The 143,646-nt window shown below is 47.2% G+C and overlaps 3 protein-coding genes across 4 annotated transcripts; 1 reads left to right on the top strand and 2 right to left on the bottom strand.

The window, feature by feature from the left end:
• Positions 1-32,129: 32,129 nt before the first annotated feature.
• On the bottom strand, positions 32,130-108,944 carry LOC311513250 (uncharacterized protein). Its single transcript, XM_084614937.1, has 9 exons — positions 107,329-108,944; positions 106,787-106,875; positions 106,553-106,710; positions 106,039-106,151; positions 104,075-104,157; positions 103,275-103,746; positions 102,989-103,136; positions 35,740-35,952; positions 32,130-32,411 (listed from the first exon to the last, which is right to left on the bottom strand). The coding sequence occupies exons 2-5, from the start codon at positions 106,813-106,815 to the stop codon at positions 104,143-104,145; spliced, it is 315 nt and encodes a 104-aa protein (XP_084471063.1). The 5' UTR covers positions 106,816-106,875; positions 107,329-108,944; the 3' UTR covers positions 32,130-32,411; positions 35,740-35,952; positions 102,989-103,136; positions 103,275-103,746; positions 104,075-104,142.
• Positions 74,922-82,584, top strand: LZTS1 (leucine zipper tumor suppressor 1; the record flags this gene model as incomplete). 2 transcript variants are annotated; one of them, XM_084614936.1, is made up of 3 exons in its annotated part: positions 74,922-75,128; positions 77,968-78,783; positions 80,482-82,584. In XM_084614936.1, 3 exons carry the CDS (start codon positions 74,922-74,924, stop codon positions 81,157-81,159), a joined length of 1,701 nt encoding a protein of 566 aa, XP_084471062.1. In that variant the 3' UTR covers positions 81,160-82,584. The 2 variants fall into 2 exon arrangements, with proteins under 2 accessions (XP_084471062.1, XP_084471061.1); XM_084614935.1 differs by having other exon boundaries at positions 74,922-75,275; positions 80,482-82,583.
• Positions 108,945-122,213: 13,269 nt separating the features above from the next.
• ATP6V1B2 (ATPase H+ transporting V1 subunit B2) lies at positions 122,214-138,746 on the bottom strand. The gene is made up of 14 exons (XM_084615117.1): positions 138,581-138,746; positions 131,757-131,812; positions 130,741-130,839; positions 129,915-130,008; positions 129,710-129,787; positions 128,932-129,071; positions 128,410-128,511; positions 127,345-127,442; positions 126,597-126,720; positions 125,697-125,847; positions 124,279-124,361; positions 123,418-123,522; positions 122,596-122,725; positions 122,214-122,463 (listed from the first exon to the last, which is right to left on the bottom strand). Exons 1-14 carry the CDS (start codon positions 138,705-138,707, stop codon positions 122,321-122,323), a joined length of 1,530 nt encoding a protein of 509 aa, XP_084471243.1. The 5' UTR covers positions 138,708-138,746; the 3' UTR covers positions 122,214-122,320.
• Positions 138,747-143,646: the final 4,900 nt, after the last annotated feature.

Here is a 143,646-nt window from a genome sequence, read left to right as displayed (position 1 = left end):
CAGCCGCATAAATCAGCCAGAAGGCCAATGTCCTGATGGTGCTCTTGGAAAACTCACTGACAGAGATTTTCTCCCTGTGACACACCCCACATTGCAGCCAGCCTCCCTCCCTCCAGCTATGGAGGACTGGATATGGTTCCCCTGACAACCCACCCATGTTGCTACAGTGCTGACCAGTGAGAATCTCTCTGTCTCTCTCCCAGGTCCTGGTAGCAAACATGCTGCCTTCACAGCTTTCTCAGCCCCTCTCCACCTCAGGAACTTGGGATCTAGGTAGTTCCTTATATCCAGCCCGTAAGATTGTAGCGTGAGTGGTGCACCTAACTGGCCTCTCAAGGCAGGGACTGTAGCCCTGACCACTGGCATGAGAATTTTTCCATGCTGCCTGAGGCCACAAACTTATGACAATGATGATGATGGAAAGCCAACTCAATCCTAACTATAGATTCTATGGGCACTGCTGCCAGCAGAGAAGTGCATTTGTGAACAATTGAGACACAGAAGAAACACCCGAGTGAAAATATTTATGGCCACTTGGGGCTGATGCAGTCTCCTTTTCCCTCTCCTCTCTTTCTCCCCATGTTCAATTCTTCTCTGTCTCTCTCTCCAGAGCACATGGGAGGGCCTCAACTTGTGAATGAGACACGGTTTATTTTTCTAAACAGGACCTGAATAGTGGCATGGAACAAGACCACCATGTGCTGTGACTGGTTTGGGTTGGTTTTTTTCATATGGGACACTTACATTCAGCCAGCCTAAATTTTCCCTGCAGCATCAGCTGGACACGGCTTTCTTTTTTACTTCCTCTCCTTACCTATTGAATTGTATTCCGCTAAGTTCAACAGCCGTTCCAATGCAACATTTATAGTCTTTTAGCCAATGGGATTGTAATATACAATAATTTAAGACAACCTTCTGCAAGTGGCTGTGTTTCATCTGATGACACACTCCTGCCTTGCTTCCAACGTTGTCTTCTTTAATTTTTCATATATTTCTCCTATTTATGCTTTCCTTCTAGCAATCAGGTTCTTACAAACAATTCCTTTTCCAGAGGGCTCAGGACAGAGCTATGCTTTATGCAGGATGGGAATGAACCCCCCCACACACACACACACAATGCTCATATTAAAATATTGTGACACTCTTGTATACAACACAACAGAGTAAATTGTGAATGCAGCAATATACGCATTCCAGGATTATGGGGAATCAAATTTTGCTCTCCAGATTACCACAGTACTATCAGAAAGAATTCCACAACTTTACAACCTAATTACCTGCTTAATATTTTGTCTCTGGACATGTACATGTAACTGTTTCATATGTCTTAAAATTGTATACAGTTGCAGAAGAATTATTAGATAGACAGATAATTAGCCATCACTATAATTCTAGTTAGGGATTCTTCCGGCAAGATGCATTCTGAGCACAGTTTTAAGTGTTTTCTCACCCCATGGAATTTCCTTGAGTTGTGGTTTCATGTGTGTTATTTTAACAAACATCAAATTTGAACATTTCTATTTGAAACACTGGGTTGGATCCTCAGCTGCTGTAAATTGGCATAGCTCCACTGATCACCGACATCATAATCATTTGCTTCAGTGGAGCTGTGCTGATATCCCCTAGATAAGAATCTGATCAATTGTCTGTTTACAGTAAAGCCCATATAGCCCTAAAAGGCCTATTAGCATTGATGTGCTTTGTGGATAATATGATGGCGAGACAGCCACGCTGGCAACTTGCGATCCAAAGACCCTGGGTCAGATCCTTACCTGGATACAAACTAGCAGAGATGCATTGGAAGACCCAACTTCCATCCTTCCTTAGCAACCCAGCCAAGGCATTTCCACATTTGACACTTAAACACAAGACTTAATTGTTGGACATGGACGTCCTTATTCTGCTTGTCAAACCTCTGTGTGTGTTAATAAAACCATGGACTGCAATGAAAACTGCCCTGGGGCTTGCTATGGAGAGAAAGAGAAGAAAGAGGGAGGGGGGACAAGGAAGGAACAAAGGACAAAGCACTGAAGAGAAGATAAAGAAAATGAAAACTTTGAAATATTTTTACCAACAGAGAACTTGGCCACTGTCCTCTGAAGGGAAGGGAGACAGAACTCCTTGTCTCCAGGGTTTCCTTTAGCAAACCCAAAGTCAAAAGTAGGAGCTCTGTTGGATTCTTCTGTATTAAAGAGGCTCTGTTGTCTCCTGGAGAACTTTGAACAACTCTGCTTAGAGACAGTCGTGCCAATGTATCACATGGTTTTGGTATTTCTCTTCCTCTAAAAAAAAAAAAAGATTGCTAATGACGCTTGTACTGAGACAGGAATATTTCTCTTCTTTCAGAGTCTGACTGCCCCCGCTGCTTGTTCCTCACCAGATGCTGCAAACTCTTCTCTATGCCGCAATGAATCGCTCTGGCCCTCAGTTACGCTTAATGAGTTCTGGCAGGTATCGATGTTTGTTTCCAGACATGCTTGTATGTTTCTTAGAAGGATAATGCTTCTGCGCTTCTATGACAACTCCCACCCTGAGACCTCAATGTGCTTTACAAATGTTGGGTGAAATCCACCCCTATGCAGAGGGCAGCACAAGGGTTATGCACCATTTGCAGCCACTAAAAGTGTTTCTCGAAGTGTAGCTGCTATTAGAGTAATGCCTAGCAGAGATCAGGGCTCCATTGTGTATAAATGCCACTATACAAATACATAGTGAAAGACAGTTCCTGCATCACAGTCTAAACAGACAAGAGGTAGGAGGGGAAACAAAATCAGAGCAGTGATGTGACTTGCCGAAGGTCACACACCAGGATAGTGGCTGTAATGGGATTATCATTCCCATCTTCTGACTCTTAGTCCAATGACCTTGCCTTTTGACTATCCTATGAACAAGTAATGAGTCCAACACAGATCTGTTCCTTTGGATCCCACATACTTTGACCAAGTGTAACCCTAGTCTAGGGTTTTTGCAACCCCAAAACCATGCTTTCATCAGACACTAATATTTACTGCCTGTCATTGAGAGAACTTGGGGATACCCAATGAAACCAAAAGGCAGGGGTGAAATCCTGGCCCTGTTTATGTCAGTGGGAATTTTGCCATTGGTTTCATCCAATAAATATGAATGGCAGGCAAAAAGGGCTGGAAGAAGCTCATGGTTTGGGGTTTCTGGGTTGCAAAATTTAGACCACAGATGGTTGGGATCTGGGTTGCATTGGAGTAAAGCATGCCAGATCCATATAAATGGTTCTAGTTTTGAGTCATCCCTTGTAAACTATGAAGGAATATACTCAGCTTTCAGTCAGCTTATGGTATTCACTGCTGCAGGGAGGCCGCTGAGATAAATAATGTAGGGGGATTTTTTTTAAGGACTGGATGATATTATGACCATTAATAATTTGGAGTTAAACAGCCTACGCAGTGTGACAGTACTAACAAACCCATATGCATTAGGGAGTAAACTGATCGCCTGTGGAAGAGTGGGTGGGGAATAGGAAAGAAATTGCCGTGCCACTAAAGTTGGAGGGCCAGATATTCTGCGGGTGTAAATTGGCATAGCAGATTCAAGTCACTGGAGCTGTGCTGAGTTACAGCTGCTGAGGATCTGGTCCTAGACAATGACGCGCTCTGGGCATTGAAAGGGATTTTCACTTTGTTCTGGATCATCTGACGTTAAACTGCTACCTGAGATGGGGTTTCCAGACTCCATCTGGCAGCTCATTTGATGTGGTGTGACAAATCTTTTCTTCTTATGAATTAGAGGACTCTGTACCCAGTGAAAATAGGATAGGGGGAGGGAGGTTATAATCAGCCCTTATGGAGTGTGACCAGGACACAGGAGCTAACAGTATCCTCCACTCTTGCAAAGATGTGCCATGGGATTTTTCATTACTACAGGTAGTCAGAAGGATTCTGTGATTCGATGACTTTGCTTTTAGATAGAGAAAGACAGAGCAGGTGATGTTCAGATTCAGATCCAGATTAGGAATGAATTTGAGGTTCAAGGCCAGGGTTTGGGAACCACAGAAATACTGGAAAGCCTTGATTTGTGCTGGACATGGCCCACCTTGATTACCATGCACATTGTAGGGAGAGTGGTCACTTTGGATGAGCTATTACCAGCAGGATAGTGAGTTTGTGTGTGTTTTTTGGAGGGGGGTGAGGGGGTGAGAGAACCTGGATTTGTGCAGGAAATGGCCCACCTTGATTATCATGCACATTGTGTAGAGAGTTGTCACTTTGGATGGGCTATTACCAGCAGGAGAGTGAGTTTGTGTGTGGGGGGGGGGAGGGTGAGAAAACCTGGATTTGTGCTGGAAATGGCCCAACTTGATGATCACTTTAGATAAGCTATTACCAGCAGGACAGTGGGGTGGGAGGAGGTATTGTTTTATGATCTCTGTGTGTATATAAAGTCTGCTGCAGTTTCCACGGTATGCATCCGATGAAGTGAGCTGTAGCTCACGAAAGCTCATGCTCAAATAAATTGGTTAGTCTCTAAGGTGCCACAAGTACTCCTTTTCTTTTTGCGAATACAGACTAACACGGCTGTTACTCTGAAAGAGAAATACTGTCATTGTAATGAACTGGCCTGTATGTTTATCCACCCTGCCTTCTCTTGGATGAAATCTGTTCTGCTGAGCTATGTAATAGGCCCTGCAGTGCTACTGGGAGATTCTCCTTTCGTTCAAATGGAGGTTCCCTATGCTATTAGAGCAAGAGGAGTAGAGTTCTATCCCTGCTCTTGCCATGAAGTTGTGTGCGTGCAGCATAGTGACTACACTGCCAGATGTCGATAACATTGTGTTGTGCTATTTAACTATACACCATATCCATGTGTTTATAGCAGATCAGAACAGAGAAGGCTAGGAGCTCCTGGCTTGCAACATGTAGATATTAATGTGAAAAGCTCTTACTGATCACTTTTTCTCATTATTTCTGTGTTAATGTAATTTCATGCAAACTTCCCCTTTCCGACACCGCTCCTGACTGCCTCTACACTTGTTCTATGCTGTATCTGCCCCCCAGCAATGCTAATAACAGTTTCTGGATCATTTTTATTCATTTTGTGCATTTCACTCACAGTACTTCATGTGACTTATGTATCCCCTGAAGCTCATATTTCTATTTGAATTGCAGGGCAAGTAGAGGGTTTTAACATTCCGATGGCACACACATTCTTCTTTCCCTCAAAATGAAAGATCATTTGAACTTTGAATTGCATTAGCATGACATTTTTCTACTAAATTACCCTGGCTGCACTCAACAGCCTGAAAAGAAACAAACCACTTTTAACTCTGTGTAGGTTAGGTAAATTTATAAATATCAGAAGTAATGCATGAGGGATGGAAGGGGAGGGAAAGGTCTGGAGCAGTATTTGGCATTCTCCCCAGTGGAGGCAAAGCCCATCTGCGATCCTTCCAGATCTGAGCCAGGATGAACACCGTCCTTTTCCAGGACACATTTGAACCATTGAGGTCTGAGCATTAGTCACTGACTAATCAGGAGTCAGCTAAGCCAGCAGAGCTTGCAGCTGAGATGGCTTCCTGTTCATTGTCTATTTAGACACAAGCTAACAGTATTGATGTCCCTCTAACTTCCACAATCTATCTGCCTACCTACCTATTCAGATCACTATAGTGTACTGGAGCAGGGGGGAACGAATTAAGGTTGTCAAGGACTGTTCAATTTACTTCTTGGTTTAACTGCTGCTTTCGTTGCTCTCTCTTCCACTCTAAGTAGGTAAAACAGGCATGAATAACTAGCCTCATTTCAGAGATGTGTAACTGAGAGATTAAGTAATTTGCCCAAATCCACACAAGAAGTCTTGGGTGGAGCCAGGAATCAAACCCATCTCTCCAGCAAGCCCTAGTCACAAATGGCATCCCTCCTCTCTAAACTATAAGCCCTCTTCTTCCCATCACCATAAATAGGCACTGCCAATTTAACTGTTTCAAAACCCTGTCTCAGAAAAACCTTGAACTTCAGGGTTTTCAGAATCCTGATCTATATCTGAATTTTGTATCTGGAGTTCTACCTCTAGCTGAGAGATTTTTAAGAGTAACAGCTTTCATTCTCATTGTGATACTATCTAGGGTAAGAGTTCAAGGATTATTGATCTTCATGCTCCAGGGGATGAACAGATCTATGCGCCTGGGGTCAGGAAGGAACTTTTCCCCAAGGGGAAATATTGCGCAGTTTAAAGCATTATGGGTGTTTTGTGCCATTCTCTAAAGCAGCTAGGCTACTGGACTGGATGAACCATTGTCCTGTTCTAGTATGCTCAGCAGTTCCTGCGTGAAGTCTGTGCATTGCTATTGAACTGGTTTGAGAAATTACAGGCATCTTGTTTAAAATGGAGAGGAAGGATGCTCTCAGGGTTAAAGCACTGGACTCAACTCAGGACCAGGTTTAGTTTCAAGCTCTGCCATAGCCTCACAATGTGACCTTGGGAGAGTTATTTAATCTCTTGTGCCTCAGTTCCCCATCTGTAAAATGGGGGGATAATAATACTCCCTTGTCTGTCTATTTAGACTGCAAGCTCTTTGGGGCAGAGACTGTCCCTTATATGTCTGCGCAGCACCCTGCACAGCAGGGCCCCAATCTCTGTTGGTGTTTCTAGGTGCAGACGTAATCATAACATTTCTCTCTCTCCCCAAGCGTTCAGGAAATGATCACACTTGTCCAGAACATCTCCATTCCTCCATGTCTCCCCACTCCAGAGAGCATGGCAGCGCCCAACTATCTCCAAGGCAGTCATCAGGTGATATTAATGGTGGCAAAGAGTTTAGGACTGGAAAAACCTGGCTGTGCCACTGTCTGCACTTTAACCCTGAGAGCAGTTCCACAGCAATTCATACAAAACACAATTGTTTTCCTTCTTCCCCACATCTGAGCAGTGGTTTGTTCTAGGTGGCTCCCGCCCTTTTCCATGCCCAGGCTGGCATTTCCCAGGATGAATCTACAGGCTTTTTAGACCTAGGCCTTCTGCATTTACAGACAATGCATTTCCATCTGAAAAGGGAACTTAAAAGCTATTAGTCAGGGAACACAGCAGACAGTAACTATAGCAATGCATCAATCACTGTGTGGTAATTACACACCACTGGGCTGCCTGTAAAGGCCAGTCTACCTGGCAGAAAATGGCAGTAATCAGCCTATTGGCAGCAGACAATATGGCATCATTTGTAATTCTTATGGCTGCATGTTCCTCCTTTCACAGGGTCTGGATGCTAATCAATGAGTTGCCATAGTTACCTGGCATTGCACAGCTAGCAATACATGATGAGATGCAAGAAAATTAGAGGGGCTTTCAGCTGTGACTGCTGGGAGGTGCTCCGAGGAGCTGTGGGGGTGGGGGGATATGCCAGTATTGCCCCCCATGTACCCCAACAGGCAGGAAGCTCTTGGAGCTTGTACCCTGAACTCTCACTCTATGATCCCAGTGCTGAGTTCAAAGAACCCTGCTTTCGGCTCAACACAGCAGGTCCTTTGCCCTTCCCAAGCACCATGTAAATGGAAAAGTCCTATCAAGTTCAAACAGGAATTACATTATGAGTAGAATTACAGCATCACCTAGAGGACTCAACCAAGATCAGGGACCCCAATCATGCTGGGCCCTGTACAAACACATAGCAAAAGACAGTCCCTGACCCAAAGACCTTACAATCTAAATAGACATGATAGACAAACGTTGGGAGGAGAAACAGAAGGTAAAGTGACATGACCAAGGTCACACAAGAAGAATGTGGGAGATTGGGGAACTGAACCCACATCCATGGGGGCCTAGCCCGGGATCTTCCCTTCTCTGAATGCAATAGGGTTTTGGAGGAATAGAATAGACTAGAATACCCTTGTAGTTTTAATGAGGAAGTTTAGCTCTACAAACTCAGCCAACCACATCGGAAACAGTAGAACTTCAAAATCTGTTCCCAAAGTCAGGGACTTTCCTCTTAATCTTAGTCAAACATGTGCTAAGGGGATCAGGAAGATTTTTGCTAACTACCTAATTACTTTAATATGCAGCAGTATTAAAAAAGAAATTGACACTTGATGTTCAAGAAATTTAAGCCTAGTTACAAATCAATTAACTTCCTAAATTGTTCTTATTAAAGTAATTAAATTACCTACTTCAAGCTAGAATTTGCAGAGAAACCTTGAGTCTTTTTTATTTTTTCTCCACTGCTGCATGAAAACACTGTTCTGTTTGGGGGGATGTGGTTCTCTTGTGAGACTGATTTGCCCTGATATATTAAACATGTCACAGCAGGGAGGCAGTTTTGTCTGTTGGTAAGAACAGGGAGATGGGGAGTCAGGGCTCCTGGGTTCTAAACCCAGCACTAAGAAGGAGTGTGGTCAAATGGTTAAAGCAAGTTGTAGGGACTCTGGGTTCTAGACCCCACACTGGAAGGATATATGGTCCAGTGTTTAGAGCAGGGGAGTTGGAGTCAGGATATCAGGTATTGTTCCTGCAGTAGGCACTCAACAACCCTAGTTCCCCGTAGATTATCTGATATCAGATTCATTCCACCCATCCTTGGCTTGTCTTGTCGGTTACATCAGCTGTTACCAGGCTCTTGCCACTTGTTCTCAATCCCACTTTGGAGTGCAGCTAATGGTGCTGTAAAACGGCCTTTGGTTTACCTGTGTATTGCCTGATGTAGCCTGTCAGGCAATATACAGGTAAACCAAAGCCCTTTCTACAGCACCATTAGCTGCACTCCAAAGTGGGACTCAACTAATTAGTGGATGAACTGGCTCTATATGTATGTTTTTAATCATATGTGTGGCTGCAGCTGAGCCTTGGACCTCAACATTGCCATCCAACACCTCTGCCAGGTGATTCACTATGAAGACTTCCAAAGGCTGAGCTAGGATGTGTCCTCAGAATGTAGGCCACAGTCCTGCAAGCTCCATGCAGATGGACCCCTGAATGGGTGCAGGGATCTGCCAACATGTATGAACTTACAGGATCTTGGTGTCAGCTAGGGATGGATTTTCTATCCATCACAGCCACTTGCCAGCAGATGGTAGAGTGTTTCCTTAATGCTCTTTGGATGTATTTGGGTATGGTTGATACATGAGGTCAGGTTTATCTGTGGGGCTGCCTTTTATGAAGATGATGATTGTCTGAGCTCACTGGCTTCTGCAACTACGTATGTGGAATGTTCAGATTCTACCAAGATGAATGAGATCTTGTGTCTTTTGATAGGTCACTAAACCCAGCCACTTTTCAACTAGTCTGTGGTTGCTGTCATCATAAAAACAGGCCTTATTTCCACTGATGTTCCCAGCCACCGCTGCTGGGCATTTAGTGACACCTTGACCCTTGGTTCCCAGCTGCCTGGCGCATTGTGTCCTCATATTTACCTGTGCAAAGGGAATGGAAAACTGTCACTAGATTCTGATATGGGACAGGGTTTGCGCTTGCTTGGCCCAGCGGTAAATGCCTACACAAGATGCAGGGCAGTGGAGAATCAAGCCACTTGTGTGTGTTTGTGTGGAGGTTTAGGGAGGACAATTCATTTTTTAAACACTGGAGATAAAAAGGGAATGCCAGATTTGATACTGGCTGAGCAGTTAAATAGCCATAGCAGCCTCTTGTGGGCATGGAGAGTGTTACAGACACAAGCTCTTTGAATCTTAGGGCCTGACCCTGCCAGCCTTTATTTGTGTGAGTTGTCTCATTTCCTCACAGGAGAGAGGACCACTGTGGTGAGTAAGGGCCAGCAGGATCAGGCCAGAAGTCTTCACCTTTTACTAGGAGAAGGAAAAACTTTCAGAATCAAAGTGAAAGTAACAAAAAAAATCATTGGCCGGATCCTGAAGTCCTGCCTGAGTAAAGACATCAGGATTTAGATCCATCACATCGTGATTTAATTGTGTCTCCACTCAGTGAGCAGATTCGAAAATGAAACTGACCAGGATCTCAAAATAAGATGCTCTTTGTGCTAGAGATGGCTCTACCGAATAAAATAGCCTTGCAGCTTAGTGACTAGCTACTTTAAATCAGCTCCAGTCCCAGTGATTCAACTTGGCCAGAGGTTCTCAGCCTTTTCCTTTCTGAGGCCCCCTCAACATGCTGTAAAAACTCCACAGCCCAGTTCATAGATTCATAGACACTAAGGTCAGAAGGGACCATTATGATCATCTAGTCTGACCTCCTGCACAACACAGGCCACAGAATTTCACCCACCCACAACTACTGGTTTTCTCCATATAAAAGCTAGGACCAGCATTAAGGGGTAACAAGCAGGGCAATTGCCCCGGGGTCATATAAAGCTAAGTTGCTCAGGCTTCAGTTTCATCCCCTGGTGTTGGGGATTGGGGTCCTGTGGGGCGGGGCTTTGACTTTCTGCCCTGGGCCCTACGAGTCTAACACCGGCCATACTTGGCAGACCCCTTGAAACCTGCTTGCAGCCCCCAGGACTCCTCATTGAGAACCACTGGACTAGGCAATCTCAGAGGCGTGAATGTAACTTTAAGCCGTACTCTGCCGGAATAACTCCCTCTCTCACCTGACACCCTCTCTTTTCTCTCCCTGTTTTCTGCCACTAGGTTGCATCATGACCAGCACCATGAGAATAATTGATTTGTTGGTTTGCTGGTAGTTCCAAAAAAAGTTGGGGGTGGGGAGGGAATTGCTTCAAGCTGACCCAAGAGGGAAATTATCAAAAATTTTCAGCAAACCGAAAAGTTGAAAAAAATAAACAAAAAGTCATTTCAAATTTAAAAAAATGAAACACTTTTCATTTAAAAAATGTCAAAATACAATATTTAGGACTTTTAAGAATTTGGGCTTTGAGGGGAAGGGGTGTTTGACCAAAACAATTTGACACAATTGACACACATTCGCAAAATGTTTCAATCAACCCAAATCTGCATTTTTCTCCCCCCCCAAAAAAAGTTTGAGTCAAACCATTGCCCCCAGCTCTAATGATGACTATGTAACACCACAGGTCAAGGACAAAACCTGATGTCGTTATGATGCATGTTCCTCCATGCAAAATTATTTTTTGTTCCAGAAGCGACTAGAAGCCCCTGCTGAGATCAGGGCCCCATTGTGCTAGATGTTGTATGGCCACATAGTGAAAGACAGTCCCTGTCCCCAAGAGTTTACTCTCTGAGTAGATAAGATAGAGAGGTGGAGCACAGGCACAGAGAGGGCAAGTGATTTGCCTGAGGTCACATAAAAGAAGTAGGAACAGAACCCAAATCTCTTGCCTCTTCCCAGCCCAGTACCCCAATCCGCTAGACCACCTTGACTTTCCACCCTGAAGAACAATTTTCCACCTCTGTCCCCAAAAGGGAAGGTATTCTGTTGTTATATGTCCCCTTCTCTGGGAGAGGTAGATGATACCAGGCTGCACACATGCTTCTGCCATGCAAAGTGCCCTTTCTTTTTTCTGGTGTGCCTGTTTAGCAAGGATGTGGCCAGCAGAGAGCAGCACAAGCTAAGGACAAAGGCCCTTCAGCCAGATGGCTAAACACATTGCAGTAAACCAGATGCCATAGAATCACAGAATATCAGGGTTGGAAGGGACCTCAGGAGGTCATCTAGTCCAACCCCCTGCTCAAAGCCGGACCAATCCCCAACTAAATCATCCCAGCCAGGGCTTTGTCAAGCCTGACCTTAAAAACCTCAAAGGGAGGAGATTCCACCACCTCCTTAGGGAACCCATTCCAGTGCTTCACCACCCTCCTAGTGAAAAAGTTTTTCCCTAATATCCAAAATATCCTAAATCTCCCCCACTGCAACTTAAGACCATTACTTCTTGTTCTGTCATCTGCTACCACTGAGAACAGTCTAGATCCATCCTCTGTGGATCCCCCTTTCAGGTAGTTGCCTTGTACAGTCCCGTAATAGTCCAATCTTTGCAGTCCCAGCTGAATGCTAGTAGAGGAAGAGCCCCCTGCATCCATTCCACCCTCCCCACATTGGCCTCAGCCCCTAGGACTATAGCCAATGTCTCTCAGGAATTAGCGATTCCTTAAGCTTTCTCTCCTTCCTGATTTCATCTGCCCCCTTTTGGCATTTCCCTCTTAACACCATTAACTTCAGGGACCCTTCTGTTCACTTTCCCCCCAGGCATTAGTTGGCCAGTGGGGCCCTGGGTGCAAGATGTTCCCATTTCAGACAACATCCGAGGATCTGGCCCCAGCAGGAGAAGTGGATCAGAACATCCTCTGTACCTCCAAACTCTTAGGGATGGAATCTCCACTCAGGGAAAAAATGACTCTTATGGCATCCCTCTCCCCAGCTGTCTTGTTCTGTAGATGTGACGCCCATGTCCCTTGTTCTTCTCTGTTCACCCCGTTTGGTCACTATGAGTGGCTGAGCTCCCTGGGTGCTGGCTGAAAGCTCCAGGATTTTACTTGATTCCTGGCACCGTGGTCGAGTGACGCTGATTGACAGCCCCCCAGTGACTGGTCTGTCACTGAACCCTTCCCCACAGTGACAGCCCTCCCGTTCCGGGGAGAGGTGAGGTGCCCTGGGCAGGAGCCAGCTGTCAGCTTAGCATCTGCTCTGAGATAGAATTGCTTTGCCCTTTCACAGCTCCAGAGTGGCAGCTAACCAGTTCCCTGCTTCTGCTCCTCACCCGAGGGAGGCCTGGGGAACACAGCAGAGAGATATTAGCCAGTAAAAGCTCATCTGCTGTATGAGCCACCTGTGATGTGGCCAGAAGTGGGTCATGCATCCCCTGCCCATTGTGTTTGTCATATGCTTTCAATAATAGCCAGGGAAAGTGTTTGCATCTATCAAAGTTTTTATCTGGGTTGTGGATTCCCAAATTGCAGAACGACTTTGGGTCTGTGTTCCATCACCCCATTACTCGCTGGCACCTTGTTTATTGCACCTCTCTATGTGCATCATCATTTCTGTCTGAGCAACACAAAGTGCCTGCATTGCACCCACAAAAATACTCCTGGATAGGCAAACAGGTAACCACACCTATAACACAGGTCACTGCATGTACAGCTACCTCTTATATACCTGTGGCATCTTTCATCCCAATGGATCCCAAGGCTCTCTGCCAGCTGTTTACTTGCAAGGCTGATGAGATGCAGCTGCCTCTGGGGTGAAAGGAGGGTGGCAGCCACTCACACAGCACACTGCACAAAAGTGATACTCTCTTGTGATTATGTTTCAAATACAAACCTTCCAGTTGCCTGTCCTAAAATATAAAATTAACTACCATCCACTGGACACAAAGAAATTGCATCTTGGAAGATCCCAGTGGTTCAGGGCTTATGGTGTCCCTAGCACCTCTGGATTTACATTTCAGCATTCCAGGACTGCTAGTTCTTATTACAGGCAGAGAGACTACAGTGGACATATACATCCCCAGGCTCCAAACCTATTAACTGCAAGGCAGTTAGAGAATCTTTTTTTGGAGTGTTTGATGGGGTTATCCTCACCAAGTAATTGCACACCATGCAGTTAGGCGGCACGCTAATGACACACAAGGAGATGCCAACTTGGAGCTGGAAGCTGGGAGGTTGGGTGTGTTCTGAATATGCATACCCCATCTCCATGGGATTTCAGGTACATGACAAGATCAAGCAACAGATCTGCCTTTTCATTTTAAAGAATTGCATCTGAGTTTGGCACCCTGAAGTCACATATGCTCTTTCCTCTCCAGGGTGTGCATGTCCAGGATGCTGACTTAGAGTCCCCCTGATGCCAGCTGGGCACTGTTTACTCTCTGTCAAGGACATTTCCAGCTTCTTGTGCCAGTTCAGCTCTTCCTACTATCCTGGCCAAAAGGGGAAGTAAGCTCAACTGAAGGGAATAGAAGGGTGGAGAGAAATGTGGGGCGGCTCAATGGGCTAATGCAAAAACCTGTCCTTGTTGCGGTGAGGGGAAGTTACTGGGAGGAGGGAGAGGGCTAAACATAAGAGAGTGTGAGGAAAACAGAAGGGAAGAGGAGAGAGAGGAATCAAAGTTGAAGATATGGGACATAATCCACCAGCCACTGAAATCAATGGCAGCCTCTCAGGTGACCTTGGCCCAGGCCCATGAGTGTGAGTGTAGGTGTTTTAAGACAGGAGGGAGGGAAAGATACTGGAGAGAGGGAGAAGGAGAAATGGAGTGAGAGGAGGTATCTCTTAACCAAATCACCACAATGAAATCTCTCTCTCTGCCCTGGAAACCAGCTGAAGCAAAACAAAATTCCATTTTCCTAGAAACCTAGTGGATTCAGCCTTACCTTGGGCTGTTGCAAAAAAGGTTTTTGATGCAAAACCATGCTTACTCTGAAAACAAAGCCCCTCCAGTTCCCCACCTGAGCCAGCTCCTGCCTCAGTCCCAGCCAGGATTTTTCCCCCTGGAGGAGGTGGGGGAAACATCCCCCTGGAAGCTAGCTGTGGCAGTTGGCAGTGATGGGAGCACTTTGCCAAATTCATGCACTCTGATTGGAACAACCTATGTCCCAGCCAGAAAAGAACTGGGGGATTTCGGCAGCTCTGCTCCTGAGAGCTGTGTTTTCCCTTTGTTAGTGGTTTCGCTGTCAGTAGTTCCCCTTAAAATTCTGCATGTCCCCCTGGTCTGCTTTTCCCTGCCTGAGGTTGTAAAGTCACTGCTGCTCTGATGGTCTCTGAGGGCAAAATGGCTCTTCATTGCAGGCTTATAGATGTGCTTATAGACAGATGTCTGGAAGAGGCTATCTTGAATAAATCTTAAAATAGGGACAGGCTGGGTCAGCACTTCCGGGGATTCAGAAAAGAGCAAACTAATCGATCACTTGGCTACTTGCAACAAAGGCAACCTATCCTCGCAGACATGCGCAGAGGGGTTTATGATGTGGAGCAAACAAGGAATTTCCCGTGTAAGGCAGGACATTAAAGAATCCAGCAGACACATAGTCTGTATAACCGAGCCATGAACACTCCCTCTGGCTACAAATGGTGCTAGCCTGTGAGCTAGCTGGCATTTGGATCTTTTGCCATATTTCCCAGTCCTCCTGCCTCCAGACCTGTGCTCTAACTCATAGACTAGGCTCCCACTACAAAACAAAAAGCCATAGGCTTGCCAGGTTAAAGACGACACTCTGTAGCTCCCATGACTCCATCGAGTGGCTCTGATGTGAGGTAACCCAGCCATTGATTGAGCTTTTCCCTTTAGAAAAATTACTACAGAAATGGTTCCTGGCAGTAGAGTGAAATGCACCCTGGTACAGAGCCTGTGTAACCCACTGGTCAGGGTGTGTGTTACAGGTCCCTCTCTGTGCCAGCCAGACTCACAGATGATATGCATCTGTTATAGCCCCCCATGAGGAAGTTTGGCTCTTTAGCTCAAGCTGCATCAGCACATGCATTTAGTTCTCCAGGTCCCTGGTTTAATCCCTTGTAGGATGGCAGCACAAGCCCTATGCACCACTTAGGCTCCATTTCTGAGGCTGAAGTTCTTTTAAGGCTGTTAGAGTCAATGAGAGTCTTTACACTGACTTCAAATGGCTTTGGATCAAGCTGTTAGGGTTTAAATCAAAATTAAGTGATGCATATTCACTTCCAAAGTAGATTATAGGTAAATCAGGAAAAATTACCCTTACTCCAGAATAAGAGTGTCCACACTGAGAGCTGTTCCCAACTATCTATTCTGGTCAATTTCCCCATGTAGATATGCCCTAAGTGAAACAGGGAGGATTTCTTTCTTTGTTTCATTAACTGAGCTAAGCTGTACTTAGTTCCCCGAGCCATTCCAGCAGGGCCTTTTAACCCAGTTTAAACACCATGTATTTGTGCTGGGATAAGAGCTTGTTATATAAGCTGATCCTGAGTGGTTCTGAAAGGTGCAGCTCAGAAGTGGGTGAGTTTGCATTTTACTTGGGTTGCTCTTTTTTTTTTTTCTTTTCTTTTTGGTGCATGCACGTGTGGTGGGTTAGCTGAACAAACAATGGATGTTCCATTTTGCACAAGGGGGTTTGGGAGGCTTTTACATTGATGTCTGCAAAGTGCTTTGAAATCCTCACAGGAGCCGTGCTGGAGAAGTGCAAAACGTTAGGCCAGGTCTACGTGGCACAGCTACGGGGTGGGAGCAGTACCATTGCTGCACTGCGGTGTCGACGTTTCTTACACCCAGGAAGAGGTTTTTCTATCGATGTAGTTAATCCACCTCTCTGAGATGCGGTAGCTAGATGGATGGAAAACCTAACCACATCCACACCAGGGTTACGTCAGCCTAACTCCAGTGCACAAGTTTTTTCACAGCCGTGAAGGATGTAGCTTCTAGCTAGATCGATCTAACTTTTAAGTGTAGGCCAGGCCTTAGGGCTTGTCTACACTACCGCGCAGGGTTGATCCAAGATACGCAACTTCAGCTGCGTGAATAGCGTAGCTGAAGTCGGGGTACTTAGATCTACTCACCGCGGTGTCTTCACTGCAGTAAGTCGAGAGCTGACACCCTCCCGTCGACTCCGCTTGCGCGCCTCTTTCTGGTGGTGTCGAAGGGAGAGCGCTCAGTGGTCGATTTATCGCGTCTAGTATAGACGCGATAAATCAACCCCTGCTGGACCGATCGCTGCCGGCCGATCTGGCGGCTAGTGTAGACAAGCCCTCAGTGTTACTCGGCCTTGTCCTCCTGGGGAGTAGCCCCCTGATTGCTGAATCTGGTGTAACTGTGTTCACGATGACCTTTAAGCGCAGCCGAGGGTAAACCAGATCCTGCATTTACCCCCTTTATTTTCTCAGTTAGTGCAGATCCCAATTTGCCCATGTTCATACTAAAGGGCCAGCCAGGCAGCTGCATTGAGTGCTGAATTCCTGTGTGTAGACAAGGCTTTTGCTATCAATTTTGCCCTTAAAAATGCTTCCTGGAGAACCCTCCCTTCTCTCCCCCAACCAAAGACCCACTAGTGTTCTTAGCATGAACATGTGGTTATTTCATCTCAGCATGAGCAACTGAGATGAAATAATCACATGCCCCAGACCTTCCCTGAGCCCTCAACTCAGGGGTCTCCTTCTGTTGTAAGGGGGAGAGGCCCCATGAGTGGGTTTGACAGACATACAACTGCTCAGGATTAGAAACAAAAATGGGAATTTCCAGAGGGCTGGAAAGGAGTTAGGTGCCTAACTTCCATGGAATTTTGATGACATTTGGGTGTGTAAGGCCCAGATCCGGACTTTATTCCCTTAGACTCTTGAAATCCCAGGCAGTCATTTCTTTTTAAAACTTACATACTGATTAACAAAACAAAGCACAGTAAGGCATTTTCCCCTGCCAATGGGTTGTGGAACATTTCTTTATAGAGAGAAAGATCTTCTCATTAGGGCTGGGAGCAGAGATCAAAATACTGTGATCTGAGATGATCTTGTTGGAGTCCTTGCACAGGGGCCTTGTGTTTTTAATTTGTTCTCAGTGACTAGCATGCTTTCAGTTGCTGTGTGAATAAATAAGGAGGAGAAAAGTGAGAAACGTAGGCAGGGATGGAGCTGTCCAGAATCTCATTCCTCTGCTGCATGCCCAGTTGCCAGTTTTATTTTAAGAATAGAAAATAGGCTTGAGATGGATTGAAATTTTACTGGTGTGACCTTCTGTTCTGTGTGTGTCTCCATCAAATGGCTGAGCCACAAAGGTTTCTTGAGGCAGCTGTCAGATTTTCCCAGTGCTCAGCTCCCAGAATGCGGGCCACAATTTCAAAAGTGCCGATTACTTGACATGCTGAGCCCTTTTGAAAATCTGGCCACTGATTTTGGTGCCCAGTGGACAGATTTTCACAGGAGCTCAGCCCACACATTTGGGGCCAGGTTTTCAAAACTACACAGCTCTCTTTTACCGCTGACGGGTCCCATGGTTGTCCAGAGTGGGGTCAGCTGCACTTGCTTTCACGCTGGAGATGCAGCACTATTGACATGTCACTGGCTGGCCGTTCCATTCAGCCCAAGGTGATCAGGCCTCAGCAGAATGCTCCTGCGGTGCTAATTGCGTATCAGTGAGGTGGAGCATTACTGTAATCACACACTTGGAATGCGGTAAAAGTGCATAAAGAGATGTATGCATTCAATTATGCAAAAAACTCATCCTTTATTGGCTTTGGATTCTAGTTTATAATATATTAAGCTAAACTGCACAGCACATTCGGTTTTCATGGACATCCATAAATGAGAATGGCAGCACTTGTGGGAAAGGCCTTGCAGAGCAGGCTGCCTGGTTGGAATGGATCATTTACCTCTATCACTATGCCAGCTGTACATTAGCAGCATCCCCTAGGACTAGGGGTCTGGGTAGGGTGACCAGATGTCCCTATTTTATAGGGACACTTCTGATTTCAGGGCTTTGTCTTATATAGGCTCCCCATCCCCTGTCCCTATTTTTCATACTTGATAGCTGGTCACCCTAGGTGTGGGAGAAAACCAAATCAGGTGTGTGAGCTGGGAAAAGGAATTGTGGGCTGGGAAGAAACTGATGCTGCAGAATGATGCCCAAAGTAGCATGCTGGGGGTACAAGGATGAGCTAAGCTAAGCAAGATATTAATCCTGGAGTCTGGAGTTACAAAAGGCTCAGCTCTGTAATGGGTAAGCCAGTCTCAAACAGTCATGGAGACACTTGCCTCCCGAGCAGGAGCTCCAGTTTCAGTAAATGCATCAAACTCAGGGCTAGTTACTCTTGCTCGTGGTGAACAGTACCTTACTTTGTGAGAACCTCCATTGAAACCAGTGCGGCTACCTGTGGAACAAGGCACTGGTCAATTTAAGGGGGGCCAAATCAGACCCCAAGCACTGACGCTAAATCTAGTATGATCATTATTCGATGCCTAATATAGACCAGCTACATATGTAATGAGGGTTAACTACTCTGCAATCGAAATACAACTAGAGGAGCCAGAGTGTATCTCTGTGGGGGAAGTAGATACCTAGATAGCGTTGCAGGTTGTCAGTCTGTGCATCTAATGCACACATTTATCATGTGCACAATAGGTGAGGGGGTTACCTAACTGTACAATGTTTAGCTAGCTCTAGGGAGCTACATCTTATTGCAATTATTTGTGTTAATTAATGGATTCATATGACTGAGAGCAGAGATATGTAAAACAATGCACACATGCAAAAATATGTTAAAAGAGTGGCAATTGTGACAGAGGTGTTGATGATGTTTGGATGCCTGTCCCTCTGTGCGCTGGACTCAGGTGGTTCTTGTCACCCCTCCTATGCTAGCACCCCTGGATGCTGATTTCCTCCCAGCCCCATGTTAATTTCTTTCAATTGGCCGTGGTATCTAAAGTCTTCCAGTCCTTCCCTGTATTTCTGGATTTGTTTTGTTCTTTTCTTTGCTTTCTAATTTTGAGAACAAAGGGGAAGAGAGGGGGAAGTGGAATTGGAGTGGCTTCTTTTAATTGGAAACACTTTCTCCCCCCCCACCCCACAGCAGCCCCCTCCCCACATTCCCAAGAGGGACACCACTAATCATTGATGTAATGCATGACTTATGAAATAAGTCGACCGTGGTGTCAGCCCAGCAGCCCCCCGCTCTCAGTTCGGGCAACGGGAGAGGCTGAAAATCTCCTCTTTTATTACAGTAATTACTGATGCCTCTATCACCATAAAAATCAAATTAGTTTGCGGCAAGATAAGGCCCCAGCCCAAGGCTGCAGTGGGAGAACAGACGTGAAGGCTTGTTATCGCGGAGACGCAGCGCAGGAGGAAATGGAGAACAAAAGGAGACCAATCAGGAATTTGGCTCCTCTCTGCTGAGACAACTGCATGGGGGACTGGAGATGAGAACGAAGGGGAATGGGTAAAGGGACCTGGGGTCTTAGCGTTTTCCCTGCCCTTGCCTGGTGCTGTTTTTTCGAACTGCTCTCCAGGAAGAGCCAGTCCCTTCAGCCTGCATCAGCTTGGGGCAGAGCTCCCAACTGGATATCAAGCAGTATTTCCTACCAGGGAGGTCTGGCAGACAGCTCTTGAAAGCGAAGGGTTGACTGACATGGCTTGGTTCAAGGGGAATGTGCAATCTTCCCATGAAAACAGCGCACCTCAGCCCTGACCAGACAGACAGCACTCTCTGCTCTTCTAGTCCTCAGGCCCCTTTGTTCTCACTGCTCTGCTGATGCAGCCAGGACTGCAGCCTCCTGGCTATTCCATCCTGTTCTCCACACTGTGACCTACCAACGCTCCTCAGTCCTACTCTGGAGCCCCACTGCAGTCACAGTCCCAGACTCCCGACATGCACAGCTCTACCAATGCCCTTCAGTCCCATTCTCAAGCCCACCCTGCTATTCCACTCCCTAGCCCCACACACAGCTTTTCTGGTTTTTAGTATTCTTCATCTGTCTCCCATAAAGGAGAAAGGAGATGAGGTTGCAGATCCCCCAGCAGACAAATTCCAGTAGGTGAAATTACAAGGCCATGGCTGAGATGCTATCGAGAAAAATGAGGTAAATCATTAACTGCAGCTGGGTCCCCCTGCCATCTTAATGGACTGGTGTAATGAACACATCACACAGGATTTATTAGCACTGGATCCCAGGAATTGCAGTAACATGACAAATTCACTTTGGCTGACTGACATCGACAAGATCACACTACCTGGCTCCCCTTGAAGTCACTGGTTCCCTTCAGTCTCTCGTCTTTACATTTCTCTGCAAAGTGCTACGCTGCTCTGCAGTGAACACCAATAACCATGGTGGTTCATTGCATGGCGTCGCAGTTGAGTAGATACCCTGCCAAGGCTTTGGCTGTGAGCGTCCTGGGCATGTCGAACAATGGGTATATCAACCGACCGGTTATTGCGTTACTAGTCTGAGTCGCTGTGACTGTGAGCACAGCAAGAAGAGAGGGAAAGGGGGTGGAGACTAGGGGAGGTTCTGCACACATAAGGCAAAACAAGAGGGAACTATCTACAGATGTCCTTTGTTGATGGGTATCATCCTTGTAATTATTTATATTGCAGGAGCACCTCCATGCTCCCCATTGTGCTAGGCGCTGTACATACACATAGTAAGGGACAGTCCCTGCCCCAAAGAGCTCATTGTCTGAACAGACAAGATAACGGGTGGGAGAAAGGAAGGATTACTATTCCCATATTAACAATAGGAAACCTGAGGCCCCAGATGGTTTCAGAGAGCCGCCCAAGGTCATCTGTTCAGTAAGGAGAGATGCTCTGACAGTACTGTGCAAAGGGCCATAAGAAGCACTGGGATAGACAGTCACACAGGGAGTCTGTAGCAGAACTGGGAAATGAACGCAGTTCTCCTCACTCTTTCTCCTATCCCTTAACCACAAAACCATCCTTCCTTCGTGTTACCCAGTATTGCCTAATAATGTCACCCCAAACAGGGGGAGGGGGGTATGTGGGGGTAGAATGGTTTGATTGGGATGGCTGGTGAAACACCTTATAGGAAGTACCAGCTCCATGGTTTTTGCCGTCCTAAGCTAACAGGAAATCTGTGTCTGCCCCTCTGCTAATGCCATGTCTGCACTAGAAGCACTTTACTGGTACAGGAATACTGGTATACCACACTGGCAAAGCGCTCCTGGCATGGACACTGCTATACCATCAAAGCTGTGCTTTGTACTAGTATCATAAAACCAACCCTCAGATGGAAACTAGGTACACCAATAAAAGCAAAGCATAGCGGCATCTACCTCAGGGCCTTCCACTGACAGCTCTGTTGGTCAGGGATCACACCTCTTCACACCCTGACACACCCAGATATGCTGGCAGAAGGCTGTAGTGTAGACTGGGCCAGGAAAGGACTGAGTATTCCCCTGGTTTGGGAAGCAAAAATGAGCCTGTACTATCTTTAAAGTGATGGTTTCTCTCCCCCTTTTTGTTTTTACACAGCCCTGCCAGCACTCACACATTGAGCAGTTGCTAAGCATTTTGCTGCCCTAGGAGATGTTCTGCCTGGATGGTAGAACTGTTAGACAGTCCTCGGATCACCTTTTTTAAAGGAAATATGAGATGCAGAATTAGCCTAGGCCAATTGTGGAAATTAATGAGCCCCTTGGGAACTTTTCACAAGGATGGGGGGTTAACTTATGTCCTGCCTCACTATACTTCCCCACCACCACCTGCAGTTCTAGGTGGATTGAGGATTCGCCTTGCCTTTTGGCACAAATTTATTTTATGACTTAATTTTGCAGTTAAATACCTGCCACATTCCTCCCCAGAGCTGAATGCATTTCAGTGATGGGTGAAGGAATTCTGGTATACTTTATAAATACTTTGTGACATACGTTGGGGTCTTTCAGGATGAAAGGCACTATGTAAATGTAAGATACTCTGTTTTATTAGTTATTGAGAACTGAAATATATATATATATAGAGAGAGAGAGTCCATATATATGTCAGTCTGTCACTAGAACAAGTTAATGATCCATTATTTCACCTCTGGAAGCTCAAATCGGATTTAGCTCAGGGGGAGAAGAATCCCCCCTAATGCAAGGCCTCAACTCAGGCCTGGCTTAGCAGGGGGTGCTACAGGTCAGGGTCAGGGACTGTTTGCTGGGGGTTAGGTTGGAATTTCAGGGCAGTGCTACAGATTAGCACCGCCCCGTCCGTTGACAGAGCTGGGGATAGAGTGAGCTATGGTCTGAAATCGTGAGCATGGGAGGCTGCTAGTCAGTCTTAGTGGTGCATTGGCAAAGGTGAGGGCAGGGGGTCCCAGAATGATATAACAGAGTGTGCTGCACATTAGGAATGCGGTGCACCAGTGGAGCTGCAGTGGAGTCCAGGACTGGAGTAGCTTGGGGGGGCCAGGCTGCAGGTAAGAAGTGAATTGGACTACCAGAGTGGTATGGGGGTATCAGGAGCCTAAGGCTGGAATAGCAGAGGTGGCTAATGAACAGAAATAAGGGACATCAGCAGAGTTGTCTCCAGAAACCTCCCCAACAGCCCCTATCCATAGTATCACAGCCTTTATCCAGTCCTGCCAGAACCCTGTTTTTCAGTCCAGCAACACAGTATAATTTTTTAATTAAACAGCCCCTTGGAAAGGAAGGCACATATGTCTTTTAATCTTGAAAGCAGCCGGCTGCTGGCACTAGCCCCTAAGCGATTCCCCGTGGGAGAGTCATCTCCGGCAAGAGGGATTTAGAAAATAAAATGGGTTTCTCACATGCAGCAGAAGCAGGCGGCTTCCTCTGCTTCACAGCTACAATCTATCTCGCCACTGCTGCGTTCTGTTTTCCACTTGGGGGAGGAAGGGGGGCAACATTTCCCTTTCTTTCCTCCCACTCCTAAACAGAATCAGAAAGGGTTTTCTCCAGCAGACCCCTGTAGGATTCTGTATTGAACAACAGCATCTAATTACGCCTTTGGTAAAGGAGCAGCCGCAGCTTGAATGAGCTGAGGAGCTCTCTGCACAGCCCACTGCTCCAATCTGACTTTACAGGCTTTCCCCATCATCCCCCTGGAGTCCTGGGCCTGCCCAGCATATGTCAGAAACACCATATGATCTATAAGGGGCTTTACATCTGGAGCTCTCTCAATGTTCTCCAAATCCAGGATTTATTAGCATCACATACATGAAGGATGTGAATAGCAAGGAGGTTTCTAACAATTCCCTCTCCTGACAGATCTCCAGCCATCTGTGTTCCCTCAGCGGATTCTTGTCTCCCCCTACCCCCACACCCTTTTAATACCCTGTGTTGTGTGCGTTGATTTTAACACTTGAGCCAAGTAGAAATAATAACCCTGTTGGTTATAGTGGGGAGTGATTGTTCTCAGCTCAAGATGCTGCTAACAGCTGCTTTTACAGGAGCGGATAGTGCAGGCTTTGTTTAGAATAAAATGGGCACAAAGAGCAAGGCAGCAGCTCTGCAGCTGTTAACAGCTGGAAAGGGACCCAGGGCTATTTGGGACTGGGGCTCGCTGATGATTCCATTGATAAATGATTTCTTCTTCTTTTGCTCTTGAAAGGAAAATGCCGGGAGCTGTGGTATTTGTTCGTCACCTTGTTACCTACCCCACTGGGTAATAAAAAGCACTTATGGTCTGATTGGTGAAGAATCCTGTAGTGCTTTTTCTTTAGCCATTGCTGAAATGCAGCCACCTCTGGGGTGGAATGTGACAGCCTTTATCAGGCTGTGTGCTGTAACTTTAAGACAGTAAGTGAAGAAAAATACTGGAAGAGATTCTATACAGCCCCTCATGTAAGGAGTAACCCTGAAAGTGCAGCCCAAGCAGAGGGGGAAATTTGGCCTTAAGCCCAAATTCTAGGTCAGGTGCTGGTGATGTCAATGCAGATCCTAGATAAATGAGAGCAGTCTCAGGATTTATTGCAGCCTTACTTGGGGTGCCCATGGGCTGCTCCACAGCCCAGAATCCCTGTAGCCTCATGTGCCATAGGGTCACCCTGTCCCTCCTCTGATCCATCCCCTCCCAGTAGACGATTGGTCCTATGATGTTGCTTTCCATTTCTACAGCACCAACCATAATGAGGTCTTGGTCCTTGATGTTATCACATTACAAATAATAATAGCCAGAGGAAACTACAGGATGGTTCTGCTCATGAGCAGCCCGTCAAAAGGGAAGTCCCAGTTGTGGGGTTGTAGTCAAAGGCCATCCTCTAGTCCCCCTCACTACACCACCCGTCAGTGCTAACGGCACCCATGCTGAAGAGAATTTGGAGAAACGGAACTTGCACTTTGCCCTCCCTGCCCAGCTACTTCAGGAGGGAGGGTCTCCATTGTGTAGCCTCTTCTCCCTCTGGCTTCAGCCAGTGTTACATGCACATCACCATGGAAGGATTGCATTTGGCACAGTCTGGTGTTGAGACAAATGCTTGGTGGCTGCTGAAAAGCCGCTTCTCTTCATTGCTCCCTTCCGTACAGAGGAACGGCCTTCTCTGGGTGCATCAGCCGTGCCTTTTCCATTCCTCCTAAGTTACCTATCCTGTTGAGTGACGCTGCACTTCCCAGCTGCCGTGCAATGTCAGCTGCTATCACAGGCTCTCAGAATCAAACGTCAAACTCATTTAAGCCTCTGAGGTTTCATTTCTGAGGGCTCTGAGCTTCTGCTAGGAGGTTCAACTTATTCTCAGGGGGCAGGGACACCAGCTGGCAATTTCAGGAGGGCTGCAAAAGTTGCCCTGACTATTTGGCAGGGTAGAGAGCATGCACTCCTCTGACTGCTCAGTTTGAGGACAGGGAAGCCCAGTGGAGTTTGGGAGCTTTGCATTTCCTCCACCTATTAAGGGCAGAAGTTCCACCCAAGAGCTCATCTGGCACAAGTGGATGCAGTACATACTGGGCGAATTCTCTCCTGGTGTCAATTAGCACAGCTCCGTTGGCCCCAAAGGTGCCGGTCTGTCAGTTTATACGAGTGGAGAATAGGCCCTCTGTCAATATTTTATCAGATTTTCCTCTTTTCTTCACTCTGTTTCCTACTCAGTCCCTGCTCTCTGCTCCATGTCTCACCTTTTGTTTTCATTGGATTTTTATTCCTTGCTCCTCACTTTCACTCTGGTAAACAGAACATCATGTCAGCAATACTGGCCTCCATCCAGGTGGAACTTCTGAACCTGCAGCATTTGAGTGGACTTGAAATTAGGCCAAAGAAGTGAACCCATTCCTAGTTCAAAGTTGTTCTGGGTGTGGAGGTGAAGATGGCCCATATTTTTTTCCCCTCTTTAACAGATCTTTTTGGCAAGCAGTGTTGTGGTGCTTTAATTCACTGGCCTTTCATCTCTCTGCAGCAAAAATTTAGATCACAAGTGACTCTCAACCAATGCCTTAGTGAAGGTGTATACCCCTGGAGAGAATGTTCTTTGTGGCCATCAGAGCGAGACCAAAAAAAAAAAAAAAAAACACATTTTCATGAAAAATTTTGAAGCTGTTTTTGTGCCCTGGGTTCCAAAAAGGAATGAGATTTAGTTTTACTCAAAATTTTTCAAATATTTGTATTAATTTTTTCCCCCTCTTTTTGCAGGGAAGTTTCCTCCCACCACTTTTTTATTAGGATTTCATTATTATTTTCCTTTTTGCCACTGGAAAGAGGCAGAGAGAGGACAAAATAAAGCCTATAAACAGAAAGAAACAATCGTCCCCCTGCAAAAATAGGGTTTGATTTTTCATATACTCGTTTCTTTAAAAAACTGGAAATTTGGGGAAGGGATGAATATTTTCATTAATACTTTAATTTTGTTTAAAGGCCTTTTATTTTTAAAAATATAAATTTTTTGTTTAAAAAAGTGTGACCCTGTGTCAGAACTTAGTTAGGGACACCGAAGGCTCAGACTTTCTAAGGGGATCTCGGGACCTGATCCAGCTCCTGATGAGCCAATGGGAAGTTTACGATTGACTTCAGTGGGCAATGGATCAGGCCCTCGCTGCACAGCTCCCATTAGTTTCAGTGGGCATTGTGAAGCAAAGTCCCCTAAGCAGCTTGGAAGAATTTCAGCCAGAGTATCTGCTCAAAAGTGATTCAGGACAAGTGTAGCAAGGTGCCCTGGAAAGTAGGGGTAGGACAGGACTGGGTTGTGCAAGCAGAACAGTGTGTGGTCTAAGGACTCAGCTAGCAGGCAGGGCTGGAGTTCATGACTGGGGTGCATTGGCAGAGTTGGTGTGGGGGGCTGATACAGCAGAGGCTGCTGCAGCTCCGGATTGAGGTACACAGGCAGACCTGGGTGAGGAGACCCAGGACTAGACTAACAGGAAGGCGAGGAGAGCTGAGTGGGGATCACAATTAAGGTGCATTAGAGAATAGTTGGGAGGGAGCTCAGGCCCGCAACAGCAGGGGTACTGGAGGTCAGGACTGAGGGGCATTGGCAGAGCTGTAGTGGGGGTCAGGTCTAGAATAGCAGTGGGAACTGCATGTCAAGACTGAGGTGTGCTTATCACAGCTGTGTGTGGGAAGCTTGCAAGTCCCCTGCTAGAACAATTCTAGGATCAAGTTGCTGCAGTGATTCACATTCAGGAACAGCAAGATCATATATTTAAAGAATGAAGGGGGGAAAAAGAGAAGCAGGCAGAGAAGCTCTTTCCTTTGCTTCCCTGTTGAGTTTTGTGCCTCTCTTTAAATTCCACCAAAATTATCATAATTCCAAAGCAGAATGGGTATTATTTAGTAATAATCTATGGCCCCAGAGATCAGCCTTTTGTGCTGATCATAGTGTTTGCAGCTGGTTGGGGCTGTATAATGCCTTTCCCCCGTGGATAAGGCACTGACATTAAGTCACTAACCAGCCCAGCGGATCCCAGTCTGTGGTTTCGCTGTTTCCGGCAGGGGTACTGCAGCTTCCTTCATGGAGGCTGATCAAAGGAAGATTCCGTGTACTGTCCATTTCAGCTGGCTATCGCTGGGGACCTATCAACTGAGGTCAAGCCTTGCTGAGTCCCTGGCCTACAAAGATCACCAACTACCTTGCTGTTTTTTCTGGCTGCCTTATTTTTTATTCATTAAAAGAATTGATTCTCTGCTACTCGTCATCCTCAGACCTCAGTTTGCCGCAATCAAGCCAGCCAGCTCTCTGCCTGATGCCCTCCCGGTATCACAGAGAGGGGGTTGGGAAGAGAGTTCTTGTTAGCACTGCATGATGGAGTGGTTCTTAACAGACTTCTCTCCAGTGACAGCCTAGGCCTACTCTGAATGGATGCCCAGTTGCAGTGTCTTGAGACTCCTGACCAGACCACCCTGTACTTCACCCACCGCCTTCCAAGAAGAGGTAAATCAGGAGGCGAGGCATTCAGATACCATGGTGAAATGGGCTGAAATGAAAACCTAGATAGATAGGAGGTTCACATCCGTGGCTGCTCCCACTCCCAGCAGGGTCATAGCAAAGGGAGAGACTGGTGGATACCTGGTGTCAAGTAATCAGCTCCGTCCATGTCATCCCTGAAAAAGGAAATGAAATGTGGCACATTTGGAGAGGGGTCCCAGGACTGTAATGGGAGGAGCGGCTCCAAGCCAGCATTAAGCTGCATTGGTAGAGCTGGGCTGGGTGCCCACGACTGGAATAGCAGGAGCAGCTGCATATTTGGGTTAGGTGTACTGGTCAAGCTTTGTGTGGGGAGCCCCGGGCGGGAGGTAGGAATAAGAAGCATCAGCAAAGCTGTGAAGCAGGGGGCGTGGACTGGAACAGCAATCAGGGGAAGTGACCTGCCCAGAATTGCAGTGCTGGGAGTACAACCCAGAAAGTCTCCTGACCTTTAGTCACCGGCACTGATCATTGCACAACCACAAGTAAAATACTGTGGGAGGGCATTTGTGGTGAGGATAAAACACTTGTTGACTCACTCCAGGTGCTAGCAACATGCCTTTCCTTCTGGCATGTTGCAATGGCATTGCTGAAGGAAGAGGATCATGGCAGACTTCACGCATGCATCATCCAAGATTGAGCAGACAGATGAGACCTGTGATTCCACTTGCCCAGTTCCCAGGATTCCTGTTGCTGAGGCTGTTCTGTGGAAGACTGTGTTCCCTTAATGTGCAGCTGGGTTTCTCCTGGCACAGGATGGATTTGAGAGCAGAGTCAGCTGTTTTTTCCAGATGGGATGGTTTCACGGTTTTAGCTGGAAGGACTTTGCCATGGCAATGAAAGGACTGGTTGGAAAAGGAAGGAGTCATGAAATCAATCTGGGGTGCTTGGAGGAGTGTTTGGTGTCTTTCAGGATCTTGTTCATAGGAGGATTTGGGGGATATTTTAGCAGAGCATTTGAGAAAGGACTGTGCCAGAGATGAGAATTTGAGAATGTCTAGCCCCAGAGTGCCCGTCATACAATTGTCTGTGGTGTTCCTGTTGGGCAAGGCTTTGCAAGTCATTTACTTATGAGGTGTCTGTGTGGGGCAAAGCAGCTGAATCCCCCACCCAAACAGGTGGTGACCAGCAAAGGGCTCCATCTGAGGTCTTGTCTACACACAAATTTGCATCCGTTTATAATTAAGTGCTTTTAAACCAATTAGTTGCAAACCCCGCAGTGGACATACTTAAATTGGTTTTAAAATGGCTTATATCGATTTAGGCTAATTCAGTAAGGACTTAAACTGAATTAACATATGCCAGGTTTAAATTGATTTAAACCTATGTAACTTTGTGTAAACAAGGATTTAATTAAACCGGTGCAAGTCTGTGTGTAGACAATGCCTGGTACCATACAACCAGCCGTGACCATAAAGCATGGCAGGTCCCATTTGGAATTATGACATGAACAGAGAGATGTTGCTGTTTGCATTGTTTCTTTCTAGCCCAGCACAGCCTCCTCTGTTCCTCAGCCGCACCTCCCTGCCCTGATCAGAAGGAAACTCCACCTTGAAGTGGAGTATAGGAGTCTGTCAACTCTGGAAAAGCCTGGCTCTGATAGGTAATGCCTCTCCCTCCACCCCTTCTCCAAAGAGCTGGGATGAATTATTTAGACAAATAGTGCAGTGCCTCTGCTGAATTATTCAGAGGGATTCAGGTTTGTTGACCAATGAAGCAGAAGGAAACAGAGCCAAGCAGTAAGTTGAATAGTCCCTGGAGAAAGCCAGGGCAATTTTTTCCCTGGTAAGTGGTGGAAAAGCAGCCTGTACAATAGTCGTCATGAGCTGTAGGATAAAGGCAGGCAGACAGAGTGAGACAAACTGCCCTCACCGCCTTCTTTAGCATCACATTTTTGCTGCCCAACTGGTTATTCACGTGTGTGTTTGTGTGAGATTCCCAGATCAGGTATTACATAACTCAGTGAATAATGCATAAGAATTGTGGGGAGAAGGGAGAAAGCTAAAGCCCTGCAAATCCACAGATATCTGTTTTATATCCGCATCCACAGATGCGGATATCCGTAGACCATTTTTGCAGATCAAATGTGGATACAAATTTTGTGTCGGCACAGGGCTCTACTGAAAGCAGAAGACCATCTGGTACCGACTACACAGAGAAACCCCACCCAAGCCCCTAGATCTGAACCAATTTGTGGGTTCAAATTGCTGGCCCCTGGGTCTATAACAAACCAGATTTTGAGTCCCGGGTCCCAGTGCCTGCCGAGAGCTTGGAGCTATTCATCCACTGTCACCAACTCCAACCATCCCAAAATCACGAGGCTGGCTTAAAAACCATGAGATTTTAGCACATAATGAGTCTGGGGGCTTTGTATTGGCCTCCTGGCTTACGAGCCTTTAGGTTTCATCTTTGCTCTGCAACCATGAGCCCTAGAAATTTCTGTTTAAAAAAAAAAACAAAAAGTAAGCTGAGCTTCTCCTGTAATACCATGACTCCAAGAGCTGGGCCTTTAAGAAAAGTTCCAAATATTGTGAGATTTGCAATGAAATCACATGGCTTGGCAACACTAACCCACTATGCAGTTGCCTGCTTCATTAACCACCACCCAGATTATCATCGCAGACCAGTACAGAGAACCACTAAGGAACCCACCACTGCTTAGCAACCCTGCTGGGACTACAGAAAGCCACATCATTTAGATCCAGATACAGACATTGCCCCCATTTGAGGCTGCTTGGTTCTGGGGTGTTGTTAGGGCCTTTCTGTGCTTTAACATCAGACAAAGGAGGAATATGAAGGGGTTCACCACAGTACCTCCTCATTGCCAGGCATGGCATGGGTCTCCCTGTACCATGCCCCCTCCCGACAGTCACTGCAGTGGTCTCTTCTCCTGCAGCTTGGCCTTCCAGTCAGGTCACACTTTAGTGCATCCCTTCCAGGGTAACAGAATCCAACCCAGCCGTAGCCAAATGACCTTACATCAGGTCTACCATCTTTTCTTTGAGCACCATGGTCCTTACGCCCCTTACCACAGGGGGTTTCACCCCAGCTTTCTCAGTGGCTGGTAAAGGAACCCAGGCCCTCCCTCTTCTTGCGATTCAAGCCCAGGGATACTGTAGCTAGCAGCCAAGGTCTGCTACCTTCCCAAACCACTTACTACCTCTTTTATCCCACACAGAGGGATAGAACTGCCTGGCTTTATAATCACCTCCCCGGCTGGGCTTCATCATCTGTTAAGCCTGGGTCTCCTGCTCTCTCTGGCAGGTGCTGCCAGGTATGTTAACTTGCCTTGCAGGCCCACATTAACCCCTTCAGGGTCTGTGTGGGATACATGCCCCATCACAAGGAGTTTGGAGAGCCATCAACTGACTGGCAACATGGAGAGTCATAGATGACTGAGATTTTCAAAACTGTCTTCAGGGGGAGGATTTGGATGGGGCAGCCAAATCCCATCAGTGAGATAGAAAAATTCAGTGTGTATTCATAAACACATCTTTTTAAGATGATATATTCTGCTCCCATGACCCCAAGTCTTTTATGCTGTAAGAGAGGCCTGGACTGATATCCTGGATCCAAAATCTCTTCAGCTCTGTGGGTGTTCAGGTCTGGAGCTAAATGAATGGCTTTAACAACCACTAGAGTGAAGCAACAAACTCCTCCATCCTTGCCTGTGAGAGGCAAAGCTTAGAAGTGTCAGAAGCATTCAAAAGTCTGACTGCTTCTCCTCCTGGGTCTGCAGAACCACAGTGGAGTCTTGGGCTCTTTCTGGTCCTGTTCAGGCTGAAATTCCCACAAGAGCAGGCTTTTGTAGTGGTAGTTCCACCTCCCATCTCAGCAGCAACCCTGAAGTGCTGAGGCTGACGTGAAAATGGGAGTGAATGAGGTAGAGGCAGCTGGGACTGGGAGAAGGTGCTTAAACTTCCTCTAATTCCAAAGTCACATGGAGCTTGGTTCAAGTATTCAGTGATGCTTTGAGCTGGTTCTGTTCGGACTGAAATGTTTTGCCCATCCATGATACTGAAACACCTGTGCTTTGGTCGATTCATCCCTGTGTCATCAGGGATGCCCCTAGGCAAAAAGAGTCCAACAGGCAGAGAAATTTCTGTACTATTCCTTCCCTTCCCAACCCCAAACTCCATTCAGATTCATCCTTCAGACCATCCTGAACCAACACCCCTGACAACTGCTGGGCTGGAATGGGCTTTTTATTCTGAAGGAAAATCTGCAATTTTGATTTTTTTCTGTTCTGAAACAGAACAAAACCAGTAACATTTGAAACCTCCCACAAAACAAAATTTTAAAAAAATTGTTTTGGGTAAAATCAAAACACTTCCTTCCGATGTACACTTTTTCAAATTTTTTTAACTTTTTCAAATTTTATATCATTTAACAGGAAACGTTAAAAAATGAACTGAAAGGTTAGTTTGAAACAGCAAATAGAAACATTTATTTTTTTATCAAGGCACTTTTTTCAGGGTTTCGTTTTGTTTTAGTTTGGGGTGTTTTATTTTTCCTAAATGAAATTTTGTCAAAACCCACATGTCTCTATGAAACGTTTCACTTGAGATGAGGCAGCCTTTTCTATCCAGTTCTACCTCTGACTGTGGGATGGGACCATCTCAGCTCTGGGCCTTGTCCAGATGTCCTCGGGCACATGGCGAGATCGATGCCTCGCGGAGGAGTCAAGCTGAGCTGGTTTACGGGCAGTAACAGCCTCACCTCCAGGTTCCTCTCTCAGAGTGGCACTCAGGCTGAAGTTCCTTTAGAAGGGGGCTAGGAGAGAGGAGGCTACTTCAGTACAAGGTTTGGGGGAGAAACTTGGCTTTGTTCAGTAGTGACTCATCTCCCCAGCTGTGACTCCAAGCGCTGCTGCCACAGCCAAACATAGGTGTTGGATTTGTAACGTTTTTGTGGGGCCCAGGCATCAGGGGTGAAGCCCCCAATGGAGAGTAAGGGGCAAAGCATACATAGGAGACTGGAAGGGGATGTGAAGCCTTCTAGGTAGGCATGGCATGATGCTGGGGCAGCCAGGCCAAATTTGAGAGGCATTGCAATCCTGCGTGCCAGATTGCAACATTACTCAGATTTGGCCTGGCCTCCCCTCCCTCTGGGAGTTGTGACCCCAGGTCACAATGCCACTCATATTTGGGGCTAATCTGGGCTCCCTCCTTAACAAAATTCTGCTTGCACCCCTGGTTCAAACATTAGTGGGGCTTTCCAGAAGAGTGGTGGGGCTTGAGCCCCATGGACCAATACAACCCAATGCCTATGCAGCCAAACAAACCAGAGTCAGGAACATCCCAAACCCCTGTCAATTCCTTTCTTTTCCTAGGCTAGCTGCTCCTCCAGGAACCTGCCTGCAAAGACCCCATGCATGATGGCATCTCTAAGTGGGTCAGGGCCCTGAATCCAGCCAAGTCCCAGATCCTGTGTACATCCCTCATGTATCAGGGTAAGCCATGCGCGTGATTGAGGCCCTTCTGGCTGACTGCTCATTTTGGGAGTGCTGGGCCGCTGGGCCGAGGTTAACAGCTCACACTCAATTTTCCTGCAGGATCCTTGGAATTAAACCTGACAGCTTTTAACTAACACAAGTTATTTGGTTCCCTAAAGCACGGATGGGGTAACAGAGGCTGCACTGAGAAACTCTCCTCCCTTTTTCCAGTCTCCTGTTCTTTCCTTCCCACTCTCTCTCCCCCGCATCTTTTCCCATCCTCCCCTTCCTTCAGCATCCACTCTCTCCCTCTCTCTCCCCCGCCCTCTCTCTCTGTCTTCTGGGAGTAATCATCTCCTCCACCTTCTGCCATCCTTTTTACCCCTGCCCATATAAGCCTTGTGTCTCGGGGCAAAGAAAGAAGGAAATCCCTTGTGACAGAGTTCTGGGGATCAGCAACTGAACCAGCACCCTGGTCACTGTTTAACCAATTAGGCCCCTGGGAAGGTAGGGGCTGATTAAGGAGCGGAGTTCCTGATTACCAGATCAGATTGGGGCTCGGTTGCTAATGAACTAATCAGCCCATTAACAAGGAAACTGGCTAAAAGAGCACCGGAAAGAAGGGGGTGGGGTTAGCAGAAGACAGAGAAAAGCTAGCGGCCTGAGAAAAGGGAGACCTTTGGGAGGAGATGCCTTTTCTTTCCCCACTTGGAAAAGGGGCAGTAAAACTGAATGACATTTGTAGCTCACGAAAGCTTATGCTCAAATAAATTGGTTAGTCTCTAAGGTGCCACAAGTACTCCTTTTCTTTTTGTGAATACAGACTAACACGGCTGTTACTCTGAAATTGTAAATACTGGGACTACACTGAGCAAAACCCTTAAATAACCTGCATCTTGGTATCTACATGAAAGCAGGACTCTGGGCACTCTGGGCGAAACAAAGGGGATGGGAGCAGTGGGCAGGACCCCGTCACATCCCTCCCTGCCCCTTGGAAGGGGAAGCAGTTGAAACGGCAGCAGCGAGGTGCAACGAAGGACAATGCGTCTTGATCATCCCCATCTTTTTCATTTCATGTATCTGGTTTATCACTGTGGTGCCTCTGGGCCCACCAAGAATGGGGCCCCGTTGTGCTAGGTGCTGTACAAACATAAAATAAGGATGTGTCTACACAAAAAAAGCTACCTGATCCAGCTTGAATCCAGTTAGCAGAGGTAACAATAGCAGCGAAGATAGAGCAGCACAGGCTTCAGTGCAGGTAGTATAAGCCCAGCACTGATCTTGGGTCCAGAGTTGGCTCGCTAGCCTGCACTGTGCTGTCTTTGTTTCTACTATTACCCGCGCTAACTGGGTACAAGCTAGCTCGGGTAATCCAGCCTATGCCCAGTTTTTGCTGTGTAGACAGGTGCTAAAACAGAGTCCCTGCCCCGAAGAGCTTACAGTCTAAGACAGATAAAGAGTACGGGAAAGGGGTAGAACGCACAAACCGAGTGAACGATGCGATGGGGGCAAACGTTATGCGAGTGCCACAATGTTTTCTTTTGTTTTGCTTTGTTATGTCAACCCTTCTGGCGGGGTTGGGTTAGGAGAGGGTGAGCTGGATGGATCCTCCTCTTAATCTCAAACCAAAAATAATGGAACTGGCTGACAAATACCTTGTGAGGAGCAAGGAAGATGATATCATGGCCTCTTCACTCAGGGCTTAGCTTAATAACAGAGCCACTCTCTGCCCATGCATGTGTACCCTGCACTGTTGCAGCGAGACCCTCATGATTACCAGGAACTCCCCCAGCTGAGCCAGGGCCGGGGGCGGGGGCGGGGGCTGCATTTAAGCTGGTCTCTGTGACTATCTTGCAGGTCATGCCGTGGCGTGCTGGTTTGCCAAGGCGGTAGCTGAGCAGGCTTTTTGACAGTAAGTGCATGGGAGTGCATGCACGTCCCAGCAGAGTCCCAGGTAACCATGCTGAGCAGGTTTCAGAGTAACAGCCCTGTTAGTCTGTATTCGCAAAAAGAAAAGGAGGACTTGTGGCACCTTAGAGACTAACCAATTTATTTGAGCATAAGCTTTCGTGAGCTACAGCTCACTTCATCAGATGCACACTGTGGAAAATGCAGAAGACATTATATACACACAGAGACCATGAAACCTGCTGAGCAGGTTTGCCGGCTAATTGCCACGTGTCATCTACCAGTGCAACTGGAAGAATCAGATATTAGCCCATTATTTCCCCCAGTGTATTTCTCCTGCAAATCCCCAGACACCGCCTTGCACTATGCTGCCCATATAGTGAAGGGCATGTATTTATTTCAGCGTATGGCGAACTACAGTATAACCTACAGGTTTCCTAGAGATGCCAGAGCTGGATTTCCAAGGGCTCAGCATCTTCAGTCAGGAACCCGTTTCCAGTGCAGCTCAGCTCCCATTTATGCCTGGCCAGAATTAAAGCAGTGCTCAGTACCCAGCAGCCCCCACAGCAAAATTTACCCCTCAGTGAGGGGAAAGGACTTGCACTGGATGGGTGACTGGAGGGCCAGCCATTGGCACAGGGATGGCTGGGATGAACCATCTTTTGCCCCTTAACTGCTTTGTCCGGGTGTCAGGGAAGCTACCATGCACTCTTCCATGCTCTCTAGAAGATTTAACACCCTGCCCAGTGTCACACCCACCATGAGCTGGAGGGAACGTCTACCGACTCTGCTCCTCAGTTGGCCAGGAGAGGTTGCAATGGTGACCTCTCTCCCCCACTGTCCTGGGTTTCTTTTTGCAGACGCCTCTCCCAGAGACAAGAGACTGAAAAGCAGGGCATCCACATGGGCCGGCACAGTACAGCCACTCGGATGCTGAGCCGTGGCCTTCTTTACCTGTTGCTTCTTCTTTAGCTGGAATAGAATTAACAGGCTAAGTGGCTGATGCCAGCAGAGTGTGTGCAAGCAAAGGATCCCCCGCCTGCCACAGCTGACAAACGCCCACCCACGCCATTCTCTGAGGGAACAAAGCAGTCCGTCTTTGACAGCATCCCTCCTTCTCCTGCCAGCACAGAGTGTGAGGGCCAGGGCTCCTCTGGGCCGCCTGGGCCCAGGCAGGAGCTAGAGGTCTTCATTAGAAGCGCCGAGTGCTGCAGGGGGCAATGACAGCACTCAGAATGCCAGTTCCCTATTTAGCTGCCTGTTGCGGGCAGGCAGGGATGTGTGTGGGCGGCAGTAATTAGGAGCTTTGATGAGCCCCTTTCACCAGAGAGCGTCACAAAGCAGACAAAATAATTCCAGGGTTTGCAGGGGGGAAAATGCATTTAAATAAAATTAAGAGATGGAGCCTTTTGCCTCTAAGACACATGTTGGATTCTGGTCTGGGTCAGTTGGTACCCAAATCCATATCTATCTGATGGCTGTTGTGGTGTCGTTTGTGAAACAGGGACACAGGAACCGCCAGGCTGCATCAGAGCAGGGGTCCGTCTATCGGCCCAATTCCTGTCTCAGACAGTGGCCAGCACCAGCTGCTTCAGAGAAAAGTGCAAGAATCCCCAGTGGGCATTTATGGAATAACCTGCCCACGGTGGAACTTTCTTCCTGAGCCCATCCATTTCAGGTCAGCTTATGCCCTGAAAGCTGGGGGTTTATATCCCTTCTGCTTTTCCTGTTCAATGGAACTGTGGATATTCTCATTATTGACATACATACCTAAGGATCTGGAGCTTGAGGTGTGATTCCCAGCTTGAGGAAATGTACTCGCACTAGCGTTCGTTGAGCAAGCGGCTAGAAATAGGCTGTTGCCATGGCGTGTGACCAGTGGGAGAGGCTAGCCGCCCCAAGTACATGCCCAACAGAGACTACAGGCATGGACTCGGGGCAGCTAGCCCATCCCACAGCTCATGCTGCCACGGCTACCTTCTGTTTTTTCATGTGCTAGCTCAAGGAGAACTGACGGGGGTATGTTGCCACAATCACACCCCCAGCTCCAAGGTAGACATACCCTAAGCCAAGATTTTCGCAGTGACTAGAGATTTTGGGAGCACAACTTGAGACCCATAAAAGGAGCCTGATTTCCAGAAGGTGGGAGCTCAGCACTGCCTAAAAACCTTGATGATGTCTCTGTTGGGGGCACCCAAAATCATTAGTGGCTCTTGAAAGCCTTGGTCCCAATCCATATTTGAATCTTGCTCAGCGGTGTCTGAGTTTGGTCTCACTCTGCTGCCTGCTGGAGAAGTATCAACACCACAAAAAGTGCTCCTGCCACTGGCACCATTTCTGTTCGGCCTTCTTGTCGGCCATCTCAGCAGAGAGCCCCACAAAGAATGAGCAGAGCATTGGACACAATAGAGTTTCCTGTCTGCTTTATCTTTGCTCAGTCATTAATCTAATGGCCTGCAAGTCACTCACTTATTCCTTGTCCACTACATTTCTGTACATGGCATTTGGTTTTCAGTCAAAGTGATTGAATAGACTTGTTAGCTGAATTACCAAGGGTGAAATCCTGGCTCCCTTGAAATCAATGCAAAGTTCCCTTTGACTTCAGTGAGGCCAGGATTTTACCCCAGGAATCTGAAGAGACATCTATCTATTTCTGTTTACATTCCTCAAAAGAATAAAAGGACATTTGGGCCATCCATACAAATCCATTTGCAAGATCAGCACCTTATATTTTACTCTTGGTTAATTCTGATTCCATATGAATCATGAGATAAGTTTATCAGTTTATTGTTTCTTGGTAGCTGGGTAGTGGAAGCCTTGCCATAAAATATTATTTTAGAAGCAAGTTTAAAAGGATGGGCCTGTGAACCGCCACTCAAATGATTGATTAGGATTGATTCATGATTTTGTCACAGACACCTTCTGTAATCTTGGACAAGACACTTAGGTGCAGCTCCACAAAAATGTTTGGGCTCCTAGCTTTCCCCTGAAAGCAAGCATGCCTTTGTGATCTGCACCTTAGTCTCTGTGTCGCCGTTCCCCATCTGTAAAATGCGGACAATAACACTTAATCATCTGTCTTGTCTAGTTAGACTGTAATCTCATTGGGGTAGGTGCTATCTCTCGCTATGTGTTTGTACAGCCCCTAGCATCGTGGAGCCCTGATTTCAGTTGGGTTCTCCAGGCACTGGTGTAATACAAATAACAGGAATTTTAAAACCTCATATTTTGGAGGGAGCCCGTAACAAATTGCCCTTCCTTCCTCTCCCCTTCTCCTTTTCAGCTTTCCTGTTCTTTTTAAGTGAATTTGGCCAGCCAGAAGCTCCCCTCTACCTCTTGCATGCAGGGCCCAAGACCCCCTGCCGCCCACCCACTCAAGGCTGGCTCAGCCTGAGCTGCTCTCCTGAGCCCTCCCTCCTGCACAGGGCTGGCCTTGTTGCTCTCTGATGCTCAGTTGGCAAGAGCAAATGGGACAAATGGCCAGTTTTACCAAAAAGGTCAGGACGGCCGGGACAGGGCTTAAAAAAGGGACTGTCTCGGCCAAAATGGGACGTATAGTCACCCTAAAGCAAGGAGCTCTGGTTCAGAGCCAGGAATTGCAGCCTTGCAGTGAAAGTCTATTTTGACATACTCTTTGGGGTGCCTGTCTCTTTTAGAGCCTGACTCCTCTGTTACCTTTGCAGAAGCCCAGGCCAAGGAGGGGACATTCCAGTGTGGGTGTGAGACACGGTAAGGAGGAGCCATGGCTGGGGAAGATCTCTGCTCTGGCTATTTCCTGCTGCCTCAGACCCCAGAGGGACTATGGCAGTGGGATGCACAAGTTAAGACAGCTCCCTGGTCTATGCCTTGGCCCCCTAGTAGCAGCAGAATAGGAGAAGCATACACAGCCTCTCCTCTGGCCCTAGCACTGGTGCAGGGAGTTACGTGTTCCTCTGATATTACAGCTAAGTGAGTTCTTTGGCTTAGGGATGGGGGTTAAATTCCTTTATTTCACCTTATAAGAAGGTGCTTTTGCTGGTGGTAATTCCACCCTCACTCAGTCCATGCAACTCCAGATTTAGTGATCTGTTTGTGCACAAATGCTCTGGGAGCAAAAGCAGATACTCGATGACGCTGCCTGACTCTGCTTGGCCAGAGGAGTCTCCTCGGGGACGTAGCCTCTGTCCTACAGGTCAATTCATTTGCCAAAATAAGGGGGATAAATGCGTGTTTACACTGAACTCTTTAAGCAAATTCCTTTGTGTGCCCCATTGCCAGAATTCTCCAAAGCTACCTTGGCCTGGGAAACCTGCCAGGTGATTTTAAGAGATGAGGTAATATGAGATCGTCAGACTGGCTTGAGGGGGCGAGGACGGCAGACAGGGCGAGCTCTGACTTGTGCGTGATATATGAATCAGTGGCTTGAAGTTTTATCTTGGAATGGGATTCATTTCAAGGAAAGGGGTGTGATAAGAGGCAGAATGAGAGGCAGCAATGGAAGTGTTCAGGTCATATAACAATACAAACCAGGAGTCCAGCTGTTCTTGCCCTGTGGCCCCTTTACATTTCTGCAGTGGCATAAAGGGAATGGAAACTGTCTCCAGGAAATACCCCTTGTGTACAGCTGGGATAGAACTGTCAGAATGGCTACGGATCCACTCCCCATCATTGCCTCTTGCACAGGGGACATAGCAGGGTGTTCAGGGATGAAGGACACATGTGGCCAGAGAGCCCATGCCCTTCTGCTATTCTTAGCTGGTTGATGGCCCATAGGGGCTGTTGCAGACAGAGTATAAATTAGATTAGTCCTGACACTGCACTAATTTATGGCAAGAGCTAGGCCCAAAATAGGGGAGGTACAAAGGTGACTCAAAGCCAATTTTGCCCCATCCTGCCATGTCTGCAGCAAGCACTTGAATGGCACAACAGAGAACTGGGGCCCACCACAACCCTATTCCCTTCAGAGCTTTGCCCATCACTATCTTCTGAGCAGCTCCATCTGCAACTACAAGGATGGATGGAATTAGATCACTACAAGCCTGCCAAACTCAGGACCACATCCAATGAGCTGGTGACTTGACCACTAGGCCATTTGACACAAGCAACTTCTTGGCTTTGGGTTTTAGTTTCCTTTCTTTAACTATGAAATATTAAGTTCCAGTCAACTGAAAACGAATCCTAACATTTTTCCTCCTGGTAAAATCCTGTTAAATTGCCCCTTTGTGCACACATTAATATATTTTATTTTCAGTTTTAGGTCCTAAAATAGCAAATTCCAGCTGACTGCTTTCAAGGCAACCAGGCAGCACATGGTGTTGTGGGAGCATTGCACAAATCAGCAGAGAAGCTAGCTGAGCTGCCAGCAAGCAATACAAAAAAGGAAAAGAAAGAAAGGGGCGTGTGTCTTGTCTGCTTAGTAGGAGCTCCTTAAATCAAGGCACTGAGGCTCGACAGTGAGGGACATGAACTATGTTTGATTCTTTCCTGCCACAGTGTGCATTGCTGTTTATATCAGAGTACAGCTGATGTGAAATGCAGCCACTGGTGTAAGTGGAGGGTTCTGATTTGGTGGCATTTTGCACCCACTTTGCATTGATATAAGGCAGGGGAGAATCTAGCTTTGCTGCTTAAGTTTGCATCGTTCTGTATATTCACACAGCAAGCCGTACTCTCCAAGTCAGATCCCAGGGTGCAGTGAGCTCAGTGTGAAACCTGGGATGGATTCCGTGGAGCCTGCCAGTCTCTTCCTTGTATGCGGTGGTGTTGTACTCGTGTCGGTCCCAGGATATTAAAGAGACAAGGTGGGTGAGGTAATATCTCTTATTGGACCAACTTCTGTTGGTGAGAGAAACAAACTTTCAAGCTTACACAGAGCTCTTTCTTCTTCTTCTTCTTCTTCTTCAGAGCTCGGTGTAAGATTGAAAAATTGTCTTTCTCACCAACAGAAATTGGTCAAATAAAAGGTATTGCCTACCTCACCTTGTCCGTCTATTCTTTGGTTGTTCCAAGGTCCTGGTCAGGAATCTAGAGTGGCTGGGACATAGGCCATTACAGTTGGCTCTACAGGACCAGAAGAGCGGACAGACCACGGAGTGGATAGGGCATGTTCTGTCTCTGGTTACACATTCACAGCCCTGTGTGAGGTTTGGTTAATTTCTGGCACTGATGAACTGTCTTTCCTGCCTTTCCAGAAATGGCAGTGTGACGATGCAGCCCCACCTCTGCATTTCCACACTGCGGTACCATGTGTCTGCATTTGCATTGCCTGAGAAAGTGCCTCGCTTTGCTGTGGGGATTGTAAGGGCCAACCCCTTCTCGGAGTAAGATTCCCACTGCCATGCAAAGGTTTTGCACAGTATTAGGCACTAGTATTAGCATCAGGCTGGTTCCTTCTGCTGCTGCCACTCCTCTGATTTCCCTTCTGTGCCATAGGTGCTGTGAGATGTGAGGCATGTGCTCCTGGCATTGGCAAATCTCAGGTTGACAGGACAGCTTTTAAAACGTCTGCAGACACCCAGATTTTGGACTGGTGCCAAAATGCACTGAAGTTGGGGATGGGGGTGACGTTGGCCCATTCTCCCTCCTCGGGTGCAAGTGTGGGCTCAGGACAGGGAGAAAGCGCTCCCACCTCCCACCTGGCTGAGAGGCAGACAGTCTTGCAGCATGTGGTGCAAGCCCAGATGTGCTGCCGGCTACCCAGCCAGCCAGTGCATTCCAAAGGGCTAAGTCAGCTTATCAATTGCAAACAGGTCTGCTCAACATGGGAGGGAGGGAAACCTCATCTTACTGTAGGAAGAAAGAATTAGAGAATGGGTGAGAAAGCGGGAGGCAGAAACACCTTCCCTGATGGAAAAGCCCCATACAGAGTAGTACAAAATGTCCACCCATCCTGCAGAATGTAATAGGCAATTCTTTCCCTTCTATAGGGAAAATACATAGGGAAGCTCTCATTCTCTGTTATAAACTATAGGTTTCTAGGTTTCAGAGTAGCAGCCTTGTTAGTCTGTATCCGCAAAAAGAACAGGAAGACTTGTGGCACCTTAGAGACTAAAAATTTATTTGAGCATAAGCTTTCATGAGCTACAGTTCTGCAGGATCCTGTTCAGTTTCTATAAAGTCTTATTGGTTTTCCTCCCTGTTACATTCTATAGGGCTTTCCCTTAAAGGGTGTAAGGTTCCAGGCGGGAAGCTGTCCACGTGATAGAATGAGCAGAGGGAGTGGGTTGTGGAGAACACTCCCCATCACCCCCCAGAATGCAGCTATTTGCAAGGTCTCTAAGTCACTCTAAGGAGGTGATATAGCAAAGCTGGCTAGGGTGTTGCTTCCCAGCACATCTAACCCTCTGCAATAATGTGCCATTCAGTAAAGAGGGAGAGGGCAGGAGGGGTCAGGGAGCTGAGCTTCCCTAGACAAAGGGAGAGTGGAGCTGTACGAGCTAAGCCCAAAGGAGATCTGTGGGACATACCCCACTATTACACAGCAGCATTTCATCCCCAGAGTAGAGACAGGGCTCATTACTTCTTGGTGCACTCACCGCTCTGGACAGCAGATTCCAGAGGTGCTCATATCTATGAACACCCACAGCGCATTCCTACACAGGCTATGTCTACACGGCAAAAAAGGTGTGCCCTTAACTCAGGTTGAAAGAGCAGTGAAGACACAGCAACTCAGCTTTTAACTTGGGTTAGCAACTCATGCAAATGCCTAAAGGGCACCCGGTGGTTGAACTCGAGCTGGTAACCCAAGTTAAAAGCCAAGTTGCCCTGTCTTCACTGCTATTTTAACCCAGGTTAGCTAACTTAGTTAAGAGCACACCTTTTCTGCAGTGTAGACATAGTCAGACAGATACGTGTCCATATGCAACATGCATGGATAAATACACATTACAGACACCCACAATTAGTGGTGCTTAATATAGTACTTTGTGTGCATCTATTCCAGTTTTCTGACTTGACTGTAATTCCTACAGGGCAGTGATTTGCTATTTGATTGTACAGTGCATAGCACAATGGGACTTGATCTTTTTGAGACCTCTCGGTGTTCTTGTAATAGAAATAAATAACAGTGATAATCCTCACAACATCCCTATAAGGTGGGTAAGTATTATTCCACATTTTTCAGATGGAGAAACTGAGGCACATAAATTGGGTGACTTACTCAACGTAAGGTTGTCTCAGAGCCCGTTGAGCCCCTGGACTACTCTGTCTCCCATACCTACACATACACCAACATCACTCATTACATGTCCATGCCAACTTTGGCTGGACATGCACACGTACATCTCAACAGATACATCCAGATAAATATATTATCATGCCTCACTATAGACAGATGGGCATTGCACCTGTGTGAGAAAACACACATTATCCCTACCCAGTTTGAACAGGATCAGCTAGAATAAGGATTTCAGCCTCAAATGGAACCAGATCTTTATTGAGGTTTGCAGAAATCTAGCTCATTCTTTTTAATTTAGTATTTTTCTGTTTTTGTAGTCCCACCTGATGGACGCCACTCAAGAGCAGAAGCACCAAAATGCCATGAGAAAACCTAGTCTTATGCCACTTCCATCACCCTTGCTCAGTCCCAGAATGTGCACAGAAGTATATTAATATTCGCTTAAAGAAAAGTCCTATAGAACCAAATAGGGATGAAATCAGTAGGGTTTGTAGAATTGCCCAAGTAGATTACAAGCCCCTCAGGGGAAGGGCTGTCTTTTATCATGTGTTTATACATTTCTTAGCACGGTGGCATCCTGACGATGACTGGACAGTACTGTAGCAATAATTATAAGTAGTAACAAATAATCAGAGTGACTCTAAAATTCTATATAATTTAATAGAGAATAAGATCTCTCCTAAAGATGGGGGGGGGGGAGAGAAGAGATGAAATTTGTTACCTAAATTACTGCAAACCATTTGCCCAGTTCTCCCTTATGGAAAAGCCCTACAGAATTTCACAGGCCATTATCACCTTTCTAAAGGTTTTTGATGTGTCCTATCGAATGGAATAGGGCGTTCTTTAGGATGCTGTCGAGTTCTTTAGGATGCTCCAACAATTCTGTAGGCAGGATCTCTGTCGGATGGCTCAGACAGCTACTACCAAGCCGTTATTGCCTTCATCCCTGTTAGGGAGTTTTCCATAACGGATTAGGAGATGGAAGATAGTAATGGGCAATTGGTATCGGTGCTTACATGCCACCTTCACATATGAGAGAGAGAGAGAGACTATCTGGACATTTTTTTAAATCGTTATGAAACATTGTGTTGGATTCAACAGGATGGAACCTGAGTCTCCCCCTGCTTTGCCCCTTGTGTTGTCATTTACACCTGGGCTCACAGTCACCTGTGGGAGTGGGGTCTTCTGAGCGGGTCGCATGGTGCAGCCATTCTGCCCGGGGTAGATGGAGATGCGAGACAGTGCAGCCCCAGCCGGCGTGCTCCCATCTCTAAATCCCACCCGGCTTTCCCCATAAATGCTGGAAGGAGGGGGGCTGCCGCACCCCCTGGCTTGAAGTGGTTCCCATCATACACCCAGTGAACAATTTGGTTCAATGGCTCTCAGCACCCCCACTGTACACATTGTTCCCGCTCCCCTGGCTTTCCCCCCACCCGTTCAGCTGCCCCCCCCCCATCATAAAGGTGAGAGCAAACCCGGGAACTAAGGCAGGGCCCGGCTCTGCGTGCAAGGGGAAGGGGCGGCTGGGGAAGGGGGGGTGTCGGTGCATGCTTTAGCTAGCGGGCGGGGAAAGGGGGGTCCCCCTGCTAAATGCCCAGCTGTCATCCAGGACACAAAGCCCGGTGGCTGGGCTCCCCCCCCCCCCCCAGGCTTGCAGCCGGCCCGCCAATGAGCGCGGGGCGCGCAGAGCGCAGCTCCGCCTCCCCCCACCCCGCGCCCAGCCCGGGCTGCTCCTGCCGGGGCTGGAGCGGGGAGCAGCGGCCGGGCGAGGAGCCAACTCGCCGGCAGGAGCTCGGCGGCGCAGAGCGCGTCCATGGAGCGGGCCAGGGCGCAGGAGACCCGCGCGACGCCAGGGAGCGTAAGTTTCTTTCACCCCCGTCCCTAGCGGGGCCCCAGGCCGGTGCAGGGGGAAGGGGACGGGCTGCATGTTCGGGCAGGTGCCTGGCTGCACTTTGTCTCTGGGTAGCGGGGTTCCCAGGGGAGATGAGCTGCAGGCTGGTGGAGAGGCACCGGGGGGATAAGCCCTTTTGGCCAGGGCACTCCCAGCCCCAGAGGAGAGAGGACAAGCCGGGACAGGTTCCGGGGGGGAAGCCGTGTTCGTCTGTATCAGCAAAAGTAACGAGGAGTCCTTGTGGCACCTTAGAGACCAACACATTTATTTGGGCATCAGCTTTCGTGGGCTAGAACCCACTTCATCAGATGCAGGGGGGACAGAAAGCTGAGCTCGGCTGCCTGGGGCTGGGGACATGTCAGGGGTGCCGGGTCTGCCGGAGTTTTGATCCAGTCACTGCGGCAACATGAGAGGGTTGTTAAGAGGTTGGACTTGTCGCAGGAGAGACTGTAAGTGGACTTGAATCAGTAGAGGCGGGGGCGCTGGGACAGTTTGTAGAGTGGGGGTGCTGAGAGCCATGGAATTAAACTGTGAACCCTGTGTGTGATGGGAACCACTTCAAGCCACAGGGTGCAGCAGCACCCCTCGTTCCAGCACCTATGACTAGAGGGAGGGGGGAATCCCAGGCAGGGAAGGAGAACTGACAGGAGGACAGAGAACCAAAGAGGGTAGGGATAAGATCCAGGCGCTGTTGATTCATCAGCTGGAGTTGTCTAACTCAATCCTGTAGGTTTCAGAGTAACAGCCCTGTTAGTCTGTATCCGCAAAAAGAAAAGGAGTACTTGTGGCACCTTAGAGACTAACCAATTTATTTGAGCATAAGCTTTCGTGAGCTACAGCTCACTTCATCAGATGTAGGCAACACACACGGTGCACTCGCAGCAGGCTCTGTGCATAGGCAATACACAACATGAATAGTGCAGACACAACATGCAGTGCTCAGTGCAACTGACATACACCTAAGTGCCCACACATCACACGCAACACACAATGCAAATTACACACATAACATGCCCAGGGCACACGCATCACGCAACACGGTGGATGGACAATGCACAATGTAGACACAATATACAATGCATACTGGTTGCACACCCAGCACACAGAATTTAACGCATGTATTGTTCTGTGTGTGTTTTCTGTACAGCCCTATGTCGAATCATAGCGCACACAGCCTAGCTCACAGCTCCTACCAATTACAACATACATGGCTGAGACACAAAGAGTGACAGAGATCACCAAAAAAGCCAGGTGTTGCTCTTGCCCAATATGAAACCAGTAACTCTGTGCTGCCCAGCACAGGAACGTCAAGAAATATTCATTGCTTAATACCAGTTATTCAGTGAGTTCTGTCGGAGCAGCACGGCCGGTTATCTCGGGCTCAGCTCCTTCCTTGCACTAAGTCTTGAAAAGTTCCTTGTGGAAGAAAGTGGAGAACATTTTTCTGGTATGAGAGCCTCACGGTCTAGTTTGGTTCAGTTAGAGTGCAGGGGAGTTGAGTTATACATCCGGCTCTGTTACGATGGGAATCATGTACTGTCTGGGAAGATAAGAGCTAGAACTGCAATAACTGTTCCCAGCTCCGTACGACATTCAAGAAAAGGACTGATCTCTTGCATAAGAAATAAGTTGCTGTGGGAAGGCAGTGAGTGGGTGTCGTGTTAGTGGAGAGGGAGAAGCAAACAGTGTGAGGGTGAAAGGGCTTATTGTTTGTGTGGGTGTGTATCTCTGTAGATGTGAGTGCCTTTATGTGTGTGTGGCGGGGATGCATGTGCGTGTGTGTTCATTGTGTGTATGTGTGTGTGTTTCGGTATTCATGGCGGTGTGTTTAGAATATGGATGCTTGTGTGAGTGTACATGTGAGAAACTCTTACTGGTCTGTAAGGGTGCCAGTGTTGTCTTTGGGTCTAATGGGGTTTCATGTGCCAACGATGGGAAGATCAGGGCTCTGTTTCTGCAGTCAAAAGCAGCACTTGAGGGTTTAGCGATGCCATAGCAGAGGAATGCTCTGTGCCGCCCCCCATCCACAGGTACTCTCGTCTTCTAGTGGCTTCCAGACAGCTGGGCATCATGGAACGCAGCAGCCCAGCCTCTCACTGCCCCCTAGCAGATTAGAAGTTTGGAGGATGCCCGCGGATCCTGGCAGGTTTTCGTGTGTTGGGGTTCACTCCCTTTTTAAGTTGGCTCGCTAGTTTGCGGTGTCGGTGGATTTTCTGTGCTCATTTAGAATTTGGAGTTTGGGGTCTATAGAGCGTGTGTCGCTTTTCTAAATGTGTGGGTAAATTTGGCAAATGTTTAAAGTTTGTAACGTTTGAGAAGCAGGCACAGTGCGGGCAAGTTCTGTACAAGATTCCTGTGTGCATAGCTCTGTCAGTGCACCTTCATCCTGACCTAAAGGGTCTGTATCATTAAATCATTGGAGACTGACCCCTATCATGTGATGAGGGTATTTGCCTTGAGATCCTTGCTCCCCCACTTGATACAACACTGTATTATTTTAGTCCTGAACCTCCTCACAGCTCTGCCAGTGCCCCTTAATCCTGCCCTGCTGTCCCCTCCTCCTGGTTAGTCCTGTATCCTTTTGAACCGGAGAGTGCCAACTGAGACTAATTATATTTTTCTTTTCCATGTGGAAAAATAAATATCTATGTACTAAACTGAGACCAGCAAACTCATTGTCTCTGTGACCTAAGGCCTGTTGTAGCCCAGCTCGTTTGAGGCGAAAAAGCAGTGCCTAATCCCATCTCTCTCGTAAGTGTTTATTCCGATACTTAATGCTCATTGTTCAAATACAGCCAGCGAGGTTGTTTTTCTTGCTGAGTGATGTGGTGAGTAGGAGTGTGAGCAGACGTGATCTCAGTGGAGTGCACCACCTGGAACAAAAGTCCTAATGAGGCGGCACTATCTGAATTCCTGATTCCATCACTCCAGACCCTGATTAAATACCTCACCAGAGAGCCTGTCAGGTTCATCTTAAGACATCCACAGCCTCATGCACCCCCTTGTAATCACACTCACTCTCAGTAGCACTCCCAAATCCACACAGGCACACGTGGATGCACCTGACATTGCACAAAGCTTCACAGTCTCATACCTAGTTCAGGACCTAATGTTAAAAGGGGCTATTTTGACAGCATGCAAACCCTGCCATTTGGACGACTATCTATGGATACAAAATCACTGGTGCAGTGAATTCTGAGTGCAAAAAAATCACTAGTGCAATATACTGTGGGTGCCAAAACTGTTGGTGCCATTAATTGCACATGCAAAAGTGCACCTGCAAAACATGGGGCTGCCACACAGAAGCTGGCCTTTTGTCTCACACACAGTTGCACACGTACGTTTTCTGTCACAATCACAGCCACATTTGCACGGTCTCTCACATACACACACAGACAAACACACACAATTGTACCCTTCACCCCTTCAGTTCACTAGTGTTGGAAACATCCAGCTGTGTCTGTAACAGACCCAGTTCCCAATATGACAGCCTCACTCGGCACTGCGGGCTACTAAATTGGTCTTAATTCAGTCTAATTCCACCCACCACCTTAGTCATTCTTCACTGCAGGCAGGGCTGGAAGAGTGGTGGGAGGCAAATGAACATTAGATTCTCACAGGAAGGAGAGAACTCAGAAGCTACTTCCCTTAAAAGCCCTGCTGAGTGGTTTGGGGTGCCTGACGCTGGGCTTTCTGTTCTGGGAGTGCAGAAAACAAGGGTTCCTCAAGCCAGGTCTCCACTCTGGAGAATGGGGACAATGCCTGGCTCACTGGAGGGGAGAAAAGCAAAGATACTCCAGGCTGGCACTCTGCTCCCGTGCTGGGGAGAATGGGCATATGCCATAATCGGTACCCTCGCTAACAACTGTACTAATAAAAAACGCAAGTCCTCCCCTGAGGGCTGAGCCTTTTCTCTGTGCACTTGCCCTTGCAAGCTGGGAATGGCTGGAATAGCAAGCTGGATGCGAGGGAAGGGGGCCTTCTACTGAGCCCTCCCCAAAAGTGGCTGACTGATAGCTCCTACCAATGGGGCTGTGGAGAAGGAGCACAGGGAACACCTCCGGCACTTGGGGGAAGAGTGTGAGGGGGCAGCTGCTGGAGTGTTGGCATTCACAGGGTGGAACTGGACAAAATGGACTGACCTTGAACAGAGGCCATCTGACGTCAAGGACGAGACTTGTTTGGTCTCTTTAGAGGCAGCGAGGGGGAGGGAGTAGGGTGCCTGATATAGGCTGGCCCAGGCAAGGAGGGAGCTTTCTTATTCACCGCCACACTGGTTAACAAGGCTGGAATCGGGTGCTGGGAACAGAAGTGACCTAGTGTGAGCTATCCCTCGAGGGCCTGTCAGTGTGTCTTGGTTACTACTCCTGAGCCCTCTCTAAAGCATTATCATATTAGTTCAAGAGATGGGCCTGGATCACAGCCCTCTGGCAAGCCCACACTTCAGTGTGGTTGCAGTCCAGACCATGGTCCACCTACAAATGCCATGGCTTGCCCCTGGCAACACACACAGAGCACTCAGCAAGGTCCAGGCCCTGCTTAAATCAAAATGATCCACTCAAAGATAAAGCGATGAAGAGACATTGGGAAGTGGGCGGATGTGCCAAAGGAAAGGGGTAGCCTGAGGGAACAAGAACAGAGGTGGAGCCAGGCATGGTGAGGAGAAAAGAGAAGGAGCGTGGAGTGAGTTGAGGGGAAAGAGAGGTGCAGGATGGAGGCGGGTGGTGGTGAAGTGACTGGGACAGCAGGAAAGAGAGATGGTCCCAACGAAAGTGCTTTAGCTGGACTGGAGGGATGGGAGAGGTGCTGAGACGCCTGAAGGCCAGAGATCAAGAGGTTGTGGTCAAGGGGAGTTGTGACTGATGTCTACAATGGAGCAGGAGGCGTAATGACGTGGGTAGACACATCTCTGCTAGCTCTGATTGAGTTAGCACACTAACCATAGTAACGTAGCCACAGCAGATGAGCAGAGGGGACTAGTTCCCCACTCCAGGTATGTGCTCAGGCAGCTTTGGCTACATTGCAAGTCTCAGCACGCTGGCTGGATGAGCAGGAGCCCGGGTAAGTCTCTTCAGGTTGGAAATTGCTTCTTCCCACTCTAGAGTAGCCAAACTCTGAGGCATAGCCTGTGGTTCAAGCTATAGGGACTATAAAACAGACCTCAAAGTGACAGAACTTCTCAAGAGCCTGCTAGATAACAACCCCTGAGGAGCAACAGCGCTGGGGGCACTGGCTGAGACGCAGAAGAGGCTGAAGCAACAGCCTGGGCAGAGCAGCAGGTTGCTCAGATTGTGGCGTAGGAGGGCCACTGGCTATGGCAGGGGTGCAAAGCAACAGAACCGTTTGACAGCGGGATACCCTCCTGCTCATTAACCCACCACAAGGGCCTGAAGGCTGCAGGGTGTCTGTGCATTCAGATACTCTGGTGACCCATGTGGGAAAGAGAGACAGGGAAGGGCCCATGGGTGGGTAGGTGGGTGGCTAGGAAAGGGCACCAGGACAGAGAGAACTGGGGGGAGGCAATGGAGTGGCCCTCTCAAAGAGAGGGAAAGGTTTGGGATGCTCCTAAGTGACAATCAGCCTGTGGCTGTAAAATGATTAAATCCTGCTGGGCGCAGTTCTCTGCCCCGTGCAAGACACCAGCAGGAGCTGCGTCAGTAACCCTGAAATGTCCCTGCAGGTGCGGACGAGAGACTGTGCAAAGCGGTGGCTGAGTCCCAGGCAGCCTTGTCCCAGGCCTCCACTGGACACTGGGCTCAGGCAGACTGAGCTAATTATACCCAGACTGTTAACTTCCGTCCTTCCCTTTGGGAGCCTTGTCCTGTGAGTGAGCGGTATGGGTTGACACTGGGTCGTGCTCTCAAAGGAGGCATTCAGGGCATGCAGAGAGGTACACTTCCCCAGGCACTAGCCCCATGAGAACTCCATGCACTGCTTGTACATCCGCAGCTGGCAGGGCAATGGAGGATAAGCCATGTTGAGTGCTGGTGTGGATGCCACCAAATTGACCTACTTATGGAAGACCAGATCCCCAGCAGCCTAGCTGGCAGGAAAACATGCAGGTTTTGATTCACCAAAAATTCATCATACCAGAGACAAATTGGCACAAAACACGTTTCTAACCAGCTCTAGTTGGGACTAAACAGAGGCCCTGCAGACTTCAGGGTAGCTGAGGATCTAGCATTGGTGGGAAACCTGAGCATTTCTTCTTACTGCCTGATTGTTTACTTTCCTGTGTCTCAGTAGTCCTTTCTCCTCGATCATGTGCTTCCCCCAGCTGGTTGGCTGGGTGGCCTTAAAAGTCACCAGCTGCCTAATTTATTTGACTGTTGCCTGTTTACCTTGCTGCTCTTGAGTTTGGTTTTCCCTGCGAGACTTTTTGTAGGTGCACAAACAGAAAGGAAAAAAACCCCGCTCTAAAAGTGCGGTTAAGCTCTGGCGCAAGCCAGGCCCAGGGAGGACATTCAAAGCGTAGAGCCAATAGCACCATTGCAGTGTTGGCCTTTGAGGCTCTTTTCAAGAGATACCGATTACAAAGAAAAAGTGAGCATGATCTAAAATTAGGGGTGATGTTGGGGCCTGGTTAATAAATGGCTGGGAAGGTCTGCAGAGTCTGTCTGGATGCTTTTCCTAACCAGCTTGGAACCTTTGCTATTATTATATTATTTGTATCGCTGTGGCTCCTAGGGACCCTGTCATGGTCCAGGACTGCAAGAAAGGGCTACTGTGTTGTCCCCATGCTGCTTACCACAGCCACATGGGCTGGAAACAACAGGGATAGAACTAGGATCCTCCTGCTGCAAAAGCAAAGCCATTTACCACTTGAGCTAAAAGAGAATCTCCGTTAGCTTTGTTTGCAACATAAAGCCTGCGACAAACAGCCTGATTCCAAGCAGCAGAGGGCAGCGGTGCACGTACACTCAAGCTAGTCCCTTACGATAATATTATTGCCAATTATTTATGACAAAGGCTCATCTCCTGAGCCGATTGCTTTGGGGAGATAAGCATTTTTCTGGCTTAGGGCACTGGCTCTCGACAGCTGTGTGAGAGAGCCCACAGCTGGACTCGTGCCTACATCCTGCTTTAAGAGAAAAGGCATCCATCTGACAACCTCATTTGACCTTGCCATGTAATAATGCAAGACCATTTGCCATCAATGGAATTTTCTAAGGGGAGTTTATTGAGGTTTCACAGATGCAAGAGGGATGAATTTGGCTGGTTGCCATATTGCATAAGCAAAGAAAACTATGTCATAGGTTCTAATTCAGCATGCAAATTGCAAGGAATATTTACATCTTTAATTGACATTTAAGAAGATGTCAGCGGCGGCAGCAGCAAAGACAGCTACTCTACCAGCAGACATGCCTCTGTGAAATGTAAGTGCCTGTATATTTAAAAAAAAAAAATTAAATGATATCTCTGCAAACGGGTTACCGACAATCTTGTTTAAAAGTTAATTGAATATTCCTTGCAAGTTTGATGTACATTTCTCTTTTGATATAACTGCCTCCTTTGGCAGCCAGGAATTAAAGGGGCGGACTTCACAATGGGCCAAGCTTCAAAAGAGAGAAGGAAGAAAATACAAAAAGAGAACTGGATTTTCCAGACATTTCCTGCAACTGCGGTTGCATCTAAGGCTAGTTGAATAGAGCAGGAGTGAGGGAATGCAATGCACACTTGAGAACACTAGGAGAAGGGGGAGAGAAAGAGGAGACTTACAAAATGGTGGAAGCCTTCATGTGTCAGTCTGAATCCAGTTCTGCTCTGCAGACTGCTCCCTTACTTCGCACAAAATGCAGCCGTTGCCTTTGCTGTTATTTCAACTACTGTAGAGTCACATCTGTCCAATCATGTGGGACATGAAAAACCGCCAAGGGTCTGGCTGAAGAGCAAGTACAATTGACAGTGCAAGCAAGAGAGGAGTAGAAGGTATGGTCATTTCAGATAGAAAAGTTGCTTTTCTTAATTCTGCTTATGGTGTTTAGATGCTGTGGGCATGCTGGAAACGCCATAGGCAGACAGAGGAACCCTTTGTATGGACTAAATGCAAGACTGCTAGAGAGCTATTGGTAGTGTGAGACTACAGGGCACAAGTCTTTACGCAGAGAAGTCTGATTTTAGCACATAAAGGCTTACATAGTGAGATCTGTAATTGCAGATATTAAATTGCACAGTTCATAGATTAAAATGAATACACTCGGGGGACATGTCTGTTTCAGATCACAAAGTATGGGGTGCTGCTTGGATAAGCAAGGTTTGCCTACTGGTTTTGGTTTTGAAGGAATCTAAACTCTAAGTAAAGGGGAGTTCAAACCCTTAGGAATTGGAACTGCCAGCTTGGCTGCATCCCACTTACAAAACGGATCCTTTCGTGGCTAGAGTTAACAGCCTATTACTGCTATCGGCTAATGGAGTTATTTCTTTAGCTCAGGTGGTGGTGGTCTGTGGTGCAATACTGTAGGTCTTTGGTTCAAACCCAGATGATGAGCTGCGGCGGGGGAGTTGTTATATGATGGCTGTAGGGTGACCATATAGCAAGTATGAAACATCGGGGTGGGGGTGGGGGGTAATAGGCGCCTATATGAGAAAAAGCCCCAAATATCGGGACATCTGGTCACCCTAGATGGCTGACAAATTGGGGACTGAACTGCTGACCTCTAGAACTGAAAGCATGAACTGCTTGACTAAAGAGCTAGAGCTACATACCTGGGGGTAGAAATAATGCATTTCCTTTGTGAATTGGCACAGAGGCGGGCCTGTAGCACCCATCAGTGGCTTGCAATTACATGTATCTAGCCAGTGAGACTCATGCAGCTCCAGTAGGTAACCACCAATGGGAGTAAAACCTGATTCCCTTCTATCGGAGGGTAAAACTTTGTTTAAAGAAATGGATGAAGGTTCGAGTTTCTACCCGGAGAGAGGAGTCTGGTCATGTTGCAGCTATAAGACTATGGGGGCAGGAAGGCAATGCACCAGGGGAAGATGTTCATGAGTCCCAGCTCTTCTCGCACATGGGCGCTTGTGCAATGGAAATTTATGGTGATCCTTCCTGGGGCTAACAGCTCAGCAGAGCCAGGAAGAGGCAATGCTTGGCGCAAGTTGACCCTGAGATGAGGGGCTTAAGGAATCAACCAGGAGGGCTTGTCTGCTTATTCTGCCAGGAAAGGTCACTTGAGGGAGGAATATTGTGAAAGTGCAAATAGGGGGGCAGGCCGGGAGAAAAATCTGTCAGGGGTGGATGGGGGTGAAGAGAGGGAGAACGCGAGTGCCTCATGGAATGCTAATGTAGCAACTGAGCGAAGTGAACTGTGCAGGTGAATGGAACAGCAGCAATAAAGGGAGGTGAACGTTCAAGGAGACGGGAAGTCGGAGCGTAGGGTAGAAACCAGCTCCCATTTATGCTGCCAGCAGGAGAGAAGCCTGAGCAGTGACACTGAATTGTTCAGCTTGGTGGCGGCGGCCCTCAGAGCGATTCTCCTTGTTACACTTTCTCAGAGAGGGAACACGGGAATTTCAGCTGGACTGTCAGGGTCAGAAACTCCCACTAACCCCACATCCTTTCTCTCCTGGGAGCTAGTTTCTGAGTCAGGCCGTCAATTTCCAAGCTAAGATTTGGGATACTCTCTCCTTCCGTCCTTCCTCCTCTCTCTGTCTCACCAATCATTATGGTATCTAATCTCAGAATTGCCTTAAACTTAGTGAGGCAAATTCTCCCCTGGGGAGACGTGTTCCAGGACACACGCGTGGGGAGCGCTCATACTAGCTCGTGCATAACGTTAGCTGCCTTGAGTCAATTGCCAGTCAGTTAACTCAAGGTGAAAGAGCGCTCCTGCAGGCAAACCCAGTGACACCTGCGCTGCACCAGTGGGCAACGAGGTAGGGGGAGTGGGAAGTGGCAGGCTGTTGTAGGTGCCCTGTGCCCTGAAAGGCTGTCAAGTGCCCATGGTTGTGTTTGTATCAGAGGCTCCAAGCCAAAGGAGACCGATGGAGCCCTGCTTTCCCATTGGTTACCAGCTTTATTAGGTCGGAAGAGGAAGAAAAGAGAAGACGAGATTACAAACAGAACTCCATCTCCATGGCAACCTGCTGCTCAACTTTTAACTTTTCACTGTCCATGGAGAGGTCAGTTCCCCTCTGTATGTTTCCAGGGTTCATTCACAGCAATAGCAGCCGGGGCAGGCAGTTCCTGGCACTTGGGGAGTGACTGGCTTGGGGGGCCTGAGGTTCAAGCCCTTCACTACGCCAGCCGGTCATTAAACGTGAGAAAGTGGGTTTCCTAGCCATCCTTGCAGCTTTAATCGTAGCTAGCAGGGCTAGGGAGGACTGCATTGTTTTCCTAGGCCATGCTATCTAGTGGTTAAGTTGGAAATTTGGGAGGCACCTGGGTTTTGTTTCTGGCTCTGCTGCTGTCTGATCCTAGGCAAATTCTACCCCTCCCTACCTTGCCCACACTGTGGTTGTCTCCTAAAATTTCCCACTGGTTGCAGCAATAGCAGGAGCCCTAGTGTAGAGAAGGCTCTGGCGTTTTAACCCCTGCAGTATTACATCATCATGACAGCTGCTGACATGATGCTATCTTTACGGTTCCCGATACATTCAGGCACTTTTGTTTGTTGTTTTACAAGCTGCTAGAGCTTATGCAGGAAATGGGGCCAGTGTGGGAAAATCAAAGCCATGCTTCTGGGCATTAGCTGATAGGACTTCAGCGGTCAGGTAGGTATTCACAACTTCTCCTCCAGAGGCAGCAGTTACCCAGGTGGTGTGCAGGGATGGGGTCACCCATTTTTTGGATATATTAGGGCTTGGCCACTTCCAAAGACTGGTCTTGGAAGGGCCACAAGGAAGGGAGACTTTGTGGCATTTCTGGTGGGATCAGGAAACGGAAAGTACCTAGAGTCCCATCTGGGAACCCTTTTCCATGTGACTTCCAGCTTTAGAGAGGTCTGGATAGTTCAGCTAAGAAACCAGGCCTCTGGCCATGCAGCTGAACTCCAGCTCTGAGCCCTTCACTTTTCTCCCTGATTGTTGTTAATTATTTGTATGACCATCGCACCTAGGAGCCCTGGTCATGGACCATTGTGCTAGGCACTGTACAAGCACAGGACAAGAGATAGTCCTTTCCTGCTTCCTAAGCATGGCTCAGAGGCAGAGGTAGCACAGAAGAACACCCTGCAGTGACGTTCTGGGGGCTGATTAGAGCCTGGGCCAAGGCAGACCCTTTCAACCATCTTTTTGGGGGTTGTTTTTTTTCCATCTTGGCAGATCATGTTTTATTGATTCAGAAATAGATGAGTGAAAAGTGCCTTTCGGATCTGAAGTGAAAGCCGCGCTCGGCATTCAGCTGTCACCCACCTCGGCATCAGCTGCCAGCCTCGCACTGTTCCAGGACCCAAAAATAACCAGTGCTGGGTATACGAGGTCCCGTTCACCCTCCTCCTGGAGAGAGAACAATCACTTTGCATCTGTCAGCTAGGAGGGTACACATCCCAGCTGTGTCTACAACACTCTGGGAGCTACGGCAGCAGAGCTGCAGTGCCAGAATTACGCTGTTAGAGTGCAGGCATGCAAATGCTTCCTGCATCTCCGGGAAGGGTTTTTTCCATCCGTGTAGGTAATCCACCAAACTGAGTGGCGGTAGCTAGGTTGACAGAAGAATTCTTCCATCAGCCTAGCTGCTTCTGGGGTTAGGTGGGCATAGCTATAGTGCTCAGGAGTGCGTGTATTTTTGACACCTCTGAGCACTGTAGCTAGGTCAGGTTAAACTTTAAGTGTAGGCCAGGCTCCAGGAAAGGTGGTGGGTGTGACTGTCAGTCAACAAGCCATGTTATGTCTCATTAACCCTTCCTGAACTGTTGCCTACCACCAACACCCCTAAGAGCTATTCATTGCTAGGGATTCTATGTCACCATGTGGCTGGAACACCTATTGGGGACTATGCAGAAATCTCTCCCAGGAACTTGTAATGGGAAGAGAGGTGACCTGGGTACAGCTCACAACCAGGGGAGATTGTTATCCAAAGGTTAGAGCCCTGTGAACTTGAAGGATCAGGGTCCTAGTCCCAGCTCCCTGTTGTTGCCTGTAGCTTATCTAATAAATTGTGTCTGATATCAGCAGAGCATGAATTTCTTACAGGCATAGGTGCCAACTTCTCCTCTTCTACTGGGGGGGAGAGGGCGTAACGCGGCGCACTCAGGGGAGGAGCTGGAGGGAGAGGTGAGCTGGGGTGGGGAGTTTGGCTGCCGGTGGGTGCTGAGCACCCACCAATTTTTCCCCTTGAGTGCTCCAGCCCAGAGTCGGCGCCGATGCTTACAGACAGAGAGCCCGTGAACATCTTCTGACTTCAATAGAGATTGGGGGCACTCAGTGCCTTGCAGGTTTGAACCCTGAATCTCCAAAGATTGAGCAAACTTGTGAGAGAAAAGAGGAGATTCAAAGCTAAGTTTCCAATTAGCGACACTTTAATGTCAGTATGAGTCACTCATTAGTGAGAAAAGCCAGATGCTCTTAGGAATTAAATAAACTAAAAAGATCTCCCCACCATCACCACCCTGGGAATATTTTGCTATGGCTCATACACGTTTCCTTTGTGCTGGGAGCATGACTGATATGACACGTGTGTGCACCGTGCTCTGGCATTAAATCGCTGATGAGGTTTGGAGATTCATGTGACAAAATGAGGCTGAGAGTAGATTGGATTCTTTGGGCCACTTGTTTTTCTGGCTCTGCCTCTCTTTTTGCTTTATTCAGACATTATTTCTCGGGGGATGCACAGGGTTTCATTCTAGGTCCGTACAACGCCTAGTACAGTGTGACTCCAGTTCCTGACGGGGGGCCTCTGGGTGCTACTGCAATACAGAGCATCAAAAGAGTAAATAAATAATGTAGGAAAGAAATAATGAATGGACAGTATTTGGGCAGATTGTCGTCGTGTTGGCAGCATTGCCCCATGTAGACTGCAGCTGTTGATTCTGGCTTTATGAGGCACAAAGGAATTGCCAGGCTGGATCAGACCCAAGGTCCAGCTAGTGCAGCCTCCTGACTTTTGAAGCACCAGCTGTTTAAGAGGAAGGTGTAAGAACCCCAGAGTAGCAGATGTGGGGCTGTCTGCCCCCTTGCGTGGGTCTCGTCCAGATCTCTGTCAGAGAATGGCTTGAGCCCCAAAGCCCAAGATTTAACAGCCTTTCATGATTCATGAGGATGTTTGAAAAGCACCTTGATGCATTTAGTGTTGCATCCTGGGTTGCCTCACTCCATGTGATGTCATTTTGTCTGGTGAGGATCCCAGAACTGGATTGGGGCAGAGCTGTGAGTCAGGGGCATTGGTGAAGTTATATGGGGTCCTGGGATTGGAGATGCCGTGGGATAGGATGGCAGGACATTCGCAGAGCTATGTATGGGGCACAAGAGTGCTATGGGTCAGAACTGAGATGCATTGGGGCCGAGGACAAGAATAGCAGATGTTGCTGAGGACTGAAATGCAGCACAACGTAGGGGAAGCTTGCACAATGGCTGTCCTTATTACACCTGCATCCACGAGTAGTCAGCCCATTCTTCAGAGCACTGACTATATGTTTATTTCCCTCTGGAATGCAACATGACCTCGCTGTCACCCGTGTTATTTGACACTGAAGGCAAGGTATATTTCTAGTAGGAGGGAAGATTGGAACTTTTCAAGCACAGCTCCCAGTAACAATAACATCTTGATCCTTTGTGTGCAGCTATGTAACAATACCGCAGCTGTGTGGGGTGGGGGGTTGGGGGGGGGAGAGAGAGTCAGGAGCCTGTGCTCTGCTTTTCAAGGATGGAAATCATTTTATTTATTTTATTTTTGCAAATGAAGGATGGCTTGGCTTTGAAAACAGTGTTTTCTGTTCCATTGAGAGAAAGTCAAAGGGAGCCTGGATGCAGTTCAGAGCAGGCATAGTATGCTGGAAACGTTTGCTTTTCCAATCCACCCTCCTGCAGGAAATGGCCTGACTTTAATTACCCCATTTCTAACCACTGGCCATGGAGGGGAGATGGAACTGAGCAAATTAGGCAACTGCTGTTTTGCCACCTATTCCCTGCATTGTTCAGCACCTCCTGCAGGGCAATCAAATCCTTCCCAGACTTGCTGTATTCAGCTAAAAGCAAGCCTCTGGAATCCTGCTTGCTCCATGTGGATTTGTAGCAATTATAAGGCTCAGAGATGGTCTTAGCTGTGAGGAACTCAAGCAGCTCTTGGGGCAAGGATTGTTTGCATGCTATCTCATGTTTATTCAACAATTCATGTTAGTACAGGATTCCCCAGCAGATGGGAAAGGTGGCAGGGAGGGTCCACTTTGTCCACTTTTAAGTAGGGGGAAGGAAACACACAGTCTAGTCCCCATCTCTGGCAGTTTAGCTAAGGTTGTGTTAATCCTAATGCTTGGTTGGTGCCAGCCCAGCTGCTGCAGGGCAAAGAGAAGGGGTCCGATGGGCAGTCTCTGAGGAACGGCAGCTATTGGGACTGGTAAGACCATGAGGCTTGATGGAAATGAAGGTGAACCTGAGCAAGTGTCCCTGTACACATGGGGCCTGCTTCTCATCTCATGTACGCTGATGTAAATCGAGAGTGACTCCATTAAAGTCAATGGATTTACACTGGGCCATTGAACCAAGCTGTAAACCCTGTATATAATGGAAACCACTTCCAGCCAGGGGGTGCAGCAGCCCTCCCAGCACCTATGGATTTACACCTGTGTGACTGAGATCAAAGGTGCAGGGTACCAGGTGACCACAGATGGGGCTGAGTTGATAGACATCGGGGAGCAGGCTGGATTTCAGTAGAGTGCCACACCCCCACCAGGAGTCTCCGAGTGTGAGAACAAACCCTTTCATCTTCCAGTGAAGCCAGGGAGAGTGCAAAGGGTCAGCTACAGCAGGCAGCATAGGGACAATCTGTTTAACCCGGGGGCGGGGCGGGCTGCAGCCGAGCTCATTAATCTTATCAGGAGCAGCTCAGCCGCAGATTCCCCAAGAGGATCCCTCCTTGTCCGTCCCTATCCAACTAGGTCATTTCGTCCATCTCGTGACTTTCCTGGGGGCTTTACCTGCCTGGAGCACCTTACAGCCTGCCTGTGCTAAGCTCAGCTCTTTCTGGGGACAATGCCCTTTAGCTGCAGCTAGGGCATTTTAGCCACCAGCTCTAACTGTTCCTGGTTTATTTCCCTTCTAGGTCCCTCTCTAACTGGGGAGGGAAAATAATAATAAACTGCATTTCAAAAACATATTTGCTCATGTTATTGATTGATAGGAAAGTCCTGTAAAATGTCACAGGGATTAAAGCATGAGGGGGTCTATAGAAATGCAGTGGGGTTCTTTAGAAATTATTCTGAGCACCCATTGGGCTGATCCTCCACTGGCGTAGGCTGGCGTAACTCCACTGAAGTCAGCCAGACGACACTGATTTATAGCAGCTGAGGATCTGACCCATATAGTCTTTCCTGTGAATGAGAGCCTTGCTGTACGTTCGTGAGCTATTCCATAGCAAGGACAGAATCCGCTATTACGTTCTGTAGGGCTCTCCCATAATGGGAATTTTCATGGTTGTTTTTTTTTTTAAAAGTGGGGGTGGGGGGCAGTTTAAAACCAGGCACAGCAGAGGCAGGTGCTGAGTCAGTTTCCTCTCCAAGTTGCTCTGCCAGTGTGCCTAATTGTTGACTTGCAGCCATCCCTCTTATTCTAGTCCGGGGCTCCCCAGACAGAGCTCTACCAGAGCACCTCAATCCCTGATCTGCAGCCCTCTCTGTTTCCCCAGTCCTGGACTCCCCACACCCAGCACTGCAATCCCTCATCAGCAGTGCCCTAGCTATTCCCATTCTGGGATCCCCACACCTCTGTCCCACTGACATTACCTATTCCAGTTACGTGCACCTTCTCGGTGGAGATTTCCTATCCATGTCCAATGCAGAAATCCCCACCATCACCCAAAATATCCCCACCCCTTTATTTCTGAGGCTAGACAGCACTGGCTCTCACATCTCCATGGTGAGGGACTAGTGAGTTAGTTCATGGCGCCTCTGCCAGGAACCAGAAGAAACTGAATATGAGAGCGGGGGTTTCTTCCAGTACTAAGCAAGCAAGGCCCCGAGCCCACAACTGGCTCTGCACAAGTGAACCTTTATGCCCATGTGGAGCGGGCCCATCTGCATGCATCCAATTGCAGGATCAGGACCCAAGCCAGGCACTGAGCACCTTCGCATAATGGCTTAGATTTTCAAAGGAGCCTAAAGGAGTTAGGAATCTGATCCTGAGCTCAGTGCTGCCTGCAATAAGAGGACTCTAGCTTAGGCAGGAGCTTCTTCATGCAAGCATTGCCTGATCTCTGACTGGCACAACAAGACAGTGCCCAAGGTCAGATTTTATAAAGATTCCTTGTCATCCTTCACTTCTGTCCCATTTTTCCTATTTGGGCAAATACATCTTTAGCTACTGGGCAGGCAGCAGGATCTCCTGAGCAAGGGTATGGCCTCAGCTGCCCACGGTCACTGCCAAGACATGGTACAACAGAGTCGTGTTGCACTGGCATCAAGCCCACTGAACTCCGTGCCAAGCCTACTGCCAGCTTCAATAATAAGCAGCAGCCAGTGGGTGTGAATTCAACATTCAGTGTGATGGACTCCCAGGCTATTAGAGTGGATGTAACATGCAATTCAGGCTGGTTATTCTTCATCTGAAGTGTCCCCCTTCACTAATGGCAAATCAGGACGGAACACATGTGCACGCTTTGTGACTCCCCGACTCCATTCACTCACGGCCTGCGATTAGAATGATCCCAATGAATGTCGATGAATGAATGGGGACAATGAACTAGAGTGAATGAATGCCTTTAATGGGGCCCTTCAACAGCGCGGAACCACGACTGAACACCAAAAGGATGGCGCCTGCAAGGGCGGTGTTTGAATTCATTCCCATTAGCACAATTAGGGTGAAGATTACAGGGGACGGGCAAGGGTCGGGGCTGCTGATGGGGCACTCAGGGTGCTACTGCTACCACTTCTGTGGAGGGCTGAAATTAGCAGGCTTCTAAGAACCTGCCTCCATCTGGGAAAGAAGGTCTGTGCTCTCCCTGAACCTTCTCTGAACACCAGCAGTAAAATTATAGGAGACTAATAGAAACCCTCCTTGCACACAGGAGGCCAAGGCTAGGTCCTCAGCTGGTATCAATCGTCCTAGCTCTGCAGGGGTTAGTTCCGGGCTATGACGTTTGCAGTTTGACCTGTGCCAGGTATGAAATTTCGATCCCACTCCTAGAAGAAACGTTTGAGGTTGGTCAGTTTCAGGGTTTCGGTCAGTCCATCTCTTGATAGAAACGTAAGTCAGATGCCCTGGATAGAATATTTTTTCTTGTCACTATGATAATTGGCAACATTTTGCCGGGGATCAGATTCTCCAAGCACCACTCAGAACTCCATCTTTGTCCCTTTACTGATTGTCAGCTGGAACATGGGGAGCATCACCTGGTGAGAGAGCGCCCCAGAGATCCTAGCCTGTGAGCTGCTGGGGCCAGGGTCCGTCTGTCTTGTGTGCGCACAGCTCTGACCACTAGCTGGGATCCTTACTTGCTTCTGTAATGGGAATGATGACTAATAATGAAGGAGAGAAAGTAGAGGGGAGAGGGGGGGAGACACCGAGGTGATGAGAATGGTATAAACATAGAAGGAAGGCTGGAAAGAGGCACTTTACTTGGATCAGCTTGTAAACAGACGGAGAGGGAGCGTGTGAAAATTAGCAAGGAAGAGGTGACAAGCTGTATGGGCAAATGGCTTCAAAGCAAGTACACTTCAAGGAGCAGTGAAGAGATAAGACTGAATTCCTTCAGTCCACCCAGAAAGAAGCCTGGAGGGGAGAGATTTGCCTCCCCCTGGGAGGGTGGCAGGGTTGACATGACTGGATTTTGGAAAGGAATGTGGAATGTGATCTTTTTTTCTTTCTTTTCTTGCGAAGGCAAGAGTTGGTCTGTTCATGCCCCTCCTTCCTGCAGGTCCTATCGCACTCTTTCATTTAACGGGGAGACTGCAGCATTCTCCCTGCCTATGAAAAAACCCATTCCATTCTATTCAAGTTACTTAGTATAAAAATGTATTTGCGCTTCCCTAGCACTTAGGATGTCAAAGCATTTTGCAAACATTAATTGAAGTCTCACAAGGACTTTCCTCGTTGTCATTATCCCCGTTTTATCCAGGGAAAATGGAAGTGCAGAAAGATGGCCCCAAGGTCACACAGTGAGTCAGTGTCAAAACTGGCAATAGCAGCCTGGTGTGCAATGCAGCAAGGTTTGTCCCAGGTGATCACGCTGCACTCCTCTTGTGATTTAGATCCGTGCAGAGGTTGCACTTCTTGGTGCTTTGCTTTGAATTTTGCAGAGCATATGGCCAGACAATGGAGTTTCTTCTGCTTTGGAATGAAACCATCAGTCACCTCCAGATTCGCTCAACATCTTTGGAATCTCTGCAGACCTGGCCTGAGTTTTACGCTTGTGGTGATACCGAAAACCAGAAGGTGTTTTCCCCCCTGGTTTTGAGTGTCACAAGAGACTCTTCAGGGCCTAGTCCTGACTCCCAGACCTGTGCTCTGACTACTTTACCTTACTCCATTCCTTCTTTCCACCCCCCACAGGGAATTAGGGATTCTCTCTCAGTCTCTAGACAGGTTTCAGAGTAACAGCCGTGTTAGTCTGTATTCGCAAAAAGAAAAGGAGGACTTGTGGCACCTTAGAGACTAACCAATTTATTAGAGCATAAGCTTTCGTGAGCTACAGCTCACGATATGCATCTGAGGAAGTGAGCTGTAGCTCACGAAAGCTTATGCTCTAATAAATTGGTTAGTCTCTAAGGTGCCACAAGTCTCTAGACAGTCATCTAGTGTGACTGCAATGGATGGCATTTTCTTTCCTACAAGCCCTAGCCCCCTCTGAAACTTTGTCAAGTGTGATAAATGGGGGAGTCAGTCTGATGGCCCTGTGGATTCCTCTTGCCAGAAATTAGTTAGCATTCCACAAGCTGTGAATAAATGGTCCGATCCCGGAAATATCCTCCCCATCAAAATAGCAGTGTCAGTAATGCTGCCAGTAGGAAGGAAGGGTGGCCTGAGACCCAGGCGATCTGGATTCACTTCCTGGCTCTGCCGCAAACTTCCTAGACTCTGTGTGATCTGCGGCAAGTTTTTGACCCAGATTTTAAGTTGATTTTGAACTCAATGGGAAGTTTGGTGCCTAAATACCTTTAAAAATCTGGGCCTTAGTCTCTTTGTGCCTCAATTTCCTATCTGTAAAATGGAGACAATAACCCTTCCTTCCTCCCACCTTTTGTTTGGCTTGTCCATATTGTAATTGCTTCGGGACAGGCAGAGTCTCTGAACCCTGGTGTGCTCTCCTGGATAGCTAACAGTATGCAGTACCTGGTAAGGCTGAGCTGTGCAGAACACGGAGCAGGCCACCTGGAATGAAGAGTTCAACACTAGCGAAGTGTATATAAACAGGTAGCTTCCGGTGCATTGGAGGTGAGTGGGAAGTGAGTTCTGTGGAATTGTGGGATGACATTGGAGGACTAGGTAAACATGACCTCAGCTATGCATGCTTTAGCTGCATCCTCACCGCAAAATGGGCAGGTCGGCACATGCCTTAAAGCAAAGCACAGGCTCTAACCCATAATCCTGCGGGGGTGGGCTCAAAGCACATATAACCAGGTGCTTAAGGGCTTCGTATGTGGATGGTGGGGGTGGTCGGTGGGCTGAAACATGGGGTAAGTGTGGACGTATCCTGTGTGTCTGTACAGCATCAGAGCAATGGGACCCTGACCTCTGCTGAGGTCTATACGTGCTACCGTCATACAGATTAATGATAGCACATCTCTCTTTACAGTCCCAGTACAGTTCAGTAACACAGGGACATGAGCACAGCAGGGACCTTATAACAAACCCCCACATATGGCCCATTATCATTCTGCCTCAACTGATTTAGTTAAACAGGCCCTTGAAATCTCCTGAAGGGTCATCTAGCCAGACACAATCAGAGCGACCTGCCTCTAAGCTCTGCCATTGAATCACCAGCTCACCCTGCTGCACACACACAGCCCCAGGGCCAGATGCATCCCTGATGTAAGCAGGACTGTCTCTAATGAAGTCAGTGGGGTTGCACCCCAGTTATGCCAGCGCCGAATCTGTCCCCACCCTGATCTCCATACCCTATGGCAAAGATATAATCTCTTTGTTCAGCCCAGCCCTGTTGCCATAGGCCCCCCTGCACACTGTGCGAGCCCAGCCCCTATTTGCATCACAATGCTCCGGCTCTGCTGATGGGTCCCTGCATTCTGTCCCCAAGAGCTGCTCTGATATGTAATGCATTGGTAATGACATTTGACCAAGGCTGGGCCCGTGCTGTGTATTTACCCCCTCCCCACAGGGCACTCACAACCCAACCAGCAGATACAAAAGAGCAAGCAGGAGCTGCAAGGCTAATTTACCAGGAGGTGGCAGGGCCGGGGGGGAGGCTCACGTCTTTTCTTTTATTTTGTCCCTGTCAGTTGGCAAGTGACAGGGTGAACTGCATTTTAATGTCATGGTGTTTAACCCCTTGAATCAGGCGAGGCCACGGGCTTGGAACGGAGATGGTTGGAACCTGCAGCACTCATAAAAATTAAAATAACAGGAGTACTTGTGGCACCTTAGAGACTAACAAATTTATTTGAGCATAAGCTTTCGTGAGCTACAGCTGAAGTGAGCTGTAGCTCACGAAAGCTCATGCTCAAATAAATTTGTTAGTCTCTAAGGTGTCACAAGTACTCCTGTTCTTTTTGCAGATACAGACGAACACGGCTGTTACTCTGAAATCTGTCATAAAAGTTAAACTCCCCTTGAGTCATTAACACGATGGTGGGGCTGTGATGACGGCTCCCATCCTGGCCTCTCCGCCCTTCCCATGTCTCCTTGGCTCTTGGCAGACAGACATGAGCAGATACATCACAGACGCACGGACGCCACACACTGACACGAACACACACAGACAGAGATGCCACACGCTCATCAGAAACTGCTGCAGACATACACATCTCACTCTTGCCTAGAACCAACACACAAACACACACACTGAAATGGGAAAACATATGCCCAGTGACACACCATGCACTCATATCACAAACTTCTCCTCACCTGCTAATGGAGAACACACACAAAGACACAATAGACACCCAGCAGCACACGGACATGCTCACATTGACAGTTAGAGACATCCCCCCCCACCCCACACACACACCTCACTCTCAGCATCAAAGACTCACCACTCACCCTTACGGAACACACACCGGAAATTCACACTGATAGTGCTACACACTCACAAAAACACACACAGCACGTACACATATGGTTTCCATCACATACACATGTATACACACACAGATTCATCATCACACACAGAAACAGACACACTCATGCACACTCACACCATTGCCAACACACATACAGATACCACACTTTCAGCATCTCTTTCTCTTTCACACACACACACCCCTCTTTTTCCAAGCCCTAGCCACAATAGGATTATCTTAGGAGACTGGCTTTCTTTTCCTGCTCTGAATTCTCTGCAGCCTGTCAGTTTGCAGGCCCTTTATTTTATGTTAATGAAGCACAAGGAGTGCAGACTCCTCCATATATTTCAAATGTTAGTTTTTAAATGAAAAGGGGGGGGGGACCAACTTTCAGAGGAGCGTAGGAGGGATGAGAATTATTTAAATGTTTCTTGCTGAGCTGTTGGAAAGTCCCAGCAGCTCCCACACGCTCTTAACCATCTCCCAGAGATGCACCAGAAATTGAGCAAGGAAAGGCAAAACAAGCAGCTTTAATGCACAGCCCTGGAATCGGTACCCGCTGGTTCTTTTCTTAGCTCTGCCACTGACTTCTGTCACCTGGCACAAGCCCCTTACGGCGAAAGTGGCCTTGTACTGTGGGTGTTTCCATTTACAGGCCCCCTGCTTGAAAGGTCTTGGGGTCTGGTTTTTAAGTGGTCACAGCTCACCTAGCACTGCAGAGGATTTAAAAATCTGGCCCATGGTGCCTCCAACTGGGCATTCAAAATCAGAGGCCATTTTTTGGGAACTGTTGGCCTAAACGTCTGCCTACCGGTAAAATGGGAATATGGCAAGGCTTCTTTTACTGATATGCACAAAGCACACTGAGAATGTTGGCTCAAGGGTACCACAGAAATTTTAGCAAGTAGCCAGTCCTTTTAGAAGAGAGAGAGAGAGAGTGTGTGTGGGGGGGTTTCAGTCAAAGCTTTCTCTCTTTCAGCCTGGCCTGCACTCCATGGGTTGGATAGGTTCCTAGGAGATTTGGACACTCAGTTCCCATTAAGTTTAAGGCATCAAAATCTGTTAGGCACCTTTGAAAAATCTCAGCCTATGTTTGTAAGTATGATGGCTGCTTTTATCTCCTTCCTTCGCTTGTTTTGCCTGATGTCTTGCTCTGCCAAGGCGATAGCTGTGTTGCGAGGTTTTCACTCTATGATTGCTACCTGCCACGTACACACACAGGCATAGTGCCCCCCCCACCCACACACACACAGTGAATTTCTGCACCAGTTCTCCTAAGCCCTGTGGCAAATTACACACACATTCTCCTCCACACATATTACCTCTCTTAATCAGTAAACTCTGAATGAGCCCAAAATTGGTTGCCTGGAAGTATCACAGCCAGGAGAGAAAAACCTCCAGTGTTTAGGTCTTGGCTCTTACTTATTTCCGTTAATCTCCCCAAATAGATATAGGCATTAGAGTGAATATTCTGAGTTCTTGGGCTCTGGGAGTTCTTCCTCTCTTGGGTTTATAAGGACCAAGAGTTTGAAACTTAGAAAAACCCAGGGCTGGATGTAGAATCCACTTCTCCTGGCTCATGACAATCTGTGTGTGTGATATTTAATAAAGTTAATTGGATTTTTCTCAACCTTTATATAATAATCCCTCTCCATAACTCTGGTACAAGTTAACTATACCTGGAACACAGTGTCTAATTCTCAGCACTTGAGATGTGCTAGACAGTCTGGAAATCACTCAGAGAAGAACAATAGGAGTGATTAAGGGGTTGGGGAAAATGACAGACAAGGAAAGATCAAAAGAGCTGTATGTCTAGCTTGGGTACACAGGGGCATGAAAAGGGCCTGCAGTGAACATCTAGGCTGGAGAGGAGTTTTCTAGCGTGGTGCATGGAGGTCTCACTAGGAATGAAAGGATGCAACTGAGTGCAAGAAAATTTAGGAAAAACAAACTGTACCAGGCTGTGGAACAATTTCCCCAAGGCTGTGAGGGACCTTGGCTTAGAACATTTAAAAGCAGATTGGAAAAAGCCCTCCAGAAGAGGCTGACGGATTAGGTGAACAGCCAAGACTCACAGCAGCCCACGGTTAACAGCCCCATGTGGCCATCTAAAAAGGGAGCCCCCTTTTTATGGCAAAGAATCTAACCAGGGCTATTGTGTTCCATACACAGCAGCCTGCTGGGTGATCCAGAAGAGCACCTTCCCCAGCTCAGCAGGTAGGGACAGGGCTGAGTTTGCCTCTGTTAGAAGGTGCACTTATGAAATGGCCCCTGGGTAACACAGTGCTCTTCATTGCTCTCCTCACTGTGTGTCAGTAAAGCCATGTGCTTTATATTATCCCAGGCAGAGAGGCCGAGGTGTCTTTCATACTTTTCCTGGGACGTCCCTGTCCAGAAATCCCTCACAGTGTTGTCACAGCACTGTGCAGCAATGCCAAGCAGCCCTCCACCCTGTCCTCGCAGGCTCATGAGAGATGTGTGTGCATCTGCTTTGCATGCAACCTGTCTGTCTTTTTTTTTCTTCTTCTTCTTTGTGGGGAGTAGCATATACTTTCATTCCTGTGTAAAGACAAGTCCCTCCTGCAATGCCCAGGAAGTCGTTCAGTGGTGGGATTCTGGCACTTATGCACAGCCAGAGGGGTAAAGACAGGTGACCCTAACACCCAGGGCTTGGAGCGTAAAAGCTTTTAGCAAGCAGTGGGAAGCAGAATGGCTTCCGATTGTTCACCCTGCTAGAATGACTCAGCCACCAAACAATTTCCCTTTCAGTCGTTTCTTCCCATGGACTCTGAATTTAGTTCATTTTGATTATGCCCTAATTTCTGCCCACCAGCAACCTGTGCCCCCCCCCTTCCCTCCACCCAACCCTTGAATTATCTAGAGGGTACATCTTCATTATACCCCTGCTGTGGGGAACCAAGTGCCACAGTGGCTTTGAAGAGCTGTTTTTCTAGCAAAGGGAATTAGCATACAGCTCTGCATACCTCCAAACCATAATAATAATAATACTTAGCACATATATAATTCCTCTCATCTTCCTAAGTGCTGCACAGACATTAAATGTAATTAAGCCTCACAACAGCCCTTTGAGGTAGGTTAAAAGAAGCATTGAAAACTGGAGAGAGCTCAGGGAGCAAGGGGCTGACTTAGGAGGAGAGATTTAAAGAGCTGAATGTGTTTAGCTTGGCTAAGCATGACTGTAAAGAAGGCACGATAACCATTAGGGCTGATCATATACTGTACTTTCAGGGTTCAAGGACATGCCAGTTCCAAATGCAACTCAGTTTGACCATGTTCTTCCCTCTTCTTAAGCTTTGTCATCATGGGAAAGCTTTACAACCTATACTGCTACAATCCCTGTAACGGGGGCATGCTCCCCCACTCCTGTTTTCTCTAATTACTGACCCCTCCCCTTTGTAGGTATCTGCCTGAAGTTTATTTACAGTGCTCCACCCCACCCCCTGTACAGTCCTAGTCCATCAATAGCATTATGCAGCTTCACAACACCTTCATCCAAAGGAGAGAAGGGAAGACATCTCTCCACCTGGAGATCGCCCTTACTCTGACCCACCCTGTCTGCTCACTCCCATGCCGTCTCTCTTCCCCTAGCACTTCCTTCCTGTGTTCTCTTCTACTCCCCCAGTTAATGGCTTAATTAGCTCGTTAGTTCTCCTCAGCCTGGTCATTAGCACACCTTTCCTCTGTCAGTAACCAGAGTGCTGGTTCAGCTGCTGGTTCTCAGGACTCTGTCCCCAGCGGACACACTTATTCCACGACGTGTGGCTGTTTTTTTGGTTCAGCTTAAATGCCTTCCCGAAGAGCAGAGCTTTGTCTACTTTTAAAAGCTGGCCGAGTAGAGCTGCTAGCACAACCCTCCCAGAGTAGGTGCCAGTTCAGTGAGAAAAATGAATGAGCACGTCAAAAGAGCTCTTACTGTTATTTATATTACCGTGGTTCCTAAGAGTCCCAGTCATGGACCCACAGCTCATTGCGCTCGGCACCGTACACAATGGTCCCTTCTGACCTTGAAGTCTAGGAGAAATGGCATTGCACTGGCCTTGTCACTGCAGAGGGGTATCCCAGAGTGCATTGCATTCAAGAAGTTGTTTCAAGTGGCATCAGCCTTACTTGAAAACAGTTTGATTTGGACGTCTGAGGGGAGAGCTGAGAACTACCTGCAAATCCCCAAAGGGGCCAGGGGCCAGTTGGTCTCCGTAGGGTCTGTCTGCCCCGCAGAGTGAACTCATGTTCTCTACACTCCCGTCATTCCTCTGGAGCTAAGCTAATTCCAGCGAGCGCGGCCAGTCTGCCAAATAACACCGAGCGGCTGTGTCCGCACCGGCGCTGCACTCGCTCCTGTGTGGTGCTGCTTAAGACTTCCAGGGACTCAGCCCACCATTCTTAGCGCTGCGCTATGCTGAGCTGCTTTGGGAATGCTTTCCCAGGGCATTGTGGGAGAATCTTTCTGTCCTCTCTGGGCTCATGGGTGGAATTGTGGGACAGCACTGGAGGACTCCTGGCACCAGCCTGCATCCACACGACAGAGGGTTGTGTTAACAGCTGACTTGCTGTGCCTATAGCCCTGACCTCTTCTTCACTCATGTTAACACCACCAGACTTGAATGAAGGCTCTTTAGATATGGACGGGACTCGCGTTCGGGGCTACGCCCGTTATAACTTGACTTAACTTTGCAGTGCAGCCAAGCCCTCAGGCAGCAGGAACAGGAGAAGTCCGTGAGCTTCAGCTGCAGCAGGGGAAGCGAAGGTTAAATGGTGAGGTGAGTGCGCAAGCTGTGAGGACAGTTTGGCAAGGGAAAAGGCTGCCCAAGGAGAGGGTGGAATATACCTTTTTTGGAGATACTCCAGCCTGAGGCTTATAGCATCCAGCTCTCTGGGAACCATGCCACAAAGCGAGGGAGTTTGAGATTCCAGCTCTGGGGAATTCAGGCAGCTTGTGGGAGGTCACAGAGCCTTCCTCACCACCAGGGAAAAGCCCTTCTATGGTATGTCTACACTGCAATAAAGCAGCCATGGCTGGTCTCTGGCAGCTGACGCAGGCTTGGGAGACTCAGGCTGGAGGGCTGTCAAATGGCAGTTGAGATGTTCAGGCCCGGGCTCTCGCCCCCTCACCGGAGCCCGAACACCTACACTGCAATTTTATTGTCCCAAGCCCGAGCCCAAGCCAGCTGACGCAGGTCAAGGCAGCGTACACATACCCTGTACGTCTCTTCCTCAGCCACTGTCCTTTCAGTCACTGTTCTTTGTAACCGGGATGGAGGGAATGCCAGCAGGCTACAAGCGAACAATGCCCCTGGCTACGATGTGGCTTCTTCACCCTGCACACTTATATAAACTTGCTTTCATGCACATGCAGGCATTGACAAAACCTTTGCACCTTGCATTTTCACGTTCACACTTGTGAACACACCCGGTCATGCCCACGGACCCCATGCATTCCCACACACAGTTACACGCTCATGCATGTACATCCCTTCACACATACGAATGTGCAGACACGGACACACGCACTCACACCATCTCAGACAATAATGGAAAACCGATAAAGGACTGTAAGGCAGCAGGACTTCAGTCAGGCTGCATTAAGTGCCCGCAAGTGAACAAGATGAAAGGGCAGGCCTGCTGGGCTGTAAAGTTAATTTAGGCTTAAATAGAGACTGGGAGTGGCTAAGTCATTATGCAAGGTAGCCTATTTCCCCTTGTTTTTTCCTACCCCCCCCCCAGATGTTCTGGTTTAACTTGGATTTAAACTTGGAGAGTGGTCAGTTTGGATGAGCTATTACCAGCAGGAGAGTGAGTTTGTGTGTGTGGTTTTTGGGAGGGGGGTGAGAGAACCTGGATTTGTGCAGGAAATGGCCCAACTTGATTATCATGCACATTGTGTAAAGAGTTGTCACTTTGGATGGGCTATCACCAGCAGGAGAGTGAATTTGTGTGGGGGGGTGGAGGGTGAGAAAACCTGGATTTGTGCTGGAAATGGCCCAACCTGATGATCACTTTAGATAAGCTATTACCAGCAGGACAGTGGGGTGGGAGGAGGTATTGTTTCATATTCTCTGTGTGTATATAAAGTCTGCTGCAGTTTCCACGGTATGCATCAGATGAAGTGAGGTGTAGCTCATGAAAGCTCGTGCTCAAATAAATTGGTTAGTCTCTAAGGTGCCACAAGTCCTCCTTTTCTTTTTGCGAATACAGACTAACACGGCTGCTACTCTGAAAGTTAATAGAGGGGCCCAGCAGGACTGGCTGCTGAACAGTGATTCTGATGACTCTGGAAGCGTCCTATTCGTTCTCATCGATATAGTGTTTAAGATCCTGCAACAAGGATGTGTGTGTGTGTGCCATGCATGCACCAACGGGGTGTGTGTGTGTGTGTATTATATATATATATAAAAGCAGGAGAAGAGCAGTTGCTTGTGGAGGAAATATGTCCATGATGCTGATCCTGAAAAATGGTGGGGGAAATGAAAGAAAAGGACAAGCAAGCACAGAGCTTTGAGAGCCTTGACTAAAAGATGCTAGATGAGTGTTAGTTTCACTAACCCTTTTGAGGCAGAGGATGAGTGTTTGCAATGGCATAGTGAATATTTCAGGGACAGAGGCAGATGCGGTGCTAACTACAGGAAGGGAATTTCCTTGAATCAGACAAGACTCTGATGATTGGAAGGTTGTTCGTTGCAGGTTCCAAGAGAAGAAAACCCACATCTGAGCTAGCAGCCTGTATTTGAATTTAAACTGATTCTTGCTGCAGCATCCCCTCAGCCAGTTATACAGCATCACGCACCCGGCAGAGGGAGGAGCTCCACCGTGGCTCATATGCAGAGCTCTGCTAAAATCTGATTGTTCGGTCACTGGCAATGCTGAAGTTGTTGTTTTTTTTTGTTAAATGGTCCCAGGGCAAACAAAACGTTTTCAGTTTTGAGCTTTATAAAGGTTTTATTATTGTTGGTTTTAAAAAATAAAAATGTAAAGAAACGTTGAGACAAGAAGCTCGGCTAAACAAAAACATTTTGATTTGAAACCTTGGCAGAACAGAACATTTAGTCTCTCTCGATATTATGTTTAGGATTTTTTTTTCCCTTGACCAAAACAATTTGGCAAATCGGATGTGAATTTACAAAATGGTTTGAGCTGACTCAAAACTGTGTTTGTCCCACACAAAATGTTTGGGTCAAAAATGTTGCTCCGCTCTGCTCACTCACACTGGTCTCCAAACAGATGCGCAGAAGCCCCACGTGCAGCTGAACCATTTCATTTATGTTCTGCCGTACTTTGAGACAAAGTCTCAGCAGTCTGCTTGGAATCTGGTAATAGCGACCCTCCAGCACGGGCCAGTGAACGCGCCAGGAGGTTGTCAGGATGACTAACAGAAAGCTTCCCACTGCCCCACGACAGGAAATCACATACTGCTTTCTGTTACCTTCAACATACCATGGATGTGTAAGCTGCATTATAGCAATTTGTTTTTGCAGAGGGCCAGGCTTTAGGAATGTGATTTTTGACCATGTACAGCACCTGGCACAACAGGGTCTGGGTCAATAACTGGGGCTCTTAGGTGCTACTGAGTACAATAAAAATGAGAGTCAGGAGCTAAGAGCCACAGAGCTGGCTAGGACCTGTTGCAGGTAACACATCTTGTTTTCAGAATGCCCCAGTGCTGCGTTAGAGACTCCTTCCCTTGTCTATTCTGGCAAACAGAGGCTGCAAGTCACTAAGAAAAGGCCTTGTCCACATGTGGGAATAGCCCCGAATCAGCCACCAGCGGTAGGCAGTCAATGCAGGCGCAGAAGTGCTTGCCACTGCCGACCCCTGGAGCAAGCCCAGGTTTTCCCCAGCTAAGTTAATTGGGTTGGCCCTAGCAGTCAGCACTGGAGTAGCTGCACCAGCTGCCGAATCAGGACAGTTCCTGAGTGTAGATAAGGCTTTAGACATTCTAAACGCTCCAGAAGGGAGCCTGGCTATTTCCTCTGTGTGTGTGTGTGTCTACGTACGTGTACGTGTACCTTCACCCACAGTCCCTCCCTGTTCACCATGTCGGGTGCCTGCCATGCTGTCGGTTTGCTCCATGGGACACTGGGAGCACGCCCCCTCTGTGCTTCAGAGCCTGGACCTGGAGAAGTGGAGAGAGGGACCTGCAGTCTCTGACCCAAACAATCCTTGGCCCCTCTGCCGAGCCTGGCAAGGGCGGGGGGGGGGGGGGAGACAGTTTTTGTGGTGTGGACATTTGTCCAGCAGGAACTGGAATTGGACCCAGCCACTTAGATTCAGAGACTTTAAGGCCAGAAGGAACCATTGTAGCCTGACCTCCTGCACAGCACAGACCAGAGAACTCCCCCTCCGCCCCCAAACTCCCCCGTGACCCATGCACGTGAATTGTCCTGTTCTAGCCTCTTCCATTCACTTCTTGTCTCCCGCAGGTTTGCAACTCCTGGGTACAGCGAGATCTTTGCTATGACTGCACCACCACCAGTCTCCGCTCTTAGCCAGAACGCCTCCGTAGAAGACACTCCTGGGGTCTCCTCTCTCCTCTACATGCCATCAGCCCAGGAGCATCATGGGGAGCGTCAGTAGCCTCATCTCCGGCCACAGCTTCCACAGCAAGCACTGCCGGGCCTCCCAGTACAAGCTCCGCAAGTCGTCCCATCTGAAGAAGTTGAACAGGTATTCAGATGGGCTGCTGAGGTTCGGCTTCTCCCAGGACTCCAGCCACAACAAGTCGAGCTCCAAAGGCAACAAGAATGAGGACTTCTTTTACATCAAGGTCAGCCAGAAAGCCCCTGGCTCCCACCGGACGGATTACACGTCAGTTTCCAGCGGGGACCTGGGCAGCCAGACAGGGGCCACTGGCATGGACTTTGGCATACCCACTCCCCAGAAACTGATGCCATTTTCCAATCAGCTGGAACTGGTTAGTAACAGAGACCAGTCACACCGTGTCTAAGGCCTTGTCTGAACTGGGAGGTTGCCCCACTTTCAGCCAGTGGGGTAGTCAGTGGCATTAATGAAGCCTTTAGTGCAGACAGGCTAGCCTGCTATTTGTGCCAGGGGAGCTGCAGCTGTGCACAGTCAGCGTGATCCAGCAGTTAGAGCAGACTCAGGACTCCTGGGTTCTATTTCCAACTCTGCCCCTGGTTGACTTGGGGAGTCACTTTGCTGAAACAAAATTCCCAGTTCCACGAGCCAATTGAAGGCCACTAGGGAGGTGCAGAATTGTTAATGTCAAACCCCAAGAATGGTTTAGTTTGAGATTTCATTACAAACTCCAAACCCAGAGCAGTTTCCCGAGACGCTTCGCTCAAGTTAGCCTGGGACTGGTTTATAGCTCCCACATAGTGACTGTGCAGCCTTAAGGTTTCAGGTAGAAACCATGGTAGAACTCAGCTGGGTGGGCCGAGCTTTGCACGGAGTTGCGGCCTTTGTTCAAGGGCAGATTGAAGCTCAGGAGGCTGGCAGGACTGAAACCAAATAAAAGGTTTGCCAGACCCCACTGTGAACTGAAGCTACCAGGATTCCCCCAGCTCTGATAGGTCCATGGCTGCTCACTGTTCACGTGACCAAGGCCTGCGAGTAGCAAGCCATCCCTGCCAACAGTGAAAGTGAAGGAAAAGAGAAATAAAACCATGGTGTAGAGCTAAGCTACAAAACAGGAAAGATGGTTGTGAGCTCAGGGTGCTAGCTTAGCAGTTATGAGATCTGGGTTCAGTTCCTTCCTCTACCACAGAATTCCTGTGTGGCCTTGGGCACATCCCTTAGTCTCTCTCTGCCTCAGTTCCCCATCTGTACAGTGCGGATAATAGCAGTGTCCTACCTCACAGTGGGTTGTGAGGATAAATGCATTAAAAGATTGTGAGATGCTCAGATACTATGGTAACAGGGAATATGTATGTACAACAAAGGAGAAACACAAGAGTCTGTAAAGAGGAGGCTTGAGGAAGCTTTTCACAAGGCAGCCGCTACGCTTTAAACCAGAACTTGGTTACGAAGGAGCTGAGCGCTCCAGTCAAGCTCTGCGGGCCAAAGCCAGGAATTAGATTGATAGCAGGTCCCTGTCTGTGCCGCTGGAGAAGCTGCAGTTTACAAACAGCTTGGCTTTGCTCCTGGACTGAAACATTTCCATGACCAAGTGTGGCTTTAATGGCGCTCACAGCAGAGCTCTTCGAGTGATGGGAATAAACCAAACAATCCCTCCTAGGCCACAGGCCAGCAAGGAAGCAATGCCCCGTGTAAACAGTAGTATGCATTTGCCTCAGGAATCAAAGCTCGTGATCCCCAGATGTTCAAAATAATTAAAAGACTGGCCCAGTGCTACAGGACATGGCCTATGTGCCCACTGGTAGTCAGCCCAAGAACATGGCTTGTCCACTATTACCAAACACTCTCTGGACCACAATCCCAGGTTACAAGGCAAATAGTTTTGGGACTCCCCTCCCACCTAGCCCTAAAGAAAGGGAGAATGGTCACAATGCCTCAGTTATGAACCCATGATCTAGTGATTAGATCAGGGCCCTGTGAATCAGGTCTCCTGGGCTCTGAACCCTGCCCCTTGGGTTGCCATTTGCACTATTGCCCACTGAGTGTAACTTGCTAGGAGATCAGAGGGGTGGAGTTTTCTCCCTGCTTTGCCCTGGTGCAAATGACTGCACCAGCCACAGGGTACTGGGCTCCATTCCCTGTTTTGGGAGAGGAGTGTGCTCTGTTGGGGAAAGCAGGAGCCTCAGATTTAGGGAGCCTGGGTTCTGTGCCTAGCTCTGCCCTCGAGTCACTGCATGGTCTTGAGTAAGTTCCTGAACCTCTCTGGACCTTAGTTCCCCACGTTGTCTAAAATGGGGATAACCCCCACCCCCTTCTGGTAGGTACTTGAGATCACTGCAAATATGACCATAATTTATTAACCAGCCAGCCACATTCTCCTTTTCAGTGACTGGGTTTGCTGCATGCTCACCCTGCCCCCTGCATGTTCCTATCCCACAGCTCCAACTCTCATTGGGGTGAGCCAAGAGAGAGAGCTATCCCTTGGCTGAGCTGCATCTTTCCCAGGGCACGTTCCAAGGAAGCAATGGGAGGAGAAGCCTGAGGTACCGTTAACATCCCTTCCCCTGCCTGCTGCACCGTTTAGACCCAGCGGACACAGGGTATTTCAGTGCATCTGGGAACAAACAGCAGTTATGTCCTTAAGAGAGGCACAGGGAGGAGAAGCAAAGGAAGCTCCCAAGGGAGGAGAGTGGCTAGAGGCCAAGCTGATTCTGGAACTCTGAACTTCCCCCCAGTGGTCAGCTAGTTACATGCATTGTTGCCAATTTAGTCATTTTCAAACTCTAATTTCAGTTCCTGGGGAAAACCACTCTCCCAGTCACTGGAACACAGGCCAGCACAATTCTACAGGCGGGGATCTCCCTGCCCCCCTCCTCAGTCCCTTCGCTTTCCTCCCAAGTGGGGCAGCCCTGCAATGAGTCAGCTAGCAGGGTTCAGCTGTGCTATGGGATCCCCTGCAGTCTCAGCTGCCAGGGACCCGGCATTAGAAAACCTACAAGGGATTAAGCAGAAAGGAGTAAGATCCAAGTCCTTAGGTATGCATTGATCAGAATCTCTCTTCTCTCTAGGGCACAGAGAAGGGCGTTATAAGGCCAACTGCCTTCAAGCCAGTGATCCCCCGCTCAGGCGCGATCCTCCACTCCTCTCCGGAAAATGGCAGCCATATCTCCCAGCAGCTGCACCCTCCGGACAAAAGGAAGGATCAAGAACTCAAGCCCATGTTGTGCTCTGGAGGTTTGTCGGACTCCGGCAGGAACTCTATGTCCAGCCTCCCAACCCACAGCACCACCAGCAGCTACCAGCTGGATCCCCTGGTCACCCCTATGGGGCCCATCAGCCGCTTCGGGGGCTCAGCCCACAACATCACCCAGTGCACCATCATACAAGACAGCAACATGATGAGCCTCAAGGCGCTGTCCTTCTCCGACAGCGGCAACAAGATCCTCAACCCTGGAAAAGCTGCCCATCACCCCGAGAAAGCCTCCTGCATCCGGTCTCCCATCTCCACTGATGAGTCCACCATCCAGGAGCTGGAGCAGAAACTGCTGGAGAGGGAAGGGGAACTGCAGGAACTGCAGTGCAGCTTTGAGGAGAAGGAGATCACCTCCTGCCAGGCCTATGAGGAAAAGCAGAGGCGCTGCAAGGAAGAGCTGGAGGGGCTGAAGCAAAAGTGCAACAGCAAGCTCAAGCAAACCTCTCAGAAGATGCAGCGGACGCAGCAGGTGCTGCACCTCCAAGTGTTCCAGTTGCAAAAGGAGAAGCAGCAGCTTCGTGAGGAGCTGGAGAACCTCATGAAGGAGCAAGACCTGCTGCAGACCAAGCTGAGGTCCTATGAGAAAGAGAAAACCAGCTTTGCCCCAGCGCTGGAAGAAACTCAGTGGGAGGTGAGACAGTGCTCTGTTTTGAACACACTAAAGTCACACAAGTGAGGGGGCGGAGGGGGGGTTCCAAATTGCTGTGACTGCAAAAAAAAAAATGCACGTGAAAGTAAGGAGATTGCACCCACAGGTAGGCATGCAAAAGGCAGTAACTGTGCAAACAGGTGATTGCACAGTTACCCTTTTTGGGGTCTACAAATGCTTTGTGGCTGAGCTCTTTCACACTATCTATTGCATTTATGAAGCATCCAGAATTCTAGTATTTAAGAACCTAAGGCCCAAACCAGTGCTTACTGAAATAAATGCCAGTTGTCTTTGGATTAAGTGGGCTTTCTAGATGCCAGCCTGTTTTTCTGTCCTCACATACACTGCACTGAACATTGTTGTGTTTGAGAAATTTGTGAAGGTAGTTATCTGTTGTGCGTGGATGCATTGTTTGTAGGCACAGAATAAGAGAATATGTCCATTTAAGACATTTTTCTTGCTTGCCGGGCATGTGGAGGCTTTGTAATGTATTCATTTAGACTGATCCTGTGCCCCTCATGACATCTTGGCATCTCACATCATTTAAAGACACAACTACGACATTTAAAAAAACCCTGTTGTTAAAATAACTCAGTTAATGAAACAGCCAATCACACAATTCTTCCAGCTGTAGACTGTTCTCCCCTCATCCCCCAAGGAACTATAAAGCTGCTTTACTTACATGTGAAGTAACTACCTGGACTTGACGTGGGTCACTTCATCAGAGTATTAAAACCTTCCTACTGCATGCCTGTGTTTTATATAATCTCCTTATTGATCTGATATAAAATTTAATAAAAGAGACAGGTAAGCTGCTGAAAATTCAAGCAGCATTCTCCTCCCTGCAGCATGAATGAAACATGTGAACATGTTTGTTACAAATGGATGTGCAGAGCCATTGGTGGACTAATCTGTACATTAGAGGATGGCGGCTAATCAAAATTGATATTAGCCCTTCCCCCTCCAACCCCCATCTGCAGATTTGTTTTCATATTTTTGTTGATTTGCTCCTAAACTGAAAACCCCAGAAACTAAAATCTCAGGGTGTGCGTACACCGAGCTGGGAGCAAGGCTCTGGGTCCAAGCTCAGACAGTTCCCCTGAACCTCTGCCAGTGTTGCAATGTCCACATAGCTGTCTTTAGTGTGCTGGCACAAGTCCCATCAACAGAAGCTTGTGCAAACATACCTTTAAGGGCCAGATTTTCAAATTAGCCCTGTGTTTTTGGGTGCACGTTGGATGCTGAGCACTTCTGAAATTCTGGCCCAAGTTGTGGATGCTGAGCCCTTGGAAATCTGAATTACAGTAGTATTTGAGTGCCTAGCCCCCATAGGCTTCTTTGACAGTCCCAGCCTTGATGCTGACCTATACTGCAGAGACCCAGTGCAAAGTTTAGGCCCCACTCTAGGGACTGAATTTCACCTCAGTGAAGCTATTTTTGGGTGTCACTGATCTATTTGCAATATTCAGGGATGGTGCCTGGGTGTAAAAGTCCAACTGGTAGTGTAGAACTGTGCTAAGAGAAGGTTTCTCAGCCAGGACCCCCAGGTTCTATTCCTACCTCCACCATGGACTGGAATCGGATGGAGCACGGGTGAGCGACATGGTGGGTTTCGTACCACTTTGGGGTGTGGTTTTTAAGCAGTGGCCCTAACGCTGGCCGGTTGGTGTCCCCCCACAGGTGTGTCAGAAGTCTGGCGAAATCTCCCTCCTGAAGCAGCAGTTGAAGGACTCCCAGATGGAGCTCAATGCCAAGACAAGCGAGATCCTCAGCTTGAAAGCCCAGCTGAAGGACGTGAGGGGGAAGATGGAGGGACTGGAGATGAAAACCCAGGACATGGAAGATTCCCTTCGCACCAAGGCTATGGAGCTGGAGGTGTGTGAAAATGAGCTCCAGCGCAAGAGGAATGAGTCAGAGCTGTTGAGGGAGAAGGTGAACCTGCTGGAGCAGGAGATCATGGAGCTCCGGACGGAGCCGACCATCCTCAAGGAGCAGCGAAGCGATGGGAGGGATGGGATGGCCTCCGCCAGCCCGGCTGTGGGGATGATGGATGACGTCCAAGCCCTGCAGGGGGCAGTGGAGAAACTGAAAGCAGAGCTGAAGGAGGAGAGAGACAAGAACGAGCAGCTGACTTCCAGCTTCCAGCAGGAGCGACAGATCTGGAAGGAGGAGAAGGAGAAGGTGATCCACTACCAGAAGCAGTTGCAACAGAGCTACCTTCACATGTACAAAAGAAACCAAAACATGGAGAAGATGCTCCAGCAATTGGCTGCAGGGGGTGACGGCAAAGAGCCCATCGACCTGGATATCCATGGCACCGATGTCCCCTACGAGGACATCATAGCCACGGAGATCTAACCAGACCTGCTCTCTCTCTCCCCGCACTTCATAGCGGCGGGGAGGAGTGTCTCTTTCAGGCAAGGACTGAGCGGCACAGCCCCATGGGTCCGTTAACGCCAGACAGCCCATGTACAGTTTGGATGAGCCGTGCATGTGTTAGCCAAGCTGGTTGCCCAGCCAGCTCAAGAGCTCCTAGTGTGGCACCATGATGGTACCCCAAGCTGCCTGTCATGTTGTGGAGGTGAAAGAAAACAACTCCTGCTAATGGTGACGTGCCGGCATCTGCCCTTCGTGTCTGATGTCTCCTCAGCAGGATGCTGGTTGCCCACTTGTAGAAACAGGGAGGGGAGGGTTGGGGATTGGAACAGGAGTTTAGCAGATGATTCTGCAATCAGGGAATAAAGTGACACACTGGCCAAACTCTCCCAGGGGTACAGAAGGGGCCACTGGGTCACTGTGACTAAGGAAATCAGCCCCCTCCAGCGTGTAACACACATTGGTCCAGCCCCTGGAAGAGGGTGGCCAGGGACACACTCCTCCTCCTGAGCGCCACGGGAAATAATGCCTCATTGCAACCACTGAGCCCGGGCCCAAGGGCTAAGGAATACACTGAGCCAATCAAAAAAAAAAAATCAATCTATTTATCTTCCTCCTGGGGATTCTGGTTTCTAAGATTTGCAGGCTTTTATCCCTCTGCAGCTTGAGTCCAGTGGAACCCGTCCAGGCTCCAGTCCCTACAGGCCAAGGTGGTATTTTTGCCATGCCAGAGATTTGGATTAGCATCTCCAATCTGCTTCTTCGCTCCTTAGGTTAACCCGACCTCAAGAATGACCACCCCAACCAGCTAGTTCAGGACCAGGGACCAAAGGGAGCCCCATCCATTTCTCCTTGGCAAGCAGGATGATGGTGGGTATGTTGGGGGAAGGGATGGAAATTAAAAGATCCCTCCCTGTCTCTGAGAGAGAAGAGGATGAGGATCGATCCTGTGCCCTCAGGCAAAAAAGAAACCAGTAGAAGGAGACCACTCTCAAGGGAGCATTAGCTGACAGTGCTTATCAGTACAGCTTCGTGCCACCCCAAACTGCTTTATGCCAACGAGGCCCATGACTTCAGCGAGCCTGACTATCTTGCTTCCAGAGCTGGTCAGAAAATGCTGCAAGAGTCTTCGTAAAAAGAGGTTGAACATTTCATAATAATTTTGAGCCGGTAGGTTTCCAAAAGAAACCATTTTCCACCTATTCTAAAGCTTTTGCAAAACATTTTTATTGCAAAATGTTCAGTTTTGAAAATTCCAAGTTTAGAAAATTTTCAGCTTTTCAGTTTTAGAACCCAGCCCCTACCCTCTCCCTCCTTCTGTCATTAAAAGGAGAAGGGGAGAAAAAGGAAAAACAACAAACTGAAAACACCAAATCCCCAAATGTTTAGTTTACAGGTTTCATTAAAAAAAAAATACACACACGCTATTTTTTTTTTTTTTTTTACAAATGATTTTTTTTTTTTGCAAAGATTTCCATGTTAGGAATAAAAGCCACTTTCCACCTAAAATATTTTTTGTTTAACAAATTTTGACCAGTCCAGCTCAGCTCCTTGCTGCTTTTTGTGTCTGGTTGCCTGAGGAGGATGGGGTAGTCTGTGCTTTGGGGAAATTAGACTTCCCACCTTATACTGGTTTCAGAGTAACAGCCGTGTTAGTCTGTATTCGCAAAAAGAAAAGGAGTACTTGTGGCACCTTAGAGACTAACCAATTTATTTGAGCATGAGCTTTCGTGAGCTACAGCTCACTTCATCAAATTCAAAGCCATGTAGCCAAAAGCACTCCTTGAAAATCCTGCCCTGTGTTCTTCCTGTTGTCTCTCTCATCTCGGAGCTGGGAGCTACCAAAATATCGGTCCATCTCATTTTTTCCATCATTTTGGTCATTTTTATTTGTGGTGTTCCCCCCTCCCATTCCATGATCAAAGTTCAGGCTAGTAAAGGGAGATGCTGCAGGAAAGAAGCTTGGCCCTCAACAGCTGCTAAATATACTCTTTACAGTTCAGATCCCTATATTTTAATATGCCAGTCAGGCACAGGTGGGGGTCAATGCCAAGTTGGCTACTGTCAAGATCCACCAGCTGGCAGCTGCTGGAGTTTGGCCATCACCTGTTTTAGATTCACTGGCACAAGGGTCCACTGTTCCTAAAAACAACCTTCTAAACCACTACCAAATATTTACAGCTTTCTTTGGTTTCTTGGATTTTAGTGCTCATGTGGAAAAGAGAGAAAATCCCCACACATAGCTGAGCCAATGCACCTTGATCCTGACCTCCGTCTCTCTGTGCTGTTCTAGCCGTAAGGGAACCCACACAAAGGTGGGACTGCAGGTTTTGACCCAGAATAACCCTTGATATTGCAGTGCTGAACAGACCCACCCTTCACTGCCATTGTGTCATATCCCTGCCCCAGAAGAGCCTTTGCTACTGTGGTCCCCTCTTTGCCCTGCAGGTGCACCTCCATCCTGACCTGCATCACTCCATTTTTCCAGTCCTGGATGAATTGCATCAAGTCTCACCTAGCTAGGGAGCGGGGTGGCTATGTGAACCAATGCTAGTGAAGGACTTAAACTGAGCCCTAGGAAACTCCTCTCATGTGTGACCTGATGAAGATTTGGAGCTCAAGGAGTTAATTCTCCATTGTCCTGTACCGTGTGCACTCACTGTCCCAAGTACAAGTGAGTGTGAAAAGCTGCCATATCCGAATGGTAGTTCTTTACACCAGCATAAATAACTGCAAAAGACGCAAGGCAATGGGGGATCAGGCCCCAGGTTTCCAAGGGGAAAAGGCTACTCTATTATTGGCCTCCCTTCTTCTCCACATGCCAGCCAGGAAGCTGGGTTTAAGGATATACCCTCCAGAGTCAAAACATGCATAAATTACCATTTCCAAACCACACTCATCTCTGGAGAATCCCCTCTGAAGCCAGTGTTGCTACCCCAGGGAGAAACCTGGCTCAATAGTGATCATTTGTCAAGCTAGGAGGCAGCTTCCCTGCTCTCTCTCTGATTCCCCCACATGTTCCCGCCTATTGAATGCTGACTGCCTTATTATTCCCCTCCATGCCATTAAGTCAGTGGGTTCCAGGCCCAGTGGGTGACAGGAGCTTGTAAGAGAAAAGGATTTCATTTTGTTTTCTAGTCCAAGTCTTAAATCTTCCCCCAGCCTTTAATGGAGGATTACAAAACTCCAGCATGTAAACCAGCCCTCCTAAACTCAGCAGCTGCCAAACGCTGCTGTGAGCAAACTGGGCTTCCTTGTCCTCACATTGGTGTCCGTTTGATCCTGTTGTGAGGGCAGGTTCTGCAGGGGCCAGAAAGCATGAAACAGAATTCTCAGCCACAAGCCTCTGAACACCTTTTTCAAGGCATTGGGAATTTTAGTGCCCAGGAAAGCTGGCTCAGCAGAAGCCAGAAGCTTCTATCCACGGAGCAGGTATGGGATGGACAGCAGGAGGTCAGGAGTCCGTGACATGCTGCGTTCCCACCATGCTTTGCCTGTGGCTTCGAAGGAACCCCTGCTCCTCTAGGAATGCAAGGAGAGTTTAGTCTCCATCACCCGCTGGTTTCTCTCCTAGCCAAGCCTGCCAGTCAGGAGACCGATTTGTGCCAATTGCAGTGGGGTTTGTAGTGGAGCGGGGACATTGGTCCCCAAAGGAACTGGGCCGAGATCCACCAAACTCACTTCACGTGGGCTGGTGCACAGCCTTCAGCATTCAGCCACAACCGTCTGGGCATGAATTCAAACTGATGAGGTAGAGGCCATCACCTCTGAGCTATCCAATTCGTAAGCCAAAGCTGGAGAGGTGAATGGACTTTCCATCCTATTGCCAGTGCCCCAGCCTACCAGCTTCTAAACTCTGAAACCGATCTGTGCCTTGTGTGTTTCCCCAACCAAAGCAAAACCAGGTGTTGTTCTGGAAGCTATTTACATTTGGCTCAAACGTGACAGGTGGGCAGCACACACTAGTCTTTTCCTCTGATGGGTTAGAGAAAAGGCTTTGGCCACCACCACCGTCCCATCTACTGTGCAGTCCCCCAAAAATCAGAACCCAACAATCAAGGGTAGGAAAGGCTCCAGCCCATCCACCATGCACTGATTCTCCGTGGGCCTGCATTTTGCATAGTCATTTCCACCAATGCAAAGCCACTGGGCTGGATTTGTATTCTGCAAGCCTGCCCAAGCAAGGGACAGTGCTCACCTGCAATGCCCCAGGATCTGGCCAGAAATTAGATGCTGAATCTGAGAGTCACAGCCTCATCCCTGCTTCTCCATCTGTATTGGCTCGGATATTCAGGCCTGTGCAACAGCTTTGGCTGCACCCCCTGTACCAGAGGGGGAGAGCTGCTGTTCTCCCCCATACATGCATGGCTGGAACTTGTGTAACAATTGCAGGGGAGGAAGGGGTCTCTCCCCCACCCCCACTTTACTTCCAGAACACACGACTGAGCCCATTCTGGTTTGGCTCAGACTTTGCACTGTTGTGCAAATAACTACACCAGGTTCAGGGGAAAAGAGAATCACGTCTCCTAGTGCTAAATTTCCACAAACTTCAGGGAGGCTTGGATACTTTGTGTCTCGAGCCCTTCTTTACTGAAGGAGGAGTTGACTGTTTCCCACAGTCATGCTGTTCCTTCAGCCCAGGAGCAGCGAGCATCTTTGGCATACCAGCCATCTCTAGGAATAAGTCCCCCTGCCACCCTTACAGAGTAAATCCATCAGATCTTTCAGACAAGGCAGATCCAGTTCCAGTTCCTCCTTGCCTTTCCCCTTAGAGATTTTCTGTTGGGAGGTGATGCGAGTTTGCAGACATTTTTCTGTAAGATATTGTGTTCTTCTCCCAACAGATTTGTTTCCCCTCCACCCCACGCATGTGTCATGCGTTCACTGCCTCTCTGACACGCTGCACACTGAGGCAGGGAGGATCCAAGCAACTAGCAATTAAAATGATCATAACTTGGAACCAACAAATGGTTCCTTATATCTGTAGTGCCCAAGATAACCTCTTACAGAAAGGGGTGGTTGTATTTGCCTTAAATACAGCGGATTCCTCCTGGAAAAAACAAACAGTCTGATCAGGAAGAATTCCACATTTTAATGTTGCGCTGATGCCTTCTTTTTTCAAATGAAAAAAAACAAGCAAGTGGCACCAAGTGTCTGTTTTGAGCTTGCTCTTCAATACCAAACCCTGGGCTGGAATTTCAGAGGTGTTGAGCACCCATGAATTGCACCCAAGTTAACGGGAGCAGCAGGTGCTGAGCACCTCTGAAAGATAGGGCCACGATTGCGATGTTGCAGATCCTCATGATGAGAGGTAGGTAGTGCAATCCACACATAAGACCTATAGCATTACAGAAAGCTTACCTCCCATTGGTGCACAGATAAGTTCAGGGCATATTAAGGCTCTGAGCCTGCAATTGCACGCATATGCTTTGTATCCTGTAACCCACACAGAACCCTGTTGAAGTCTCCAGGGCACCACACAGGTGCAAATACAGGATTGGGAAGTAAATGATACAGCTCTTCAGAGAGAGCCTCAAACTACAACATCTGCATTTGGATTCTGAACACCTAGAACTTCAGGGTGGTTTTGACAGACCTAGTAGAAAGATAAAGGCTATTTGTAAAATTTGGATCCAGTTTCAGATTTCAAACCCTAAGCTCTAGATTTTACCCATATCTTCTGAAAAGACAGCTTGGGATATAATTTGAACAAAAGGAAAAAAAAAAAAAATAATGGAGCAAGACTATTCCGAGCCTAAAGGCCGAGTCTTGTGACTTATCCTGGTCCCTTTGGCTTGTGACTTATCCCTGGTTCCCTCTAGAATAATCCAGATTTTAGTCTGACCTCCTGCAGAACACAGGCCAGAGACTTTTCCACCCAGCAATTCCTGCCTCTTGTGGCCGAGCTATAGCACACCTACTGGAGGCTGATGGGTAGGCGCCAGATGCAAATGGCCCAAGAGATGCAAATGATACACGATGCAAGAAGAGCAAAATTGTTCCTGACCAGGATCCCGTCAAGAGTTTTCCCACAAGGCACCAGCTCATGTCTCATTAAGGCCCTGCTCCTTCCTCATTTAAGTCAAGGGGCACGGTCCCATTGACTTCAATGGCACCCATGGGAATTCCTTGTATCACCAGCCCTGTATCTTCCACAAGCGCTGTACAATGTGATTGACTGGAGATGCTGCCTTTGCACAATGCCGTGTTTGACTTTGACTGTATGCATTGCCAATGTGTCACTCTTAGGCATATGAGTAACTGCTATGCTGTCCCACCCACCCACGGGGCGAGGCCAGGTTTTAGTCTGTATATATTAGATATTACTTTTTTTCTGCAGGTTTTTAGATGTTATTTCTGGTGACTGATGTAAACTATGGTAATTTTATGTTTTTATTTATATTATAAATAAATTTTTTAAAACCTATCCTCATTCTCTCTAAGTGGAATATTTTATAGATGTTACACAGAAGGGACCACTGTGATCATCTAGTCTGACCTCCTGCATCTAGCCCAACAACTCATGGTTGAATAACCAGTCATGAAATTACAATCTAAATAGACAAGGCAGACAAAGGAAACATTATTATCCCCATTTTACAGATGGGGACCCAAGGCCCAGAGAGTAAGGGACAGATTTGCAAAGGTATTTAAGCACTTAAGGATGCAGATAGGATATTCCAAAGCACCTAAGGAACTGAAATGCTTTTAAAAATCCAGCTAGGTGCCAATTTGCCTCTTAGGCACCTAAATACCTTTATGAGTCTGGCCATAAGTGACGTGCCCAAGGTCAGACAGGGATTCTGTGGCAGAGCTGGGAATTGAAGCCAGATCTCTTAAGTCCCTGGCCAGTACTGTAACAGTTCTTCGTCAACTTTAAATGAGTGCTACTTCAGCCACCTCAAATTGTCCAGTCTGGCTTACATCACAGCAGCCGATGTTGCTAGAGGAAAAAGCTAGGAAAAAATCATGCAGTGATGCATGGATGCAGAGAGAGATTTAAAACAATGTGCAGTGACATTTTAAGTGGCATGCACATTGGCAGAATCAATCCATGAACCAAACATCCTCCTAAATATTAAACCTAATCCCCAGAGTCCCTTTCCTGTAGCAAGCATTGTATCCTCTCTAGCACACAGTGGCTTTATTTGAAATGCCACAAGGTCCCGCTGGAATCCAGGCTCTGGTTGTGATGGACAAGAGCCTAGATCCTCAAAAGTATTTAGGCTCCTATCTTTCAGGATTTGGGACAAAGTGCCTGGAGAGACGCCACCTCTAGGCAACAGAGGAGAGTTCAGTCTCCATTCAGTTTTTGGGCCACTTTTTATTTGCCCCTCTGCCGTGTTTGTAAGATTGCTCCCTAGTGCTGGAACTGCATGGAAATTCTGATGAGTCTGGGGGCTGCTGCTATCATGGATTGGCTTTGGGGGACGGGGATCAAGGAGTAGAGATGAGCACCCCTTCTATCATTTCCCCCACAAAACAAACACAAATTTCATTGACTTTGCAGACAGATATGGGAGGGGAGGGAGTTGACAGGTCAGATGTTGTCCCCCAATATCCAATACCCAACTCACAGATCCATAGATTTTAAGGACAGAAGGAACCATCATGATCATCTAGTCTGGCCTCCTGCACATCACAGGTCACAGAACCTCACCCACCTACCCCCTCCTGCAGTAGGTCCATAACCTCTGGTTACATTATTGAAGTCCTCAGATTTTGATTTAAAGACTTCAAGTTACAGAGAATCCACCATTTACTCTAGTTCAAACCAGCAAGTGATCCCTGCCCCACGCTGCAAAGGAAGGTGGAAAAAAAACCCTGGGTCTCTGCCAATCTATTGTAGGGGGAAATTCCTTCACGACCCTTAAAATAACGATCAGTTAGACCCCGAGTTTGTGGGTGAGACCCACCAGCCAAACACCTGGGGAAGAATTCTCTGTAGTAACTCAGAGCCCTGCCCATCTAGTGTCCCATCTCTGGCCGTTGGAGATATTTGCTAATAGCCATCATGGATGGGCCATGTGCCATTGTAGGACACGTCATTATACCATGCTCTCCATAGCTCACAAGTTAGGTTTTTGACCCCACTACTCCCCTTGGGGTGCTGTTCCAGAATTTCATTCTGATGGTTAGAAACCTTTGTCTAATTTGAAGCCTAAACTTATTGATGGCCAGTTTATATCCATTTGTTCTTGTGCCAACATTGGCCCTTAACTTAAATAATTCCTCTCCCATTCTGGTATTTATCCCTCTGATGTATTTATAGAGAGCAATTATCTTTCCCCTCAGCCTTCGTTTTTGTTAGGCTAAACAAGCAAGCTCCTTAAGTTTCCTTTCATAAGGTAGGTTTTCCACTCCTCTGATCATCCTAGTAGCCCTTCTCTACACCTGTTCCTGTTTGAATTCGTCCTTATTAAACATGGAAGACCAGAATTGCACAGAATTCTAGATGAGGTCTCACCAGTGCTTTGTATAATGTTAATAATACTGCCGTATCTCTACTGAAATACCTCGCCTGATGCATCCTAGGATTGCATCAGACTTTTTTCACAGCCTCATCACACCACCAGTCATCCTGTAATTGACCAAAACCCTCAGGTCTTTATCCTCCTCTGTAGCTTCCAACTGATAGCAACCATTCTTGTCGTTAGTCCCTAAGGGCATGACCTTGAACTTTGCACCATTAAATTTCATCCCAGACATTTGGGATGCTCCCCTATTCCAGGATCAAATTAAGCCAGATAAACTCAGCCCCTTTTCCCCTCAATGTCAGGGTATACACACTCCCCTCTCATTTGCATGGCAGGCTGCTGGGGTTAATGAAGCAAGATGCTGCCTTCATTTTTCCCTTTCCTGTTCTGCTAGCAGGAGCCAGCAGCAGCTCCAGAGGAGAGGCACTAATACACCAGCATGACCTCCCTAAGAAGGCGGCGTGCAAGTTGACACTACAGGGCCTCCCCCGGCTTTGACTCATGAAACTATAAGGCTCTGATTCCAGCCTATGAGATGGGAAATGCCAAGCCCAAGGAAGAGCCAATCTATTGATTTTCTTTTAGATTCTTGGCATCGGAAACCAGACTGGAATCAGTGTTAATGGCAGATGCTGCTCCTAACACACACGCACATCCCTCCTTATTCACATCCCTTCTGCCTTTGCGGAAGCTACCAGCTAGGGCCGTGACTCAGTTATTAGGCACATCCACTTCCCCATCTGCTACCTACAAATCCGAGTGAGATAAACACGTGGGGGCTGATTTCCTATTGCCCTCATGCAGTTATTTACCCCAGCGCACAGCAGGTGCAAATGCTATGGGATCAGGGGAGGGCTGATTGAGGTATATGACCACACGCAGCGCAGGGCAGTGGAGAATCATAGATACTAAGGACAGAAGGGACCATTATGATTGACTAGTCCAACCTCCTGCACAACGCAGGCCACAGAATCTCACCCACCCACTCCTGTGAAAAGCCTCTCACCTATGTCTGAGCTATTGAAGTCCTCAAATCGTGGTTTAAAGACTTCAAGGAGCAGAGAATCCTCCAGCAAGTGAGCCGTGCCCCATGCTACAGAGGAAGGCGAAAAAACCCCCAGGGCCTCTTCCAATCTGCCCTGAAGGAAAATTCCTTCCCAACCCCAAATATGGCGATCAGCTAAACCCTGAGCATATGGGCAAGATTCACCAGCTAGATACTACAGAAGATTCTTTCTTGGGTAACTCAGATCCCACCCCATCTAACATCCCATCACAGGCCATTAGGCCTATTTACCATGAATATTTAAAGATCAATTAATTACCAAAATCATGTTATCCCATCATACCATCTCCTCCATAAACTTAAAAAGTTTAATCTTAAAGCCAGTTAGATCTTTTGCCCCCACTGCTTCCCTTGGAAGGCTATTCCAAAACTTCACTCTTCTGATAGTTAGAGACCTTCGTCTAATTTCAAGTCTAAACTTCCCAATGACCAGTTTATATCCATTTGTTCTTGTGTCCACATTGGTACTGAGCTTAAATAATTCCTCTCCCTCTCTGGTATTTATCCCTCTGATATAATTATAGAGAGCAATCATATCTCCCCTCAATCTTCTTTTAGTTAGGCTAAACAAGCCAAGCTCCTTGAGTCTCTTTTCATAAGACAAGTTTTCCATTCCTCGGATCATCCTAATAGCCCTTTTCTGTACCTGTTCCAGTTTGAATTCATCCTTCTGAAACATGGGAGACCAGAACTGCACACAGTATTCCAGGTGAGGTCTCACCAGTGCCTTGTATAACGGTACTAAAACCTCCTTATCTCTACTGGAAATACCTCGCCTGATGCATCCCAAGACCGCATTAGCTTTTCTCACAGCCATATCACATTGGCGGCTCATAGTCAACCTATGATCAACCAATACTCCAAGGTCCTTCTCCTCCTCCGTTACTTCTAATTGATGCATCCACAGCTTATAACTAAAATTCTTGTTATTAATCCCTAAATGCATGACCTTACACTTCTCACTATTAAATTTCATCCTATTACTATTACTCCAGTTTACAAGGTCATCCAGATCCTCCTGTAGGATATCCCAGTCCTTCTCTAAATTGGCAATACCTCCCAGCTTTGTATCATCCCAGGCCCAGTATATTCTATTCTCCTTGCAGGCACAACAGCTCACACTGGAAGACCCCAAAGTGCATTTCAGCTTATGCCCCTGACCTTGCAAACACACACATTCGTCATTGCACTGAGTTCCAGGGTACTAACCACGCATCAAGTTACGCCTGCGATAAGTCAGTGTTTGCAGGATCTAGGCATAACGGCTAACACTTCAACCACAACTGAAAGGCAGCCAACTCGGGGGCGGAAGGCAGCACCCAGCCAGACAATAGGCGTACAACTGGGAGTGGAACATTTCAAGGAGGGCCTCAGTCTTTTCAGATCTTGCCTAGAGGAACTACGCAAAGTTACTTGCTAGGAAATCTCTTCAGTGGATTTCTTAGGGTCGGCCATGACAGACAGCCATCTTCTGGGAATGCTGCTTTGGGAAACCCTGGTGAGCTGCAGGGTCACTCAGGACAATAGGTGTCCCCTGGCATTTTCATCCAGAGCCCTCAAAGCTCTTTACAAAGAAGGGGAGTATCATTCCCAATCTGTAAAACAGAGATAAGGTGAGGCACAAAGAGGGGAGGCGCTTTGCCCAAGGTCACACACACACACAGGTCAGAGTCAGCCCAGAAAAGAACCCAGCTCTCCTAATGCACTAGCTTGCAGAGCTTCTCTTGTGCACCCTATAGACACCAGGGATGCTCCTTTAGTATGAATAGCGTAGCACTTGCTTGCATATATGTGAGAGGCTGATAGCTCTGGTTAGAGCCAGGCATGGTCTAGACGGGAGCTGCATGAACTCCCCACCTGCAGCACCCACTCCCTGCTGTTCCCGTCCTAGTCTCCCCACCCAGTTCTTCTGATGCAGCTCAGGGCTCGTCTACACTTGAAAAGCTACAGCGGCACAACTGCAGCTGCAGGGCTGACGCGAGGGCCTCTCCTGTCATCAGCGTAGGCAATCCACCTCCCCCAGGGGCAGTGGCTAGGTCGGCAGAAGAATTCTTCCATCAGCCTAGGGCCGTCGACACCAGGGGCCAACCATGCCGCTCAGGAGCATGGATTTTTCACACCCCTGCACAATGTAGCTGGGCAGACCTAACTTTTTAGTATAGGCCAAGCCTAAGTCTTGAACTGCAGCTTGCCTTCCTATGCCAATGCTAGAGCTCTCCAGGACTGGAAGATTTTCCTCTACAATAGGATGAAAGGGAAAAAAAAAATTATACACACACACACTAAAAAGCCATAACCAAAGCAAAAAGAAAAGGAGGACTTGTGGCACCTTAGAGACTAACCAATTTATTAGCGCATAAGCTTTCGTGAGCTACAGCTCACTTCCTCAGATGCATATCGTGGAAACTGCAGCAGGCTTTATATATACACAGAGAATATGAAACAATACCTATTCCCACCCCACTGTCCTGCTGGTAATAGCTTATCTAAAGTGATTTCCAGCACAAATCCAGGTTTTCTCACCCTCCACCCCCCCACACAAATTCACTCTCCTGCTGGTGATAGCCCATCCAAAGTGACAACTCTTTACACAATGTGCATGACAATCAAGCTGGGCTATTTCCTGCATAAATCCAGGTTCTCACATCCCCCCACCCCCATACACACAGAAACTCACTCTCCTGCTGGTAATAGCTCATCCAAACTGACCACTCTTGAAGTGGATCTGACATCTTCACAGTTTGTGTGTCAGCTCTATCTCAGTGGCACTAATAACGAAAAAAACCAGCTCCCCAGTGGGAATACAATGGCTGACAGGATCCACAAAGCACCCTAATTGTCTAACCGCAGCAGCCCCACGTAGTATAGCCCGGCCCCAGCCCCCCCCCCCTCCACCGCCTCAATTATGGGTAATTGAGCCTTAAGCAGCTTTCATAATATGTGGCAGGTGAGACAAGTCATATTCCCAGCACTAAAAATAACAGGACAATTTTCCTGCCATGATCCATCCCCCAGTTATCATGCAGTGCTCAGAGCGATGGCTCCTGGGCCATGCCCTATTAAAGGCAGGGGGTGGCAGCTGGGGAGAGGATGGAAGGAACATGCAAATGAGGTAAATTGCATATCATAAGCAACTTCTTCACTCACTCCACTGATTCCTTTCCTGGGAGGGGCATGCAGGATCCAAGGGGTCTCATCACTGCTTCCCTTGGAGAGCTGTGCACTAGATTAATTCAGTATGGCAGTGCCTGTCTCAATCCCAAGAGGTGTCATTTACTGGCATCCTCCAGGGGGAAGGTGGCAGAAGGAATAGGAGGCAGGTATTTATGTTGGACACTTGCCATCTGTTGCTGATGCCTTCCAGGGAAACCTTGGCTTTGCTCACAGGGCCTGGGGTTTTTTTAGAATCTTTGAAAATAGCCAGGGTAGGAGGAGATCCCCTCACCCCCCCCCATTCTGAGCTGGATCTGCTGTTACTGTGTCTTCAAATGATCTCACCATGCCACTGCCCCAGCTGAAAGGAATCAAGCCCTGTCAGGCAGGCACTATTAAGGTGGGCCTTATCCTGAGCTGGATTTGAGTTTTTCCTAAGTCTAGGGTATTTGGGTCATTATGGATCTCATCATATTTGTATTGTAGCAGTTCATAGAGACCAAGACCTGATCCTACTGGGTGCAGTACAGACATGTAATAAGAGGCACTCCCCACCCCAAAGAGGCTACAGTCTAATTAGATAAAGGGTGGTTAGGGAAAGGGGCAAAGTAACTTACCCAGGGTCACAGCTTGGAATAGAACCCAAGTCCTGGTCTAGCATCTGATCTGCTAAGGCGCTGCACCTCCAGAGAGCTCAAGGCCACACTGTAAAGATTGCTACCCTGAAACTTCAGGGTTGCTTAGGGCCAATCCATCTCTAGCTACTTAAGGAATTTTAGCCTATAAAACTCTCCTGTTCTCTAGTGGCTGTGGCCTTTTCCCAGCTCACAGTTCCAGTGAAGTGGGGGCAGGTGGGCAGTATCACGCCCCGAGATGGAATTCAGCTGTCAGAACTGGTTCCATCCTGGGAGGTATCCAGGCTCCTCAGTGAACTCTGGGCTGTTTCTCTTACACATAGGTATGTAAAACACCCTGCGGCCACCTTTGCACCAAAACCACAGGCCACTTTTTAAAAAAATATTGCCCTGTCACATCCTGTTTGTTTTCTTTTCACCAGGGCAAACATTCCATTTGCCCAGCAGATTAGCCACATGTAGGTGTCCAGAGGGACAAGACAACAGAACTAGGCTGGAGAGGAGCCCATCAAGGAGAACTCAAGAGCCCTTGGGAACTTCACTTTAATGAGCTAACTAGGTAATTAGTGCCCTCTCAGGAGCAAGGGTGTCTAATAACAGCATAAGCAGCAAGAGGCAGGGCCATGGTGGAAGGGTGGGGTAGAGAGAAGGGTAGGGAGGAGACTGCATGTGGGACAGATTCATGATAATAAGGGTGAGTTGGCCTGGTTTTTTCCCCCCATTCAGAAAAGGGATTTAAAAAACAAAGTTAGCTGCATCTTTCCACACACCTGGAGTTTGTATCATTCTGTCCGGGGCAGTGGAAGGAATTGAAACACTCTCTATTATAGAGGCAGCTGGTAGGATCCTTGCCAGTTACAGATAAAACTGCTACTGAATCTGTGATTACTGGCATTAGACTGTAAACTCTTTGGGGGCAGTGGCTGTCTTTTTGGTCTATGTTTGTACAGTGCCTAGTACCATGGGGTCCTGGTCCCTGACTAGGACTCCTAGAGGCTACCGTTATACAAATAATGTCAGCTCTGCTGTAGCCAGAGTTAGGAAACCTGAGGCCGTGATGGAAATAGCCCAAATGTATGTGGCTCAGTGATAGCAAAAACGATGGTCTGTTTCTCACGTTATTTGAATTTGACTTGCTGTTACACTCCACATCTACATAAACCCTGCCCTCAGTCATGTTAACTGCTATGCTTTCTTGGCATGCATCCCAGAGTCCCCAGTGCTGCTTCAAACTGTGGGTCATTATGACTGCAATAAACCCTTTGTGGGGATGGGAGGAAGAGGGCAAAGGCTAACAGAGGTCCTCTCCTTTAACAGCACTATGTGGCTTAACTGCTTGTGAGTCTCACTGCCAGATAACTTGTATGAGTGAGCCACCCCTGAAGCTGGTCCTCCATTTGAATTCATCACCAGCTGGAGAGCTGGTATTGGGAGGATGGCTTTCCATATGGAGTTGATGATTTGAAGCTAGACACTCCCCATGAGGCACACTTAGCAGGAAGAGATGGCACAGGTGTGCCAATTCACCAGATGGGGCCCCATGGTTTCTTGACCACTGCAGCGCTCAGTGGTATACAGCCAATATAGTCCAGCCGCACACGCACAGGATGGTGGCACTATATATCACAGGAGCAACAGTAGCCACAGACCTTAGGTGGCAGTAAGGGCATGTTTCTTGCCTTACCCATGCTTGGGATTAACCCTGAATCATCCAGCGTGGCAGCAAGCAGTCGTACTAACCCTGAACATACAGAAGGAAAGCTACGATTTGCACCACTTGAGCTAACCCAGGTTTCAAGCTGGGATAAATTTGACCAGAGCAAGCTGTTGCTTTTTCTTGTCATCTAACTAGAGAGGTTTTTGCTTTGGTGTAGCTACACCCATTGTTGCCCACTGAGGGCTGAATCATGGCTAATCCCAAACATGGAGAAGGCCAGAATCACTTTTGAAAGTCTGACTAATTAAGCAGAGCCACCTTGATCACACAGGGTAAGAGAGGGTAGGAGGTAAAGCCTCTTTTGATTTGCAAATCACCTGCAGTCACTTTCCTAAGTACATCAACCCCCTGCCATACATCTGCCAGCACAAACCAAGAGCCCTAGGGGGAATATTTGTTCTTGCCCCTTCCCTAAATGAGGCGACAGCTGTTCCCAGGGACTGACTGGCTGAAATCGGGTGGTTGAGGGGATAAGACCCACAGGCAGCCTTCATTAATCATTACTTAAAAAAAAAAGAATTAAGACAAGTGTGTAAATGCATGAGGGCAGCAGCTGTGGGATCAGCACGTCCCATTTAGCACAGTACCTGGTGTCTCCTCGCAATGAAATATGGGGCTGTTTGTTTAGCATCCTGCTAAGTACCCTCCCTGTAAGGCACTTGTCCTCTGAGGCACTAGAAATAATATTAAAGAGCTTCTGTGCTGAGCTGGGCAAAGAGGAGGAACAGCATTTCCCCAGCTCTGTCACGCCCAGGCTGAAATAGCGTTTTTTCACAGCACAACATGGATCTGTCTCTCACCTGGAGAAACAGCCTCAAATTGAATGTTCCTTCAATTTCTATGAACCCTCCCTATTATCTGACTTCCACTTCCCCTTCTTTCTACCAAAGGCAAAGTGGCAGCGTTTGTCTAGCAGCCAGTATGGATTTTCCATACACAGCCCAGCTCCTCCTGTCTCATACAGGGACAGAGTTTTCTCATCCCAGAGTTGAAATGTAAGCAGTCAGAGATCCAATTAGTCCACATGACCCTCAGCTCAGCAAGAACTACAGGGGAAGGGGAATTCTACCCCTTTGGGCTCATCTGCACAGGAAAGTTATATTAACTAATGCTCTGAGTAGACAGCTGTTTTTAACCTGGGGTTAGTTGTCTGGGAATAACCCTCAGGTCAGGTCAGCCATGATCAGCTGGCAGTTAAACCCACCCACCCCTCTCTACATAGTAAGGTTAGTGTTTAACCTATGTTTATCAGGTTAGATAATGTGGTTTTGAACACGATTAATTTTCTAGTGTAGACAAGCCCTGTTCGGCTGGGCCAGCTCCATCTCAAACCACCTCTGGGGCCGTACTTTGCCTCTCTTGTCCCATTGGCACAAGTGTTAGGCCTCATCTATATTCTAAAATCACCCCCATTCAGCAACCCCTGCCTGCAGCGTTGTAAAGGGCACTCAGAGTAATGGGCTCTGTTAATGCTAACCAATTTGCCCCTGCCTGCACCCATGCAGCTATGCCTATTGCTATCGTAGGGCTACTCCCCACTATATGACAAGGACCGTACTAGGCTACTAGCAGAGACCTCTTATCTCAGTGGCAAGGCAGGAGGGTTTGCGACAGCATGTATTGTGGTTCCAGTTGTAAATATCAAACACCAAGGCTCAGGCTCCTAAGGTCAATGAGCACAGACTGCACCCTGTTCCAGTGTGTTCCGCCTCCTTTGTTGCATTTCAGTCCATTACTCCTCATTCACGTTTATCCTCCTTCCACTGCTCCTGCGCGCTTCGTAACATTGCTAACACGCTGCTGCATGAGAAGATCAACTGAGTTTCATTTTAACCCACACAGCCCTGGTATTTTCTTGGTACCCAGCACCTTGTGCCCACTGGGGTGTGCCCAGACAGACAAACTAAATGGAATCATCTCTGGAGAGAGTCCAGCGAAGGGCAACAAAAATGATTAGGGGACTGGAACACATGACTTATGAGGAGAGGCTGAGGGAGCTGGGATTGTTTAGCCTGCAGAAGAGAAGAATGAGGGGGGATTTGATAGCTGCTTTCAACTACCTGAAAGGGGGTTCCAAAGAGGATGGCTCTAGACTGTTCTCAATGGTAGCAGATGACAGAACGAGGAGTAATGGTCTCAAGTTGCAGTGGGGAAGGTTTAGATTGGATATTAGGAAAAACTTTTTCACTAAGAGGGTGGTGAAACACTGGAATGCGTTACCTAGGGAGGTGGTGGAATCTCCTTCCTTAGAGGTTTTTAAGGTCAGGCTTGACAAAGCCCTGGCTGGGATGATTTAACTGGGAATTGGTCCTGCTTCGAGCAGGGGGTTGGACTAGATGACCTTCTGGGGTCCCTTCCAACCCTGATATTCTATGATTCTCTGGTCCCCTGGCTACAATAGAACACAGGACACTGGGACCCTAATGAGGCAAGAGTTTGGTCTACAATTAAAAGCTGGCATAGCTAGAGCTGTTGGGCTTCATTCAAAACATCACCCTCCCACAAATGTTTTTACACACAGTGTTTGCTTTTTGGGTGCCCCGTTGCATCTTATTTCCTACTCATGTTTCTAATCCTCTTGAGCAGTAACTGCTCAAATGACTGTCTAGTAAGCTCAAAAGTTGGTTCAATAAGACACCTCCTTCACCTTGCCTATCTAAGTGTAGAGTCAGTCCATTAATCCAGCATTTGTTGTTAAGCACATGCCCTCACTCAGCAAACGCTGCAGGAATCCCCTCACCAAACAAATCTTTGAGTCAAGCTAGAAGCTTCTGAGGAATGTAATGAAAGTGGGAGGGGGGAGGAGAAGGAAGGGGAAGAGCACAGAAGCTGGGAATAGGCTCCCAGGGATGGATCACTTGATTACCTCTTCTGTTCATTCCCTCCGGGGCACCTGGCATTGGCCACAGTCAGAAGACAGGATACTGGGCTAGATGGACCTTTGGTCTGATCCAGTAGGTCTGTTCTTATGTAAAGAGGAATCTGCTAGGGCAGAGGGTTAGTGCATCAGGTCTGGGAAATGGAGGAGCAGAGAGGTGCACAGGGCTGATTTGAAGACACAGGACTAACCTTCCTGTCCATGGCAGACAAGGATTAGTCTCACTCCAGAACCCCTAACTAGTCTCTACAGCAGGCAGGATGATCAGCTGTCACCCTGCAAGAGTAGAGCTTGATTTACTCAAGCAAACTTCCAGCTTCCAGCCAGCTTATGCTGAAGTAATAGCCTGATAGGGAAGAAGATTCCCCCTTCCCTAAGTTTTGGGCAAGGCAGTATGGGCCAGTGGAGGAGATCAGAGTTCTGTGACCAGCTCAGACACTAAATGGCCTTTACAAGATGTACATACAGCACCTAGCACTACCAGGCTCCTTCCAGAACTCCAGGGCCTTCAGCTACTACAAATTAGTTTTTCCTGTGTATGGAAGTGACTGCTCTTTACCTATCCACCCCAGATTCCATCAGTACTTGAGTGCTAAGCCCGTCCTCAGATGCCAAGAACTGAACAGCCCAGAGAATAAACTACTGCCAAGCCTATCTGGGCTTCCTTCAGATAAAAAGCAGAAGTTGTAGGGAAGATTTGAGTCTGTTAGGGGAAGCGCCCTCTTTCCTTGAGCCCCCGTAGCCTTTATTTATTAAGGTTAGTATTCAGTGTCTGCTTGCTGCAGCTTTTGGAGTAGATTCACTTGCAGTCCACAAGCTCAGCCTTGCCTAGAAATTCCAGGGGCTATTACATAGCACCACAGAATTAGTGCTATCCAGCATTTGAGACGAGAGCACCATACTGTGGTCATTGCTGGGATAGCATCAGACCCAACCCGGTACCTGCAAGCAGCTGGGGACAGAGACATGCAAAGTTTGAGTCGTAAGTAAAACTGATTTTATTTTGGAGTCTGAGAAAGGTTTGCCCAGTGCACTGCAGAGCATGCGTATGGCACAGACACGGGGTATTTCATAACCAGAAAAGTTAGAGAGTTAAAAACTTGGCAAGAAGGACTGAGTCCACTGGCCCCCAACTTCATTCACCCCCAACAAGGCCTGAGGAACCTCAGAACACTGGGGTAAGCAGCATTTGACCAATTAGCGCCTCAGTGGATGCCATACAAGCTAAAAGTGTTGAGACCAGTGCCAGTGAACCCTTTCTTCCCCCAGACTGCATGCTGTGCCCATTCATTTAGATCCACCCATAAGTGTCCACAAGCTGGCAAAGGGCTCCCCCACATTGCATGCCTTTCTGGTCAGGTCATTATTAGGGTGTGTGTTTGTTTGTTTAAAGTTTGTTAAAAGTTAAGTCTAAATATTTAGTAGGAAAAGTCAAGTAAATACTACAGAGTACAAGATTCTAACAGTCAGTCATGTCCTTATCAAGTTCTGCACCACTTCTTGCTCGGTGTTTGTACTAGACAGTTAACACCCTCCCCCACACCCCCTAGTAGGTCTTAGAACCAGCATGAACTGCTGCTTCTTGGAGCTGCTCTTGGTGCATTTTTATTGCAGTCATACAAGGAGGGTTCAAGAGCACAGCGTTGGTCTGCTTGGAGTCAGAGGAGTCAGCAGGGCCAGCCTCCATGAACAGATCTGGCAGAGCTGTTGAGGGCACCTCCTCAAAGCCAGCAGGAACTGGAGGCTCTATTGCTTTTGGCAGTGGGAGGGCAGCTGTAGCAATAGCTGGGCTATCCTGTAGGGGGCTTTGGTCCCTGGAAAAATTCATCCCAACTCCTCCCTCCAGCTTCATTTCTGCCCCTGCAGGCAAGCTCCTCACCAGAGGCCCAATGGAACTAGCTGGAGGCATCTTCTCTCCCTCACCAAGGTCTCCACCCTCTAGAACCATCTTTGTTTCTATCTCAGTGGCAACAGGGCACAGAGGTGGCGGCTTCTCTGTGGCTCCTGGAAGACCCAGGTCTCTAGTAGTTGGCTCAGCAGACAGGGCTTGGCTGGCATTTGATTTCAAAACCATGGCATCGTCCATGCAGGAGGCAGATATGGCGTTTATGTTCTGACCTGTGCCCCTGACAAGCAGATCTTCCACAGAAGAGCTGGTTTCTGATGGGTAAGAGGCATCAAGGGGTGCTAAAGACAGATGTTTGCAGCTGGCAAGGTCAGTCTTCAGAGCACCACACTGAGTAGTGATTAGTCTCCCCAGAAACCTGGTCACCAAGGCCAAGAGGCTGGGCCACCTCACTTGCTGGGCATGCACTCAGCTCCCCCTCACACATCTCACCTGCTGCTACAGTTTCTGCCTCTTTCATCCTTCATATTCTCTTTCCCCACAGCCAGTGGGTTCTTGCTACTTGGAGACCCACTGCAGTCAGTTGCTTCAGAGTCCTTTGGGATTTGAGCAGTAGTTCCCAACTCCAGGCTAGTTAGAGAGCCACAAGGGATCTCCTCAAGGTTGTCCCCTTCCTCTAGCAGGGTGATAGCTGGAAGGGGACTAGTAGCGCTCCTTGCGTCATCTTCAGAGCTTCTGCGGGATCTTCCCTTTCCCTAGAGTTCAACACAGGGCTCACATCAGTTCTGTAATATGCCAGTTTGAAAGGGGAGGAAGCAGTTCTATGGTGTTAGGTGGAAGCATTGAACCAGATGAGAGAAAAAAATCTCCCAATGTTGAGATTTTAGCTGACAATCCTGCAGGTGCTCCTGCACCTTTGAGTCCCCTGTTGGGCCCTGCTAGGTGTGGCATTTCAGTCTGCTGCTCCCAGACAGCTTTGGATTGATTGGGAACTTCACTAAGCATGCAAGACAGAAGAGGGTCACCAGGGAGAGAGATTTAGAGGCACAAAGGGCAGTTAAGGTGCTCAGCTCCCACATGGGCCTTGGAAGGTCTCCCCGTAAGCAGTTGGAGACACAAGAAGCCAGCCAGTTGAATTCATTTTTGGAGCAGAAGAGTAGGCTATAGTTAAGGCACCCAGACTAGAGATTTGCATTTATTCCCAATTCTGCCAAACTCCTTGTAGTCTTCCAACCTCCATCTGTGCAATGGAGATCAATTGAAAGAAAGGCGAGAGGAAGGGAAGTACTATTTAAGTTGCTAGCTTTTTGAGGCAAGGACCATCTCTTCCTGTACGTCTGTCCATGCCCAGTAACACAGGACCCTGGTCTCAGGTCAGGAACTCTAGACATCTGTAGAGGCCACCAGCCCTTCCAATCCTAACACCTTCAAAAGACAGTGGGCTTTCATACCCCAGAGAAGGTTCTCAGAGCTGGCCAAAAGAATTCTGGAATGGGTGAAGACTGGAAGAAAGTGCTACAGCTTAAACATTATGGAAAGATTTCCTGCAAAATAGGATCATCATCTTTTTAGTCAGCTCCAATCTTCTAGCCCCCATCCATCCTATGGCCCTTTGCTTGCAGATACCATGGTTGCTTTTAATTTTGTTCAAGGAGAAACCTACAACAGGAACATACCACACTGCACAATTGTAGGCTAGTTCTAGTCTTTTAGAAGAGTGCTCACCTACAGGTAGCCAAGTTGCTAGAGATTCAGCAGCTAGAGCTAGCCAGGAAAGGGTCCAAGCTCACCCTTTGGAGGAACTGGAAAAGGACAGTGGGTGCAGGACCGACGTGTGCACAGAGATAGAACAGCAGGCATTACAGGAGGCCACTTCGCTCTTCCTGAGAGCAACTCACCTCCTGCTAGATACACTGAGCTCGGCATTCTAGAAGCTGGCTGTGGTTGCAAGGAAAGCGTCCAGCAAGTTAAATTCCATCCACATTAGCAGCTACATGTAAATCATGAGCACTTTGTTGCCATGCAAGCTTTTGGTTTACCTCTGTGGGCCGCTGCCGTCCTCTCTGTAAGCCTGAGAAGCACAGACACCACTAGAAGTCCCACAGATAGAGACTACGAGGAGGCTCTCAAGGGGTTGAAGAGTCTGGCTTGAAGAGGGCATGTTGCTCGAGGAATCCAGAGGGCCATCTGCAGGCAGAAACAAAAAGGTTCTTAATACCTGCTTCAGACATGGACAGTGGGATGCCTTAGCCATTGTTCATGTGTTCTCCACTGGGATCTGTGCCTCAGACTTGCTTTTGGCCATTCACATCCTGTTGTTCATACCTGTTTCAGAGCAGTTTTTGCTCCCTTTCTTGACCAAGGGCTTCTCCTGCTCATATTCTGAAGATGCAGCCTCTTCCACTTGGAACATCCTGCCCTTTGGAAGAGGAGGAAAACCGATCAGGGAGAGTTCAGTGCCAGGCACAATCACTACCAGTTACTGCAGCTAGCAGGGAGATTTAGTTACCTCCCTTCACCCAGGGATCTCCTTCCCTTAACACCCTCCAATCTTACTGCTTTATCCTCATTTAGCAAATCAGCCTCTTCAGGAAATCCCTTAACAGACCTGTTAAATGGCACCATTTCCCTAGTAAGGTCTGTCTAGAATGCAGCAGTTAAGCACCCTAGGGTGCTACAACTAAGGTTGCTCCAGACCTTACTTCCCTGGACATGTGCATCGGTCTCAGGGAGACCCCATGGCAGATTGTATCCAGCACTTCCTTCATGCTGTTCTGCTTGGACAAGGCATGTTCATCTGCAGGATGAAAAGGTGCAGTTAGACATGAGCCTTTGAGAGCTCTCTTGGAAGGTGGCTCAGGGAAAGCGTAGCCTCCAATTCAGGGAGGTAAGGACCAGAGTACAGGGGTCACAGCTGCTTCCCACAGCACCTCCAATCCAGTTTTGGAGACGCCATTTCATCCTTCCCTCCCAGGAGGGAGACAGGGTAGGCTCATTCAGTTGGGCCAGGCCACGTGTGCCCGATTCAGATTCAGGATAGTTACATGTAGCACTGACAAAGTCTCCTCCCCCCAGCCTCAATGCCCTAGCTGGTGAGAGCTAGCACAGGCTGGTGCCACACATACCACAGGGGGCAGGTCCCTTCTTCGGTGGAGTCTGTGCAGCTGGCTTCACTGCTGACTTCTTGTGCGTTTTAGAGAGGAGGAGTCTGGAGAGAGAAAAAAAGCAAATGTGTCATGTCTGAGCCCCTCATTCACGGTTCCCCTCCCACTGTCATCCCATATGGGTCCAGCAGCAATGCAGCATGGGACCAATGCTACAGCACCGTCAAGGCAGATGGTGGAGGAGGCAAGGGGAAAAGCTATTTCTAGATCCCTCTGTGCGCTGGCTCGGAGCTCAGGTCTCTGCCAGGGTAGAGGTATTCCAGTGATGCCGAGACCTTAGCACCACCTTCGGCCAGGGCCAACCGCTGAGTAGCTGCTGCTACCAGGAAAAAAAGATTAACTCAGATCTTCGGTGAATGAAAGGTAAAGGCCAGACCCAGAAGGGTCTGAAGGAGGGGAGGTGGAACCTGTCCAGCAGGTACGCAATTATACAGCAGGATCTGATCTCTCAGCTTCGCAGCCCTGTTGCTTTTAAAGCCACCTTCATCCCACAACCAAATCTGGTACCACAACCATCAGAGCACTACCGCTACACACAGAACTCATGCCACCGCATCACAGCTGAGTGCTCACAGGAATGACCAGATGTCTCTAAGTGTCCCAACTCCTAAATCTCCCTTTCTGGATTTATCTTCCCTGCAGAGTTAGCGCGAGTGTTACTCCTAACTTCACAGACATACTCCAGCCAAGAACGATGGTGTTTCTACCTAGAGCTGGCTGGTCCAGTTGGGTGAGCAGCACTTACCAGTTGTGACTGGGACCACTTGAGTGGTGCTAGTCTGACCACACGAGTGCCACCAGTGGCAAGGCACTGCAGGACAATTCCCCCACCCTGGGCGCCCAGAAGAGGACAGACTCTCTCTCCCCCACAACTCTTAGAGAATTCATGGAGCAGCTCAGCCTCCTGCAGCACTAGAACCAGGGGTTGTGCCCCTAGAAGTCTTAAGGCCACGAGCGAGTGGCATTGCCAGCGTGACAGGTTTCAGAGTAACAGCCGTGTCAGTCTGTATTCGCAAAAAGAAAAGGAGGACTTGTAGCCCACGAAAGCTTATGCTCAAATAAATTGGTTAGTCTCTAAGGTGCCACAAGTCCTGCTTTTCTTATTGCCAGTGTGGTCATTATAGTCCCAACCAGAATTCCTCTTGGCTGTACTCCCACAGTAGGCCTAGGAGTTCTTGAAGAAAGCTATGTCCCCCTCACCAGAGCAAGGTCTGAGGCTGGTACATCATGAAAAAGCCTGTTCTGCTTTTGAAGTCATTAGTTAGGGAACATCTTGCAATGCTGATAGAGCCCAGATGACACAATACCCTTCCCCAAGAGGGCTTAGGAACCCTGGACTGTGACTATGTTAGCACCCCCAAGGCAGGATCCAGCCAAGATGGGGACTTCTCAAGTCCCAACATTACCAGCTACACAAGGGACCTGAATAGAGTTTGGCAAAATATGTCCGTTTTTCAAGTGGAATAATTCAGATTTTGCAACACTGACAGAATTTAGAATTTTTTCTTCTTCTTTTTAAGCAAAACCACCACAAGGTTCTGGGAAAAAAAAATCTAAGTGTTTTTTTCAGTTTTGAGTGACTGTTTCAGAACTCTATTTTATCAGAGGAGTTTAAAGATGGCAGAAGTCAAAAAACCTCAAACATTGCAGAACAAAGTTCAGTGTTTTAAATTAGCTCAAAGTTTTGGTTCAACTCAAAACCAACTTTTTAGTTCACTGGCAAATCCAAAGAGTCAGTTCTTTGCAGAGTTGTAGGGCTGAAGCTTGGTTGCAAGGTGCGATTTGGAGTTCCCCTGTTACTCCTGACACCTGTTTAGTCATCCCAGCCCCACAGCCTAGTTTATCTCTAGGGTTTGAGTTTGTTGTAGAGTTGCCCATCTATACCCATCCCTTCATAATAATGAGAGAGTTGCCACACATCTTACCTGATGGAAGAAAGTTGAAGGGGAGGATGGAAGAGACTGAGGAGCAGTAGCCAATAGAGCTAGGGTGGTTGGAGAGGGACACTCAGCCTGCAGGCGCTTCTGCAGAATAGCAACTACAGAGGGGGAGAGGGAAAGAGACATTATTCCATTTAGTGTCAATGTTGGCATCAGCACATGACAATGCTGGACAGTGGTTACACCAAGGGCATGACAGTTAAGTACCCTGGATACAAGTCCCTTGACTTGCCTCTCAGGTGTGTAAGAAGAGGGGGAGATTCACCCATCTCTGAAATGCTTTGAGCTTCCATGTATAGGTGTTTGGGATGGTCAGGGCTGTCTCCCTGCTTCCACCCCCAGATGGACAGCAAGTTTTGAGCAGCTTTTGTTCCTGGCCACATCCTAGCCTCCTTTCCCCCAAGGGAGTATTGCTGAGAGCCTGGAATCAGCCATATACGTGGTGCAAAGAGCTGCACACATCCCTACACCTCCCCTGTATCACACACAGGGTCCTTACTCTCCAGTTTGAGGTCCTGGATGTTCTCCTCAGCCCTCAGAGCTCTGCACTTCAGCTCCTGCTTCTCCAGCAGGGAGCGCTTCAGGTGCAACTGCAGCTTCTCACCCAGGCTGGGCTGGACAGAGTTACGCCATTCCACCTGCACAGCGCGAGGGGGTCTGGGAGAAAGTAGATCAGTCACCAGAAACCAAACCTCCCCAATGCTCCCATGAGAGCCACTGAGTGTCTGCCTACCTCTGGGCACATGAGGCGCTCCAGCTCATTCACGCAGCAGGACAGCTGTCTGATCCACGACTGAGAACATTTCAGTTCCTCCTCGAGCTCTGAATTGAAAGATGCCAAGTCACTGAAGACACTGTCCACATTTCCCCAGCACTCTCCATTAATGGACTTGCTTACTTTTGATTGTACACTCCAGCATGCAATGAAATTCTGCCACCTCTAGAACAGAACATGCCAGCAGTTTATATCACAGCAGCAGTGTTAGTCAGGAAGTGAGGATTACTACCTCTCACACTGCAGGGGGAGATTTAAGTAGAGATATCTAGTTGGGCCAAGACACTAGCAAAGTGGTCAGTGCCTTGTCTTCACGTCACAGAAAGATGCTACCTTGTATAGTGCCACATGCCCCGTTGTGGAGCCATGGGGCATTCAGGCCAGTATTAGCACTCGAGTCACTGCAGAAGACTGGAACGCTTGCACACAGGAAGAGTTTCCTGCAGCACATGCTCCAAGCCTACGCTTCACACACCCCCCCCCCCCCGAACTGATCTTACCATGAATGCACTGGAGATAAAGTCGTTCAGCATTTTGATTTGGTGTTTCTCTGCTCTGAGGCTCTGCCTGGGCAGGAGGAAGAGGACTGTCATGCTGGGGACTCGCACTAGTCTGGAGTGGAGCCTGGCAAAGTGTTTATTTGTATGACCGTAGCTCCTGAAAGCACCCCCCAAGTCCCATTGTGAAAACTGTTTTACAGAGGCCTGACCTACAGAGTTGTTCCATTAGAACTAGTGTTATTGTATACAGATTTAGTTAGACCGATGCAATAGAACCAGTCTGAAAAAAAGACAAGGCATTAGCTTAGATCGGTACATTTGCTGATACAAGCTAAACCAACAGAATGAGTTTGAAACAAGGGAGATCAGGCTCCAGTCTAATTAAAATCAGAGTTAAACCCGGGTAACTGTATTTAGACAAGACCAGCTATACAGCAAGAGAAGCCCCAGCCCTGAAGAGCCTACAATCTAAGTAGACAAGCTAGACACAGGATGGGAGGGGAATAGGGTGACCAAGTGTCCTGATTTCCTAGGGCCAGTCCTGATATTTGGAGCTTTGTCTTATGTAGGTGCCTATTTACCCCCCCCCGCCCCATCCCTGTCCTGATTTCTCACACTTGCTGTCTGGTTACCCTAGAGGAGAAGAGACTTACCCAAGGTCACAAAGCAGGCCAGTGATAGAGATGGGCGTAAGATCTAGGTCTCCTGACTCCCAGCCCAGCATTTTAGCATCCAACCTAAAGCTTCCATGGACCTTTTCCCTGGTGTGCAATGTAAGGTGTGGCAGTGAAAGCTGGTTGTATTTGCACAACAGAAATAATGTAATACCCATCTGATATAGTGCCCACCACCACATCTCAAGGCGAGGCATATATCACAATCCCCATTTTACAGATGGGAAAACAGAGGGGTGAGAAGTGACTTGCTCAAAGTCAAGCTGGTCAGTGGCAGAGCCAGGACCAAGTCTCCTGACTCCCAGTCCAGCACTCAGCCCTTCAGGCTATACTACTGTCTCCCGTGCACTAGATTCAATCCCAGCTACCCTGCGAGGTGGACTTAACCATCTTGGGAAGCTACAATTGCTATAATAGCATGTGTGCCAGAAGGTGGGATACTTTGTCGCATAGCCAGGATTATGGAACATTTACACTAGTGAATAGCAGTCTCAGGAAATAGAATCCCTGCATAGTCATGGCTAAATACAGCCAGTACCTATCAGATCAGAGTATGAAAAGGGTCCTAACTGGAAAAAATTCAAGAATGCAGAGGACAGAGAAAACACCCTGCTCTTTTTCACAGCCAAGGCCATTTTGTATCTCTAGAAAATCCAAAAATACAGAGATCCCATCCCTGCAGTATCGGTGTGGAGGATCATTAACCAAAGAGCCTAGCCTAGAAAAAAGGAGGAGGGGAGATCAGGGACTGCAAAGTGTTTGTTTTAACATCAACCTGATGATTTTTGCATTTAAAAGGACACTGGTAAGGCTTTGACATTAACACCTCACTGAAGCTAGCAGTTATGTAGTCCCCACTCCACTTGCTAGTGACAGGTTTCAGAGTAGCAGCCATGTTAGTCTGTATTCGCAAAAAGAAAAGGAGGACTTGTGGCACCTTAGGGTATGTCTACACTACGGAATAAGGTCGAATTTATAGAAGTCGGTTTTTTAGAAATCGGTTTTATATATTCAAGTGTGTGTGTCCCCACAGAAAATGCTCTAAGTGCATTAAGTGCATTAACTCGGCGGAGCGCTTCCACAGTACCGAGGCTAGAGTCGACTTCCGGAGCGTTGCACTGTGGGTAGCTATCCCACAGTTCCCGCAGTCTCCGCTGCCCATTGGAATTCTGGGTTGAGATCCCAATGCCTAATGGGGCTAAAACATTGTCGCGGGTGGTTCTGGGTACATATCGTCAGGCCCCCGTTCCCTCCCTCCCTCCGTGAAAGCAAGGGCAGACAATCGTTTCGCGCCTTTTTTCCTGAGTTACCTGTGCAGACGCCATACCACGGCAAGCATGGAGCCCACTCAGGTAACCGTCACCCTATGTCTCCTGGGTGCTGGCAGACGCGGTACGGCATTGCTACACAGTAGCAGCAACCCCTTGCCTTGTGGCAGCAGACGGTACAGTACGACTGGTAGCCGTCATCGTCATGTCCGAGGTGCTCCTGGCCACGTCGGCTGGGAGGGCCTGGGCAGACATGGGCGCAGGGACTAAATTTGGAGTGACTTGACCAGGTCATTCTCTTTAGTCCTGCAGTCAGTCCTATTGAACCGTATTATGGTGAGCGGGCAGGCGATACGGACTGCTAGCAGTCGTACTGTACCATCTTCTGCCAGGCAGGCAAGAGATGAGGATTGCTAGTAGTCGTATTGTACCATCTTCTGCCAGGCAGGCAAGAGATGAGGATGGCTAGCAGTCGTACTGTACCATCTTCTGCCGAGCAGCCATGAGATGTGGATGGCATGCAGTCCTTCTGCACCATCTGCTGCCAGCCAAAGATGTAAAAGATAGATGGAGTGGGTCAAAACAAGAAATAGACCAGATTTGTTTTGTACTCATTTGCCTCCTCCCCTGTCAGAGGAATGAGTCCCCTAAGGTCACACTGCAGTCACTCACAGAGAAGGTGCAGCGAGGTAAATCTAGCCATGTATCAATCAGAGGCCAGGCTAACCTCCTTGTTCCAATAAGAACGATAACTTAGGTGCACCATTTCTTATTGGAACCCTCCGTGAAGTCCTGCCTGAAATACTCCTTGATGTAAAGACACCCCCTTTGTTGATTTTAGCTCCCTGAAGCCAACCCTGTAAGCCGTGTCGTCAGTCGCCCCTCCCTCCGTCAGAGCAACGGCAGACAATCGTTCCGCGCCTTTTTTCTGTGCGGACGCCATACCAAGGCAAGCATGGAGGCCACTCAGCTCACTTTGGCAATTAGGAGCACATTAAACACCACACGCATTATCCAGCAGTATATGCAGCACCAGAACCTGACAAAGCGATACCGGGCGAGGAGGCGACGTCAGCGCGGTCACATGAGTGATCAGGACATGGACACAGATTTCTCTGAAAGCATGGGCCCTGCCAATGCATGCATCATGGTGCTAATGGGGCACGTGCATGCTGTGGAACGCCGATTCTGGGCTCGGGAAACAAGCACAGACTGGTGGGACCGCATAGTGTTGCAGGTCTGGGACGATTCCCAGTGGCTGCGAAACTTTCGCATGCGTAAGGGCACTTTCATGGAACTTTGTGACTTGCTTTCCCCTGCCCTGAGGCGCATGAATACCAAGATGAGAGCAGCCCTCACAGTTGGGAAGCGAGTGGCGATAGCCCTGTGGAAGCTTGCAACGCCAGACAGCTACCGGTCAGTTGGGAATCAATTTGGAGTGGGCAAATCTACTGTGGGGGCTGCTGTGATGCAAGTAGCCCACGCAATCAAAGATCTGCTGATATCAAGGGTAGTGACCCTGGGAAATGTGCAGGTCATAGTGGATGGCTTTGCTGCAATGGGATTCCCTAACTGTGGTGGGGCTATAGACGGAACCCATATCCCTATCTTGGCACCGGAGCACCAAGCCGGCGAGTACATAAACCTCAAGGGGTACTTTTCGATAGTGCTGCAAGCTCTGGTGGATCACAAGGGACGTTTCACCAACATCAACGTGGGATGGCCGGGAAAGGTACATGACGCTTGCATCTTCATGAACTCTGGTCTGTTTCAAAAGCTGCAGGAAGGGACTTTATTCCCAGACCAGAAAATAACTGTTGGGGATGTTGAAATGCCTATAGTTATCCTTAGGGACCCAGCCTACCCCTTAATGCCATGGCTCATGAAGCCATACACAGGCAGCCTGGACAGTAGTCAGGAGCTGTTCAACTACAGGCTGAGCAAGTGCAGAATGGTGGTAGAATGTGCATTTGGACGTTTAAAGGCGCGCTGGCGCAGTTTACTGACTCGCTTAGACCTCAGCGAAACCAATATTCCCACTGTTATTACTACTTGCTGTGTGCTTCACAATATCTGTGAGAGTAAGGGGGAGACGTTTATGGCGGGGTGGGAGGTTGAGGCAAATCGCCTGGCTGCTGGTTACGCGCAGCCAGACACCAGGGCAGTTAGAAGAGCACAGGAGGGCGCAGTACGCATCAGAGAAGCTTTGAAAACCAGTTTCATGACTGGCCAGGCTACAGTGTGAAAGTTCTGTTTGTTTCTCCTTGATGAAATCCCCCGCCCCTTGGTTCACTCTACTTCCCTGTAAGCTAACCACCCGCCCCTCCTCCCTTCAATCACCGCTTGCAGAGGCAATAAAGTCATTGTTGCTTCACATTCATGCATTCTTTATTCATTCATCACACAAATAGGGGGATGACTACCAAGGTAGCCCAAGAGGGGTGGTGGAAGAGGGAAGGAAAATGCCACACAGCACTTTAAGCACAGCACTTTAAAAGTTTACAACTTTAAAATTTATTGAATGACAGCCTTCTTTTTTGGGGGCAATCCTCTGTGGTGGAGTGGCTGGTTGGCCGGAGGCCCCCCCACCGCGTTCTTGGGCGTCTGGGTGTGGAGGCTATGGAACTTGGGGAGGAGGGCGGTTGGTTACAGAGGTGCTGCAGTGGCAGTCTGTGCTCCAGCTGCCTTTGCTGCAGCTCAACCATACACTGGAGCATACTGGTTTGGTCCTGCAGCAGCCTCAGCATTGAATCCTGCCTCCTCTCATCACGCTGCCGCCACATTTGAGCTTCAGCCCTCTCTTCAGCCCGCCACTTACTCTCTTCAGCCCGCCACCTCTCCTCCCGGTCATTTTGTGCTTTCCTGCACTCTGACATTATTTGCCTCCACACATTCGTCTGTGCTCTGTCAGTGTGGGAGGACAGCATGAGCTCGGAGAACATTTCATCGCGAGTGCGTTTTTTTTTTTCTTTCTAAGCTTCACTAGCCTCTGGGAAGGAGAAGATCGTGTGATCATTGAAACACATGCAGCTGGTGGAGAAAAAAAAGGGACAGGGTATTTAAAAAGACACATTTTATAAAACAGTGGCTACACTCTTTCAGGGTAAACCTTGCTGTTAACATTACATACATAGCACATGTGCTTTCGTTACAAGGTCGCATTTTGCCTCCTCCCACCACGTGACTACCCCCTCAACCTTCCCCCCTCCCTGTGGCTAACAGCGGGGAACATTTCTGTTTAGCCACAGAAACAGCCCAGCAGGAATGGGCTCCTCTGAGTGTCCCCTGAAGAAAAGCACTCTATTTCAACCAGGTGACCATGAATTATATCTCACTCTCCTGAGGATAACACAGAGAGATAAAGAACGGATGTTGTTTGAATGCCAGCAAACATACACTGCAATGCTTTGTTCTACAATGATTCCCGAGTACGTGTTACTGGCCTGGAGTGGTAAAGTGTCCTACCATGAAGGACGCAATAAGGCTGCCCTCCCCAGAAACCTTTTGCAAAAGCTTTAGGACTACATCTAGGAGAACCGCAAATGCCAGGGCAAAGTAATCCTTTCACATGCTTGCTTTTAAACCATGTATAGTATTTTAAAAGGTACACTCACCAGAGGTCCCTTCTCCGCCTGCTGGGTCCAGGAGGCAGCCTTGGGTGGGTTCGGGGGGTACTGGCTCCAGGTCTAGGGTGAGAAACAGTTCCTGGCTGTCGGGAAAACCGGTTTCTCCGCTTGCTTGCTGTGAGCTATCATCTTCTTCGTCCCCAAAACCTGCTTCCGTATTGCCTCCATCTCCATTGAAGGAGTCAAACAACACGGCTGGGGTAGTGGTGGCTGAACCCCCTAAAATGGCATGCAGCTCATCATAGAAGCGGCATGTTTGGGGCCCTGACCCAGAGCGGCTGTTTGCCTCTCTGGTAGGCTTGCCTCAGCTCCTTCAGTTTCACGCGGCACTGCTTCGGGTCCCTGTTATGGCCTCTGTCCTTCATGCCCTGGGAGATTTTGACAAAGGTTTTGGCATTTCGAAAACTGGAACGGAGTTCTGATAGCACGGATTCCTCTCCCCAAACAGCGATCAGATCCCGTACCTCCCGTTCGGTCCATGCTGGAGCTCTTTTGCGATTCTGGGACTCCATCATGGTCACCTCTGCTGATGAGCTCTGCATGGTCACCTGCAGCTTGCCACGCTGGCCAAACAGGAAATGAGATTCAAAAGTTCGCGGTTCTTTTCCTGTCTACCTGGCCAGTGCATCTGAGTTGAGAGTGCTGTCCAGAGCGGTCATAATGGAGCACTCTGGGATAGCTCCCGGAGGCCAATACCATCGAATTGTGTCCACAGTACCCCAAATTCGAGCCGGCAACGTCGATTTAAGCGCTAATCCACTTGTCAGGGGTGGAGTAAGGAAATCGATTTTAAGAGCCCTTTAAGTCGAAATAAAGGGCTTCATTGTGTGGACGGGTGCAGGTTTACATCGATTTAACGCTGCTAAATTCGACCTAAAGTCCTAGTGTAGACCAGGGCTCAGAGACTAACCAATTTATTTGAGCATAAAAGCTTTCGTGAGCATCCGATGAAGTGAGCTGTAGCTCACAAAAGCTTAACCAATTTATTTGAGCATAAGCTTTCGTGAGCTACAGCTCACTTCATCGGATGCTCACGAAAGCTTTTATGCTCAAATAAATTGGTTAGTCTCTAAGGTGCCACTAGTCCTCCTTTTCTTTTTGCGAATACAGACTAACAGGGCTGCTACTCTGAAATTTGAAGTTTGTGTGGATCCTGTGGTTCAGACCTGACCCAGCCTTTCCAGGTGAGCATTGTGTTGGCTGATTATACTGAAGGGGCTTTCCTAGACTCCAGACTGAATGGCTATTTCACGTTTTATTCATAGCTATAGCACTTACTATTGTCAAGTAATATCTCCAACAGGAAGGTTGCTCACCACCACCTCCCACCTTTTGGGATTGCAACAGATCTTAAGACTTCCACCCTCCTTTGGGTATCAAGCCATCTGGCGATGTTTCTGAGGCAGCTGGCTTACTACCTAGTTAGTTCTATTATCTTCTGGCAAAACTCAGCTTGTCATGCCAATGGGCTCATTGAATTGAAATTAATGCTATCCTCAGAATACCCATCTGACAGAGAAATAAAGTTTCCCCTCTTCTGTAAGAGGGATTAAGTGATTTGTCCAAGGTCAAAGAGGGGATCTGTGGCATAGCTAGAAACAGGGTCCAAGTCTCAGAGGTTCCAGTCAGTCTTAACCACAGAGATCAATCAAAATCTTCTCCCAACATGGGCTCTTAAGTTCCCCTTGTTTCCCCGCACACCTCACCCCAGAATATTTCAGCCAGAGCAAAGCAATTTGGCAACAAATTGGAGATAAGAAGCTTCCTTTCTCAAGTACAAAAGGAAACTGTCCACACTGAGGGCTAGACAACAATCAAGGAATAGCACTTGACCAAGCATACAGCAAATATGAATCTCATTGTTTAGAGAGAGCAATCTTTACTACAGTTAATTGTATGTGAATTGAATTGAATGTGTACAGGAATTGAATGTGAATTGCCATAATTCACTACCTAAGCCTGGGGCTAGTTACAGTTTGTTTTCACATCAGGTGAAAACTCTGGTGTCTGCTACAGAAAAGTTAGTTTTGGGAGAGTGTCTGCAGCAGGGTGACCAGATGTCCAGATTTTATAGGGACAGTCCCAATATTTGGGGCTTTTTCTTATATAGGCTCCTATTACCCCCCACTCTGTCCCGATTTTTCACACTTGCTATATGGTCACCCTACTTTGCAGTACTATAGATTCTTCTACACTCACCAACTCAAGAGGAGACATTCCATCTGACAGAGAACAGGTTTTCAAAGCTGAATGTGGGTACCTAGCACAGTAGCTAACAGGCACTGGGGAACCCATGTGTCTAAGGCAGGCTTAAGCCCCCCCAGATTTATATGAATTCACAAGAGCTCTTCCAGTCATTACACAGGCTGCTTCAGTGTTGTTAAGTGGCTAGTCTAAGCAAATGCACTCAGTCTAAAATAGTCTGCAACTGCCCCAAGAGCTATTACACATGGCTAGAAGGGGTTATTTTGAGCCTTACCACCCCATCCTCTGAACACTCAGGGCCATCAGACACACACAGTGGAGACTGCTGCTTCTTCTGAGGCTCTAATAACCATCTAAAGAGAAGAGATAGTAACAGTTTCCCCACACACACTTCCACAGATATGGATACAGCCAGATATCTTGTTAAGAAGAGCCCAGTACTAGAGTTAATTGGTTAGTCTCTAAGGTACCACTAGTACTCCTTTTCTTAATGGGGAATCAGATTTCACATGTCTAATGGAAGACAACACGCAGGAAAGGCAAGATAACTTCTTATATTCTTCTGCTACAGTGATCTTTACACCTTATACCAGAAGGTAGCAAGTTAAAGAATCATGATCATTAATCTCATTTAAGTTACAGTCCAGTTTTTCAGAAACTATTAGCTATTTTGGGTACCCAGTCAGATACCTTAAAACACTTGACTTTTAGAAATTGCTGGGCACCCACCAAAAAACAAATGCACACAACAAGACACCCACCACCACAACATATGCGTTAAAGGTGTCCTCAGTCAGGTAACCAGAGTCACTACCTACTTTTGAAAATGTTAGCCTGTAGCTTTGTTCAGCAAGAAGAAAGTTATAGCAATGCAGGAGAGGGAATGCAGTTCAGAGTTCTGACAGCAATTTAAAAAAAAAAGAAGTCAAGTTTTAGGAAGTTTTCATTGAGCTCTAGGGTTACTAGCTTGGAGCCCATTATCACGTGAAAGTCCTAGAGAACTATGACTGAGCAGGTCATTTAACCAAAGAGACTACCACTAAAAATTGATGTTATACATTAGAAAACAAACCCTTTGTACACTGGCAGCAAAGTATACTCCTCACACTGGTCCACGAGTGCCTGGAGAAAGCCACTGCTTAACTAAACACATAAGACACCCACCCCCTGCTTCTGGATCACTTATATTAAGTCTGTGCTTCTTGGCAAGATCAGCAGGGCTTTCTCATTGGTGAAGCCACACCAATTAGTTAGCACCTCCAAGACTATCAGCAGCCAGCAATGAGCTTTAAAGGCTTTGATACTGCTGCTCCTTCCTCACCCCTTACAAGGAAGGTGCTAAGTGACGAAAGGAAACTCCTTTCATCAGGAGGTAGAAGGCTTGTCAAATGAGAAACTATTGCAGCACATTGACAAATAGATCCCGTGCAACCTTCGCCAAGCGAGAATGACTGATTGACAAGCACCTCAGTTATAGCAAATACATTGGCTTCTCAGTCACGCTTAATTCCAGCCCATTCATCTTCACAGGGATTCTTTTATTTATTTGTTTTTTTTAACGAACCTTACAATTCTGCAGAGATTTAAGGGCAGGTGCCTGGCTCCAAGACACTCCTGCTGTGTGGCTGTCTGCATGGCCTTTGTCCCCGCTGCTGCAGGGCTTTAGGAATCCCTTCTCCCAGCCTGACCAGTGTTTGAAATCTCTTTTTTTCATGCTTTGTGTGTATATAATAAGATCTTCTACACTTTCCACAGTATGCATCCGATGAAGTGAGCTGTAGCTCACGCTCAAATAAATGGGTTAGTCTCTAAGGTGCCACAAGTCCTCCTTTTCTTTTGCGAATACAGACTAACACGGCTGTTACTCTGAAACCTTTTGCCTGAGGTCACTTATGAACTTTGGACCCTCTTCTGTAATTGATGTTTCCAAACCAAGAACAAGCCCCAGGGCACAGGCAAATCCAGTCTCCCCTAGCTGGACAGAGGGTTCACTCTGCTGCCATAATTTAAAGCAGTTATCAAAGTGCCTTAATCATAAGACTTTCCTTTAAGGGGGATTGTGGCTCTGCGCTAGAACTTGGGAGGCTCCTGTTCAGTTCCTGGTTCTGCTTCAAAAAAAGAGTCTCCATCTCAGGATTTTTTGGACCCTGCCTTACACTTGCTGAACAATCGATGATGGCAATACTGCTACCTGCGTGCTCTTGGGCAAGGCCCTGATTCCAAAGGTATTTAGGCTCCTTTCACTGAACTCCATGGAAGTTAGAGTGCAAATACCTTTGAGGGTCTAGGCCCTAATCTCTCTGTGCTTCAACTCCCCCTCTGTAAAATAATACTTCCTCTCTGCCCACCCTTTGTCTGTCCTGTCTACTTAAACGCTTTGGCACAATGATTGTCTCTTACTAGGTGTATATACAGCACCTGGCTCTATGGGGCTCAATATCAGGGTACAGGAAATATGTGGCAGAGCTGGGATTGACTCCAGACTTAGATGCAGGCCAGTGCCTCAACTACCAGACCACCCTTCTCCCTTTCCATCAAAGGTCCACAAAATGCTTTTCAAAAGGGAGTATCATTTGCATTTTACAGATGGGGAAACTGAGGCATTTAGACATTAACCAAGGTCACCCACTGAGTCAGAAATGCCTTTCTGCTGGCTCTTGGCTCCCTTCTCTGCTATGTATATTGTCTTCCATTTTTCTACTCCTCCTCCCCCCCTTTTTGAGAACAGCAGGGAATGAACGAATGTTGCTCTCTTAAAAGTGTGCCTGGAAAAGTCGAGATCCAAGACTGGCAATGCAATTATAAATACCATTTTCCAAGAGATAATGGCTTGTGCCCAGGGAAAAACATATTTTCCAAGAATTAGTTTGAACATTTAAGTGACTTCATCAGCTGCAAGGCCTTGTTGTATTCCTGTACCTCAGTGAATTTCAAAATGGAATGGCTGTTTGATAGGGAGGACTCAGTGAGTCCTGGGTTTTATCATGCAAGCAAAAGAAAACTTTGTTTACTTTGTTTACAGAAGATGGCTGTCACAGCAGCACTACAGAAGTTGGGGAAACTCCAGACATGGCACTTAAAAAGTGAACTGAAGTGCAGGGGGGCACAGCCCTTAAACAGTGAACAAGGGCTTATGTTTCAGGCTCTCTTCCTACTACATTCCCCTACTTTTCGTCTTTTTACAGGAAGGATGTTTACCCATGTTTACAGTGGTACCATTGTAACTATAAAGTGACATAACCCTCCCTTCCCACCCCCAACACACACACACACACACACACACACACACACACACAGTGTGGAAGCAATTTTACCACCATAAAAATGGTCAAAGCAGTAGAGACAAAAGGTGGGTGAGGGAATAATCGTCTATTGGACCAACTTTTGTTGGTGAAAGAGAAGCTTTTGAGATCCAGTGCAGACCTGAAGAGGAGCTCAAAAGCTTGCCTCAGATATTGGTCCAGTAAAAGGTATTACCTTACCCACCTTGTCTCTCAAATCCTGGGACAACATGGCTACAATGCTACAAACTTCCGGCAGTATAACATATTCCACCTTAGGGACTGTACCAGAATAACAATGTCAGTATTAAAAAAAACACCACACCCCCACCCAACAGTTATGGCACAAAAATTGCGTAGACCAGGGCTCGGTTGCAGTAGCCTAGGGCTCTGGAGTAGGGCCCATGGAAACCCCCTTATTCTGAAGCTTTACAGTCAGTTGGTGCCTTTCCTTTAGCGTATTTCTAATACATGCTTTCCTGGTGCAAACGAACAGTTGTGATGCACAGAGTTGCTGGTGCCATGCTATCCCACCCTTCCTGAAAACTGGCTTCAGCTAGACAGCAACTCGCTCAACTTTTGCCTAGCTGAAGCATTAAGCCCCAGAGTTTATGGCCATTCAAATGCTAATGTTGTTTTGCAGGCTACATCACCCTAGCCAGGCTGAGATAACTGGCCTAAAGGGAGGATGAGTCACTTTCTGCAATTACTCACCAGACTTTCAGCAGAAAGCGTTAATGCTAGTGACCCTGACCCATTGTGAACTCACGCCACAGATGAATATGGTAAGGACTTGTATTACATTCATTTGACTTTTGGATAGCCTACTCCAGTAACGTGGTAAAGTCAGTGAATTGGGTATGTGGTGTTGCAGTCATGTTGGTCACGCTATTAGAGAGACAAGGCGGGTGAGGTATTTTATTGGACCAACTGCTGTTAGCCAGAGACAAGCTTTCGAGCTACGCAGAGCTGGAGATTTCCTCACGCACCTTGCCTCATTGAATTGTAGTGCCAAGACTGTTTTGGTGAAGTGCCAAAGCGTGGGGTTTGGAGCCAGGTTTGTACCAATTATGGGGCACATAACACTAGCTCACTTCCACTCTATGGCCTTCCCTATATTTTCCCCACTGGCGGCAGCAACAACGGGAATACAATGGGAGACAGAGCACAGGCAAGCTCCTGCTGTTTCACCCACCCTGCCATCTAGACTCGCTCCAAACCAGAGTGGGGCTCCCACCACTGAAAGTGTTGGGGGAGAAGGCTAGAGACTAGCTTATTTGCAAGCACAACCCTCTGCCTTTTGTTAATACAGCAGCAGAGCCCTGTAGACAGGTAACAGAAGGCACCTGCCCGACAAATTTAAGTAGAGACTTCAAAAATGCTCACACATGAAATCTGAAGGAAAGGCTTATCCTGAACTTTGGTATCAGCCATTTCCCTCCAGTTAGATGTCAGGAACCCACACCGTAATATATGCTTATCACAAGTTCTGTACTTCTGTAATATTTTCCATTTTCATAAACACAATCGTCAGTTCAAAAGCCACAATAAATGTTGGTAACTGAAGCTAATTCATTGACCGTATACTGTTATTCCCCTTTGAAGAAAGGGCAGCAGAAGAGATTTGTTTATCGTCACATAGGAAGATCCAGGAATAAAATCAGGGTCTGCCTATTCCCATTACTCTCCCGCTTACAATAAAACCAACCTCAGTCTTCCTACGCTTCCAGTGTATTTTCAGAAACTGGACGATGGGCTCCCGGCTAGATATGTGAGCACTGAGCCACTACAACTAATAGTGGCAAGCATAGGGAGGTGGGGACAGTTAGCCTTAAGTCTACACCTTAGACATGGTAATTGTCTAAGTTTCAGAGTTCCACGGTTACATGGTTGTAGAATTAAAGATTTAATCCAGGGATAAACGTCCTCTAGGTGCAGCGCTAATTTTTGCCAATGCCTATTTGTGCACCCGTACCACCACAACTGTAGCTGGGGAAACTACAGGATCATGTCTCATGTAAAATTTGCCTGCTAGCGTGAGGAAGATTTGCTACAATTTTGCCAGTAGGTCTCAAGGTTTGTGGTTTAGCATAGCGGAGGTGTGTCTAAATGGTTTCACTGGAATTGGGAGATGGGCCTGCTGTCTAGTCCAAATGACTTGACAGCCTCAGGGAAGCCCAAGCAAAACTTTTCACTATAGAGCCACTGAGACTTGATTTCTTCAACATTTATTTTTCATATTTAACTTATTCAGATATCACATTTTCTACATTAAAATATTCTCATGCTAACACCTTCCCATGCCGCCCTCTTCAAGAAAAATAGAATTGACACAACTTTAAGTTGGAATGCACTAAAGAAATTGCTATTGCACCCAAGTTACAGAGACCAAACAATAGAAAGTTAGACCTGCACAGGACAGAGCTGCAGGGCAACATCAGGGACAAGCTGAAGTCAGTATTTGACACAGTTTAAACCATGTTGCACTTCTGAGTTTAACACCTGTCTAGAAAAGTGCTAACACGGTTTGCAACTCATGCATGGATAGGCAAAATAACGAACTGACCAGATTAGCCTGGAAATGGAAAGCAGACAAATAAGGAACTCTAAAACCCTCTCTGCAGGGGGCTTTGAACCCAATTTAAACTAATTGCAAGCATGGAGATACTGGCTGGGTTAGGATTATTTTGGAAACACTTAACTGTTTGGCCCAATCTAAACGGGCTAGCCAAATCCATGTTTGGAAGGGTGATTTAAACCAAAGTTAAAACATGGTTTAAGGCCCAATGTCATCCAGAGAATGATTTAACACAGAATTCAAAATATCCTTTCAGACATACCAACAAGAGTTTCCTTCTGTCCCTCTACATCATTTAGTACAAGACTTTTAAACTACAAAATTAATTGGGCCCCCCCCCAACACTACCCATACAATTGTATCTGGGGGACCTGGTATAATAGGGTTGTCTCCTATAATGGGATAACAGTTCAGTTTTGTAATGAGAAGAGTTTGAAGCTTTGGACAGTCTACAGTGTTGTACCATCAGATGTTTGCATGATTTGGGACAGCACTGGGCTTTAGCCACTTTTCATATTTGTGACTTCTATATTTCAGGGAGTGGAATGGTTGGAGTAAGTTTCCTGCTTCTCTAACTTTTCAAGGGGGCAGTTAAACAGGTTGATTGACTCCCTAGTCCAAGATAAGGACAAAACCTATGATCCTCATATAGAGACCTACTGCTTTGGATCTCTGAAGAGGTAGGAATCTTGCTGTGCTACTTGGAAAGTACTGTTTTGTGCAAATGTTGCAACTTCATATATGTATAACTCTGGGGACAGCAGCAAAATGATCAAGGATCCCCCAGCTCTAATTAAAGCCAACAGTGAATTGTGTTCTGGTACTCAGATGTACCCTGCCATGTAGCCAGCTTTCGTCTTGCTCGTCTGTCCATCAATCACAATAGCAGGTCAGCACAGAGCGCCATCTGTTCTAAACAGCACAGCAGTGGCACGTGATCAGGCTGAAGGCAGATGCTCTGGGAAAGAGGGGGGCTACCATTTGCTCCTTGGCTCTCCATAAATAACGAGTTACATTTGTTCCTGGACTGGAGACCAAGTTCAGCTTCTGGTAATCCCCCTCCTGAGATGATTTAAAGGAAGTCAGTCTAGAAGACAATTATAATCACTGCAGTTACATACGTCTACAAAGATAGGTGACTTTGAAGCTTCTTCCCCTTATGAAATTTTACCAAAGCCACTGAAGATCCAGGCTTTGGAAAGATATTTTAAACTCTTATCAGCTTAACACATCAGGAACACTGGCACAACATGTCACTTATTCTTGATTTTAATTACAGGAGTGACAAGTAAACACCAACACATGAAAGAGGAAAATAAACAGCCTTTCACAGAGTACAGAGCTAGAGATGAAGCTGTGGCTAGTGCTTTGCAGTGGAGTCTCGAGGGTAGAACTCTGCCAGGGTGCTCTGAGGAATTCTCTTTAACATCTCTTTGGGGAAGATTCGCAGAAGCTGCCAGCCAACGTCCAGGGTCTCGTAAACAGTACGGTTTTCATAAGGACCTGAAGAGGTAAGAGACTAAATTATGGGAACAGCCCAGAGGGTCAATGTCAAAGACAAGACCTGGTCACTCCAGGTGTAACATGGTTTGAGTGCCTTGCACAGTATGTCCCATATACTTTAGACATACTTACCCTGAGCTATGAAGTTCCTTTCAAACTTCTGCAGAAACTCCAGATAAAGAAGATCATCTGAGCTCAGAGCTTCCTCACCAACTACAGCCTTCATAGCTTGCACATCCTTTCCAATAGCATAGCAGGCATACTAGAAAGGAGGGGAAAAACAGGGGAGAAAGCAAGATCATGTGGCGTTTGACCGATGTTACAAGGAGTTATGTGGATTTTTAATACAGTACCAACAGTGTACTGGGTGGATAGGAGGACAGAATTTGGGGCTCTTATTCCAGAGTCTATGATTTTAAATAGAGCTGAGGGATGGGGGAGCAAGAAACAGCATGACATCGCTCAGACACTACAGTGCAGTGTCTGAACCTGACCAGAGTGGTTTTAGAGTAAATTACTTAAGGAACAAAAACTTAAGTTGACTAGCTGTATATACAGCATCTGCTGGATACGACGACACACTGCACAAAATACAGTCAGAGTGGTTGGTGTGGAAAGATAAAGCAGCATTTGGCAGAATGAGCCTGGAAAGAACGCCACAGACTATTTATTGGTACATGAACAGCCTACATATGGTTTGTGCACAAAGCCCAGTACTGAAAAGGGCTTGTAGCAGCAGACCAAATGGGAGGAGTGGGTCACTTATAAAACAGATTTGTACAAGGGCTCTTATAAGTGGACTATAGCAGAATCTCAGCTTTAAGGTATCAAAGGGAAGCAGCTTCAGATTTGAAAGGGCTAGCCATGTCTGATCCTTTTCAGGGTTCTCGACGGAAGAAGCAAAGGTGTATGTACAGCTCAATACAGATTCCACATAAGAAGGATAATGCATACCAGCTGGTTGGACACATCTGAATGGTCCTTCCTGGTCATACCCTCACCAATAGCAGACTTCATCAGTCGAGACAAGGAGGGTAACACATTAATAGGTGGGTAAATCTTTGGGAGGAGAAAAGAAAGTTAATGGATAGCACTGAAAAAAGCATGTGGAGCTCAACATTACTGGTTAGTTACATGAAAGTTTTCTTCCTACATGCACCCTACAATCTGTTCATAGTACAGAGACTTGAGAGAAAGTTGGTGGCATTCACACCACTGTTCAAAAAGCCAGTGGCCTGGTATCTGCTGCTTCTAGCACTTCCATGTATTCAGTGTTAGTTTGCAGGTACCAGCACCACAAATTCCTAATTATGGTTTCTGCAACTCTGTATTAATTCAGATACAAACGAGAGCTAGCTCATGCAGATAAAAGTTCTCCTGAGAACGGAAAGAAATAGCACAACCTGGAAAGTCTGAGGAGGAGTGGTCATTTTGGACTGGCCCTCAAGTTCAGGAGTGGATTTGCAAGGAAGGAATTTGTAAACCTACAAAGAGGATCTTTGTAACCTGTTATCTTGCTAAGTTTACTCTGCAACGAAGTCAGAGTGGACAGCTTACCTATGACAAGTAATTCAGACACCCAGGTCTATTAAACAGACAACTGCTTTTAGACCTCCAGTCTTCAATCTATGGCATCTTCTCCCCCAGGGCTGCCTACTTCTAGAGATGCTGAGGACCTGCAACCTCAACCAGACCAGTATTATACAAGTCCTTCCTCTAACATCTTTTGTCAGAAGAACCAGCCAATAGAAGAATGTAGGCTAAAACTAACTCAAGAACTTTGCATGTAAGATTGCTCAGAGGTGTGGTACCTACCTGTCTGTTGTGCAGCTGCCTATCCACATAGATCTGCCCCTCAGTAATGTATCCAGTCAAGTCAGGGATGGGATGAGTAATATCTGCAGAGGAAGTGGTTTTATGTTTAGTTTTCAGACCCTGCTTTTTATATTAATTCCAGCCAATGCCACACTGAGGAGTCAGCTTTATAAAAGCTGTCTGAACAGCATATTTTACTTTAGATACCATAATATTCTAGTGTAATTAAAATGCCCTTTAAAATGCCTTGAAGCTAAATCAAATACCGCACATAAGAAAACAGAGGATGACAAAACAGAGCAGTGCAGTCCTCAACTAAGTAGAAATACATCCAAAGAAAAGGGACCAAAGGACTTGATAAAAGCCACCACTAGGCTTGTTAAACCAATGTAAGGGGTATTCTAAAATCCTAGGCAGCACTGCCATTACACTCTATTACTAGAAACAATGCAATGCATTATTACAGAGGCTGTTTGTTCTGCAAGTCATCTTGAAATTGCTAGTTACCCAACTGCCTGAACATATGCAGTTGCTTTACCATGCAAAAGACCGAAAGGGAAAGTCATCTCACCTTTGTGCCTCACTGCCCATTTGATGTGGAATGATACTTCATACACCTCAAGAGTGAAGAGAACTAAAGTATTTTGTATGCAAGATGCTACACTGCATATTTTTTTCAAAGCTCTGAAGCAAGCTGATGCTCTTAATACATTCTCTCTCCAACTGGTTCTGGAGGATGCTGAAATTAGAGTACTTCTAACTCTTTGAAATACATACATCTCTTGAGCCAGATGGGATTTGAACTAACCATAAATGAGCACAAGACACAAAGTGGATGCCTCACACCTTGTCTCGAATATCCTGGGACCAACACAGCTGCAGTGCTGCACACAGATGAGCACCTCAGCTGTATGACAGATCTGATTCCTCTGAGAAGATGTTATATGTTGCACAATAGGATGGACACACTTTATTGTTAAGGTTCAGCTTCTCTCTTTTTGGCCAACACTGAGGTTGCAGATCTTTATCCAAAGTCTAATGGAGCTCCAGTACCCAATAAGGGGAAGGAACTTAATGATTGTGGAATCTCAGTCGTTGGAGATTAAGAGCAGGTTGGACAGGCACTTGTCAGGGATGGTCTAGATAATGCTTGGTTCTGCTGTGAGTGCAGGGGACTGGACTAGAAGACCTCTTGATGTCCCTTCCAGTCCTCTGATTCTATGATTAAAACTAGCAACTCCAGCCTCCTGACTGGTATGAATCAGGCATCATTGGATTATCCTCAATCAATACCCTCCCACAGAATGCACACCGCAATAGTGCTAAAACATCCAAGAACTACATGACACAAGTGATCTTACATGCCCATATGTGAAAAGCAGATCTATTCCCAGGGAAAAGCAGTGGCCAGGACTCACCATCGTTGGGCATGGTAAGAATAGGAATCTGAGTAATGGAGCCATTCCTGCCTTCCACACGCCCAGCTCGCTCATATATAGTGGCCAAGTCAGTGTACATGTAACCAGGGAAGCCACGTCGGCCAGGCACTTCCTCTCTAGCTGCTGAAACCTGCAGGCAATTCAGGCAAAGTTACTCAAAGCTCATCACTGAGAGTTCAGGTACAGCCACCACAAAGTCCGCCACGGCATCCAATAAAGTTATATTAATGATTAACAGGACTGGCCACATGGTAGTGCCAAAACACAGCTATTCAAATCCTCTACAAGAGAACACCCACAAGCCAGGCATGAAGATCATTCCCTGTGTAAAACGGAGATCCTGTAATGCTGATCAGAAATTGACTGCCAGGTTAACAAGAAACTACTGAATCAATCTCCACTACAAATGAATTATATATCCAGGCAGACAAGCCAATTTTGCAATGCTTTATGACACAGTTCTGGCTAGTTTCAGAAGCCTGAGAAATGCAGAAGTAGCTTAACCTTGCATGCAATCAGTAATTTTTACACGTTTTCCCACTAGAACTATAAGCAACTGGATAACTTAGTTTTGAAATGGGAGATTCCCGTGCACTGTTATTTCTGTCAGAGCCCACTTTACACGTGTCTGGTTTAACATGGAACGTCAGCTGCATGCAGTGCCCATCCCCGGATACAGACTAACTTGTTAGGAATAACGGAACCTGACGGAGTAGCTTTTTTAAAATGGATTAGGTATCTTTCTCAAAAGGGACCGAAGAACAGCAAGAGGTTTGCTGAATAAATTACTCATCCATTTTATGCTCCCATTCAATTTCAGCCCTTTTTGCAGGGTGGCGAACACGTACACACATTTATCGGCTACACAAGAACAAGTACCTCTCGTAGAGCTTCAGCATAGGAGCTCATGTCTGTCAGAATGACTAGTACGTGCTTCTCACACTGGTAGGCCAAGAATTCAGCAGTGGTTAGAGCGAGTCGAGGTGTGATAATACGCTCAATGCTGAAAGGACAGAATTGCACGTTCAACACCATCCAATACTATGAGGTTACAACTGCATACACTGAATAGCACAACTCAAAATAGAGCGAGTCGAGGTGTGATAATACGCTCAATGCTGAAAGGACAGAATTGCACGTTCAACACCATCCAATACTATGAGGTTACAACTGCATACACTGAACAGCACAACTCAAAAGTAAGAGAGGAAACAGGTTAGGAGCCCTGTGAAATCTACTCCATATACTAATTGGAATGCACATAATTAGTGTCCAGGTCTATAGTATCTGAGCCTACTGCCACGAACGTAAGATATTTGACAAGCCAGTAACGTGGCTTCTTTTAAGGAAAATGGAACAGACGCCTCAGGGGGTTGTGGAAGCTCCTTCCCTGGAGGCTTTCAAAAGAAGGCTGGATAGGCACCTGTCTTGGACGGTTTAGACATGACAAATCCTGCATCTTGGCAGGCAATTAGACTAGATGACCCTTGTGGTGCCTTCTAACCCTATGATTCTAAGGGTCTCAGAATCAATTTCCAGCACCTTTTGGACACCATAGTGACATGTTTTCCAGTGCACCAGTTCTCCACATTTCTGGTTGGGAAAAACAGCCATTTTACCTACTTACGTTGGATCATTGGCCAAGTTCAAGAACAGGCACACGTTGTCCATGGAGCCATTTTCCTCAAAGTCAGTTTTGAAGAACCGAGCCGTTTCCATGTTCACCTAAACCACAATACTAAGTAGTCATTTGCAAACAGGGAGACTGTTTAAATTCCCATTCTATAAAGTAAGTTATTTAAAAGACTTGTTCAGAGCTGGTGCAAGCCTTTCATATCTATACTACCAGCCCACCCTTTCAGTCAACCTGTGACTAAGAATAACATTGGACAGTCTATCCATAATGCAATATATTATCATAAAGGAATCAGAGCTCAGGACCAAGTGTGGCAGGAGGGGTAGAGATGAGATATCTTGCCTTATTCATGACCAACCCTAGTCAGGTGAAGACAACTGTCAATCTGGAGGGAGGAACATGTAACAATCCTCTGACAGTCCGATGTTCTGCACAACTCCAGAGAGATCTAACTTGGATGCATATGCAGTGTCATCCTACCATTCAAGTAACTGATATTGCTCTTTAGTAAGCACTGTCCCAAGAAGAATTTGGAGATCAAAATGACAACAATTCTGCCTCCATCTAATCTGAGAATGTAACAATGCAATGACACTACAAAACAGATGCCTACGTTAAGAAACTGAGTGTCTGTAGCAAGCCATTTTACCACAGAATATCCTGCTATTAAAATTTCCCCTTCAATTGTGGCAGGGGTTACAATCTGGGCAACTTACACAGTTAACGAAGTTTTTAAAAATGCAGTGCTTGGGACCTTTTAAAATGTTCTCCTCTTGTTCCAATTACAATGGAACCACCTATTCTTAGGGATACCATTCTACCCCATGAGGCATTCTCCCATCAGACAGCCAGGTAGATTCATCAGCCTCGATAATACTATTGCTTTTACAACAGCATAGTATAGACGGACCTAAAATGTGACAAGCAACTCTAAAAAAATGATTAAGTTTGCATAATTCCAGTGATATAGCAAACTGGATTTATTGTTCCATCTTAGTGCTCGAAGTATTGGAAGTAAACCACTTTTACGATGTACCTAAGCATAATGGTACTTACACCCATAGCAGCAAACACAATGGCAAAGTTCTCTTCACTGTAGTCCATCACATCTTTGGATTTCTTCACTAAGCCAGCCTGGCGACATATCTGAGCTGCAATCTGAGAGGAATGCAGAAGGAGCTGCATAAATCTATTGTAGTAAGTTGCACATTTATCTACTGTACAGACTAACTCAGGGAATAAATCACTTTTTGACATGGTTAAATACAAATGGTCTCCCAGAACTTTGCCCTGAGGCCAAAAGCAAGAAAAAAAAGCAGAAAACTGGTGCTAGAGAAGGAAGATTATGTGGTATCTGGCCAATCAATATTTGATAAGAAGCATCTTGAGAAAGCAGAACTTACTCTGTTTTAAAGCTTTGTGTTAATTGGTGTATATTTTACGCACACAAATATTCTTAACTCTCCTCACTTGTAACCTCACATAGCTCATTCATTTTAAGTTCTTTGCACTGCAGAACTGAATGTTTCCAGCAGCTAGTTTTTCCCAAGGCTGTCAGAGCTCCATTAAAGCACCCACCTCATTATGGGGCAAACCAGCAGCAGAGAATATGGGAATTTTCTGTCCTCTGGCAATGCTGTTCATGCCATCTATTGCAGAAATGCCAGTCTGAATCATCTCTTCTGGGTAGATTCGACACTGTGGATTGATTGGTTGACCTATTGTATTTTCACAGAGAAACCACCACATTATTTACCTAACTTTAACAATGCATAGATTAATAAAGGTTTCAAGGCAAAGTTTCAAAATAAGGCTATAAAAATGCATTTAGAATCACAAACATTTTAGTTCACCAGACACTTCTGGTTCTAGTTTGAACTTAGTCCATTGACTTTTTTTTTTAATTGGTCATGAGATCATTTATCAATTTGGCATTTTATATGCATGCGGATAAAAAGGACAGGATACTGTCATCCTACTCCTTGGAAGGAAATTAACACCCTCTTATCTTTGGGGGAAGGTTACCACAAGTCTATTATAGTTAGCACTATTAAACCACTTTAACCAAAGCACTCTCCCTAATTAAGAACTGCATTACTGTAGGAAAAAACAGACCACTTGCCCTGTGGGCCCATCTTAACAGTTTATGAACAACTTTCTGATGAGTTACTAGGCATTCAGTACTTTGTACACCTTCTACATGATTTTAGGGCTATTGTTTCATTTGCAGAGGCCTCTGAAAAGTAGCTTGTCACTGCATTTTGTGTAGAGTACATACTGGAATTCAAGTCAAAAGTCAGCCTCTTGTTCCCTACCAGAAATGGGTACCATGAATAGTTTTTGAAAAAACACATACCCATAATGTCCAGGTAATCTTCAGCCAAGACAATGGGACCTCTGTCAATAGGTTTTCCTGATCCATTAAATACACGGCCTACAAAAACAGTAACAAGATTATGATTATATGAACAGGACAGTAGTTACCTAGTTGTTTTCCCATCTGTAGTAGTATTACATGAAAATAAATATGTTCAATCCAAAGAGCAAGGTCTAGTGCATACCAAGCATATCCTCAGATACTGGGGTTCGGAGAATATCCCCAGTAAATTCACAAGATGTTTTCTTAGCATCAATACCCGAAGTTCCCTCAAATACCTGCAATATATCAGAAGAGACACCAGGTGAAATGGATACATGTTCCTTTAGCGTAGGTAGATAAAGACATTGTGCAAAGAGTTATAACAGATGGGATGGAGATATACAGGTCAGTGAATCTCTAACACAACAAGCAATGGGTTAACCAACAAGCAGCAAAAGCAAGACGGACCTGTGTAATACAGGAATTATTTCCAAGACCATTTAGAAATTGTTCATTTGTACAGATATGTTAAGAAAGCAACACTGTATAAAAATATATTTTACATATGACCTGTAAAAGCAGTTAGTCAAGAATGCCAGTGGCTATCAGGGATCACTCCTTTAAAATTTAAGATCATTTTCTGCTGCCTACACAATAAAGCTCTTCAGCTAAGTAGGATTACAGTGGTAACTATTAACAGCTGCTTTGAGAACATCACATAGATGTGTCTCAAACACACTGAAGCTTTGCAATGGATCTACATTGTAGTAGTACACGCTGCATGGAGAAGATGGAGGACTCTTGCCTTATGTCTACAAGACCCTATTGTGGTCAGAAGTTTCCTTAATGTTTAAACAAAAGCAAAAACTGAAGGTTACTCAGATCCACCCACCAATTATTTTCAAATGTTTTTTGAATTTATATTAAGTTTTGACTCAAGAAAGTTACAAGGACTTTAGATTTGCCATAGCCCAAACTGATGCCCACTAAGGAAAAGTCTTTATGGGACCATTCTGTCCCTAGTTTACCTGAACTACAGCTTTAGAGCCGCTGACTTCTAAAACTTGCCCACTTCTCTTTGTGCCATCAGGAAGTGTCAAGTGGACAATCTCTGCATACCTAGGAAACTAATGCAGAAAAAAAATCTGTAAGACAGCGGGGAAAAAGTTAAAATCCACAAACTAGAGTTACCACATTATCCATAATAGACTAAATAGATCTTGAGACAAAAAGCTACCATATCTTTTACACAATTCACAGTCAAAGGGAAGCGCCAAGGCAGTTAAGGTTTACTGACAAAAATGTAGCTGTTTTTATGATGAGCTCCTTAATCTGAGTGGCAGATTTAGCAAGCAGCGAGGAAAAAAAAACTTGTTTAAAGACAGCCTGAAACTGTTCTCTTGAGTAGCTGAACCCATATGCCAGTAGTCAAGCACAACAGAGATCCACGTTAAAGAGAAGCCAAGAACTCTAGCAAAGGAAAATTGTAGCTTGTCTACCACAAACACCAATAACCCCTGCAACCCTCCTATGAAACAAATACCCCTTCCCTTCTAACTCCCCCCAAATATTTGATAAGCATATGCTAAAAATCTTAAATTGTTTCCTGTTGTTCATGTATCCAATACTATGCACTGAGTACTTTACAAGATTTGAATCATTAATATTAAATTTGAGTTTGATAAAATGCATATGCATTAGAGTTTAGACTGTTCAACTGTAGCATCCGTTTCCCCACTTCTCTTCAAACGTAGAAGTATGAACGTCATAGTTGCAGAATTATACTCCTTTCCATTTCAGCCACAGGACATTCTTTCCAACCAGGGTGCCTGACAGCCTGTCCCAATGTCCTGAAGCAGTCTGTGTGGCAAGTTTTGGCATTTAGCTCAAAGTGTTTGGAATATAAACAAGATCTTGTGTTTAAAGTAAATCACAGAACCCATGGAATGCAGAGCTAAAGACTGTTCAAATGTGTGTCTAGATCACAAGCCAGCTTTCCCACACCATCTCCCTCAAAAGAAGATTTCATTAGAATAATTTTTACCTTAACTTGATCCAAGATTACCAGTGGACCATTAACTCCTGATACAGTTTTATATGCTGAAATATAAAAGGTGCAAGTCAGACAATATATTAAAATCAGCATAAGCATTCTATGCTGAATAAGTAGAAGAACACACCCTTTGCAAAGTCTGGGGGTCTAATCTTCTCTGAATCTGTGAGACCTTCCATATATAGTGGAAGCTACGTGTACAGAACAGCAAGTGCCATTACCTGGTGCTGGTGATTCTATAACCAGCATTCTTTTCTTTGATTCACTACTTGGCCAGTATCCCCAAGTGGTGTTACAGGACACTGTAGCATTGGAGAGGCCACTTATGCCCAGAGAAGAGCCATGAGTTCAGCGATGTAAACCTACATAATATGGTCAAATTTAAACAGAAAACTATCTAGATTCCCTGTTCATTCCATCAGACACAGTTCAATTCACTACCTAGCCTAAACTATTGTGTAATGGTGCTGCATTCAGTGAAATAACTGCCATTTTAATCCATCAGAAAGGTAATCAATGTGATGCATACAAATATTTTATCAATTGGGAAAAGTCTAACAGATAAATACTATACAACTAATTGCAAAACCTTAAAAAGTCACTGATAGCAACCTAAGGATAAGGGCAGTATAATTCATTGAGTGTTAGTCTTTTGACAGAGATCAAAGCAACAAGTGAACACTATATGCCATTATCTCAAGACTCAATCTAATAGTCATCTTTAACAAGAGCAGTAAAGTATCCTGCTGAGTGATGTTAAAATCACCCAAAAAAATCTGCATTACATTTAGTTTAATTTACACTCAGATGTGAACAGATGAGGAATCTCACTTGCTCAAAAGCTGATGATCTTCAGAGCACCTACAATGCATTTGGGAAACATTTTCCAGCATACCATGCCAACTGCTGCTGGAAGAGAACCTTTCAGCACCATCCCAAGAGAAGCTAAGGGATTGCACCATGAAAGATGGTGTTTCACTTTAGTCGGTAATTCAGAAATTACATAGTATTTACCACAGCTCATATAAGGTGCATTGTCAAGTCATTGAGGAGTAGAAACATGCACAGATGTCTGAAGTCCATGTTTTAGACAGAGAGTAGGTCTACACCAAAAACATGGCATCAGAGCAGCTGCACAAATGCAGCTGTAGCACTTAAGTGAAGATACTGCTATGCAGATTGGGTAGTTAATCCACTTCCCCAAGAGGCAGTAGTTATGTCAACAAGAGAAGCTCTCCTATCAACACAGGGCAGCCTACAAGGGTTTAAGGTTAGTATAACTAAGTTGCTCAGGGTGTGGATATTTCACAGCTACTTCTGAACATTCCTCTACACTGGTGGGCACTAAACATTGACTCATGGGACTGTGGCATGAGATGAGCCCAACACTTTACAGGATGGGTTTTATTATTCACCTTGTAATTGGCACATCTTTTTGGTAGTAAGACATTACTATTAATGTGTAGAACATAACTTTGCAGATGCTGACAATAGGAAATGACTTTCCAATCATGATTACAGTTATTCCACTAGAATCCTTATTTTTCCCAAACAGGGCACCAGTGTCTGTGTTTAAGCTTAGCCTCACTTGATTTGTGAATACAGGAAGTGTTTGAGAGCCACAAGGCTCTACCAGGGTCACAAGGGAAGACTAAGCAAGAGAGTAATCATTAATCAGTTACCACGGGGGGGGGGGGGGGGGGGAAAGGATGAGCAAGTTGAGCTATTTCTAGATTGGGAAAACAAACTAATATGACCAAGAAAAGAATGTTACCAGGAAAGATCACAAATCCCACGTAGACACAAACAGGCTATAAAGACCTGGAAATACAGCGTAGGCCAGACAATGTGAAAGTTTAGTACACATTGAAAGATGTGTGCCTAAATCATGTTTTATGTATTATGTCAACAGTGTGATATTTACAGTGTTAACAAAGGTAACAAGAGTTTGCTGATGAACAAGCATAATAGTATAATCTTGAAAGATTTTAACCTGGAGATGAAAAAATAAGATACAATACTGTGTAAAGCTGGTTATAGGAGCCATTCTGTCACATTTGGTTAGTTATAACTGAATTTAGATAAATGTTAAAGCTAAAGAGGATGAGAAGTCTAGCTCTGCATCTTTTTTTACTTACAAGGAAATGTTTCATTTGTCCCAAGTTAGGCACTTTGGGTTTCTCTGAACTGAACACTTCTCATTCTTGTTATGCCGATTAGAACTATTCAGTGTGTGTACCAATGTGAATAGCACTTAAAAAAAAATATCAGGGTGAAGGTGGAGCCAGACATTTGCAAAAACAGGAGAGAACTATATTGAGCAACATTACATTTTAACTTGTGACAGTCTTGTCAGCACTTCCTCACTGATCCAGGGTGAAGAGCTCACTTCCTAACACTGTCCATCAGTGAGATACCAGAGGGGATTTTATTACATTAAACAGCATCAAATCTATTGGTATCACACAAGCAGCTTGGCATGCTGACTCCAAATCCTTGTTTTCAATAACTTTTTAGCCATTCCAGTGATGAAGTGGGTTACAATTAAATCTCAATGTAATGTTTTACATATATAAAGACCCTTCTACCTCAAAGGATTCCAGAGTGTGACAAGCTATATACATACCCCACAAAAAATGCAGCCACCTATGAGGTGGAAAGCAGACAGCAAGTGCCCAGCAACAGAGGAAGGGTCACTCTGGGTGCGAAAAAAAAGCTGGAACAAATCCATGCTGATACATGACCACAGGATCTTTACTGTCCATGCAGAATAGACATGCACTTAATTTTTAGAAGGCTCATCCAAGAAAGCCATTAAACTGCATGCAACTCTGCCTTAGAAAGACAGAGAGCTAAGCTGACTAAGTTCAAACCCCAGGAAACAGAACAGGTGTTCCAAACCTCCATGCTCAAACCACTAAACTACCCCATCTGGCTGTATATCTTGGGCTTTGATGTCCTGTTCCCTTCTACTTTTGGATGAAGATTATTTTGTATGACCTTTTTGGGTCCACAGTTACTGATCTGGACTTCAGACTAAATTGAAATACTCAAAACACAAAAGCAAAGAAGTTACTTGTCTACCCAGTGAGAAAATTCATGCTACTTAAGTATATAGGCTCTTTCACAGAGTTACTTAATCACACAACTTCAACTGATCTAAATCAAAAGTTTTAGCAAAATCACTGCTCCAATCAGTTTTGGCCTTCCTCATACCCACACTGCAGTAAAGGATTTAGAGCTGTGAAATAACTGCCTAGTAGAATCACTATTTCCCCTTTTCCCCAACTTTCACAATCACAACAGTTTTAATGTACAAAATCACATCCCTCCCCCCAATATCACTTCACACTGTTTACAGTAATATGTCCTGTTTCTGCCAGAAAACTGATCTGTGTCATGCAGGGAAATACAAAATAGTGGATAACTAGCAACTAGATGTATCCAAAATTTGACTGTTATTTGCACAAAATTAAGTCAGTAGTCATACCAATTACACTGAAGAAACTCCAGTTTCTGTATCCAGTAAAACATATAAGCTCATAGCAATTGAGTCAGTTCTATTTATGAAGAGGTTGTCAGAACCAAAGAAAAATATTCACGTGTCCTTACGGATTTTGAATTAAAAACGAGACTAATCCACCCAGTCATTTAACTGAAAAATTAGGCTTAACTGAATTTGAGATATTGAATTTTAGCTCCATTAAATGTCTGTAGCCAAAAGAAACCTTATGATGCACTTGCAGTCTCTAACTTAGGGCATGTGTGCACTACAAGTTGAAGTCAACCTATGTTAGATCGATTTACAGCCACTGCAGTAATTACTACATGGCTGAGGTCCATACTACCCTCCTTCTGTCAGTGGTGCATGTCCTCACTAGGAGCACTTCCTCCAACTGAAGAGGGGTAGCGTTGGGGGCCGAGAGCCAGGGTTCTCAGCTCTGTTCAGCTCCCCGCTGGGAGCCCAGCTGCACTCCAGGCTTCTTGCTTCCCTGAGCCAGGGGCAGCTGTCCAGGCTTCTCACCTCCTTGCGCAGAGGGACCAGGCTCTAGTTGGAGCCCACTACCAGCCTAGGCTTTCTTGTCAATTTCACGGCTCCAGCATGGAGTTGTGAAATTGACAAGAAAAACAGCCAACATACAATGCAAGTAGTGCAGTGTGTACAGGGACAGTGTGTCCCCCTAACTTCACCAAGATAAGCCCTACGCTTCTCACAGAGGTGGAGTTTTGTCGGTGTATCAGGGCATTTACATCAGTGGGAGCAAGGCTGCATTGTGTACACTGACATAATTAGGTCTTATGTCAACTTAACTCTATAGTGTAGACCATGCTTAAGCTTTTTATTTTGACTGATGCCCAGCAGCAGCAACCTCACCTTCAGCAGGTTATTATGAGGATTTCATCTAGAGAAACCTTAGCAGCAATAGGCTCATGAAACAGACTATGAATTGAATCGCTTGAGAGATTCACCTTGCTATATTTCTGTACTCCATGCAACAGAAGCTTAGAAGTTAGTTATAACTACTACACCTATGAGGTCACATCTACTTCCATCCCCTGCTCCCTTCTCATCCATTCATATTCTCTCTCACACACACACTCTACAGCAAATGATTGTCCCCTTACAATCTAGTGCACTTAGATTCAGGAAACAGTTTTCCCCTCCTTCTGGAAGCACATGCATTTCCAAATGAGAGCAAGCAGGCCCCTCTGAAACGTGTATTTGCAATAGTCAGATGTGCCCACCTCCACCTAATTAGCCTTTCCTAAATTTAAACAATATAGGATTTTACCATAGAGCTAGAATAAATAAGTCACATTGAAATATAAAGACAACTGCAGTCATGACTGGCTATTAAGCTACATAACACCTGCTCCAAACCACATTTGATACTTGTACATATTTGTTAAAAGTCCTTTATTGTATGATACATCTTGAGTATCTATGTAGTCAGTCTCACATTTCCATTAAGCTGCAGTGTAATCACATGACCTTGAAACAGATCAGGAACAGATTAGTCAACCCATAGGAAGAGTGATGTTTCACAATCCCTTATTGTCCTTTACTCAAGTAAAAATCAGGACAATACATACTCCATAAGACCGTCACACTACTTTAAGAATACTAACTAAAAGCAGTGTCCACCATCTGCCTGTTATAGAACCATTCCTGTTGAAATGGAAACTGGAATTTGTCAGCAACCATATTCTGCACACAGAATGCTACTTCAAGGGGTTGTGCCTAGTAAATGTAGCCAACAACATGATCTTTCCCAATAGCCTCTGTATCTCACAATTTTCATTTGTGGTTCATCCATGCCAAGAGTCCCATGTGGCAATATTACAAGGAAAAGCCATTTACCTGTGTAAAAAAGCCACATAAAGCCCCCGACTTTCCTAATTGCCTATGTGGATTAACTGCTCTGTTCCCAATAAGAATCTGTCCAGCTTTACCCCGACAGGGGAAGTCAACTCTACTACCCTGATAAACACCCCAAAGGTGGTAATCTTGGGGAGGGGGTGCTCCTCAAATCCAGTCCCATCCACAAGGCACACCCAACTTCTGACTCTTATTCCTACACCAGGCAGACCCAGACCCTGGAAATAACAGAGCAGCTGTACTCTGCTTGACACAGACCTACACCAGAGCCCCACTGGTCTATTTCCACCCAGTGGACACTCGAGCCCAAGACACTGGCGTGGGGAGAAAAGTTGGGCCAGAGGACAGCACAAGAGGTGGCTGGGGAGCACTGGGGCCAGTGGGCACAGAGAGGAGCAGTGAGAATGGCCTGGGTGCCGGGACAGAGGCGAATCCAAGAGCAAAGGGGCCTCCAGCCAAGGGGAACCAGACAGCACCAACAGGGACTTGGGGTGGGGGGGGGAGGATGGGGGAGTCTAATGGCTAAAAAAAGGGGTAGGGGCCTCTGCTCTAAATGCAAGAACAGGAGCTGAGGCCTCACCCACCTACCTGGGATTGGGGGGGGAGGGGTAGGGGCTAGCAACCAGAGCCTGGGTTTAGGGATGCGGAGGTCACAAGGCACCAGGCCCAGCCTCTTCCCTCCTCCCCCCTACCGGGGTACAGCAGGGTCCTCCTGGTCTCTCCCCCCACCCCCGGCACAGCATCACCCCCCGACTGGGGTACAGCAGGGTCCCCCCCCGGCCCAGCCCCACTCTCCCCCCCCCAGGCCCAGCCCCACTCTCCCCCCCCCCGACTGGGGTCTCCTGGTCTCTCCCCCCACCCCCGGCACAGTATCACCCCCCGACTGGGGTACAGCAGGGTCCCCCCCCAGGCCCAGCCCCACTCTCCCCCCCCCACGACTGGGGTCTCCTGGTCTCTCCCCCCACCCCCGGCACAGTATCACCCCCCGACTGGGGTACAGCAGGGTCCCCCCCCAGGCCCAGCCCCACTCTCCCCCCCCCCGGCCCAGCCCCACTTTCCCCCCCCCCGACTGGGGTCTCCTGGTCTCTCCCCCCACCCCCGGCACAGTATCACCCCCCGACTGGGGTACAGCAGGGTCCCCCCCCAGGCCCAGCCCCACTCTCCCCCCCCCCGGCCCAGCCCCACTCTCCCCCCCCCCGACTGGGGTCTCCTGGTCTCTCCCCCCACCCCCGGCACAGTATCACCCCCCGACTGGGGTACAGCAGGGTCCCCCCCCAGGCCCAGCCCCACTCTCCCCCCCCCCGGCCCAGCCCCACTCTCCCCCCCCCGGGATGAAGCGGGGGCCCCCCTCCCACTCTGGCCCAGCCCCTCCCCGGGGGTCTCTGAATGGGGAGCCGGAGCCCGGGTAGGGTCTGGGCCGCGGCCCGGCACTCACTGAGCCGGGGCTGGGAGATGTAGTCCCGGCTGGCCGCCGCCGCCTGCTCCCGTGCGGCGGCCGCGCCGCTGGCGCCCTCGGACACGGCCCCGTTCACCACCCCCCGGATCGCCCGCAGCGCCGCCATCTTGTCCCCGTCTGAGCCCCGCAGCGCCACTGCGCAGGCGCTGATATAGTCTCTCCCGTCCTCCCACCGCCGTGCGCGCCGCCGAGACCCGGAACTGGCTGGGGGGGGTGGGGGGAGGCGCGCGACCGCCAGGGGCTGGGGAGCTAGCCAGGGTGCTGGAAGCTGGGAGAGGGGAGGCGAGGGGAGAGGAAGGGAAAGGGGGGGAAAGAGGTGAAGGAGGAAGGAAAGTGGGGGGAAGGGGGAAAGAAAGAAAGAAAGAAAGAAAGAAAGAAAGAAAGAAAGAAAGAAAGAAAGAAAGAAAGAAAGAAAAGGGGAGTTTTCAGCGGAGCTGGTTGGGGAGAAAGGGAACAAACAGATTTTAAAAAATCTCTAGAATGATGCTTTTCCCCCCTTCTTTTTCCTAAACTTCAGAAATGTGTCAGTTCTGAACTCTGTCCATCTCCTGTTGTCAGCACACTCAGGGGCGCGGCTGACACCGCTGCCTGGCACTTTCAGGGAATGTTCCCTGAGAGGGAAGGCTAGGCTGCCCCTTGCTCAGGTCCACCATTGCTCCTCGTCACACACCCCTTGACCCAGCCTTAAGCCACTCTAGCATCTGCTCAGTATTTTCTGGAAACACCGGTTGAAAATAAACTGTGGTGGGCCAGCAGATGGTGGTGACTCTTCTTCAGGCCTTTCAAAACACTGCATGACTCTCTGATTGTGGCACTCCAGAGCACCGCTATGCCAAGAGAACAGTTGTATCTGAGGGTGTAGCACTCAGTAGTTATGTGTATGTTTGTATGAATGTAACTATTTTTTTTTGGTCAGAGTGAATAGAATGCCGGGGATATATTTTCCAGCATCCTGTCCCTGCTGGAACTCTGCTGGAGAGGACACAGGGACTCTGCTTTGGTCAGCCGGGAATGGTCTTAGCAGAATATGGTGCTCCTGGAAGATATTCCAACAAGCTGTGTGTGTGTGTGTTTGTATTCTGACAAAAGTTTTAATAAAATGCTCCAGCTTAAAACCACACCCAGGCCTAGGAGTGCAACAAGAGTGTCCTAGAGTACATAGCAAACGTGAAATGAAACATGGCTTCAAATGCAAAGATGCTCCTTACACAGATTCAGCCATATGTGGAACATCAACTATGTAACTTTGCAGTTTAATAGATTCATAGTTGTAAGGGCAGGGTCAGAGTTGCCTTTCTCAACCAAACTTTTCATCTAATAAAAAATGAAATCAAGTTTGTTTGAGAAGACTTCACACCCCCCCCGACAATATTGATTAGCATTAGACTTGTTAAAAATCAACATCCAGTGCAAGTTATCAGTTCCCAACTATTTAACTATAATATTTGCTGTTTAACATCCTCCTCAATTACTGATGGGATAGAAGGCATTACCACTTTAAGATAGAAATACATCATTTCACTTCTTTCCATATATAGAAGAGAAATAATTTATTGACTACTTCTTCCTTTAGGCACCACATTTCCAGAAAGATTTTGGCAAATTTTAGCAGGTTTGGAAGACTAACAAAGTATCAGGGGCTGGAGGGACTGATGTGAGGGAAAGATGTAATAATCTAACTATGCATAGTTTAGCTAAGTAATGACTAAGTGAGGATACAATCATCAAGAGGTAAAGCACTAACTGAGAAGCAGTGTAGTCTAGTAGATTGAACATAGGGCTAGAATCCCAGTAATATGGGTTCTGGTCCTAGCTCTGCTATTGATGTACTGTGCGACCTTTAGCAAATCACTCACCTGCTCTGTTTAGTTTATTAATATCTGGTAAACACTAGACAGACTATTGATATTAAATAGAAAGAAATCGGGAGATCATGAGTGGCAATCACTTTGAGGATGAGGTTCTACTCTTCTTTCTTCCAGTAGCTGTTTTCAGTCATCTGCAAAGACTTTCTAAAAAGTGTTTCAGGGAGACATAGTCCAATTAGTCTAGACCAGTGGTTCCCAAACTTGTTCCGCCACTTGTGGAGGGAAAGCCCCTGGCGGGTTTGTTTACCTGCTGCGTCCGCAGATTTGGCTGATCCACTGGTCTAGACAGAAGGATCCTTTCATATTCTAAATAATTTAATGTATTGTTGAATACAGTGGCTAAGAATATTAGTTTCAACATCCTACAATAACACAACATTTGACATTGCAAAGAGCTTTACAGACTGTATACATTCAGCACCACAGAAATTCAGCTACTTTGAGAAAGGAGCAGCAATCAACTTATAGCAAAAAAACCACAAAGCTATTAATTTATGTGTCAAGTAACATAAAGCTTCCTCTATTACACAACAAAATAGATTCAACCAGAAATTAATTTCAAGTTTCACTGTGAATGGAGCACTTTTGGGAGTTGTCTGTGCTGATCTCTATTTAGACAGCAGTTTTCATCTGACATCTGGCAACATTATATCTATGAGCCTTTTGTCAAACGTCATTTTATTACATGTTGCTTTGACTCACTGGTATACTGGAGTGTTCCAGCCCTCTTATGGGTCACTTAGAGGATGCTCCATAGCTAATATATTTTACTGCAGTTTTAGAATGAGGAGTCAACAGCAGAGAGCAACCCAGTCATAACCTATTGACAAAGTGAATTCACAATGATTGCAACTAGCCTGTAGGTTACGCATCAGGTGCTGCTTACAATGAGTTGCTCAGTTCCACATGGCATGGATGTGAGACACACTAGGAAGCCTATAATAATTTAAGTAGTATATTAGGACTGTGCATTAAATGTCATTATTTCATAGAATCATAGAAGATTAGGGTTGGAAGAGACCTCAGGACATCATCTAGCCCAACCCCCTGCTCAAAGCAGGACCAACACCAACTAAATCATCCTAGATGGGCCTTAAAATCCTCTAAGGATGATGATTCCACCACCTCCCTAGGGAACCCATTCCAGTGTTTCACCACCCTCCTAGTGAAATAGTGTTTCCTAATATCCAGCCTAGACCTCCCCCACTGCAACTTGAGACCATTGCTCCTTGTTCTGTCATCTTCCACCACTGAGAACAGCCGAGCTCCATCCTCTTTGGAACCTCCCTTCAGATAGTTGGAGGCTGCTATCAAATCCCCCCTCACTCTTCTAAACAAGCCCAGTTCCCTCAGTCTCTCCTCGTAAGTCATGTGCCCCAGCCCCCTAATCATTTCCGTTGCCCTCTGCTGGACTCTCTCCAATTTGTCCACATCCTTTCTGTAGTAGGGGGTCCAAAACTGGACGCAATACTCCAGATGTGGCCTCCCCAGTGCCAAATAGAGGGGAATAATCACTTCCCTCAATCTGCTGGCAATGCTCCTACTAATGCAGCCCAATATGCCAGTAGCCTTCTTGGCAACAAGGGCACACTGCTGACTTACGTCCAGCTTGTCATCCACAGTAATCCTCAGGTCCTTTTCTGCAGAACTGCTGTTTAGCCAGTCAGTCCCCAGCCTGTAGCGGTGCATGGGATTCTTCTGTCCTAAGTGCAGGAATCTGTACTTGTCCTTGTTGAACCTCATCAGATTTCTTTTGGCCCAATCCTCCAATTTGTCTAGGTCACTCTGGACCCTATCCCTACCCTCCAGCATATCTACCTCTCCCCCCAGTTTAGTGTCATCCACGAACTTGCTGAGGGTGCAATCCATCCCATTATCCAGATCATTAATAAAGATGCTGAACAAAACCAGCCCCAGGACCAAACCCTGGGGCACTCCACTTGATACCGGCTGCCAACTAGACATCGATCCATTGATCACTAGCTGTTGAGCCCGACAATCTAGCCAACTTTCTATCCACCTTATAGTCCATTCATCCAGCCCATACTTCTTTAACTTGCTGTCAAGAATACTGTGGGAGACCGTGTCAAAAACTTTGCTAAAGTCAAGGAACAACACATCCACTGCTTTCCCCTCATCCACAGAGCCAGTTATCTCATCATAGAAGGCAATCGGGTTGGTCAGGCATGACTTTCCCTTGGTGAATCCATGTTGACTGTTCCTGATCACCTTCCTCTCCTCCAAGTGCTTCAAAATGGTTTCCTTGGGGACCTATTCCATTATTTTTCCAGGGACTGAGGTGAGTCCAGTCAAGAGTAAAAGTTTAGTTATTTCTTTGTATGTACTGTATAAAGAAATCTCCTTGAAAGTATTCCATTGTCATATGTGTATTGCATTTATACAGCATCTGGAAACTTTAAATTACAAATACCCATTTGAGTAGAGTAGATATTATACTCATTTTATAGGTAGAGAAACATAGGCTCAAAGTACTTAAGCTACCTACCAAAATCCACACAACAAGCCAATTCCAGAACTAGAACTAGAATTTAGGACCCAGGGTCCCATATACTGAATGCAACAACACTGGCTAGAAAGCCTGCAAAGTCAGCCAACCAGGCACACTGGGAAAAATATGAGAGAAAAAACTTTTCCAAGCCAGCCTTTCTCACAAGTCTTTATTGTCAGGATTTAGGAGCCGGGAAAACAGCAGGTACCGGAACAGAGACAAAAAATAAAAAATGAAACCCCCCCATCTCAGAGCTCTCCCTGGTCTAACCCTGTGTCTCTGATTGGGCCCTCAGCCACATAACCCACCCTTTATACCTGATTGAGCATGCAATGCAAACATCTTTAACTGGAGGTTAACGTCTTGCTTTCCAGTGCCTGGCTAGAACCTCTGCCTGTCCCATGCCTCTGTCTGTCTATAAAATAGAGAAGTAAGAATGCAAGTGGGAATGGAGCCATCACACTCACTGGGTCATCATCACAATCAGCTGCTTTCTTGATGATGACTTAGGTGGAATACAAGACACAGGAGTTAGTGGGAGTACTGAGAAGCCAAACTCATGTTTTCATTGCAGATACCTTTAGTAGTAATAACAATTTTTTTAAAAGTCCGGGGGAAGAGACTGTAAAATGTCTAATGCATACATGGAAATGTTTCCAAGGAGAATA

This window comes from Lepidochelys olivacea (genome assembly GCF_965140295.1).
Source record: "Lepidochelys olivacea isolate rLepOli2 genome assembly, chromosome: 26".
Taxonomy (NCBI): Eukaryota; Metazoa; Chordata; order Testudines; family Cheloniidae; genus Lepidochelys; species Lepidochelys olivacea.
This window is presented reverse-complemented; position numbering and strand designations above follow the sequence as displayed.

Excerpts from the sequence above, each read along its gene's own strand:
- ATP6V1B2 (XM_084615117.1), bottom strand. The coding sequence starts at position 138,707 with ATGGCGGCGCTGCGGGCGATCCGGGGGGTGGTGAACGGGGCCGTGTCC. Across the intron at positions 130,840-131,756 it reads TAATCTTGGATCAAGTTAAG|TTTCCTAGGTATGCAGAGAT; the intron begins GTAAAAATTATT and ends TTTCTGCATTAG. Across the intron at positions 127,443-128,409 it reads TTGTGTTTGCTGCTATGGGT|GTGAACATGGAAACGGCTCG; the intron begins GTAAGTACCATT and ends ATTGTGGTTTAG.
- LOC311513250 (XM_084614937.1), bottom strand. The coding sequence starts at position 106,815 with ATGAGCTGGAGCGCCTCATGTGCCCAGAG. Across the intron at positions 106,711-106,786 it reads AGCGCCTCATGTGCCCAGAG|ACCCCCTCGCGCTGTGCAGG; the intron begins GTAGGCAGACAC and ends ACTTTCTCCCAG. Across the intron at positions 106,152-106,552 it reads CCAGGACCTCAAACTGGAGA|TTGCTATTCTGCAGAAGCGC; the intron begins GTAAGGACCCTG and ends CCCCCTCTGTAG.